This window comes from Hoplias malabaricus, chromosome 18 (genome assembly GCF_029633855.1).
Source record: "Hoplias malabaricus isolate fHopMal1 chromosome 18, fHopMal1.hap1, whole genome shotgun sequence".
Classification (NCBI taxonomy): Eukaryota; Metazoa; Chordata; class Actinopteri; order Characiformes; family Erythrinidae; genus Hoplias; species Hoplias malabaricus.
In genome coordinates this window covers 13,845,508-13,989,686 of record NC_089817.1, presented here as the reverse complement: position 1 = coordinate 13,989,686, position 144,179 = coordinate 13,845,508, and the positions used below count along the sequence as shown (strand labels likewise).

Here is a 144,179-nt window from a genome sequence, read left to right as displayed (position 1 = left end):
CATATAATTAACTGGACTCACATTAAACTACCTGAATAAGAGCAGTGTATTTAATTCTGTTACATGTATATCCAGCTCATTCCAAGTATGAGCTGTTATTAGTTAAAAAGCTAATCACACATGTCATGCAGCCATTCAGACTATTGTTTGAGCCATGGCTGTCTTTCCTCTGTCTGTTTCTGCAGAGTTATGGCTTCATTATGCAAACAGTGGCACAGAAAGAATTCTGGTAGCATGTGCCCCCACTATATTCAGTCTACTTAGGATTAACTATGTTGACTGAGGTATCAGGCCTTATATTTATGAGGGGGTCTTCGAATAAGTCCTAAACTAGGATCAAGGCCAACATTTTTAGAATGGCATATTTTAGACACGAGGCTGATCCTGGATCAGCATTTTTGCTCTGGGGAGTCTGGTAAACAGGACCCCAGATGCTGATGAGCAAATGATGCATGTGGCTAAGCTAGCCCAGCTGAACCCACAGAGTGCCACCTGGCATTCGTGAAAGCCTCCCGTTCTCACACCACATGTCCTTACTCTGTGGCTGTGTGTGATAAGGCACAATTAAACCACAATTAAATTTAGACTTAAGGCAAAGTGCAATTTGCCATTCCATGGGCCACTCACAAATACGTCCTACAAAATCATAGGTCAAGCTCATACTACTAATACTGCAGTTTGGTGTGTTGTACTTGTACTTAGCAATGGCAGTAATGTTGAATCTATCTATCTGTATAAATATTATTATATTTGAAAATGCTAAATCTCAAAAACCCTGAGTAGGACACAACATACACCAAAGTACATTACAAAAATGTCCCATTTGAAATGTATTTGACAGAGAAGCTGAGCTGTTTATTAACATTTCTTCTGTTGAGAATGAATGGGATTTTACCAATGTTTAGTAAACCTCATCCAGCCTAGCAACGCTAGCTCCAAAAGAAATGCCTTTGTGGAAAAGACTTGGATAGGTCAATTCCTTGAGAGTTCTGTAGTTGGCCAGTGGGGCGTAGGTGGTTTTCCTTCTGTCCGGTTTAACTCTGGTTATTATGTGAGCAAATTGATCAGAGCTGCCAGAGTTTTGTTTGGCTTCATGTCGGCCTGTGTCTATCCATTGCTTTCCAAAATGGCAACATTGGCTGACTATTGCTGTTGTTTTATAGCCAGATATTGCCCCAGGCATGTGTATAGTGTTTGTGTGTGTGTGTGTGTGTGTATGTGTGTGTGAGAGAGAGAAAGAGAGTGAGAGAGAGTGCACTTAGCAACAGCAGATCCTGTAAATCATGTTCCAACAAAGAGAAAGAAGGGGGTTGAGGGGAGGCCAGAGATTAGTAGAAACACATATGTGATAATACCAGGTGCAAGGCCCCATAAAATGTGATCTGTAACCCAGAGTGCAACAAAAGCATTCCAAAATGAAGCCTTTGACATGTTATTGGTTATAAATAATTTTATCACCAATGTTTCTTTGTTTTGGATAATGTTGAAAAGAGGTGCAGAGGGCCAAGCATGGGCTAATTTGCTTTTCACAAAACTTCCACAACTGCTGGTTAACATAATTTGACATTGAGAACATTTTTTGACTATTTACAGAATATTTTTTCTGTGTTTCAATTTTAGCAAAAGCCTGGAGAGATCTAATATAACTAAATGATTTAAATAAAATAATAGCTAGAAAGTTATCATCAACTGCTTTTAGGTAAATGTGGAAAATCAATATAAAATCATCTGAATGGAAATGCCAAAAATGTGAAAGTAAAAAAATAAAAGGCTAAATAGCTAAAAAAAAATTATGTTTGGTTGAGGTGTACTTAAAACTGCTTAATTTAAGGACACTTTTGAATAAACAGATTTTCCAAATAATTCATAACAATGTGGGAATGTGGTTATATGAGTAGCTAATATTATTAAGTAGCACATCAAATTAGTAACCAACAATGGTTCCTATATTACCATGAACAGAACATTTAGAGTGAACCCCATTCTTAGCCTTACCCCTTGCACCTTGGAACTGAGTTACTAGTTGTAGTGGTTATAAATCAACAAAGGGGACAACACTTCAAGAACCTGATATGTGTTCCAAACTGAATATTCTGAGACATTGTATTCTACTATCAATGATGTATGTAAAGTCACATGCATTGAAACTACATTAATATAAGATAATGCAACAAACTTAATATCAACATTTTTAAAAAAAAAATACTAACATGTTTGCCATTGGAGTGGCAATCTTTCTGGTGATTCACAAAGACAGTAGACCTTTGTGTGGAATGTCCCTCTTTTCCAACAAGAATTGGAGGATTCACCCTTACTATTGTAGTATGCAAATTGACACAGCCATTAAAGTTATGTCTGGACTGATGTTCCCAAGGGTTCTATTGTGATGGCCATGAAGTGACTCCTGCCCTCATTAAATGGGCCACTACCCACTTGGTCTGATGTCTCTGAACTGCTAGAGCAACAGCTATGTAGAGTTGACAGAAGGCTGTCAAATTCACCCTACTGAGAGCTAATAAATGTTCCGATCCCGTCACCCATCGTGACTGACAAAGGCGTATAATGTAATCTTTTATAGTTTTATACACATAAAAGTAGTTGATGGCAACTTACTCAACTCACATTTTCTTTAACTGGAGTTTATGACACTGTAATATTATGTTTCAGTTGTAATATGGCGTACAACCTAAAGTAAAATAAATACATGAGATTTTAAACACACTGTTGCCAAAGATATTATAATCATACACAAGATAAACTTATCCTGTAAAATAATAAAATATCCTATGCTAATCCATTAGTGCCTCACATAGGGCCCACGACACTCCCTTTCTACCTGCACCACAAAATTTCTGTTGTTTGAATCCTACACCGTAACTATCACTCAGCTATCCTTAACAACTAAGGTTACTCACTGAGCCAAGCCCATGACTACACAAACCACCCAGTGCATCACTAGTTCTTCACAGTGGTTATCATGTAGGCACCTCCTTTCACCAGTGTTTTGCTGAATTAAGCCAATGACACATTCGAAAGGCTCAACAGAGAAGTCTGGTGTCCCAGACTCCCCCCCCCCCCCCCTCCAAGCCAGCTTTATAGTCCTACCCTATTCTTAACCATCAGCCACTGTACATCTACACTGGCCTCCTTGGTGACTGAGGCTGTACCTATCCCCACTGGCACTGTTAATGCGTGCTCAGTGCCACCAGCTCCATGTGAACTTTACGTGCTATGCGTATCAATAACATCCACAATAGCACCTCCACAGTGCATTACCCCAAGTATTCTGTGACCTCATTATCCACAATCACTGACGAGACCTTTCAGCTATTTCTGATAACTCCTTCACAGCTGCCCTTATTTAAAAAAAAATGTAAAACTTCATTACACATCATTCTGAATAGCCTTCATTGGGCTCGTTTATCTCATTCTCAGCAAACACAACAATGAAAAATATTTCTGTGCACCGTTTAGACATTAGAGAATCATGTGTAGTATAATGTAATTCAATTAGTGATGTTCCCACATTATCTCTTTTGATTGGCAAGGTTTATATAAATGATTTCAAACAGTTTAACTTTCAAGAATGGACAAATACCACATTTGGAAAATTTGGGACATTTAGGAAACTGCTTATTTGCCTTATATTTAACTGATTGTTAGGATTTACCCCGTTTTGTTCTGCTTTTTAGAACTTGTGTTGTTTTTTAGTCTGATCTCCTGTTGTATCTGTTAGCCATGCCCTGTGTGTCGTGACAGTGCTCACAGGTATCCCTATTGTGTTCCCCTATATAAGCTCTGTCCTTCATGTCATTTGTGCTTATTGTTTGTGACTATTAAATGTTATATCATATCAGCATTTGCTGATTTGTCCAATCCCTCAACACAATGCCACGTGCAGACAAAAATACAAATGCAACCTTTGCATTGAGAAATAGTTTGACAGTTCTTTCATGAATTTGTCAGGTATTCACTCATATTTTGCCCTTGTCCCCAGTTTCTGTGGCATGTGTTGCAGATATCAAACTCAAAATTTCATTACTTTTGCAAAATTAATCAAATAAATTACATAAATTAATTTAAACATCATACCTTCTCCATCAACTTGAAGTGCTTTTTCTCACATTCACCAAATACAAGTCTAAAATCAGATGTGGACATCCACATTCAAAACCATTAAGAACACTGCACCACACACACACACAAAAAAACAAACAACTAAATAATAAACAATAACAAAACCCCCAGTTTCTCCAAAATCAACATTTCAGGAGAAGAAAATGTCAGTGTATAATTCTGGAACAATGCAAATGGGTAAATGACAGCTGACATTTTCAAATTCCATTAAACAAAATAGACATACAAGTTTTTGTTCAGATAACGGCAATATGCATATCTTAAAAGATCAGAAGAAGCAGAAATTGAAAGACTTCAGATTGTCAGCACCTGGATGTTATCAGGGAACAGCTTCCAAAGGTGTGGAGCAGCAGAGGAGAAAGCTCTATCTACTAAAAAACAGCACCTGGTCTTGTGTAAAATGGTCCATCTATAGCTAGCTGAGTGAGCGAGATGGACAGGAAGGAGATAACATTTCTGTTGCATAATCAGGTGTTATGTAGGTGTTATTCTGTTTTTATCTTTCTGAAATTGAATGTATTTATTCTATAAATCCTTCAGTATGTTCCTCTCTTACTGCAGTAAATGCCTATACTCTTCTGGGGAGATGGCTGGGACATGGCTGTGAAGATTTGATTGCGTTTCACCAAGTAATCTGGAATTATGTCTGTGACAGATATTGGATCCTTAGTGGTATTAAATGGAGCTCCTTCATTCCAGAGAAAACAGACAGATTCTGGGAGATATATATATATACACCCAACATTTGCCATTGAGATTTATACGATACAGATTTTCATTATTAAATAAATGGCTTTTACCATTTCAACCTGGCAATGTGAATGTAATCTAAGTGTGTATAGGGTCAGGGAAAAGAGAGCTGAGTCAGGCATGAGTTTTTCAGCTGCTCTTCCATTCATCATGTGAGATGCAGCTGATGTTTGGACCAAATGCTGCCTGTCAACAGTATGCGGCTCTTCCTGTTGCAAATAAAAACAACTCTACAGCACTGCAGAAGATCAGAACTACAGATATAGCATACTTCTTCTGTCCAGTTCTTCCTGCTGCTGATGTTGGGTCTAGAAAGTGTTTTATACACAGAGGTGGGGTTGTGAAGTGTAAACACAGACTCACAGATGGTATTAAGTGATGGAAATGGAATGTTAGGTTACATTGTTTTAAAGCAGAATATATTAAACACAGCTGGTAAAAAAAACTATGTTGTTGCATGCAGTGGTGAGCAGAATCTCAATGTAAATTTAGCTATTAGCATGGATCCATAATCAAGTAAAAGCATTGTTACTTAGTATTGTAATTACTGAATTAAAGCTTAAACTATAGTACGGAGTAACGTGTAGACCTGGAGTGGAACTTATTAGCATTTACACTAAAGTTTATTCTGTGTTTTTCGTTATGTTTAGCATCATTTTGGTCTAAAACTCATATGACCAGTTACTCAAATTGGAGTCAATTTGTAAAAAATTTGAAAATGCTCAGGAAAGGACAGATCCTACAGTATTTTACATGTTCACAAGTAAATACAAATAATTACTAATGTACCACTACATGAACATATATTAGTATTCTTTAGTAGCGTAAATATCTGACCTCCCAGTGATTGAATTTATTTAAACTATAAATCAGATATCCAGTTTGAGTTACTTAAATTATTTAGATACAACCCGTTTTTTAAAATATGACTTTGGAGGAATCATTTTAACAGAAAAAAATAGAGAAAAAAACAGACAATTAGTAAAATTATCTTTTTTTGCTTGAAAATAGACTGAAAAGAAGTTTTTATGAATTGCTACCTTCAACTCAATTTAGTCCCATTGCAACATCATCACTATATGCAACAATAACAAAACTATGTGAGTAAGAGAGTGATAGTAAGTGGACAGCTGTCCTCAGAGCCCTGTGTAGGAGAACGTTTAGAGAGTGAGAAGAGGAGGAGACAGCTGAGCATTTGAAGTGTTTGGCAGCATTGACAAACACAGCAAATCCCTCAACACAAATCTCTGAACAGTCCTCCGCCACCCACCGCTTCCACCACCTTCTGCTCTCACACTGCCTCCTGCACCCTCTCTCTCTGTTTTTCTGAAGTCCATCGTAATTAATGTCAGATGGCATCAGAATACATGTTGCTTTTTTGCATATATTAACACCCACTCAACTCACAACTTTCCAGCCTGGCTCCAAATAATGACTTTTCTACATGATTCCAAACTTGTTTGAGTTGTTTTAAGGAAGGAGACAAGGACATCTTGAGGTTCACTGGCCCTCAAGAAAAAAAATGTTTTTTTGGAAATTCTAAAAAAAAAAAAAAAGAAAAGCTGATTTATAGATTTACCAAAGCTCAGCCTACACACCAGCCTACTACTGCAAAATATTTCCATGGGTACATGGGTACTTCAAGAGTTCAGGCTTGATAATGTTCAGCCTCTCTCTCTGTGTGTCTGTGTGGACTTGTTCACTGTAACATAGCTAAATTAGATTAGATTTCTTGCCCGAACACAAATATAATTTTCCACTATTAAAATCACATCTTTTTGTACACCATTCTTAAATGCTTTAAAAAAAGCAACTGTTTGTCTGCTGATGGATACCACTGCTAAGGACAGCCCCTCACTGTCCTTGTTATCAGCTACATTGTGTGTACAGGTAGATTTTGTCCAGAATTTAGTCCATTTGTTGGTCTGCATAATTGTGTCCCCTCAGCACAGAGCTGGTATTGCTTGGGTGGTTGAGTTATTAAACACCTTAAATGATGGAAGATTCAAAGACTAAATAGACTCCATAGAAGTGTAAGAAACTTGAAAGTACACTGCAAAAAATGAAATCTTAGCAAGTAAAATGTATTTAAAGCTAGTCTAAATATCTAGTATTACTCATTTGGAAATTGTTGTAAGAATATAATGGAATAAAACACTTTCTGCAGGTAGAAATAAGTTAGAAATAAGTTGAATAGCCTTAAGTAAATTTTACTTGCTTAGATTTCATTTTTTTGCAGTGTAATACTAACAAGAATCAGCTCTCAACATGAGCTCTCAAAAGACAAGCACTGGACATAATACTTATTCAGGAAAAAACACAAATGGCAGAAAACTAGGGCACAGGATGTAAAACAACACACAAAACAAGACACACCTGGAACCTAATCAAGACACATGGAACACAAGGGCAGGGTCATCACTTGACAAGGGGAACAAATAAACCAAAGGAATCAAAACAAAACAAGACACAGGGAACATGCCCAAGCATGTTAAACAACTGGTATTTAAGAGCTGTACAATGCTATTTAGTTACCTATTTATATGTGTATGTTTTTTTTTTTTTTCCCCACTTTTAATCAATATTCTATGTCCGCATTTGGCAATATGATACTTATAAGGCATGTCTACAAACTTTTGGGCATACAGTGTATATAATTATCAACAAGCTTTATTTATTTATTTATTTATTTATTGTTACATGTATATGGCACCTATCTAGAAACCCAAGTGTTGAATGGAATGGCACAGAACGCCATTCCATTCAACACTCAGTCCACACACACACACACACACTGGTGAGAAATGGTAGCCAAACACACACAGTGTACTCTCAACGATGTTCCACCTGAAGAACTGCATCGGGCACTAGGGTTTCATCCAGGATAGAGCGCCAATCCATATCTGGGCACACATCCACTCCCACACATACACACGCATTCACTCACACCAGGATAGTCATAACAGAAGCCAATTCACCTAAACTCCATGTTTTTGGACTGTGGGAGGAAACCGGAGACCCCGGAGGAAACCCTTGCAGACACAGGGAGAACATGGAAACTCCACCCAGACAGGACTTGAATCCAAGATCCCAGCGCTGCGGTGAATGTGCTAGCCACCCAAGATACGGTACCGCAGTTTTCCTGGAGCTTGTATGGAATTACACAGGATGCCAGAAGTAGGGATTAAGTGCTCCGCAGCCTGAGTTGATGGAAAACGTGCAAAAGTGTTTCTGGGAAGGCCTTTCATCCCGTCATTCCCATGAAACAGAAAAGATGATCCAGTCTGGTGGCATGAGGTCACAATTCTTACAGCACACCCATATACACACACATGTGCGTGCACACACACACACACACACACACACACACACAGCCAGTTGTGCAGAAAGCATTTATGGGTTTTTGGATGCAGTCTGGCTTATGCTTAGTATAATTCTCTCATTTATATGAGCAGCGTGTCTTGAAAGGGAATTTTTTTTTCTGACAAGTGGCAAGTTCGAAGGCCCACTTGCTAAATCTTTTCAGCTAAAGGTTTTCAGTCCCAAAATTTGAGAAGAGGGGGGAAAAAGCGCAGTTCAGGGAAGTAAATGTATCATTTAATTCTCTGCCTTATTCTTCTTCATCACTATTAGCCCTTTGCCATCTGTCATTCCAATAGATGGAGTCACATCAGAGGAAAGACATAAAAATGAAGTTGTGTAGTTTTGAGAGAGAGAGAGAGAGAGAGAGAGAAAGAGAGAAAGCAAGCAGGCCTACTGAGCAAAAGCTGAGGGGAGGGGGCAAACAGAAAGGAAGCAAGAAATACAGAATTAGCAAGAAACCATTTAAGGAAAGTAAGTTAATAAGAAAGCAAAAAAGAGACAGTTGAGGAGGTGAAAGAATAAATGACAAAAAATCAGACACAGAAATGAAAGAAATTACTAGTGAGAGAGAGAGAATGAAGAAAGTCAGACACAGACAAAAGGAAAAGAATCAAAGAGAGCACGAGAGAGAGAGAGAGAGAGAGAGAGAGAGAAAGGGAGTGTCAGAGAGAGAGAGAGAGAGGGAGAAAGGGAGTGTCAGAGAGAGAGAGAGAGAGAGAGAGAGAAGTAGAGGAGAAATGTGATAGAGTAGGGAATAAAAAGACAGAGGAAATGAGTGGGGGAAAGTAGAAAAGGACAGAGAGAGACACAGAGAGAGTGTGAGGGAGACAGAGAGAGGCTGATAGATTTCCTAGGTACAATAATGAGGTTGTCAGGTTTTTCCTAATAATGAGCTCTCTCTGTAAATCAACACAGCTTCTGGTTGGTCTGTCAGAGCCGTGCCTGGTGAGGAGTTTATGTGTGTAAGACCTACTTGGAAAAGTTTCATTTTATTAATCAGGCAGTGTGCCCCGGTTCAACTGACTCCAAACACCTCCGCATCAAATTCACACAGCATCAAGTAATTTCACATCAGACTCAAAGACTGGCATCGACAACAACAAGCAACAACGGGTCGTTCTGGAACGTTTGAGACAGCTCACAGCACATAGAAGTGTTGCAGAGATGAAAAAAAAAAAGCCAGGAGTCCATCAAGTTTTGAGAGGACTACAAATCCGTAGACTTTTATCCTCGAGAAATACAGGGAAATATGATAATGCATTAGAGCCTCTTTATGCGCTGCAGGGATCCGCTAATGACTGAAACTGCCTCTCAGAGCTGTGGGAGGTCGCCGATGCACGTACAGGCAGAATTCAGCCCCACACAACTCTCAGAGAAGTGGCGGACACAGAAAGAGTGAAAAGCGGGTGGCAGGTAGCAGTGCAGTCGGGGTGAAGTTTTAATGGGAGTGAAGCACCACTCACAGTAATTTGCACTGGGCAGCATGCAGCCTGCCACAGGGCCAAGCGCAGAGGCGGCGGGAGTGGGCTGACACTGCATACAGCATAAGTGCTATAATGGAAATGAATACACAGACATACACACAAACATAAGCAGCGGCATAAGGGCTTTAATGGAAAAATATGCCTGAACACACAAAAAGCAAGCACATATACCCACTCCCACACATACTTATTTTAAAACTTTGACAGGACATGGATATGCATGTTCCCTATATAAACACACACACACATAGCCACATTAGAGTGAGTTGGTACGATCAGACATAGCAGTGTTGCTGGTATTTTTAAAAAGTGTCCAGTCACCACCTTTAGACTTATCTACCTTGTTGTTGCACCTTTTGCTGCACAGTTTGCATTGGTCATCCTCTAGTCCTTCATCAGTGGATGCAGGGCTCTGCTGACAGGATGCTGTTGGTTGCATATTTTTGACTGGTGGTCTATTCTCTGTCCAGCAAGGACACTGGGGGTTTTTAAAACTCCAGCAGCACTGCTGTGCCTGATACACTCGTACCAGTACAATACACACTAACACCTCACCACTATGTCAATATCACTACAGCACTGAAAATGAACACCCAAATCATAACTGCTCTGTGGTTGGTCCTGTGAGGGTTTTGATAATTGAAAAACAGGCTGAAAGTATGCAGAGCCACATATTTCTAATATTTGTAAGTGTACAACTGTAGTGTCCCTTTATGGTGCTTTTTTTTGTAATATGGAAATACCAGTTTACACAGTTTACTGTGTTTTACATCGTGTAATAAACAAACAAGCATTGTGTTATAAACAAACAAACCTTTTCCTGTAATTTTACAAGAGTTAAATGTGTTAATTTGGTTCTGCACTGTAAAAAAGTTCACCCGCTTCAACTCAAAAACTTAATTTTAAGGCAGCTTTTGAACTTATGTTAAGTTCAATTAGGAAGACTATTTATTTCAGCTCATAACTTCAAGTCAAGTTTGTCTTTGAATTTCTTTCTGCAAGCTGATTTGACTTTAAACTACTTGTTGTTTCAATTTAACTACCTACAACTGAGGGTCATGCAGTTTTTCCATTTAAAGTAGGTATTTAAGTTAAAAGCATTACATTTCTTTTTACTTAATTATTGTGAAAACCAGTGTCAAGAAAAACTTCATAGCTGCAAAGTCTTCATAGCTGCCTTTAATGCTCTTTATTAAAACTCCCTGAAAACAATATCAGAGAATCCAAACAAGCGAAAAAGTATTAGAGCGTGACTTGTGTACAGAGACTCCTCACCAAAGCTGTGTTTCACCCTGAGGGTGAAGCCTCGGACAAAACACAAAGAGAGACCTAACAACCCATATATTACTTCCAAGCTCACAGCACACAACGACAATATATCCCCAAAATAAACCCTCCCCAAAAAATGAAAATGCTGGTAATTCTTTCTGAGTGTAACAAAGCCCCACCAATAGCCATAACTCACAATTTGACGTTAATGCCACTCCTTCAAATTTCCTCTTCATTGGAGTAATTAAAAAACTTGAGTTGAAGGCTGAAATTTCATAAAATCCAATTGAAATCAGAAGGTAAATGACAAAAAATGTCAAAGACTTATTGCTAATCAAATTTTTTTACAGTGTGTGTTTTCTCTTGACTTGAATTTGTTCAGTTTTTAGTTTGTTGTGTTCTATTAGTTTTAGATCTCTATTGCCCTGTTTTCCTTTGCTTGAGTGTTGATTTTTGCTTGTTTCATTCCTAGTCTGTGTATATTATGGTGGTAATAAACAGTATATCTGCATTTACATCCACTTCATCTCTGCCTTTAGCATGGCATATTGGTGTTTTTAGAACATGTGAAATGTGCTCAGAATGAGAAGCAAAAGACACAAGTTAGTTGTAATGCTAGAGATATTCTTGCTACACATTCACAAAAGCATGATGGCCGCCTTGGGTATCCTGCATCTGCTGGGTGCATTGGTTGTGCACATCAGTATACTTAAACGTAAGGGGCAGGGCAGATGAGCATCAACAATAAAATGGAGGAAAGTTTTTGAAGAAAAGCTGTGTGACCAAGTCTGCTATTACACACATGTGTTTTCTGGTCTGCCTTCTTACTCCAGTTAAAAACACGTTTGTGAACAGTTACATTCTCTAGCCCAAGACTGAACACTGGAAATGTTTAGACAATGAATAGAAAATATATTTAGAGTTCTTTGAAAAACAGAAAACACCACTCCTTTAGTGTCACTGCCACACATCTCCTAGGACCTGAATCCATAATTACTTATATAAACAAATCAAGGATGAAAAAACTCCATTTAACACAAACTTCCCAAAAACACAACTCAAAATGGGCTTAAAACACAGTCAGTCATCCCTGAGCAGCTGCAGGTATGAATCATTATCAAGGGACAGTTCTACAAAGGAGCAACAACACAAATGACAAGTTCTCCAGTTAGACTAGTCTGGTCCACAGAGAAACAATTTAACATGTACTGCAACACATGAAACAGTAGCAGAATAGCAACATCACTGTAATTAAAGCAGTGCTAAGGTAATTACAGCCTACTTTAATTAGTGCAAAGGCTGGTCAGGACTTTGCTAGCTTTATGCAAACTCATATATATATAACTGTGGGTAGGAGCAATCTCAAATATAGCTCATATATATGACAAAATGCTAAAAGTGTTGCTTGAGACAAATAGAGCAGCTGGCTGTAGACATGCACACTGTCAACAAGTTTTCAGCTGTGCATAGTGTTTTGACCCATGCTAGTGTTTAGCTACGTCTACATTATCTCCCTCTCTGTGCTCTGTGACCTGACAGATGCTCATTTCTGAACTCTGAACCATGAAAACCATCGTACACCTGCTACCAGAAACAGGTGTGTTTTATGTTTTTATGCTGTTTTAAAAGCTTTTTTGCTCTGTAGTGCTCCAGGACAAGGCCTACTTAATGAATTGATGGCTGATTCCCTCTTTTGTATCAGCCCATATGGTAAGGGCAGCTAATAGTAAAGAAATAGCAAGTCTATTTGATTATCCATTTAGATGTTTTCACCTTGTTCTATTAAAAGCCTATTTTGTTCTTGTTGTTTGCGATACTCACCTCTAACAGCTTGCTTTGTTAGACAGGACAAAACAACAGCTAAACTAGTTATAGCTCCCAGAGAGAGGGTCATGGTGAGGGCTGCTGTCTGTCTGCAGGTTGAAAGTGAAGGCTGCACGGACATTACCATAATTTGAGAGACAAGAAGCAGCACAATAGCCACTGTCCCTGGGTGGACCCGAGGCCTAATCTGCCCGACTTTGGACATCTGACTCTCTCTCTGTGATGGGCAGAAACCATTGTTTTCCTAACAACAGTAGCCATGAAGTTGGCCTCTGGCGGCCCAGGGGAGGCGGGGGTATACTCCCCGAGGCACTACGCATCCTTGCAGGGGATGAAGGTGTCATAAATAAGCATCTGCGTGAAAGGTTTACACCCGAAACTCCTCCTCTCCCTCCTGCAGCAAGACTCTGACTGGCTCACTGGAGTATTGTAAATCAACAGAAAAATCGGTGTGTGTGTGAAGTGAAAGAGGGGAAATACATGTCTAGACAACATTTAAAGACAGAACAGCTAGCATGGCCCCTAACCCTACCAGAAGGGACAAAATGAGAAAAGGAAAAACTAAAACAAAGAGAACAGAGCGGACAAAAAAGAAGAATTAAAATAACATGACACAAATGTAGTGAGTAGAAAAAACAGAAAGGAGGAGTGGAGACCACAGCTGAGGGGAAGGCTAAAGATTTCAGAAGAAATACAAAGAAAAGTGACCACAAATAATGCTGAGCAGAGCGGAAAAAGACACGCTGAAAATAAGAAATGAGAGGAAAAGAGAAGAGCATATTTTGCATGTTCATATTCCAGTGACAGCAACATTATTACTACATTATCTGCAGTTCTCTCTAGAGTCATCACATACTACAGGAATGATGGGAATTGTGTGAAATTTGTGTGAATGGAGCATTCCTCTGACGCTCACTTTCTCTAAGGCATCTGGGCCTGCCTCCCACTGACTATGCTGCCAATTCATTTGCGGTTTGGTCTCTGTAGTCACAGATACAGCCTCCCAAACCTCCCTCGTTTTTCTTTTGCTCACACAGGGCAAGCAAAAATAACTGCTAAAATGGCCAGTTCTGTGAGGGAGGTGATGAATGGGAATAAACGTGTGGAAGTGCGTCACTCCCAGCGCTGTGGAACGATGTTTGGAGATGGTTCGATCTCAGTGGGCTGGAGCTGGTCTCTGGGCTCCACTGCTCTTCGCACCAAACCTCATGCAGCAGTACACAACTCGCAGGTTTAATGCAGAAACCTGGCACAGGCCTAATTGGCATGAGAGCAGTGCTCAGTCCCTTAGTGCTGCATTACTGCACAACACCCTCATGCAGTTTAAATTTAGCATCTCTCTCTCTCTCTCTCTCTCTCTCTCTCTCTCTCTCTCTCTCTCTCTCTCTCTCTCTCCTTTGCTCTTGCCCTGCTCTTGTTTATCTAATCTGTCAGAGAAGGTTTATTCTACCGGTCCCTGTATGGTTTTGTGCTCTTACGAGCCCCCCTTGCCATGGTTCTCCGTGCTGTAAACACGCTTCAGGAAAGTTCCTACCAACGGCACCTCCTCGCTCTGCCTTCATCTTCGGTTTTCCCTCTCAGCGGTCCGGCACCCGCGCTGACAGCCTGATAGAGAAGAGAGATGAAGCAGTAGAGTCACTTTAAGACTAGCCAAGGCATTCCACCAATGTGTACCCTGCCGCCGGGCAAAGCAAAGCATGCAGGAGAGTTACCTCTAAACTATTGAAGATAGAACAGTGGAAGAATTTTCTGAAATATTTGATAAAATATTCTCTAGAATGGATATAAATATAGCTATAAATCTCAGATTTCCGTGCCTCTTGAAATATCAGATATCACTGTTTATCTGTCCTTGCTCTCCCCATAAATGTGCTTCAGAAGATAGCTTTATAAAATAACAAATATCTCAAACATCCATTACCCCACTCAGATTGTTTAATCTGTTTAATCACAGCATAATGCTGAGTATACAGCTTATATTTTGAATATTCAGCACTGGTTCTGTGTTGATTCAGCCAATAAAATATATTCACATTTGTTGCAGTGCTTTATAGATGCATAGCATCTAATGGAACAGGCTTGTAGCTCACTCACTAACTCATTTACATTTGTTCTCACTTACATTTAGAGTTTCATCAAAAGGTGTTACTATTCAATGCTTTGTATCAAAGACTCTTAGTCACAAAAACACCATAAGTGTAATGCCACCAGCCCACTATAACCACTTAGTCTTAAAGCACACATGAGATTAGCTTGCAAGTTTCACAAAATACCTAATAAATAGATTGTATTAAATATATCCTTGCTGTGTGTTACTGTGTGTTCTGAATGCTTACCTGCATGAGCTTTGTATTACATGCAGTGTTTTGTGGGTATATGGTTGGGTACATCAGTAGTAATCTACTTTTTATGGTACATTTGTGGGATTGTTTAAGTGCATTGTGCAGTGCATTTTCTGACAATAACACATAATGGCAGAACCCCAAAAAGAATGTATTATATGGTGTATAGTGCACTATTTTGGACACACCATATGTGTCTTTGTTGGCTGCATGATCTCTCCCACCCCACCCCACCACACACCCTAAAAATAAACAAATAATTAATTAATTAAATAAATAATACAGGTGGCGGCACGGTAGTGCAAGCAGGTAGTGTCGCAGTCACACAGCTCCAGGGGCTTGGAGATTGTGGGTTCGATTCCCACTCTGGGTGACTGTCTGTGAGGAGTTGGTGTGTTCTCCCTGTGTCCATGTGGGTTTCCTCCGGGTGCTCTGGTTTCCTCCCACAGTCCAAAAACACACGTTGGTAGGTGGGTTGGCGACTCAAAAGTGTCCGTAGGTGTGAGTGTGTGAGTGAATGTATGAGTGTGTCTGTGTTGCCCTGTGAAGGACTGGCGTCCCCTCCAGGGTGTATTCCCGCCTTGTGCTCAATGATTTCAGGTAGGCTCTGGACCCACTGTGACCCTGAACTGGATAAGCGATTACAGATAATGGATGGATGGATAAATAATACAATACATGAATACATAAGTAAAGGCGGCACGGTGGTGCAGCAGGTAGTATCGCAGTCACACAGCTCCATACATCTAAAGTGGTTTTACATTCTTTGGAACATAAGGGAGTCACCTCATATTCAAAAATGCAGCAGCTACCTGGATGATGGCAGCAACTTTATGACAGTATGCTCACCACCCAAAAGCTATTTGGTAGAGGGGCAACAAAATAAGAAGGAAACACAAGCTGGACCGGGTGCCTGTCCATCACAGAGCACAAAACACCCTGGACAGGGCATCAGTTAATTGCAGGGCATTACACAGTCACCCAGTCAATCACATACTGACACCAGTGGACTACATGAAACTCCCCACAGACAGTAACCTGAGGCGAGGATGAAACCCAGGACCCCAACATTGTTGTGTGACAGTGTGACACAAAGTAAGTTGCAACTGAGTGACAGAACTGTTTGCAAAGTGATTTTTATTTTTGCCTGAGAATGTACTTTTGGCCATAAAGGTGAATTCAGTATGGAATCAGTGTTCTGAGTTCTTTTTTTTAAACCTCCATTAACTATTAGTAGTACCATCTTCATATATAGAGATAATCTAAATGTTTGTATGTTTGTGCTTTTGTATAAGGATTCCTAATATAAAATGCACCAGATTACAGTTTTTGCTGTAATTGCAATGATTAACGCTTTAAAAAGAAATTTAAAGAAGGACAATGTCTAAATGTTGGTTTTAAGTGTGAATCTCATTGACATTTAATCAGGGAGCAGCCAGGTTTTAATTTCCAACCTCATATCAGAAATTAATCCCGCCCTGCTTTAGTGCACTGAGCTAAAGGCCTGATAATATTGAGTCCTCTTCTGTGCCTCACTCGCTTCCCATAGCCAATGAGCTCAGAACCCATGATGTGTTGCAGTAATTTGCATTTCATTGAACGTGCAGTGGTGTCTAATGTCATTCTGTTTTGCATATTCAGGAACAGATCTATAGTGCTTCTGAAGCTGAATTGCCTGTCAGGTAAATCAGTCATATAACCCGACAGCAAGCTTTGAGTTTCTGTATAAAGACAGAAAATCACATTTACTGTGTCTTAAATTCAGTACTAAAGTGTATTAGCCAGTAGCTTGTTTAAAGTCTGAAATGAAATGGGTTTCGCTGTCCGGCTTAAATCCAGATTATGTACTAGAATGTACAAACCTTGAAACTGACTAATTGTCATCCACCATTGTTTATTCTGTACTTAATAGAGTCGAACATTGCTTTGATTTTTTATTTAAAAGAATATTTAAAAGAATTTAAAATAAAAACATGGACAAAAACAATTGCCCTTTTAACTTAATATATTGGTGCACAAACTTTAAAAGCAATAGATGAAAATAATTGGTTTCTCTAGCTCTGAATGAGTCTGCACTTTCAACAGGTAGTTTGGCAAACTGCACTAGATGTCTCTGCTGTAAAAGGTGTTTGATAGGATTCATATTAGGGTTTATAGAAAGTCATTTCAGAATAGTCCATTGGTTTGTTCTTAGTCATACTTGAGTGCTGCTCGATGTGTGTTTTGGATCATTATCCTGTTGAGTGACCTGTGACTAAGACAGTGCTTTCTGAAGCTTGGCTGTATGTTTAGCTGTTGAATGCCTTGAAAATCTTGAGATATCATTTTGCTCTGCACAGCTTCGAGGCACCTTGTGCCAGAAACAGCAAAGCAGCCCCAAAAACTTAACTGAGCCTCCTCTTTGTTTCATGGTAGGCCTACTGTTCTTTTATTACTGTAAAATATTCTCATAATTCATCTGTGAACATAGAGCAGATATGTCTTTTAAAGCCAATATGCTTCAGTTGTGTCTCATCTGACCAAATAATAACCTCCAAGAGGCATTTTGGCTTCTTGATATTTATTTTAGTAAATTCCAGTTTCAAGAAGTGGAATCCTTCTGGGTCTTCTTCCATGCAGCCCACTGATGCTCAAAAAACCATGGATGATACAATCACAAAATGATGTACCTTGACATAGGAGTTAAGCTTGTATCCCTTTGGAAGTTTTCCTGGGTTTTACTAATATTTGCACTATCATTCTGATCATTCTGGGGACTACTTTCTTCTTGCGGCTGCAGTCAGAGAGGTTGGCTAACATTACATGGACTTTAAACTTCATATTTAACATGCTTTTCTAGAACATTCTTTTTGATTTTTTCAGATAATTATTTACTTTGTTTTCTATAGTCTATGTTCAGTGTGGCAAATAGTAAAACAACTAAACACGTGTACCACAAATTTGTTCAGGCCATTGTAGAATAGGCAATAATTTTTCTCAAATTTGGTTTGCTTTATTCTGTGATGTACCAAATGCATGCAGCTGTAAATGAGAAAATTGCTTTTAATTTAGTCCCTTTTCAGGAGGAATGAAGCATTGTTTCAGTGAGCTGTACCAACTAATTTGTTCACGTCTTTCTGTTACGATAATTAAACAGTTATACAGAAAATTCCTTGGCCAGTCTATTAAACTTAAGCACTTGACACTAATAAAAGTTCTTGTTTTATATGAAGAGTGTAGCACATGTTAGCTTAGACATTTATCATGTAAACTAGAGTTCCATTTCTAGCAAGTGACAGAAAGCCTTTTATTAGACAACTGTATGTGTTTGTAATTACTGATGTATCTAGATCTTCTGGAAGTTCTTATGAATTTGGTACAACACTTTGGAAAGAAGAATTATATGTGTTTATCATACTCTACTATTTTTCCTGTATTATTTTATCTGGCACATTAAAACTAACATTAAGATCCTGAATGCTTTAATATACAGCAAGGATAAGGAACTACAGGAAGCGGATCACATGAATCCCTCCAGTCAGCCATATTTGTCCCACGAGATGTTTTCTAGATATTTACTGGCGATATCTTTTGTCTAAACTGCAATTACTGTCAGTTGTTAAAAGTTAAATGCGTGCTTTACAAACTATCCAACCGTGACTGTAGTTTTATCCTTTATCTCTGGCACAAAGTATGTATAGTTTGTCATGTCTTACAAGATAATAAACAACAGATTTATGTTTCTTTGACGTGAAAGGAGAGCCAGTATGAATAATTTGTGGAAAAGCCATTTTCAAGAAAAGCTATGCTGAAAAACATCATCCCATAAAATGCACAGCTTATGCCACTCTTGGTATGGTAAGATGCTCAAAAATAAGATCCCTGAGATCTTAAAAATAAACTAGGCAGTTTGCCAGATAAGATATGTGGTCATTGATTTGCGTGAAAAAAAAAAAACTGGGGCCGTATATTGAATGCAAGTTTGTAAAGGAATATTATGTCCATATTAGTCAGCTATTATATCGAGTGTGCTCGCAATCCATTATGTGCTTTTACCCAGATATTTAGAAGAGAGCAGTTAATATTTGCATCTGCTTCCTGTTTTCATAACCTGAGTTCATTGAATCATGCTAGAGATGCAAATCTATTAACCTCAAAAATGAATGAAAGTAATGACAGTTTGGATTTCATTGGTCAAAATCTGCAAAGCTTTCTGAGTGGCTGAGGACATATGGCAATGATATTGTAGCTGTAGAAAATAAAGGGTTTACGTTAAGTATTGTTCAAACTGAGACACATGGACACAATATACTAGCAAGTAATCAGCGCATTTATTATTATTATTAAAGGAGATAACACACATTAAAAACATTGCAATGCAAAGAGGGAGAGAGGGTAAAGTGAAAGCTAGCTAATGCAGTGAACTAGCCAAAATCATGCAGGTTTCCTTGGACCAGGCAAGGGCTTGAAGCTAAAGCGCATGTGTCAGAGCAGATTTCGCCAGTGCCGTCGGCCACTGAGGGCCATAATTGCTGTCATCTCTCTCCTGCATCCTGCAGGAGACTGTGGGAATTGGAAGAGTCATTTCATCTCCAGGGAAACAAAATGATGGGGGCGCCAATTTCCCAGCAGCTCAAGTTGAAGGAAAAAGGAACACGTGTGTTGTTAGCAAGCTTCCCACACATTCTCTGGGCTAAATTACAAGGTAACTCGTGCAGGTCTTTCCACAGTATGGAAGGTTGCCTTGAAAGTTTGGACATTTGGACATGAGGAAGGCTAGCAGAGTAGACTTGGTCTAGGTGATCATTAGTAGGCTTCAGCTCCAAAAGCACCATACCTCACTGCCATCTAATTATCAGCCATTTCTGAAAGGCTTGTAGGTAAGAGAGCTTTGGCTCTGTTTGTATGTCAAATGTAAAGGTGGCCTCATTAGATAATTAGCTATTGAGGTGGCTTGTCTCTTTGTATCTTGAGAACTTGCAGCATGTGAGAGGTTAATGCTGGTTTTCCTACAAGGTCTTCACATTGGGTGGAACATAGCCCTCTGTTATGCATCAATTTAAGGCTATTTTCAAGGAAAACAGGCAAACAGAGGGACCTTCTCGCTTCACAGAGCTACAATTAAGAGGGCCTCAAACAGCGAGCCCTTAGAGACAAAGGTGGGTGTGAGGGGTGTGAGGGGGGTGAAGGGAAAGAGAGAGAGCTATTTCAACAAAATGGAAAGAAACAGGAAATTGAGCATCCAAATGCGAGCCCGTGTCTTTTGAGGTGATGATAGTAGCCAATCACATTCAGGCACAAATCAATGAAAAGATATATTGCAATTCTCCGCAGCACGCATGTAATCAATTAATCCATAATATAATCCATGTGCATCTTTTAGGGGCCCCAGGAAACAGGCAAGGTAGATGGTGCTTGGTGTTTCAATGCAATAATGTTGCAATAGTAATACATAAAATTATTAAACACACTATTTGCTTAGCGACAATCTATTGCATTCCATTCAAAAACAATAAATAGCAGTTTTTAAAGAAAATATTGGAAGTAAATAGATTCATAAAAAAAATTGTAAGTTAATAGATTCATACATATAAATGAATTTGATATTTATGACATCACAAAATAATTATTTGAACATAAACTGCTTAATTAATCTTCAGAACTTTTGTGCAACACTGGACAATCGACATTTTGCTTTAATGCTGGTCATAGTATGTCTGTGTGCAGTTCAGGATAACACATATAAATTAAAATTTTTCATGATATGGGCCCTTTTACCATGAAATGGCTTGTGATAAATATAATCTAACCCAAGCTACTGTTCTGTGATTTACAATCTTTCTGTGATCTGCATGCCTCTGATTTGATTGTTGAACCATTATTTTTGTCTGCCCACTGCTGATAATGCTTTTATTATCAACCAGACTGATTGTCATCAGAAGGAAGCACATCGTCAAAATGGCTATGCTTTGCATCTGCTGTGCTTCAATTGTAAGCAATTTTCACCTTCCCTGTATTTTGCCAGTAGCATCATAAATCAGATACTTACATTTACAGTATGTGTTCTATGGCATTTCATAACAAGATTATTAAAAATATTGCTACATGCAAAATTCATGTACAAATCAGACTGGTGCATTATTTGGTCTTAGAGGATGTTGTATACAACAATGAGCAACATAATACTTTGTCAGTATGAATGTTTAATATATGTAACACTGCAGAAAAATATTTTAAATGCAATAGTGCAAAGAAATTGTGCTTAAATTAAAGTCTTCCTGAATAAGAGAAATCAATGCAACTGCAGTCAGAATTATATTACAGGTTCATGGGGTCTGACCAGCTTGGCCAGTGTCCACTGTGAGTTGTCAGGCTGTTGTACTGAAAGTAATCAGGGTCATAAATCATGTTTCTCTGGCACTGTGTCAGACCATTCTACATTCAATGAGTTAATTAGATATAGTGCTGTAGAATCTTTCTGGGGGCACTGTTGCTATTGATCCATTTATCCAGCATGAAATATATTGGGCGGCGCGGTGGCTTAGTGGTTAGCATGTTCGCCTCCCCACGGTGGTGCAGCAGGTAGTGTCGCAGTCACACAGCTCCAGGGACCTGGAGGTTGTGGGTTCGATTCCCGCTCCGGGTGACTGTCTGTGAGGAGTTGGTGTGTTCTCCCCGTGTCCGGGTGCTCCGGTTTCCTCCCACAGTCCAAAAACACACGTTGGTAGGTGGATTGGCGACTCAAAAGTGTCCGTAGGTGTGAATGTCTGTGTTGCCCTGTGAAGGACTGGCGCTCCCTCCAGGGTGTATTCCCGCCTTGCGAATGATTCCAGGTAGGCTCTGGACCCACCGCGACCCTGAATTGGATAAGCGGTTACAGATAATGAATGAATGAATGAATGTTCGCCTCCCAGCGCTGGGATCTTGGGTTCAAGTCCCATCTGGGTGGAGTTTCCATGTTCTCCCCGTGTCTGCGTGGGTTTCCTCCGGGGGACTGTTTCCTCCCACAGTCCAAAAACATGGAGGGTAGGTGAATTGGCTTCTGTCTAATAACTCTCCTGGTGTGTGAGTGAATAAGTGTGGACGGTCGTTCCTGGTCGAGAGTACGCTGTGCGTGTTTGGCTGCCGCTTCTCACCAGTGTGTGGATTGAGTGTTCTGAGCATTCTGAGCAGTGTGGATTGTAAAGAGTCCTTGGGTGTCTAGAAAGGCGCTATATAAGTGTAAATATACATACATACAAGAACTTGTTTTCAGATTTTGCACATTTAAAAGCAACAAGTGTTGAACAAAGTGCTAATATAGTAAAAACAAAACTTGAATGTGGGTATCGGGTGCTCCTACCAACACACAGTTGAGAAATAAAACATCCTACTTTGTCTACTTTGGAAGACATGGGATAACCTGAGTTGTCTTGACTTTGGGCTGTAATTATATAATTTCCTCACCTCCTCGTCTGTGTCTCCAATCATTGCTGGACCTGCGTTTATGTAAGAGCATAAAGATGAGGTTAAAAAGAGCAAAACATAAATGAAATGAAAAATTTAGAAAGGAAATACAAAGAAAAAAAAAATAGATAATAAAAAAGGTGTAGACATATGCTGTAGCCCCAAACAATGTCACAGACATGTGGTAGTGTTTATCTCCAGCCCTCATTGTTTACGCATTGTCAGTCTTAAATCTGAACTATAGTGAGGCCTGTGGTGTTTTATATCTGTACTGAACATATACTTTGACATGACTTTTTTTTCTTGTCATTTTAAACAATACATTGCATGTTTACATTGCATTACATGCGTCACAGTATATGGGTGGATGTGCACAGTTGAATGCAAATAATACACTGTTTTTAAAAAGAACTAAGATTTTGTGTATTTTAGCATCCACAGGGGTCCTGGAACCCGTTACCCAGTGGATGCCGAGAGTATACTGTATTGTCATGCCTCATTTTTTCCAAATATTTTAAGTTTGTTTACTACAGATGTGATTTTCAAAACATGCAATTTGACCTAGTGTTCTAACATTTGCATATGGCAGTACTAAACAATTATAACTAATTAACATATTAAGTAATAGTCATAATTACATGGAGTTAATATACTGTATGAGGCTTTTAATATTCCCTTCATGCAAAGAAAAATCATCTGCAGCTGCCCTTTCTCTACTTGCGACTTAATAGCATCATTTGCACTTGCTGATGTGACGTCGCCATAACTCTCCATGTAACACAATTATGTGTCTAAATTCATTGACTGCACACTTTCCTTTGACAGGTCCAGCAAATTCTTAATGGGTTCCTGAACGCACTGCATCAGTCATAAGAGAGATGAAATGTATTTAGAGGGAAACGGCATCATGTTTTATTCAATTACACACCAAGGCTCAATTAATCAGTTTTTGCAATTAAGTTAAACAGGCACATGCATGAAACATGAGGACAAAAGCAAGGGTGTGGGCAGCAGGGACCATTGGTTGTAAGTAGAGCCTGTGGGCCTATGACTGCCTTCTAATGTGGATGTAATGAAATAAATTGGGTTTTGTGCAAGCAATGAAGATAAATAAAACTGATAAATTAATGGAGGTTGGTGATTTTACCTTGGCATAATAAATAGGAATGGCAATTATTCTTTGATTAGATAATATAGTTTTGACAAAGAGCACGGTCTTTCATTCCTAGCCTCAGATGGATCTTTGAGGTAGGCTATAACTGAGGTGGTGAAACGTGGTGAATATAAAACAGGCCATAACCCTGTTCTAGGCTTCATTGTTCTTGTTTGTGAGAATTATGTGTCGTGCTACTATCACCCAGCATTATTACCTGCAGCAGACAGACGGATAGACCTGTGTGTCACCTCTCATCTTCTTGGCTCATACCAACCCCATTCTGTGGTAATATTACTTTTGGGTTTGATCAAATCAGAGAACCGCACAGCTTGTAGTCAAATCAGTTCATGATTCATGATTTGCGCAGAGCTTAATGTTACACTAAAATATCAACTGATGTGTTTTTCAAGCTTTCTGCTAGCGTGTGGAATTTCTAGAAGCATTTAAATGTAGGTTAAACTACAAATAGTTTACTGTGTCAGTTGTTTTTCCTCTATTTTTCTCATATACCTATAAATAAATATGGGTAAAAACCACAAAAATGTGAGAACAACACAGGGGAGGAGTTGTTTTAATGTCCCCCACTAGTCATTGATTAAACCCCTAAAATCCCATCTCTGCTCTTTAAAATGAGATATTTAGAATTCATCTCCTAGTTCCTAATTCCCAATGCCTTAAAAGTGGCTTAAATTTAACTCTACAAACGTGCCTTCATTCAGTACCCAATCTGCAATTAGTTCCAACCTCAGTCTCCACTTATCCCCCTCAACCCCTCAGCTGCATCTTGAAATCCCAACACTGCAAGCTGACAGGCATTCCTTCTTAGGTTTATATCATAAGAAACCATTGGCTGTCTGAATTCACCTGTTTGAAACAACAACACACAGAACTGAAGGGGATTTTTAGTTTTTTAATATTATGATTTCCCTTATAAAACATAAAAATAGTATGAATTCTAGTAAATAAGATATAATTGAATAAAAATCTTAGCATAAATCCCCATTTTATAATTACAAAGATATTTGAATACCTACTAGAAATGGGTTCTTGTATTGGAACTTAGTGCAAAATTATCTCAAATGATTTCTAATCTAAAGAAAAAAAATCTAAAAATATAATTTCTACTATTTAATGTATCAGATTTTGTGTCAAGCTCCATGTTTATAATAACACTTTTACTTAATGAGATTAAATTTATTGGCAAAATTGTGGTAAAATCCAAATAAACATATATATGTGTAAATTAACATTCACTATACAAATGAAATGAACCATACTGTAGGGCAGAGGTCCTCAATTACTTGTCCTCAAGGGCCACGTCCAACCAACAGTGTGTCATTCTCATACTATTTCATACAGAATGGGACAAGAATTTTTATTTCAGTAATCATATTATTACGATTATTATTATTATTATTAAGTCTATGTAATTAACTAGAGTTATTTGATTTTACTCACCATTCAATGAGAGAAATGACAGCAATGAGTTGAAACAATTGAGACCTCTTAAGAGACCTGAAGTTGGGGCGGTGCTCATTGATTGGTTTGCTTTTTTTTTCTTTTTGGAACCAGTAGCGTTAAGACCCACTGGTCACATTGGGTTTTGGTATTTCACTTAGGATTTAACTTGGCGAGTTCGACTCGTGAGGACAAAGCTTCAAAACAAAACACATTGCACAATTCACATCCGGGTATTTGAACTGTACTTGGCTAGATATGGACTTTTAAACAGAACAGGAGTAGGGCTGCAACTGATGACGTTTCCCATCAGTTGCAGCCCATGCTAAAATTCGAGGACACAAACCCAATGTCACTGTGGCTGTGTTGGCGGCGGCCCAAAGGTTTAACTTTTGCGGGCCGCCTATTGGGGAACCTTGCTGTAGGACCTCACCAGGGTCACCACACACCAGACAGCCTTCTGCCTGACAGTGAACCCCAATAACAACACATCTCGCTATACAGCAAGCCCAAACACACACACACACACACACACACCATAACAACAATCTCAAACATTACAAGTAACCTCCCATATAACGGTCCCAGAAAAAAAAAACATAGAAACTCTGACCAGGAAGAAGCACAAAGAAGTAAAAAAATATAAATGAATAAGTGAATTAATTATTTACTTTTTTCAACTCAAATGAACGCTGTGAATAACTAATTGTGTCATTCAAAGTGTTTTTATTAGAGCAGAACAAACATGGCATGTAAATGTAAACACGCATCCGTGTAAAGAGTGAACTGGGCGCGTGTTCCTTTAAGACGCGGTTGGTAACTAAGGACGGTAGCTAGGGGGAGGGCTCGAGCCACCACGAGACAGTAGCTGTCCGTGCGCGCGAGTTGTAAGCGCCGTTCATTCAGAAGGGGCGCGAGGGATGGGAGCTGAGCGCGAGCGGTAACGGTCGAATGCAGAGTGGCCTCGGGTGTATCGCGGAGAGAAACATGAAATAAAGTCTCTGTGTGTTTTAACTTAGAGGACACTCCTGGCTGTAATGATAATCTGTTAGGGAGTGTTTAACTCCGCTTGTGTTTATTTGTAAAGACTGGTGCTTTCCTAACGCGTTATTATCTGCCTATGGAACCGAACGGACACGGTGAAGGATGTGTGAGCGGAGAGGTGTAACGTTATCAGCGCTGTTTGAACTGTGAGAAAACAAAACCCGCTGGAATGAGTTTGCTTTTGGCTTCTTCAATGTGACTGTGAGGAACTTGACGACTTTTTTTTTCAGTAAAACGTTACCCCTCAGTCCCCGGTACTCACATTCAGGTGGATTTGAACTCTCTCTGGATGTTTAAACCAGGCTCCGGGGGGGTGATGGAGTTTAACCGACCGTTGCTTTCCTTAACGATGATATGGTGGCTCATCTTCGTGGCTCATGGTAAGTTTGAGGAGAAACTGAAGTGTGTTTTGTGGAGGGGTCTCCGCTGGGGACTATGTTCAGTTTGGGTCTATAAGTGCTGGGAACAGTGTGAGGGAAGGGAAGATCCATAGAGAGGCCGATGGTTACTTAGAAAACGGTTCAAATCTCAAATTAAGCTTAAGGGCATGATTCGCTTACATGTCTGTGTCTGTGGGTCACTTGAAACAGGTTTAATAGCACTAGATGAGGCTTAATGTTTAATAAACTGAAGAACAGTTTGAGGGAGAAAGGTTTAGTGCCCGAGAGTCACTTGGAAAAGGTTTAATAGCGCTGGATTACAGTTTAGATGTGCCCTGTTTTAATGTAATTATCAAACAAATGGACTCTTACTTGTTCATGAAAACGTCTGCATATTGTCCTTTAATACACTTACAAATGTATATTTTTCGCCAGTTATTCCTGTCTGTGCATTATTAAGAACTTAAACCACACATTTGAGGCTATCATTCAAATGCTGTATAAAGGTCTTACATAAGCAAGTTATATTTAAGCCATTTATTTATTCAACCTTATTTCTAATTAGACTCGAATGAATGCAAATAAACAATAATGCAATAAAATATAACAGGATTTTTTTGTTTTTCAAAACTTGCTGTCATTTGAGATAGTTTGATAGAACATAGGTTTGACTCCAGAGCTCTCCTCGATGCCCGCAGCCATTACGATGATTTGTTATATTCCATAAGCCTCACATCAGGTTTAATTTGATGAATTATTGATTAGCCAATCCAAGCCAAATATAACTACATTCAGTAAAATGTAGTTATAATCCAGTGTATACGTATGTGAAATAAGTATTATTTAGCAAATTTACAACAGAGGGCCTCAGAGGCATCATATGGTTATAAAACAGATGATCATATATCATATATATATATAATAATCACATTAATAATTAATTCACACAGCCACTCTTAAAGACTAGTTTTTCTTAAGATTTCAATGGGATTTGTCCTGAATATCTCTCAGTGACATATATTACTTGTGTCAGTGACTTGGCAATAGCTTGCTTTTATGAGGTAGTAAACACTGCCCACAAGATCTGCCCCTGATCTAACAGCCAACACAATCTTAAAATGAATCAGGAGGCTTTGTAGGTACCAAAGGGGGAAATGACATTTCCAGCTAATACTTCACTGCTGTGAAAAAAACCCCTGCTCCTTGCAGTGATTTTTATGAGCTTCACTCAGTCCTGTCCTTTACACACTTGTTTGTTTCCTCACTGAATGATCTCAGACTCAGCTTGACCAAACCACAGATCCCATTGTATTGGGCTTGACAAGAATATTAGTCTATTGAAACATTTGGGGCATCACATTTATCTTAAAATGAAATGTGTCAGACTGTGTCTTTGATCCACTTTGAGTTAAGGAAGATCTTTTAAAACAATTTTTGGAAATGTGTGTGCGTTAATGTGAAGGCTTATCACCATTCATTAGTGTTGGCTAAGATATGTTTAAGGCATAATCCATTCAAGATTTTTTGTTTGGACCTTTGCAAGTAGGTTTAATCCACCACTGATGCAGTTGGCTATCTACTCTCACCTTTTGCCACCTCATAATGCTGCTAAGAAAATGAAGGGCTAAGGTTATGCCCAAGGGGCTGAACCTTAGTCATAGTCATTGGTTGTTCTCTTCACATTGTTGTGTGTGCGTGTGTGTGACTGGAGGAAAACATGTGCTAGCTCAGTTCCTTTTGAAGTCATTTGGAAATAGTCCCAAAACAGCTGTCACTTCTGCCATGATTGTCCCTGAACGTGCATTTAACTAGAGCAAAGCACAGAGAAGCTTTTTGACTCAGGCAGTAATGACATTCCACAGTCCAGACGAACCTTTCTAGTGTGTCTTTCTGCAGTCATATGGCTGAGAAAAGGACTCCACAACATCCTGTCTTTTGGTTGAGGTAAAGTTCCAGTGTCACAAAATGCAGACTGAAAAAAAGCCCTCTGTATGTGACTTAAATGAAAATGCTCAGTGGCTGAACTCTATTTCATTGTTTTTCACCGATGTAATTCTGCTTACCGTTAAACTGCTGTTTATCTGTGATGAGAAATGTGAGTGTTTGAGTCAGGGGAATGACTCAGTGTGTTGGAGAACTCACACTAGACCTCCTTCATATCTTGGTTCTGTAAACAATGCACTGTTGAGGAGTTGTCAGTACTGAGGCAGATAAAAAGTAGCATCTCCAGCTGAGCCTGCTCTGATGTCTCTGCTTGCAACCGCCACACTTTCCTGCTCTGCTATCTGATCCGTGCTGGAAGACAATAGAAGTTTCAGACCATACTACTGTTTTCGAAATGTCCGCTGATAAAGCACTCTCAGGGGTTAGCACCATCTCACATTTTAAGAACTATCAGTGCCTTCTAAACATTGATTATTTATTAGCCTCTGTATTATTGGGTGATTCGGTGTACTAATCCAACCCTTTCTTTCCTCATACCAATTCTTAAATATGAGCTCTAGCTACTCATCCAATCCCAGTGAGTATAAAAACAAAATAAGTGAGTCTTTTCCTACACTCCCTAACTGGCTTATAATTCGTTGCAAGTGACGTCACAGCCACAAGCTATATCAGTATACTTAAAATACTAATGTATATGTTGATATTAGGCAGCCATATCTGAGGTATGTTAGCTATGTAAAAATAGTCCAGCCTTTATATAGCTGACTGGAAGTCTGGATTAAAAACTGTCAACATATCGCTCAGCCTGACATGTTGGGGAATATATGAATAGGGCCTTAACACAAAGCGCTAGCATCAATCTGTTGGGTCCTTGGCCCTCACTGCCAGTTGAGGACAGCTTAATGGCCACAACACATTAGTTCCAGTTGTTGTTGTGATGACCCCAAAGACGCCATAGTAACAGGAAACCCCAGACAGAAGAGAGAAAGAGCGAGAAGGCAACAACCTCAGCCTCTTGGTGAAATTTTTAAGTAAATGGTTACATTCCAGCTGCAAGTCTTGTCTGCTTAGTGTATGCAGCTCTCCCCAGTGCCTTGTTGACATTTAAAGACTGTGAGTGTTATAAAGAGCATGGCAAGGTGTTGACAGTGGATTATGTAGGGAAAGCCAGCACTTGATAAGATGGCAAAAGATGCACTGCAGGTGTTAAAAGTTTTTTCTTTGAGATTTGCCTTGAATCTGACCGTTTTTGTGCCTTGTTTTTAAATTTGCTCACAGATCATTTCTAAGCTAAGTCTAATCATTGGTTTGGATAAATTGGATAAACAAACCAAGATAAACTAAGCTGCAAAATAGCCCATTTTGACTTTACAGAGGTTTTTGTAATGTCATACATGCTAAAAATTTCATATTGACTCCTTAAACTGCAGTGTGCATCTTTTACAGGGCAGGCTTGTATTTTATTTTTTTATTTGGATCGACTTACTAGATGTCTTATTTTTGGAAATGCAACTGAACTCATGCCATATTGGTTGAGTGCTGATTTCTCCTGCTTGTCCACGTGGGCTTTTGTTTACCATCAGTATCAGAGCTATAAAACACTGTCTACAGTGCCCCAATGGCAGAAGTGTATTTTGTGTGTTTGCATACAGTGATCTTGTGTGCTGTTCTTTGTGGACTTAGTGTATCAGCAGAGATTTAGTGGCTTTTGTTTTTCCTTCAATGTTTACTTGGCGAGGTGAGCAAACTTGGCTGAGAATATATATGTGTGTGTGTGTGTGTGTTGTGGTTCTGAAGGACACTGTAAACAGTAGGCCTCAAGGCCATGTGTGCCTTCTCCTCAGGAGCCCTACAACTAATGACAAAGTCTTTGTCTGTACTAACACACATATGGCCACGAAGACAGACAGACACACAAACACACACACACACGCACATGCACAGTTCCTTGATGCTATTTACTCTCTGTTCACGCTGTTCTCCTTTCCTTTGTTACGATTCGGCAGCGGTTCCCTGCCACTCTCATCAAACCCAAGGAGGCTGGGGCAGTTTCAGGAAAAAATAGAAACAAGTTGTTTTGCTGTGACTTTAGAATTACTTTCAAGTTATTTGGCACAGGTTATTACTTGCACAATTGTTGTTAAATGGGTGTGCCGATGAAAATCTAAGCTTACGGGTTGATTGTATTGATCTCTGAAAGCTATGTGGAGAATGTAATGAATCAGGCTCAAGCTGTCTTTGTTTCTGCTGCAAAGTTCCCAGTCCTAGCAAGGTGATACTCCTCACTGTCAGATAAGCGACAGCATGCACCCTGATTTATATCTTCTTTCTTTTTTGAAAGGTTCTCTGTAGGAGGGATATGATGCATTGTAGTGCTTTGCATTAACCAGTCTCATAGAAGGCACTGAAATTAATTCATTTAATGCAGGGTTTATATTAAACTATATCTCACTTCTCTCTGAACTGATTTCATATAATTCTTTACTGCTCCCATTGCTTTGATTTAAATTTACTTGTAGCAGTCAAGTCATTTTCACCTCTTCTGAATATGTGCAAGTTTTTAATGTGAAGTTCTTCATATTCTTCAAATTCTCATATATTTTATCACAACACATCTTAATATTTCAAAGCTAATGACACATTCCTGATTATTTAACATGTAGACATCATTAACATTATCTTTATTATCTTAATCATTAATATCACAAATATTATCTTTAATATCCTTCCTCAACCTGACAAAATTTGTCCCAATTATACACATCACAACATTGATTTTAACACACTTGTTTTAACCCATGTATTCATTTTGAAGTGCCAGATTTTCAGAAGTAAACGACAGTAATACCAGGTGAATGCACTTTAAACCTTTTCTGTGGGAACTCTAATGTAAGTTCATTGTGTAGGTGGTTAGCTTAGGGGTTTTCCTAGCCTCTTATTTTCACCATTTCCTGTGGCAATCATCCACCATCAGGAACACAGTACACATCCTGAATGTGATCTGTTATCTCTTAGAGTACTTGGGGAAGAAGATGGAGGGTAATGTTAATGACCATACATTGCAGTACAAATAAAATATTCAGATACTCATTAGTCCATAAATAAACTGAAAAATTGAGTCTATTCAGTTGTAGAGATACTTCTTGCTGGCAACCTCACTGTTTGATTTTTATTATTCATATGTAGGCCTATAATGACTCTTTGAAAAGCGGTCAACTTAGATGTCCCCATTGAAGGGCTATGAATTTAAAACATTAATATAATTAAAACGCTTTGTCTGTGAATGCCTTCTGAGGTTCTGTTCTTTGTTCACTAGTAATTTACCTGAAGCTGAAAGTATCATGAGATCAAGAGGTGAAACACAGCATTCAGATGTCAGTTCATTGATTCTGAACCAGCTTTTACAACATTTTAGAGTCTATAATGCCATCTTTATCAGAAATTTCAGACCTAAAGCCCCCTCACTATTGAATGGAGCGTTCTAGAAGAAAAGTCATTCACATAGAATTAGAGGCACTTATTTTCTTTCCACTCAGGCAATACCCAATCAAACTTGGTGGATTGGTGTGGGCCTGACCTATGGATGTTTGGGTCAGGCAGGAAATGCAGAGGCAGAATTCCGTGGAGGCTAATCCGGCGGAATGCGGAGGTTTGTGGGCCACCATTGGGAGGACCAGGAAACTGATGCTATCTCTGCCAGCTGTGGTATGCTGGCTACTCCTGGCCAGTTTCTCCTCCTAGCCATAGCCAAAGCACTAGACAGATCCCTTTCAGTAGACCCTTGTGACATGGAGCAGCTGCTTTGAGGCTCCACTATCGCCATCACGCACAATTTATCATTCATACTCCACTTCTCTTCCTGCAGCTCCGCTAGAGAACTTCACCCGCCCCTGGAGATATGTGATATGCCATCAACATATATTCCAGATGTATTTTTCTTAGACAAGAGCTAGAATTACCCAAGGTCAGAAGAAGATTGTGATGTTATTGTACGGGCTTTTTGGCTTGCAGGGTCATTATGAACTTCTCAAACCCTCAGCGTAAGCCCACATCGAAGAGCCTCAGTTTGCTATAAGACAAATATCAGCAAAATCCAAATGGCTAAGTGCAGCATTTCAGAGTTATGATTGCTTACAGACAAACATCCTCCAAGGTCTCACTCTCCCAAGAACAGTGTAGTCCAGAGGCAGCCTAGGCTTTTTGGTCTGAGCTGCAAAAATCTGCTTCTGGTACAGCCCTGGTGTTTCTGAGCTTCCTCACAGCTAGATAAAGCTTTGTGGATAATATTATCCTCCATTCAGTTTCTTTTTCAGCTCATCTCCCTGAAACCTTCTCTTAAGGCTTTGCAAAAGATCAATACCTTCTCCTGAGCACTACCAGTACCCACTGGGTCAACCTTTTTCTTTTTGCTTTTTCCTCTTTTCACCTAGACATTGCTGTGTTACCAAACTCGTGAGCAACATAACGATGAACATCTGTTAAAAGATTGATGCTTTTCAAAACCCAGCTCATCATTTCCTTTGAATTTCCATCATAATATTTGAAAGATTGTCTGGCATTTAACATTAAATGCATCCTTTTATTGAACTAACACTGATCACAAGACAGAAATAAGCATTTGAATTTTCCAATGACAGTATTATATAAATATTTTATAAAAATAATTCTGCTTGTATCTGATTGTTTTTCAGGCAAGAGGCCTGTTAAATTATCCGTGTTAAAGGTTGTTAACACAGAAGGGTTTGTCTTTTCCTTGAACTACATCAAAGAACATATAACAGACATGAACACTCTGAACCCACCCTAGCCAGCGTTTTAATTTTAGCTGAGATTTGTGACACAGCACTGGCTCTTCTTTTAGGAATAAGAGTTTCTAAACAGGTTTGTAAGTACATCTCATCCTAGCTCGTGATTTCTTAAGCAGAAAACCCATGAGCTGCTTCAGCCGCAGCCCCCGAAGGTGTCTGGATGATTATTATTTTATTTATTTATTTTTTTTGTTGAAGTTGTCATAGGATTTTGTGGCTGCCAGTTTGTTTAATCCATTCTCAGTACTCCAAACCTAGCCAGAGGAGCAGTTTGTCCCTTAGGAAAGCAAAGACTCTCCTGAGTGATTTCCTTTAAGCCTGAAACTGGCTCATTTCATCTTCCCTGTGTCAGAGGCCCAGTGGTGAAGGGCATGGCTTTATGGCCTAAGGTTTGTATTCTCATGCAAGTGTCCCTTTGTTGTGCCTGAGTGCAGAGAAAAGGTTGTTGGTGAAAGGGTGTTCAAGGAGACACCCCCACTTCTTTAATTGGACTGGGGGAAATGAATGCACATTTGCAAATCAATTCCCAGAATCCAGTGGAAAAGAGGAGGAGGGAGGCTGTAAAACAACAAACTCTGGTTAAGGGGGATGGATGCCCTCTCAAAAGAATTGTAGATGAGGCCGAACAGAGAAAGTTAGCCATTCATTGTTATTTTCTGTGGTCTTGGTTTTGAATTCCAGCCAAGTTCCTTTAGGTTAAAAGCTTTTCTTGTCATTTCCAAATGCAGTAGAATTAATGTGTTTCTTAATCGCTTTTATACTTGCTATGGACTGATGGCCATACTTTCATTTTCAGATAAGATTATCTGCTTTTGTCCCAGATTTTATCTGTGATAGCACCGAATTACCACACGAGCCTCTTTTTAATACCTTTTATATCAAGATGTCTTATGTCCTCCATGTGTTTACCTCAAGGCCTTCACACACTTCAAGTAAGAGTACAATTATTGGATTGACCTCTGGCCTCTCATGAATGGTTGTTATGACGATAGTATCTCAACACCAAAAATCTCACATATTTGCATATTGTTAAGTATCTTCTTTCATTGTTGTCAGTTCAATGCTTTGCATTGTTGGCAAAATTAGCATTGCGTAGAGAATTAGCTAGTTAACATGGCATACAAGCATCACATATATTCTGAGCCTTTTCTGTTGGAATATCTTCATGGAAATATCTTGGCTGAAATGTAGGTCTGTGGTGATATGTGGAAACTGTGTCCTGTTGAGATCTTATTCCAACCAGGGAGCTCACCCTCCCCAAGAAGAGGAGATAAATCTGCTTACAGCTAAAAGCCCATTGGGGCAAATCACAGGGACTGGCAAAGTCCTGACTTCACCTTTAGAGCTGGCATTCACACAGTCTCCCAACATAAGACAACAAGATCAAATGCTTACTGCACTACAATCATAATTAGTGCCCAGCTCCCTGCCGTCAGAGAACTTTACCGGCAGAGCTTTCCAACATCATAAGTCTCCCCTTCCACACGCCACACACCAAAAACCTCCTGCTTCCTGGAAGAAAGACAGGAATATTTGCGCAGAACCAGTCGGCCCGGGCCCAGCATCTTCCCAGCAAGCGTCCTACTGCTGAACCCTACAATACACCGATAGATCCGGACAATACTGTGGATACTGCACTGTTGTAAAAAATCTACTATTTATTAAACGTACTGAATATATTACGTGTTCTTTGCTTTTAATCTATCTATCTATCTATCTATCTATCTATCTATCTATCTATCTATCAATCACCAAGGCATTCACCTAGTTTATGACTTCTGCATCATTCACTGCTTGAACCTGTTATTTGTTTTCACGCTTTTATAAATTTTAGTTTGAAATTTGCTTCAAGCTGTATATGGTACCAGGGACAGTGCAGACCCACTATTGATGTATGTACTGTATATATGGCTCTCTGTGATACTAGGTGTGAGTAGGAGTACAGGGTGACATTTCTAGTGCTAGCTTTGTATTACTTTCTTTCCTAGCACCTCATGTAAACTATGCTCTGTCCCACACAATGACCTACGTCCTAAATAGTTCACTTTAAAGATTTATAATTCTTGTACACCACTGCATTGTATACTACACAGTGTAGAGGAAGATGTTTGAGATTCAGCCCTAGTGGTGTGGTGGTGTAATTGCAGAGCGACACAGAAGTATAAACTCTTGCCACGGTGTAGGCTCAACACAGAAGAATGAATTGACTTTTAGGTGTTAACTTCAAGCCTTCATTGTTACTGACGTTGCTTTATAAGGATTTTACACTTGCAGATATTATGTCTGAGTTGATGTGTGGAGAATATGACAAGGGTAGGAGGGTAACATAAATTCCTTTGGAATGCATTTTGCTCGTCTAATAATAAGGCATTTGTGATATATTTCAGCCTTGTAATGTAACATTAAACACAAAACCAACAACAATAACGATAATATTAAAGATAATAGAGCTTTTGAAATGGAATATGTATTGGTATTGGCAGTTGTGTATCAGAATTGAAAAAATGCGGCTCAACCCATCTTTCACTCATTTTAGAGGTGGGCTGTATGACTGTTATTGCAAAAGCTAAATAATGTCTCTTCAAACTACTTTCTTCTTGTCATTTTGTCCTTTTAAAGTATTTGCAAATTTTAGAAAAACAAAATCAGTGTTTCCATATCATCCACCCTTAAATGGAGTCCATGAATTTATATTCTAATGCAGGAGTTGCAAAACCACTCACATTTGTTCTTGGCATAGTGAAGGTCAGTTACAGTAGAAGGTTTTACCACTGATGTTGTTGAATTGTCTCACCTATTTCTCAACTCTAAAGACTTGTCAGAATGAATGAAGTCTGTGTGTTCATTCTCCCGTGTGGTAGGTCAGAGATTCTCTAAGTGATATCCCCTCTATCAGAAAAGGACTCCACATAGCCTTGTTTCCCAGAGGGTGAATCATTTTGACAAGGTGTTAAACTATAGACAGCAGTTTATCTAGTCTTAGAAGTTTACAGTATCCCCAAAAGGCTATTTGCAAGCTTGTTTTCTTATTCCAGCGCACAGCACTTTTTAATGCATAAGAACTTTTATTCAATAACTAATTTTTGCACAATTTGCAATTTGTAATATCTGGAGACCTCAGTGAGTAGCATGGCAAGGAATCTCTTAGTGGTTTAATAACAAAGGCAGTATATATCTGCATTCTATTGCGGTTTACTGAGTTTGCATAATGTCAGGAGGCCAGTTCTTTCCTGAATCCACTCAGTTCAATCCATGCCAGTTAGCTACTACTGTAGACAATGTTCAGCTCATTCTACGCTTGCTGGGACTTTTCTTTTAAAGACCCCTGTGTTACATCTCATGTGTTCTGAGTTTGTGTGTTTGCCCTGTAATATTTATAAAGCTGCTCTGCGTCTCTCTGCCTGCAGAGTCTCTCCTTCACCCCCTGCCAACCACGGTCTGTTCATTGCTGTATATGTTTCTGCTAAAAGCTATTAGCTAAACCCTGGTGGTCTCCTCTGCCTTCACCCGTCGGACTAGAAGGCTTTTTGTTTTCAGAGGCAGAAAGGGTAACAGGCTCAGGGATTCAGAGGTGAACTGGTTTGTACACAACTCAGTGGTTGGGCTTCTGGCCTAATGTACTAGTGCTGTAGTGCTGTAAGGTTACTGTGTCATAGCAAAGCTAGGAGAAAAACAGGTGGAGAATGCTTTGTTTAAGCCTTCATGGTGTTACTCGGTGGACATTTTAGCTTGCAGTGGAATAAGAAGTAAGTTACAAATAAGTTGAAGTGGTTTGAAGTTATTCTGAAATCCTCCCGGTGGTGGGCTAGAATCCAAGAAAGGCTTTCTTCTACCTCAGAGTACTTTAAGTGGAAAAGCTTAAAATTGTGTTCATTGGTTGCCTTTGTTCATAATCCTATACAACTCTGAAGGGCTTAGAGAAAGTTAGAAATAGGTGTTTTTGACTGGTGCATCTCACACCCATTATCTGTAATATCAAGCTATTCCTTATATCTGTGTCAGCCTGGACATGAGCAGACAGTCAAGGGAGGAAGTGACACTTTTAGTTCTCCCAGAAATCTGAGCTGCTACCCTGCCACGTTTAAACCAAATTATAAACCCTGGCATAATTGCTGTCTTAAAGAATCCAGTAATTATTTTGACAATCATCATGTGCTCGGGCTCCCTGATTCATCCCAAAATCCCTCCCGATGGTTGAAATTCCCTTGGCCCGTTGAGAACCTGCTTGTGTTGTTGTTATTTATCTGTAATTGTCCCGCCAACACCCTGTCATTCAAATTGGAGGAGAGAAAAGCCATTTCAAAGCTTTCTCCTGGAATTATCTTAGAACCAACATCCCTCCTCCTTTCCTGGCAGTCTGAATAAATTCATATGTGGCTTAAAACACAGGGCTAAATTACTTATATATTCCCACTCCGCTTTCCTCCCACCGCACGGAATGAAATGTGTTTCTGCATTTTCTTTAGCAACTGTTGAATGTAGAGCATGTCATTTTGTACCATCCAATTTAAATGCTGTATGCAAGAGGGGTGCATGTATAATGTGTCTTCATTTTACTCAGCCAAGTACTGCCTGAAATAGTATTTTTTTTCATCCTTGTCAATGCAGCTTGCATAAATGACCTGCAGGGAGCTGGCTTGTTGAACGTTGGCTTACAGGCTGTGTTTGATCTGTTCTAAGCTTGACCAGTTTAACCAGTAACCTCTTGTTCTGTCATGTTTTCCATGTATTTTTAATTATGTATGTGTTGCTGAATATGAATATGTCTGGCAATTTCATTGTTATAAACCTTGAAAATATGAAAGCAGAAATTCACCTATTTTAAATAGTGCTTACATAAAAGGTTTCTGCCAGTATTTTTACTTGAGTTAAAGCACAAATGCGAAATTGAGTTATTACAATTATTACAATATTTGTTTGTGATTGAAGACTATTTTCAGTTTTCATATTTAAGTATGTTGCTAAGCATGTTACCTTGATCAACAGTCTTTGTAAAATATGAGAACAGAACAGCAAATCTGTTGATTCAAAATACCCTTATAATAGAAAAAGATGGGTAGGTGCTCAAAAAATATCGAAAAATATGAGTATTTACTCTTATTATTACAGTCAACAGATTTTCTCTTACTTTACTGCTCATAAAGTGCTTGAAAATCAATTTGTGTTAATCCACCATGTGTTACAGATACAGCAGAGGCCAAATAGATGTTAGAAAAGTTTTAATTAATTTCTGTATAATATAACTTTATAATATATAAATGATTCACTCTAACTTATGAATGTTTTCTGCCCCGTCTTTTGCAGGATCTCGTCCCAGATTGGAGGATGCCCCACCGCGGATTGTGGAGCACCCTTCTGACCTGATTGTTTCGAAAGGGGAGCCGGCCACACTGAACTGTAAAGCCGAGGGCCGGCCAACCCCTATGGTTGAGTGGTATAAAGATGGCGAGCGTGTGGAAACGGACAGGGAGGACCCCCGCTCCCACCGCATGTTACTACCCACAGGCTCACTTTTCTTCCTCAGGATCGTGCATGGACGCCGGAGCAAGCCGGATGAAGGGGTCTATGTGTGCGTGGCTAGAAACTATCTGGGAGAAGCTGTCAGCCGCAATGCTTCTTTGGAGGTTGCAAGTAAGTCATTTTCCTTGGCTTTTTTCCATTTTCCATTTTCTTTCTTGGTAGTGGGGCTGAATTATATGGACAACGCTCTGTCACTAGTGAAATGCTATGCATTATGATTACCTCTTGTTGTTGTTAGAGACTTTCTCGTTAATTTTTTAGCAAAAATGTTAGATTAGTGAATCAATATCTATGATTGCCCAAGGTGCTTATAATGTGAGTGTTGCAAAGGCCAGTTTGCAATAATTATCAAACCGGTTAAAAAGAAGCATAAACTCTTTTTTTGTTGTTGTTTTTAAGTAATTTGGTTTAAAGTAAATTGGTTTGAAGAATTAATACGGATGAATGGCAGGTTATAAGTGCACAGAGCAAAGAGGGAAGAGAGTTATGAGCTGTTGGCTGTTTGCATGTGACAGATGTTTGTCTCAAAAAATATTGCCACATTGGAGAGTTTCTTATGGGTTGGTTCCAGGCTCTGACAGAAGGATTTCCTATGTCCAATATGCTGTAATTAAATACGGATGTCTCGATCTGATTATGTTCATTCAGTTATCAGAATGACAGATGATTGATTCATAGCATTGTGTTTTCATTTGATTAAACCCCAAAAATACTAGGCTTAGTCTTTTTATTTTTAACTTCAGGTTTAATGTTTTCAGATAACTAATATGAATTATTTGGTAATATTATAATATTGGTCACATAAAATAAAACATGGGCTCACATACAGGTCTTTAAGGCTTAAGGGATTAAACATGATTTTCTAATGTTGGTTTTTAGAAGCCAGTTTTGGGCTTAATTTTTCTTGGTTCTCCTGCCTGGTATGTTTGGACTACGCTATCTTTTGTTTACTTACTGTCTTTAGAGATATGCTGCAGTCTCAGAACTGGAGTCTGTTGCTCTGAGGACAGATTACAAATGCTTTACCATCTACTAAAGGTGCTATATGTGGGCTAATATGTTTCACTCACTCCTACTCCCAGGAGAGGTATTCCATTCTCACACTAAGAAGCGGGTGGTCTGCCAAACTTAAGGAATGCTTCTGCATATAGATGAATTCAGAAAAGTACACTGCAGTCTTGTTTGAATTTCATTCACTGTACGTTAAGAGTGAAAATTTCACCTAAAATTCAAGAATTTTGTTTTTCTCCTCATTTTACATGACCTTCAGGGCCAGTATTTTTAAACGGATGAAAAAGAAAATGAATAAATTCTTACTCCTCTCTGAGTTTGTACAATTTAATGAAGAAATTGATTGGCCATAACCTTTTTGAGGAAGAGACCTCTTCAAATATTTCTATTACAACTACCCAAAAATCTGAAAATTCACTTAAAAATATTACTGAAAACATTTGCAGCCTCTGAGTTCACTGAAAGTTTGTTGTCACTTCAAGTATTTGAACAGTACTTAGAGGTTTTACTTGCATCACATCATTTCCCAGCCTGTCCAGGTTCATTGTGAGTTCACAGTGACATGTTTGCTCTTTGAGTGTTGCTAATCAGATATTTGTGTCCGATAAAAGTTGCAGAAGGGGCTCTCGTTGTCTGTGGTGCCTTTTGTGAGGCTTTAAAACATTCCAAGCTCTGTTTTATAAATGATAATCAGTAAATGCTCTGCCAAGATCCAAGATCCTAAGCATGCCATTGTAAATGTAAACTTTTATGTTCCTTTATACATTCACCAGAATGCATGAACTGGAAGATAGCATCAGACATAGTCAGAACATTTAGAACTACAGTGAGGAACAGGAGGATATTCACATATAGGTGTCTTGATAGAGAGAATTTAGAAAAGGGGTGAGCACTTTTCATGATGTTTCCACATTTAAAGTGATTAATATTTCTTTATTATCCTTTATAAGGATGCAGGTTTGGTGGTAAACTATTGTAATAGCCATCTATCCATCCATTATCTGTAACCGCTTATCCAATTTTAGGGTCGCGGGGGGTCCAGAGCCTACCTGGAATCATTGGGCGCAAGGCGGGAACACACCCTGGAGGGGACGCCAGTCCTTCACAGGGCAACACAGAGACACACATTCACTCACACACTCAAACCTACGGACACTTTCGAGTCGTCAATCCACCTGCAACGTGTGTTTTTGGACTGTGGGAGGAAACCGGAGCACCCGGAGGAAACCCACGCGGACACGGGGAGAACACACCAACTCCTCACAGACAGTCACCCGGAGCGGGAATCGAACCCACAACCTCCAGGCCCCTGGAGCTGTGTGACTGCGACACTACCTGCTGCTAATAGCCATCTACTGTAGCTGAAGTCAGAGATAGCTGGAATAGAGATGACCTGTAGCCAATTTTGCAGTAATCAAAGGAGATTATTCATTCATTCATTCATTATCTGTAACCGCTTATTCAATTCAGGGTCACGGTGGGTTCAGAGCCTACCTGGAATCATTGGGTGCAAGGCAAGAATACACCCTGAAGGGGGCGCCAGTCCTTCACAGGGCGACACAGACACACACACACACATTCACTCACAAGTCGCCAATCCACCTACCAACGTGTGTTTTTTTGGACTTTGGGAGGAAACCCACACGGACATGTGGAGAACACACCAACACCTCACAGACAGTCACCCGGAGCGGGAATCAAACCCACAACCTCCAGGCCTCTGGAGCTGTGTAACTGCGACACTACCTGCTGCGCCACTGTGCTGCCCCAAAGGAGATTTAGGCTTAGTTTATTAGTGAACACAATATTTTCTTTCTGTAGTTTGATAAACAAACAAACAAACATATTCCTAAATGGACACCTGAATGAAAGTTAAGAAATTTATTCCCATCAAGCATTCCAATCTTGTTATACGTACTTCAAAGAAAAGTAAAGGTATAATCACATTTCTATTTTATTACAGCATCAAAAGAGTATGAAACAAAAAATAAAAATATATTTTCTGATTAAACTTTTGTCATGTTGAAACTTAGTCTTCTAATGACGCAAATATACCACAGTGAATCTTATACTTGATTTTAGTGCTCAGGCCATTACAGGTTAATTGTGGTGTGACTGAATAAGATCCATAGTCACATTAGGGTCCCTGAGAGGGATGTGGTGGGGGATGAAGCATGAGTGACAATGCCAGCTCTGGCATGGCATCAGTAAGCCACGCTCCAAAATGGCACAGCTCCAGGAGGCAGGTGGCGGGCAGGAGCTGAGGGGCAGAGGGCTCTTCAGCTGCTGCCCCGGTCTGCCACGCTGCTGGTGGAGGGCACAAGAGGCGGAGGTTGGGGGGGATAAGCGAGGGGTGGGTGGGAACCAGTAGAGAGAGAGAAAAAATGGTGTGAAATATACAAAGGAAGTAGGAGGATCCACCAGTGCGACAGTATGGAACAGTTTAGGATTACCACCAAAACTAAGAAACGGTATTTATTATGGATCAACCCTGCTGCCATTTACCTGGTCTGTTTTCAACACTATTAAAAATAAACTTGCTACAGAAGGTTCTTTGAGGAATGCCATAGAAGAACCACTTTTGGTTTCATAAAAACGCATTTTTGTTGATACATTTCAATGGGTAAAGAACCTAAAGAATAAGTTTTAATGCGGTTCTTCTATGGCATCGCTCAAAGAACCGTGTGTAGCACCTTTATTTTTAAGAGTGTATGATCAGTATCAGTCCAGTATTTTGACTCTGTGCATTCCTTAAATGGAGGGATCTTTGTTATTGGCACAACTAGCAGTTATGTCAAAAAAAGTTTTAAAGGGCAGAGTAAGTGAAGAATAGGAAGGTGGGTATGAAGAAGAGGTGTGAGATAGTAAGTGAGAGCGTACGAGATGTCAAGAGGGGTGGAGAGCGGACCTCAAATGCCAAACGGCTCCATCTGGCAGCAGCAGGAAGCATGTTGCACATTATGGGGGCACTGAGCAGGGCCGATGAGAGGCGTTATGAGAGCAGAAACAGGCAGCGGCCCAGTATGTGTGGGAGGGCATGAATGCACACACTGAGACACTTAGCTGCTCTGCTACGCCTTTACATGCTCACATTTGAGAAGGTGGTATTTATGGCAGCCCGGCGTTATTTCATGGACGCTGTGTTAAAACGCTTAGATGCTGCAGTTCTGATGATATGGAGTAGCACAGATTGCTACGCTGTAAATGATAGATACAAGTGGCTGTGATTGACAGTGTGTTTGTGTTTTATTGATTTAAAGTGGTTGACTTTGCAAAGAGCTACTTAGAAAGCTTGCAGATATGTTGTGTTTGTGGCTACTCTGTACATAAGGAATGAACCTTAAGTTTGAAAGTGGTTCAAAATCTCCACACTACTGGAGTATGTGAAGTATGACCAACAAATATATATATTGCCTCAGAAGCACCAGATTTTTTAAATATAGGTAGAATTTGTTGTCATAATCCACCCAGAATTACAGTATTTCCTTCAACATCTGATAAGACTAAACCACTCAGGTGTAGATCCAAGCTGAAAGTCTTCGCGCGAACCATGGTGATGACTCTCACAGAGGGTTATTTAAGGGTCAGGCCTGGCTTCCCAAGGAACAGGAGATGACAGGAAGGCAGCTGTCTCATGAAATGCTGGGAGTGAACAGGTGGAACAGAATCTGACACTTTCTTGCTCTGTTTTAGGTTTGTTAAATGAAAGGACAACTTTCTCACTTTGTGGAATTTCACTTACAAAGTTTGCGGTGGGAAACTTTCATTGTAGAAATTGTAACATTTTACAAAACTATTTACAAAAACAATCATTAAAACACTAGTCAATTGCAATTTGAAGCTTAACTTTTGACTATTATTTTAGCAGAGAGCTTTCCATGATAGATTTATATTACTGCACCTCAGACACGGACGACTCAATACTTACAAAAAATATATCTACTTATCTGGGACGTTGCATTATTTTTGTATTTTTATTATGAACAGAGTTTGAAGCCAAACTCGGCTGACCAAATGCATCTACTCCAGCATGCTGTCGGCTTGCTGGGGAGAGATCTTTGGAGGCATGGCACGAAGGCCAGCTGAGCTCACCCTCTAGAATTCTGTGCCAGGTTAGTTGGCGCTCCATAGCACTCAGCCAGCATGAGTTCTGGTATGTTTTGCCAGTTCTTCACAGTAGATTGCAAATTCTATGAGCTGAGTTTTTCTAGGTGTAGGGCAGGGGGTTTAGAGTCAGGCTCTGATGGGTCCAGCAGTTTTGGCTGGCCTTTTGGGATTAGACAGGGGTGAAAGCACAGATAAAACAGTTCGTTTCGGGTCTTCCAGTACAGGGTGAGGCTGAAGTGTAATTGTGACTTATATGAAACAGGGCATGTGTGTTCCACAAGGACTGGCTGCTCTCAGTGTCATTAACCTCATTGTAATGCATCCAAACTCAGTGGGTGCAGCAACAGGCTTGTTTTGGAGAAGTCATGGATTTCAGCCTCTCCAGTCTAAATCAATCAAGGGCTACTGACAGGGAAAAAAAAAAACACTGTAAAGCTTTTTAATTTCATTAGCACAAAGTCTGTTAGCTCTAATGCTTTGGCACACCCAGATTTTATACCGCAATAAAAACAAAATGAATCTTTCTCTGCAATCGTTCTCAATTACTTCCACTGAAAATCACTGCAGCTCAGCAAAATGGAATTTGTCTTGTTACAAAGCTGTGGAACTACTGCTGAGCAATACGGATATTGCTATTTTATAGTTAAAGTGTTTTTGCTTTTAGCAGCACTGATATAGCAGGATGCTGCAGTCTTTAACCCTGTCACATATATTATTCTGCAGTGTATTCTTTTAAAGGTCACAGTTACATCTAACAAAATGACTAATAATCTCTCTGTATTATTATATCCCTATATTCCAACCAACTAAAGCTTTTTGATATCCTACCTTCCACTTACACAGCTGTACACGTTATTCTAAACTTGTTTGCTCCAAATTAAATCAATATCAAGATGCAGCAGCAGCACATTGTGATCAGGTGGACTTCTTTGTTGGTGTAGTGCTGGCATGGGCTACTCATCCTGCAACACTGTGTGTGTGTGTGTGTGTGTGTGTGTGTGTGTGTGTGTGTGCGTGTGCGTGTGTCTGTGCGTGCTCAGGCGGTAGTAATGAGATCACTTAGCCTAGAGTACTATAGGGGTCAGGGAGACTGCTGACAGGGTGGGGTCATTCGGACACAGGAAAGCCCGGCCCTTCTAGCTCTGCCATCAAACCCCCTTATTTAATTATAGTAGAATTGTAACCGAGAGAGAGAGAGAGAGAGAGAGAGAGAGAGAGAGAGAGAGAGAGAGAGAGAGAGAGAGAGAGAGAGAGAGGAGAAGGCAAAATGATTGTGGGGGTGTAGAGGGAGACAGATAAGCTGAATGTTAACAGGTGGTCTGAGGACTAGCTTTGACAACTTCTCATGTGAATGAATTGGAGATGCATCTGTGAGCCTTTGTAGGATCAAGGGCAGAGCAGACGGAACATGGGGAACAATACACCCCTGCCCCAGCAATGATGACACCAAGGCTGTGTACAGCATATTGACACAGATATAGATATTGTGAATAAACTCTTAGTGATATATTAGTTGAAAACACACTCTTAATGAGATACCTTAGTGTAGGGCAGAGTTATTCAAGCCTCGAAGGAATTGTAGGGGGAGATCAAATCACATCTAACTTAGTAACATTGGTTTGTTTTGTTTTAATAAAAGTGAAATAGTCAAAATTGGTGTCACATAAGAAATGCATGATTTCAACTGCTTATGGATGAGGAGGAGCATGGGTTTTTTCCTATAAGCAGCACAGGTCGTATTGTCATCTGCTGATTTTATTTTGTAGCATGTTTATACACAAAAACGTTCTAGTCTATTTGTTGTAATAGACAGGTTATATCGTGAACTAATATAATAAGGAATAAAGATCAAAGTCAGATGCTGCACTGCTGGTTATAACTGTGCTTGGATTATCACTATACTCACTAAAGAGTTGTGTCATTAATAGACTAATCCAGTCTGAGCTGATATTTTTACTGAAAGATTCAGGGGTTTATCAGTCATTTACCAATTCCTTTGTATTTATTTTTTTTACTCAAGAATGTTCTTTAAAAGCAGGTTCCATCAAATTGATTCTCAATGTTGTATAACTCAGTCTAATTCTCGCCTGGAATTGTTCTTTTAATTGTTCTTTTTTGCTCTTCCAATAGGCCGTCACTTTGAAGTTAAAATGTTTAAAGAGTTCTTACTATTTATTTACTTATTTAACAATAGTTTTCTCCCAAGTGACAAAGGTTTGAGCTTCTGTTCATTTGCTTTTGAAGCTTTCAGTGTAGAGAAAGGCACCTTACAGAAATTATTATTTTCTTATATATATATATATATATATATATATATATATATATATATATATATATATATATATATATAGACTTTTAGGAAACCAAAAGTGCTTTCTACTTGCTACTGAACTTTCAGCTGTAATTGCACTGAAGCTGCAGAGGAATCAGTCCCAACTGCACACAACCAGGCAGCCAGCGTTTCGTTTTGCCTAGCCGTTAGGCCTGTTATATTGTCCACCTTCTGGTTTAGTTCATTTTGTGCACGCTTTAAAACCCAGTGAGGCTGCACAGACAGTTGCTCTGCAATTGGATGATTGATTGCTTTTCTCTCGCTCGTGATGCCAGCAGCTATGAGAGGGAGGGGAGAAAGGGCAACGAGCCAGGACATCACTCTGTGTTTAGGGGGTAGAAAAGAATGCGCACAGACACATATATATATGCATATGCATATCCCAGCAGCAGTTCCCGTCATTACTTTTATTTCAGCAGGTATAAGCCTGAATCCAATCCTATTTTCCCAGTGTCTGGAGATTTGGAAGAGACCCAGCTGCTAACTATCCTCACTCAACTCCACATAGTGACAAATATCAATAGGATTTCAGCATTGGATTTGTGTTTTATGCTCGTATATGAATCTCTACACTGGGGATTACTGCAACTGGAATGCCAATGTCTGGTATGCTGTCGTTTCAAAAGCCAGACTTCAGAGGGTTTTGCTGCTTAACGAAACCACAAACCACATACTTTGACAAGATGACAAGATTTGTTTTTACATAGCGTTTATGCTGCGAAGTCAAATGTTTAGGATTAAATTGACACTAGGTAATATTTTCACCTTAAAATAACAGCTTGGAAATTGATGTGATGCGTCACTGAGCTGTAAAATGGGAGAATATGACCCCCTTTTTTGCTACTCTTAACTTAGCACAGCAGAAACTGCACTATGATTATTTTGTAGGAGGGTAGATAAACCACTCAGCCTTTCTTCCCTCCTCTACCCTGATTTCAGAACAGTGCTGTAAAAAAGAATTGCATTCTGCAATTTAAGGGGGTAAAGCTAAAAGCACATGAAATAGATGTTACTATAAATTGTTTTCCAGTTTATTCTCAGGTAGATTAACATCTGACAACTGGCACTGTAACTATATTAACAGTCAAAATCAGCTGACAGTCAAAACTGTGTGACAATTAAAACAGACTCAGGTCAAGAATTATTCAAACTTCTGAAGGTGGTGGCCATCTTGCGTGCTACATATCAATCTGAACCTCTGTGGGTGGAGCTACAAAGGTTAAGACTTGTTTTGCTGCAACAGCTTTTGTGTCTGCCTCAGTTAGTGAATCCTAACCTACTCTCGAAGCAACATTTAAGCCATTTCCGATCCTATCTTCAATAGCAGAAGACTGGCAGGACAATATTTAATGGCAGCCTTGACAGATAAATCACTGAAACCTACAAGAGGCAGAGATGACAGTTGTGTTCCATCCCGCACATACACTCCATCATGTGTCTTGAAATGAAGGAGACAGCCTAATCAAATATCATTTCCCGAAGAGCCACTTTTTTCTGTCCACTTGCATTAGTGACATCTGTATCAGAAGTCTCTGATGTCATTTATCTGTTTGAAATAGATACACAGAAACAGCCTCACCTTAAAGGATCAGAGGGTTCGGGATAAACATCCATACAAAATTGCCTTAATGTCAATCCGAATCCAGGGCACTGGCTCAATGATGTGTTCTGAATTATTATACAGACCATTCCAAGATCTGTCAGCCCTACTGGATTTGATTCCTGTCTCTCCTCATGATGTCTGGGTTATGTGAGTTTTGAAGAAGACAGAAGTCACAGTCCCTGATGTTGTCTGCTAGATGCACAAGGCCATTTATAAAGATTCACACACAAAGTCTTATAGAAACAACGGTTAATTTGTTTCCTGGTTTCCTTGGTTACTTTAATCGCTGTAATGGTTCTTTAGATTCACACATTATTTACAAAAATGATTCTATAAAGAATTACGCACTGAAAGTTCTTTAAAGAATATTCTTGATGTCCTAGTCACAGGATTTGGAACTTCAAACTTTTACCTTTTTTTGAGGGCACTTTGGAATAATGCAGCTGATTCAGTAGCTAAAAGTTTGGTTCTTAAGACGCTTGGTTTACTTTGCATATTGTTACTTAGCTTTTTTATTACTTTTGTTATGTGCATATATTTTATTCCAGGCATTACATAGCATAAAATCCACACCCTGCAGTATTTATAGCTTGTTTCCTGAGGCAGACCATTAAAACGAATATTGTGTGTTTTTATAGAACAAAAACATGTTTTATAGCCCAATCCCACAAATCTTTATTTGACCACTTGTACCAAGACCAGACAGGTTGTTTAATTCTCAATTATTCCTAGGAATATATAAGCGTTCAGTGCTGGTCATTTGACCATAATGACAAAATACAAGCACACTTTATGAGCAAATGTTTTTTATTGTAAAATCATACAGTGATGTAATCCAACACACTGTTTGGAATTTTTTTCTTAATGTACAAACCATAACATTTCTGGAAATGGGGCTTATACTGTTTAAGCTGCAAAGTCTGTTTTAAGTTGAATGGTTGAATGTCAAAATGGGTGATGTCACAAACATGAACACATTTATTGATTAACCATAATGGAAGACGTGTGGGAAAACTATGAAAACCCTATGTATGGTTTTCTTAGGTTTCCTTATTGCATGGTTTCCAGCAAATACTGCCTTTTGAATAAGGCACAATACAGGCTTCAGTACACTTTATACTTTTAAAATATTTGTTCAATTATTTTAGAAATACAAAAAGTTGGTTGTGACAGCAACAATATAACTTAATATACTTCTTCAAATTCAAGGGTGAAAGAGAAAAAATGCAAAAATGACGGTGTAAAATGTATTATGCATAACCTGGGTCAAGAAAAAAATAAGGATGCATGGCAAATTTAGCCCCTTTGATGCTGCTTGTCAGTAATAGATGGAGCAGTTAATTTGGTTTGCTTCGGTCCGTCCAGATGGCTATGTAGCAGTAGACTGGGTTACAGTGGGACATTTAAGGGAAAAGGGGACACTGGTGAGACAAAGGGTCCATCTTGGCCGGTCCGGTCTTGTCCTCTCTTCAATAGGGTCCAGCATAAGTGTAGCCCATCACTAGATTAAAGTAATCCCCCTTCAGCTGCAAACAGTGTCTCTATTAGCCCCCACCATGTGCGGCCACACGCGCCGGATTAGACCACCTCTCTAATGGACTTATTGTTGTTCGTATCTGCATACAAAAAGACTAGGTCCTGGGGGCTTCATGGCCTCCCCTAGATGGACCATAAATACAGCAGCCCTGTTGGCTTCCTCTCTCCCCTCCTCCCATTCTCATCCCTTCTTCATTGCCTCTTTTGTTCTCCACTCAGCCGTTAGTAGGACAGCCTTCTAGCCTTCTGTCCAGTAATGCTTGGCTTGTCACTGGTTTTGCTTATGCAACGGACACAAATAATAATGAAATGTACAGTAGCGTATGGGCGGTTAGGCTAGTCCACCACCTGCAGAGCAGCCCAAATTCCCTTGAAAAACACTCTTTTGAAGTACATTTGGTGCTCGGAGCTCTCTTGAGAATACAATTAGAGAAAGAGGGAAGGGGAAGTTTGATCACTTTCTAATGTGGGTGTCTGCCTCTTCTTCCAAGATGGGGAAATCTGAAGCTTGTCAGTTTTGTTCAGCCTGAGTATATTTGCTTGCATAATTTATGCAGAAGTGGAAAACTTTCTGCTCCTCCAATTAAGCAGAAGTAAGTAACTTTTGTCAAACAGCTTGAATATTTAATGTCCCACTGGGCTCCAGGAGATAAAGGTTTGTTGTGTCTGATAGACTTCACCATTGGGGTCAGGATTTAAAGAAACAGATTCAGTCACAAGTGCCGTGAGGTAACCACAGTAACCAGAGTTGAGTGTGAAAGCATGAAACAAGATGTCAGAGGAATTCTGGGAACTGAAGTGTTTTGGTCAATTCAAGAGTTTGGAGTTTAAGTATTTATTAAGTTAGATGCTGTGGTGGATAGGAAATGCTTGCATGTGTGTGTCTATTGATATCAGCACAACACACTAATGCGTCACCACCACATCAGTCAGTGCAGTGCTGACACTGACCCACAATCCAAATAATAGCTGCTCAGTGGTGGTCCTCTATGGGCCCTGACCATTGAAGAAGAGGTTGAATGGGAGCTAACAGCCCGACTATAGTCTGTAACTGTACAGCTACGACCGTGAAGGTAGAATCTAAGAAGAAACTATAATGTTTTAGGTAATCGTTGTATATGTGTGTATAGTGTTCTGAATAGCAGACCTGCACATTCAGGAAAAGGTGTAAGGATTAACCTTTCTCCTGGGGCTCCTCAAAGCGCTGAGAGCCAGACATGGCCAGATATTTGCTCATGGAATTCCTGGCAAAGCACAAACTGGAGTGTCTATATGTGTGTGTGTGTGTGTGTGTGAGAGAGAGAGAGTGAGAGAGAGAGAGAGAGAGAGAGAGAGAGAGAGAGAGAGAGACGGTGTTGATAGTCTGATTGATTTGGCATAGCAGAGGAGTAAAAGGGGAGTAAAAGAAGGGGCAGAGAGAATGAGAGATCATTGTGTTATCATTTACAGAGAAAAATATGAAATTATTAATTTAATAATTACAATTTGTTAAATGTGTTTGAACACCCTGCATTGTATCCATTGATTCTGATCTTTAATTAGATTAGCCTGCTAGTTAGTTTGGGGAGACCTTATGACATTGTGTTCGTACATAATGAAAATATTAATAAAATGAAAATAAAATTAACATTAATATAAGGTACCTCTTCAGTCGCTATTATTGTTACTGTATTCAAAATAATCAAGAAAACATTGTATAATCAATTCCAAAACTGATTCATTACAATGCTCCCAGGATGCATACTTTATATTTCAATACTAGAAATGCATAAATACATTATGAAATTAGTGATTCACATGGTGTACATTCTGACTTTTAATAATTCTGTATTGCACCAAACCTCAGAATACAACTTTTTTTTTACTCACTCACTAGCTCACTCACTCACTCACTCACTCACTCACTAGCTCACTCACTCACTCATTCACTAACTCACTCACTCACTCACTCACTAGCTCTCTCACTCACTCACTAGCTCACTCACTCACTCACTAGCTCACTCACTCACTCACTCACTAGCTCTCTCACTTACTCACTAGCTCACTCACTCACTAGCTCACTCACTCACTCACTAGCTCCCTCACCCACTCACTAGCTCACTCATTCACTCACTAGCTCCCTCACTCACTCACTCATTAGCTCACTCACTCACTAGCTCACTCACTCACTCACTAGCTCCCTCACCCACTCACTCACTCACTCACTAGCTCACTCACTCACCCACTCACTAGCTCATTTAGAAACTGCTCCAAATGGCTTTGCATCAAAGTCATTGTTGTCTACTGCCCCATGTTTTATAAGTGGTATCAGAATGAATGCCTCTCTCTCTCTCTCTCTCTCTCTCTCTCTCTCTCTCTTTCTCTGTGTGTGTGTGTGTGTGTGTGTTTATCTCTCTTTCTCTGTGTGTTTGTATGAGAGTTTCCCAAGCCTCAGGGCATTCTGGTGGGTCATTGATTCTCAGTGTTTGGGTTACAGGTCAGAGATGCATTTCTGTCTCTATGCCTTCTAGACTTTACTGCCAGTTGGTCCCCTCTCTCTTCTCTTGTCCTCACGACGGCCCTCTGTTTCCTCTGTTGGATCACCCCCCCCCCCCCCCCGACCCACCCAACCCCTCCCCTCCCTCATCCTTTCCCATACCGATTAATGAGACCCACCTCCAGCGCTGCACATGCGGCCTCACCATAAAGCGCCTGCATTTATTACATCAATTTGTCGCCCTGACACAGGCGGTGTGTGTGGTGGGGGCTGAAACGTGGCTTGCAGGACCACGCCAGGGTGTTTATGAGCGCTTAGGAGCCTTGAAATGATGCACCTTGACAACTCATCTCATCTATCTTTCCATCTCTCCTCCATCCCCCCTTTAACTCTATGCATATCATTTGGGTAAGCTCTGTGTTTCAAGGAGTGTTTTTGGGTCATAAACTGATGAAATATTACTACTATTTCTAAGCACACCGCCTGCCGCCACAAGCATTTTATAGGCTGGAGTTGACATGTATTCCCACCACCACAAGCCAAACAGCAGCGCACACACTGGTAAAAATTTTATACCAAACTCTTCTTACATGTAGTTAACACATGTGTGTTCCATTTTCAAAGCATGGATTTGTAAAAAATGGACCATTTGTGCCCTTTCCGAACACACTTATAGGAAGCAATTAATTTTTTTTAAGGATTTTTTGATTAATTTCTTGAAGAGCTTACGTTTTATTCTGTTGAGTGGTTCCAACTGTGTTTTTATAAGAACTTCACTGTCAAATGTATTTTAAGGAACCGTAAGTGGTCCTTCTATGACAATCCAAAGAACCTTTTTGGCATATTCTTTTAAAAGTCTGTGCAAAGCTGTTTACTTCCAAAACTTTTATGACATTACTTTGCTTTTGTTTGACAGATTTTGTTTAGATCTGGCGACGCTTGGCAGGAAGCTTCAGTCGGTCAGGTCACAGTGCTTCTTCTTCAGCGGAAATTATTTTTCATGTGCAGTCACCGCATCAATGTAGACAGATGCTTCTCATCAATCAGCTGAGGAGGGCAGAGGAGGAGGAGGGGTGGGGTGAAACAGCATGAAAGAAATGAAGGAAAAGAGAGTAAGCAAGATAGAGAGAGCGAGAGAAGAGAAAGGGTGTGTGAATGAGAGCGAGCGCATGGGTGCTATCCCCAGCTGTTCTCCCGTTAACAGGACTCAGGTGATAGCTAAGCAGCATAGACAGCTTCCAAATGAGCGGCGCGACGAAGACAAACACTCGCACGTTAACGCCATGACAAACAAAGGGTGAGGAGTAAGCAGGAAAGGAAGGAAAATGCGCATGGGTCTGCAGTGTCACTGCAACAATGATATCCCACTGTCCCAAAGGCAATAAGGAGCGTAGGCGTCCTGTCCTGTGCCAGCATCAGCCTCATCACACCCTGAGAGGCCTCTTTTGATCATATCAGGGCTTGAAATTATGAAATGTCAAGGAGAGTGGTGTGTTTTGTGTGTGTGGTGGGCTTAGAAGAATAGCTGGTGGGGGTTGCGTCCAGGGAGGGGACAGATGTCCAGGCTACACGTGCCTTTTAGCATCAAGTAGGCAGTCTTGTCCCTTCCCCCACTACACACACACAAACATAACACACACAGTCTTCCTCTCCAGTCAGTAGTAGGCTGACCCAGGGCCTCCATGCTGTATGACAGCTGCATTGGGCATCAGACTTTTGCCACTGCCAGCACTGACCATAACAGTGTCCTGTTACAGGCAGAAGAGTCAAACTAACCCTTCTTCCTTTCCCAGGTGCAGCCGTAGCCTGTCAGCTCCAACACACAAATCTGCACACAGCTAATGTACAGTGGGGCACCGCTTGCTGCCAGACCTGCCACAAATCGATGAAGCTCAAAGGCCCGTCTTACCAAAAAAACAAAAAATAATACACACATTCCACAACAGGTTTCAGCTGCAGAAAAAAAAGCTGCCACACAGGCCTAATTGCACATTTTTTGCAGTGTGTGCATGGTTAAAAGCATGTTGGTGAGTGACAATGGCCATAGTCATAGGATCTGTCTCAAAACCTAGTGAGCTGTCTAACTAGAGAGCATTTTACATGTAGACCTAGACACGTAGGCTGCCCCAATTCTTAGATACCTCATTATGCTGTCTAGTAAGATATCTTAATTTGGCTGAATTTTAAGGCAGCATCGAAGCCTTCTTCAGTAGTGAAGGCAATCCCAGGATTTCACTCTTCTCCCTGAGGAAAAATAATTAAAATCATGATTAAAAACAGGAAGATTAGAATCCAGCGCACTGAAATGCTGAGGCGATGCTAGCCACTGAGGTAAGTAAACACCAGTTGCGTGCAGTGGGCAGGAACAAGCTGTGACGCAATCACTCTCTAACTAAAGTGTCTCAGTAATCTGCCTCATGAGGACAGACAGTTAGAATGCTGTCTACTTAAACAGCTGTCTACCTAGTCAGTGCCTACCTAGGCAGCTCACTAGGTTTTGGGACGGACCCATAGTAGCTAGACAGAGACACAAGCCAGAGACACATGCTCAAAAATTATTTGAGAACAGAATAACATACATTCAATTCTCAAAACTATGAAAATAATTTCCAAACTCCAAAATGTCTTTGCTCATTATTGCTACTATTTCAACTGTTCAACTATTTTCCACAATGTCGGTAGGCACGGTGGCGCAGCAGGTAGTGTTGCAGTCACGCAGCTCCAGGGACCTGGAGGTTGTGGGTTCAAGTCCCGCTCCGGGTGACTGTCTGTGAGGAGTCGGTGTGTTCTCCCCGTGTCTGCGTGGGTTTCCTCCGGGTGCTCCGATTTCCTCCCACAGTCCAAAAACACATGTAGGCTCTGGACCCACCGCGACCCTGAACTGGATAAGGGTTACAGATAATGAATGAATGTCCCGATATTGCTATTTCATTGCGCATTGTTAACTATGGGTCTGTCCCAAAACCTAGAGAGCTGTCTATGTAGAGAGTCATAGTGTGCACGCTCCCGACACTTAGAAACCTTAAAAATGCTGCCTACTGAGATATTCTAATCTGTCTGAATTTTAAGGCAGCATTGAACCCTTACTCAGCTGTGAAAGCAATCCCATGATGCAATGCAAGCACAACTCCCTTCAATTTCACTCTTCTCTCAGGGCAAAAATAATTAATATGATGATAAAAATAGGAAGAAAATGGGAAAATCCATAGCACTGATGCTGAGGCGATGCTAGCTGCAGAGGTAAGAAAACACTGACTGCATGCATTGGGTGGAAACAAGCCGTGACGCAATCACTCTCCAAATAAAGTGTCTCAATAATCTGCTTCATGAGGACAGACATCTGTTAGAACCATGCCTACTTGATGCCTAGAACCATGTTAGAAACATGCCTACTAGAAACAGCTGCCTATGGAGTTAGTGCCTACTTAGGCAGCTCATTAGGTTTGGGGACAGACCTCATGTCTCAAAAATAATACAATTAGTAGATATTTATTACAGATTACTTACTGAATATAACTGAAGCTGTTTGAGCATATGATGCAGGCACATCAAGCCATATTAGTACTGCACCATACATACATACATCTGGCCTATAGAATTAGCATTCAGTGTCCATTAACATTTGACCAGACTTTCAACCTTGAAAATACATATGGTTTTAGGCATCTTAAGTTCTCTTTAACTGTAATTACTCACACAGTACCAAATAATGTAACCAGTATCCAAATAGCAGTTAACCCTCTGGGGTTGAAGAAAGCGCCAGTGGGTCAGATACCACTATTGGCGATGTTTCTTTTAATATCTTAGCGATAACACAGCGCAGAAATACAGTGACACTCTGTGAATGTGCAGACACTGCTCTTTCAATTGCATGTTATCGCAAGACTGTACGCGATACTGTACCTCCCGAGAGAATAAGCTTGAGACACGCCTTCTCTGCCTCTCGCCGTGTCTAACTGGTGGATTCACTTGTTTTTAAGACTGTGATAAAACATGTTCTGAACATTTTGATATAAAATGTCCTTAGACCCCAAAGGGTTAAAACTATGTGACAGTATGACACTACTGGTCACCATGTCCTTACTTTTTTCATTTAAATCAGTTAATGCAAGTTTATCAGCAGTGACCTTGCACATCTTTGACCACAATGGTGAAGGTGCATACCTAGTGGAGAACAGCATTTTCATTTTTTAACCGTCCTAGCCATGTTAATGCATATTTGGTGAAAATGAATATGAAATTAACATGGACGCTTAGCATTTAAGCTACTGTCTGTAAAGCATTCTACTGCACAGCTTCCATTAAGTGTTTGTGAACAATGACTTTGCATGAAAAAACAAACAAACAAACAATAGAGCAGTCAAGTGAAACAGATTTTCTCAAGTTGAATAGTTTACATTCTGTTGCAGTTTTATGTCATTTCAGACTGTCACTTCTTTCTAGTGTCACTTTACTGGGCTTTCCAGTGGCTAAAAGCTATTCTGTAGTGTTGTTTTCTCACATAAGTGATGGTAGAGGAGATGCGATGTCTTGTCTCACAAGGCTGTTTGGAGGAGGAGGATATTGAGATGTCCCTTTGATGTGAGGCAGAGACTGCCTTATATAAGAGACGGCTCTCTCACAGCCACAGTAATTGCGTTGACACCACAAGGGAAAAACTCTTCACTGTGCTAAGAGAGGAGAAACACTGACAGCTCAAAAGGAAGCAATCACTTTAAAAACACTTTAAAATCAATTTTTTAACTAAAGATCCTGACCAGACCTCATAATAGCACTGTTTATCATTTGTCTTAAAGCATTACAGTTTCTAAATAAGCATTTAAGGATGTTTACTGTTTGGACTGTTTTCTTCATGGGTCTCATTTGTCCCTTGAGGGACACTCAGGGCCAGATGGGTGTTGGCGTGGCCTTAAGGGTCTTTGTGTTGGGTGTCCGTGTTCACCTCAGGTCAGTTTACAGATATTTACCTTTCATTCAGGAGAAGAGAATGTAATGTACCTTTAGGGAACACAAATGGACATTTACACTACTGTTGGATCTTTTAGTGACAATAATATACCTCTAGAGTACTTTTCTGAGAGTGTATGGTTATGTGCTCCTGGTATGGTTAGAAGTTGTGTATTACATACACACACACACACACACACACACACACACACACACACACACACACACACACAAACACAAAAATGTATCAGAAAATGAATCATGTTTTAAAGATCAGCTAAACATGAGCCAAAATAATTAGCATTTGGAAGAGAGTCTTCTTCCAAAGCTTATAAGCATATATTACTACTGTAAAATGTGGTTTACAAACAATATAGTGTGTAGTCCTAGTAAGCATCTTCAATCTGCTCCATCCATAAAGTACAGTCATTTAATTGGAACCCCAACAAACTGTGACTAATGATATTACATCAGAAGTTTGATAAATATGACACTGCTCTGAGACAGAGTGGGGGTTGGTTAGTTGTAGGCAGGACAAGCCTTCTTTTAAAAACACAGAGGAAGGTTGGGTGACCAGCAGTGAGGCACTTAGTCCTCCATATGTTCACATGCTCCTGTAATTATTGACTCTATTGATCACTGGTCTATTAGATTCCTTCCTTTCAAGCATCTGCCACCTGTTCACCTTCATCAATTATCAAAGGTTATGTCTTAATCTTAGTCTTCAAATTCGTGTTGGTAATATTCAATAAACTGGAAAGTACAAATTAAATATTATTGTTAGAAAATCTTGGTAATGGCATAATCATTCTACTACATGGCATTGTCTAATTAGATTTTACAGCTGAACTCATACGAGTTTATGAACAATAAACACTGGCTGTGTCAGACCCTTTAGCACCGGAGGCTGAGCTCTATATGCACGGCAATTGAAATTCTCACCACAGCGGCAGTCTCTCCACATTTAATATCTTGTAGTCTTGTGGATTAGAGCTTGTAATACTGAAATTGGCATGCTTCATGATTCTCATGACCTGGGTTTAATAAGATTAATATTTTGCTGTTATCATATGCAAAGATTGTGACCTACGTCTGGCCCAATGAAGCCCTCTCGATGCTGTGTGCGTGTGTATGTCTATGCATGTATTAGTCTGTGTGTCTATGACAGATTGTTTCAAGGGAGCTTGAGATGGAAAAGGACAGATTGACAGATGACCGACTCAAATGCCGGCAACAGGAGCTGAAACGTAAACCTTTCATCTGGGCGAGAGAGCCATTTGTCATTGCCCACTTCCGTACTAATATTTATTCATGAGTTCTGAAAACGTCTGAAGCTTTTGCAGGAAAAATACAAATGTTCTGGTCTGTTTGATCTTGATGATAAGCCTTTTAATTAACAGTGGCCAACTGCTTATCCAGTACCTGTATCTCACTCTGCATTTTATCGTAAAGCTATAATGTTTACAGGACAGGAAATCTGTGCTTGTGCAGAAGGCTAAAAAGCACACTATAGTGATAATATCACAAAATGTCTGATTCACACTATTAGTTGGGCTCTCAAAATGTTTGGTTTCCGTACAAGCTTAATGTTCCTGTAGGTTTGAGTGGAACTAGTGGGACTGTGCATTTTTTGTTCTTATTTCTCTTCTCTTATTTCTATCATATATGTTTTATGTGATTGCGCTACGATTGAAGATTCTTAGATGAAGGGCTGGTACAATATGAATGAATCACCTTTTAATGTAATCTGAGCAGATCTTTTTAACAGAAAAGGTTTTGTCTCTTGTATTCTGCCTTAGCCCAAAACAAACTGTCAGGGTTGTTTTTTGAGTTGGAAGGCACAAATGAACTATGAAAAAGAAAATGTTTTTTTTAATGCGGTTTTAATAAAACTTGATTATGGCTTTTATCATGTCTCACAATAATTTTAAACTCAGATTCTAACAAAGGGCATCACATTTGTGTGTATAATTTTTTCCTACATTATTGGTTAATAGGGTGGCATAGGGGTGCAACAGCTCCAGGAGCCCTGCTCGTGGTGACTGTTTGTGAGGAGTTCTGTGTGTTCTCCCTGTGTCCATGTGGGTTTCCTCTGGGTACATTTGTTTCCTCCCACCGCCCAAAAACATGCGTTGGTAGGTGGATTGAGTACTCAAAAGCATCCCTACGTGTGAGTGAATGTGTGAGTGTGTGTCGCCCTGCGAAGGACTGGCGCCCCCTCCAGGGTGTGTTCCCGCCTTGTGCCCAGTGGTTCTGGGTAGGCTATGGATCCACCACGACCCTGAACTGGAAAAGTGCTTACAGACAATTAATTAATGAATAAATTACTGGTTAATATTATCAGGTGATATATGTATCAGGCTTTAATGAAAACAGATTTAAAATGTAAAGAGAGAGATTGCTGTTCATGTTTGTCTCTCATAAGTAACAACATATCAATCAGATATGCAGGCTGCACAGTGCTGTTTAGTGCATTGTATGCTTTCATTAGCTGCTGGCTATTCAAGGCCTGTAGCTCCAGTGAAAAACTAAACTTTGGACATTAGATCAAGATTAACTAGTGGAAAATAGTTTCAACTGTATTTTTTTTGCCAGACTTTCAATTTAAATGCGGGCATGGGGTGTGTGGTCTCTGAAATGCAAACTAGCTGTAGGCGCTCTGTGCTAAAGAAGACTTCAAATGTGCCCTGACCTGCTGCACTTCTTCTGATTGATTTTAGCAATCTTTTTCTCCTGCCACAGAGTCAATCAAACAAATAGACTCATTTTGAAACAGGCAACCACCCTGGGTTAATGGGAAGGGCCTCTGAGTGAATCACACTGGGTGGGGTTTTTTAGGCTTTTCTTATACCACTGTAGGTCCAACTTAAAAATGAATGAAGGATTGGGGATGAAGAATTGATTTTGCGAGGAGGGAAAGGTTGAGAGTCGAGGGATTCATTAGCGATGCCCGTCAGAATGCAGTCGTGGTGGGCTGGAGGAGGGGTAATTGAAGTGGACTGCTGCACTCGCGGGTAGGATTACACTGGCTTTATTGTGAGGACGGAGGGAGACAGAGAAAGAGCGAAAGTGAGAGAGGGAGTGAGAGATAGGCAGAGGGCACTTCCCCTGAGGCTGGCACTTGAAGGTCGAGGGTCACAGGTTTAATCCACATCCCTTAGGGTTTTATGGGTAATTGGCGGAGCCTAATTAAGCTCCAGGGAGTCTGTGTTGGTCAGAGCAGATGGGATAGACCCAGTTCAGAGAAATGACACCTTTCATCTTTTTAACTGAAATACAGCTGGAAAGGAGAATTCCTAATGTGTCAGAGTTTAATCATCAGGTGATACACCTCTTGATTTGTTCTGGATTGTGTCAGGTTCAAACACCTTGCTTTCTTTAACAGAACATTTCCTGAGGTTACTCCAGGTTGGGTTTAATTTCCTCATTTTTTTTCTACTTTTAGAGTAAAGTTGAAATAAAAAAAGGAACTTGTTTATTTTGTTAATTTCATGTTGAATCTAACAATTTCTACTTTTGACACATTAGAGTCTTTAAAGTGAATTTCACTGCCGCGTTTGTGCATGCAAACCAAGTGAAGTAAAACAGTGGAATTTGGACAGATGTTGGTCAGAACATGTTGGTTTTTTTTTTTCATTCATTCTCTGTAACCTCTACAACCTGAAATAAACCAGTTGGTTCCATGCCTTCACAGAATCATTGGGCGCACGCCAAGAACACACACTATACAGGGAACCAGTCCATCACAGGGCATGACCTACACACACACACACACACACACACACACACACAGGGTCACTAACACACTAACAGCTGTGAACAATTACCCATAGCAAGTTGAATTCCCAACATGTGTTTTAGGACAGTGGGGGGTAACCGAGGCACCTGGAGGAAACCCCCTCTGACACAGGGAGAATGCAGAGGTGTTCAAACCGAGGACCTCAGGACCCTGGAGCTATATGGCAGCGACTGTCAGTCTCTCTATGTTCACTTATGGTAGCTGAAAATTTACAGATAATTGCCCGTTTGAAATGGTCATAAGGCTAAGATTAAATGTTATATAGAAGAATATGTGTATGTATTTTTGTTGTAGCATATTAACTCTTAGAATATATTGAAGTAAATATTACATTTCCCATTTCCTATCACCCAAATGGATTCAGGAGTTAAATAAAGAAGACACCCCAAAAGTTAACTCTAGACCCCATAAGTTCAGTTGTCCAACCTCTTTATTAGAATACACACACACACACACACACACACACAAGCAAAGAAAAAATATCACATTTATCTCTCTCCCTCTTTCTGCCAAGCTGACATTGTAGCATATTAGCTCAGAAATTCAGCCCTAATTTAAGTATCTCCTCCCCAACAAAAATACAGGCACACAAACGCACATACGTGCATACATATACACACACACACGCCAATATCCACATGCACACACAGATATCCTTTTATTTCCACTAACACAGAACTGAAAGAATCAGGCATAGAACCTTTATGACCTGTTGATGACTTCTGCATGCAGCCAATTCTGTTTTTCAGTTTGGAATACATTGAGCATTTGTTGGTAGATACAGCCTTCATTTTAAAACACAGTTGTTCTAGCCATTACAGGGATGTCTGCGAGTCAGACTGCTTCATTAGACCATAATGTAACGTTTGCGTCGAACTGGAGTGGCATTCTTTTCTAACTGAGAATTGCTACATAATAAGCAGAACATCACAGTGCTACTACTACTACACATTCTCTAGGCCAATATCTACATAAGTTGTGTGAGCTAGCAGTGTGTTTTTCTGCTCGTGTTTAGAAAAATATGCAATTATAGTGTTTTCTTTAACAATACAAAAGTTTTGGGACACCACTACACTATGACATGTCCACTACACTTAGTGTCACTGCCCTTTGGGGTCCTGGGTTTAATACAAGCATATATAAAATAAAATATCTGGTGCATCAGGTGAAAATTCCTAAATTAAAAAAAAGAACTGTAATTTCTCTAGAATTCCTACATCATTTAATAATAATAAGTATGGTAGGCGAAAAATTCTTTCCAATCTTGCATTGACCTATTTGACATTTCTCTCATGAAATGTGGCATAAAGTAATGAGCAATGACTTATTTATGCTTGCAAAAATGTTCCTTTTATATCTTTCATGGTCACCTGCTTATAGTGAAATGCTTCAAAACAGTGTGAAATTAATTCTCTATAAACATTTCTCACTTGTTTTGCCCATCACAACTTTCATGGAGTGTGTTACATTCGTCATATTCAAAATGTGTTTATATTTACTAAATACAATCATGTTGTTCAGTGAAAACCCTGGAAATCTTTTCTTTGTACTTTTGTTGGTTATATAAATATTCAAGAAATCAATAAAAAAACACATTCTTCTATTTTTTAATCACATTTTACAAAATTTTTAAGAGATTTAAAAGATTTTTTTTATTGATTTCTTGAATATTTATATAACTTTACTAGAAATGCGGTTTGAATTTTTTTAATTAAATAATTGTTTCAGCTGTAATTACAGTCCTTGCCACACTTATATGTCTGTAATATATTGGTACAGCAATTTCAAACCCTTTGACTTTTAACCTACTTCATCTCAATCCACTGAAGCTTCTGTAAAATATATAAATTCCTCATATATCTCACTATTCATATCTATATGTCTATATTTAATGAGGTAAAGCCTAAGTCTTCTTAAGTTTAAATTGTTCTTGATTAATCAAAAACAAAAAAATAATACACACATACACTGAACAACTGAAGAGGAACTCAACCTTGCTGATCACACTGCAGTCTCTTAAAGATTTATGACCAACAGCAGCCTTGTGGGAAACCCTCATTTTGCTGACTCAAGCAACGAGCAGGACACCTACTCCACAATTCTACAATTCATAGTTGTAATCTAAAGAATTTCTAAAATTTAGTTAATACATGTAACAAACATTTGCACAGCTCAACATTAAGATTGAAGGCCATCATTGGCTTCGTGATTGATTAATTCTCTTGAACTGAAATAAAGCACAAAGAACATATTTCCAGTGTTTTCACTGAACAACTTGATTATATTTTGTAAATGTAAACACAATAAAGAGTGGATGCCTGCAACACACCAAAATGTTTGTGACATATGCGTGTTTACCATTGTTTTACATTACTTTTCCTTTTAATTACACTATTTAATCATTTGGGAAATGAGGATACTAATTGTTAAAGTTTTGCAAATTGAATTTTTGTGCATTCTTGCTTTATAAAATGGAGACAGATCTGGACTGTAGGCAGGTCACTGAAGCACATGCAGTCTGTGTTTATGAAGCCATGTTGTTGTAATGTGTACAGAATGGGCTTTGGCATATTCTTGCTGAAATAACCATAGACTTCCCAGGAAAACATGTCTTAGTGGCAACACAGCACACATTTCTACAGTTTTTTAGACCATCTGAGCTGAGCTTTCAGACTAAACAACTCATTAGCAGCTTCATATGTTGTGGTGGTGTGTTGTTGTGTGTTGAACTGGTACATGTGGTCAGACACAGCAGTGCTGCAGACGTTTTTAAACACCGTGAATACACACTGACCACTACATTTGATTCAACTACTTTGTTGCTCCAGCTTGTACTCGGCAAAGTCAGAGATAGTAGTCCATCATTTGCTGCAGTTTTTGTTAGTTTTTATTAAAACCTTCAACGAATGTTGCCAAAAATGACGCTGGACACAGGACACATAGGTTCACTATTCTCGTCCAGCAGTGACAATGAGGCGTGTAAAAACTCCAGTAGTGCTTCTGTGTCTGATCCACTCATACCAGTGCAACATACTACCAGTATGTGAGCATCTCTGCAGAGCTGAGAAATCCAAGACACACATCAGTAGAGATCCTGAACATTGGGTTCATTGAGTATGCAGATCAACAGATGGGTTAAATTCTGTAACTGTAAACAACAGAATTCACCTATAGAAGAAGAAGACTTGTGGAGTTGAGAATGAGTGCAGAAACAAGGAGTTAATTTGAATATTTTGGCTGTTTATAGAGAGAATAAATTAGGGCTGCACATTATATGCAAGTTCTGTCTTCCAGTTCTGTTCTACACACAGTGACTGTGTGCATTTTAGTAGATTAAAAATTCCATTTGCTCTGCCAGCTAATGCGTAAGTACATGTTATACAAATGGTTGGTATGCATGTGAAAAGTTAAGACAAATTGGGTGTTGGTACTTTCATGTAAGCAGGTTTATACGGTGACATATTTGTACTTATCTCCAACCTGTCTACATTTGATTAACTACAACAGCATCGTGTGTGGTAGTGTAGGATTTTATATGGTGATATTCCACATTATGCAGAGAAACTGAACGCCAGCCTACATTTATTAGGTTGAGAGGGATTTTTGTTATTTCTTTATCTTTATTTTTAGTTTTGTGCATTTTATCAGATTTTCCAGAATGTAAAACCTTTTTTAATTTATGTTATATATATATATATATATATTACATTGATTGACCTCAAAACAAATGGCAAAGAAGGAATAGCAGACTTGAGACAGCTAATACAGAAGATGATTTAATATGTAATTGTCTGTATTTTTCAGGTACCTACAGCCATTTTCAAAACCTTCACTCACTCCTATCTTTCTGCGTTCTGAGTGGAGTGGATGGGTCTATTTCGGCACATGCATTTATTGCTGTAGAACTGGATATTGGCATTTGGAGTGAGGGGCAGTGGTTTGGTGTTGCATTGGACCTGGTCCAGTGCAATATCGAAAAAAGCCCTTCTCTTCATAAAGTCTATCCTCGCACAATCCCTTAGCGGCACTAGCTCAGGGGCACAGACTGATTGGAAACGTGCAGGCCAAAATAGTGATTGAGCAGAGAGCAGGGGAGGGAGAGATAGACCTGCTCAGATTAAAGGAATGGAAGTGCTACTGCAGACGAATCTGATAAATGGTAGTAGAATGGAAATGCTGATTGAGAGTCCAGCTGATGGCATCAGCCCTGAAGATCTGCTAAGGTCAATTGAAGGATTTTTGGTCTGGACGCATTACTTCTGTTGTGTTGAGCTGGTTGTGTGTGTGGGTTTGTGTTTTTGTAGGTGCAGGGTGTGAATTATACAATGACAAAGTCATTAATGATAAATCCATTACACCAGTTAATGTGTCACATAGCACACAACAACCTTTGTAGTCAGGGGTCACCAACAATATATTACAGAGCAAAATCACACAATGCTATTGGTTACTACCATACAAAATTTAGGCCTGTATCTGACATTAACATTGACATCTAACATTAAAGGCATAGACCACCCAAGCAGTTTTCTTGCCCTGAAAATGAAATCCATATTATTCCTTTTCCAAGGAACCATGTATTAATTAATTCTGAATAAATGGGAATAATGTCACTGAATGTCACTTTTGTCCTGTCTCATCCATTCATACTGGGACCAATACAGCACCTACAGTTTGAAATGTTAAGGGAAGAGTAGTGGAATGCCTTTATATAGAAGCTTGGCTATTGTTAGTCTCCAAAGTAAACTCTCTTTTAGTGAATCACATTGAGTGAAACTATTTTTTTAAAGCATTTTAACAAAAGTGCCTCTGCCATGTACTTCAAGTTTATATGTCAATGTATTGATTCACTCCTGTAATATTTAATAATAATAATATTCCTGTAGTACTACTCACAGGAGCAACTTATACCTCACTACTACAGCCACTAGATTATGAAGTTTTTAGGTTCATGTTCCAATGTTCCACCTTAAAATGGTGCATACATTACATGTTGACCTGTAGTAGATGTCAGGTTCTTGATGAGTTTTATACATTTCTGCTTATGTTGTGCAGAAAATACAAACAGTCCACATAACACCACCCACCTTAAAAGCTGACAGAGTTACGTTCAAAGCACCTAAAATCTTTAGCCTGAAACCTGTGTGTCGCCACTGCAGCATTTAAGGTGGAATTGTAAAGTTGAACAATGTAACACCTTTATGTGAGTGATTTCCTGAAGGCAATAAAGTTTTTTTAAAAAAAAAGCTACATAGCTACTTACAGGTAAAGCCTTCTCTGGCTTGTGCAGGTGCTACCTTAATGAGGTGATCCACGTGACAATAATATGCGTGAGGTAGGCAGAGGAGAAACTTAACAAGGAATGGTATGGTCCAGTGTAGGGGTGTTTGAAATTGTATTTCAAGATTCTTCCAGGCATGGATATTGTAAATCTATCATAATATTTAACATTATAGGTAAGAAGGATATAGAAACTTTTTGACACCCCCCCCCCCCAAACTATTGTTTTACCCTCATTTGGGGGGTGGGAGGTGGGGGGGTTCAAGTCTTAATTAGGGGGTAAATCCCCCCTGTAATTTTAAACCTGTGTAGTTGTATATGTGTGTGTGTGTGTGTGTGTGTTTTCTGTGTTGGTATGTGTCTCCCTGCTGAGTATATGTGTTTACTGTATGTGAGGGCAAAATGATCTGTACATTACTGTATATGTAAGCATTCTGACTATTTATGTCTGTGTCTGTGGAAGTAAAGTAAATATTTCCTATTTGTTTGGAGCAGCATTTCTTTTACCGGGTTCTAGTTTATTCAATTATTCATGGCCATTGTGGCAGAAGGGAAGTAGTTAATTTATTTATGAGTCAGAGGGGGGACAGAGAGTAAATTGAGACCAAAGGGAAAGAGAGTGGGGCACAAATGCTCCAACCAATGATAAAGACCAGCTTCATAATTAGACTCACGGAAATGCACATTAAGGGGCCAACACTTTGGAAGCAACAGTGACTTTGGAAAACATATGACATAAATAGACATTAAATATACATGAATGTGCAATTTTTCAATACATATCAGGCAATAATACATTTTCTAATATGTAATTTGTGTTAACATAAGACGAAGAGATTTGATTTGATTATTTTGCTCCTATTGTGTGTCCTATTGTGTCTGTACAATCATACAGATGTTTTCTAAAACTTGCATCAGATATGTTATATTATTTATGTGATAAAATAGCACTATAATACTCACTACTTTGGGTTTTTTAAATATGTTAGAATAAGTATATCACTATTAACCAATAAAGTATTTATGACATCTATAAAATATCAATAAAATATTTGTTTCATGACATTGAGCGACTTAATTTTTAATTACCTTGGTTGTAAAAATCTCTGTTCCATACGTTAGATTTTTAGAGTACCTTAGACAATCCCAACAACATAAAACCACCTTTAAAAACTATGAAATAAACTAAGAAATGTGCAAGCAGACAGACAAACCTACAGGGAAACAGGACCAGCAACTAAATGGAAGTGTATAATATGAACATTTATAAATTGTGTTGGCATGCTTTCATATTTCAGACCACAATACCATTACAGCGTTATTCACCATTTGTTCTGTTTTATTGTTTTGAATTGCACAGTTTTAGGCTTGACATATATTCATGTGCTCTCTCTTCTTACAGTCCTGCGGGATGATTTTCGGCAGACTCCAAGTGATGTGGTTGTAGCTGCAGGTGAGCCAGCTGTTATGGAGTGCATCCCTCCACGTGGCCACCCGGAGCCCACCATCTCATGGAAGAGGAACAACGTGAAAGTCAATGACAAGGACGAAAGGATAACCGTAAGTCTTTCTTTCTCTCACTTCTCATTCTCTCATTCATTCTCCTCTATCAGCCCCTCTCTCTGTTGCTCTCTCTCTCTCTCTCTCACACACACACACACTCTCTCTCACTCCCACTCTATCCACCGCAATCTTTCAATCCTACCATCCACTCATTCCTGAACTCTTTCAAATGAGTGTGTTGCTGCTCTCTCGTTTCTTATATTTTTAACTCTCTCTCTCTCTCTCTCTCTCTCTCTCTCTCTCTCTCTTTTATTTCCTTATTTTTTTTACTGCCTCTTTGTCGTATCGAGGCCCACTCAGATTTTCATAGCCCATAACACTTGTGCAAGCCACTCATCTAAATGGACTTTGACAGTGTATACCAAATACATCAGTGGGAACGCTCTCTCTGTGTCAAGCGTTGCATAAACAGCCACGTTAGTCTCCCTCTGTGGGCTGAAGTACCCTGGCATGCAAAGCATGCTCTGCTGATGGCGGTGCACAAGTTTTGCTTTAATAACAGACATAGGGATGGAGGAAATGTTCTGTGAAATACTCCTTGCACTAGGGGCATATGTGAACACACTTTGCTTTGGCCTATACTGATATCAATGTGATATGCATTCCATACTGTACTGTAGTCCATATATACAAAGCCCCCAACAGTGGTTGTCAAATACTGGAATATTTCGCATATTCTTCTGGATATTATTTAAAAATTTCTTTAACCAAGGTAGTCACATTGGAAAAAAAGTAAAGCTAGCATCACATAAACACCCTAAATATCGTAACTACACACTAATAGATTGCTTCTGTCCAAACAATATATATATCGATATCCATCCATCCATTATCTGTAACCGCTTATCCAATTTTAGGGTCGTGGGGGGTCCAGAGCCTACCTGGAATCATTGGGCGCGAGGCTGGAATACACCCTGGAGGGGGCGCCAGTCCTTCACAGGGCAACACAGACACACACAATATATCGATATGTAAAAATATTTAAATCCAAGTAATTTTGAAGCATTTCTATTGGCCTATTTTTCATTACATTTGTCATGTGAAGGAAAGCTGCTATGTTTTAATCATGTAGTAAGCTACAAATCCACAAACATGGATATGCATGTTTTTACTTGGACAGTGAGAATATGGATATATCACTAGGATTTTCTTTAAATTTATTCAAAGATATAAACTGCTGTAGTCTAAAATGTTTCTGAAGATCATTTTATATGAAAGGTCTTTCCAAATTCAGACTGAACTATAGGAATGTCCAATTTTATGTAGGTACTGGAAACTAATTTATACAGAGATATGTTTGTTTAATAAAATCTGACAATTAGGGATGTCCTGATCAAGTTTTTTAGCCCCCAGATCCCGATCTCAGTCTTTTAATATTGAGTATCAGCTGCTACCGAGTCCCGATCTGATCTTAGAATCTTAGAATTTCCTAGATAGCTACACAGTGCACACTTAAAGTAAATCATAGTTATTAAAATCAGCCCAGTGTATCTGCTTGACACTGAATATATTGCATTAAGAAAGAAATTGCCTGCATCCAAGCTGCTGCCTATTTTTTTATAACGAAGCAAACAAATTGTGTTTCATTTAATATTATTTTAAATCGTATACGAAATCATCTAATGTTACTTTTATATATATAAAGAATTAATTTGATTCTAAAAGTCAGTCAGCTTTATTGTCAACACAGATGCTTTGAAGGAGAAATGAAAAGTAGTCTCTTTAAGACACCCTGCTAAAATAGTTTTTCAGCACTGACCCGATTCTATCAGCACAGCCACAAAACAAACCCCTGTAGGCGGCACTGTGACTCCATTGGCAGCAACACTAAATGATAGACAGCTAACTCTGGACGCTGACTGGCTTAATAAAAGTGACGACCAACGAGAAGCGCATTGTCTGTTTAGATGTCGTGGAGTATCTGCACCACATCCGGCTGAGGGAGAGCAGTGTGTCTCAAATGACAAATCATGGTCTTAACAGTCTCTCCTCAAAAATACGGGATAAAAAAAAAGTCCCGTATGGGTCCAAAACACAACCCGGCATTTAGTTTCCAAATACTGGACGATTGGCAAATCTAATCACGCCCCCTCATGCTTGAGCTCTGAATCTGACTGGGAATGTGCATTTGTGTGGAAAAGTCAGATAGAAGTGTGTCCACTACGGTGGCCAGCAGAGTCAGATCACAACATTTAAAAAAAGCGTGCTAGAGGAAGAGGAAGGAGTGTGAGCTTGCCGCCTAGAGGAAACTGAGGATTGGACTTAAAATTGAGCTAAATAAATCCAATAGAGATCAGTAAAATAATGCAGTGATCTGCCCCATACAGATTTTTGAGATTGGATCGGGACATCCCTGTAGGTATGGTATAAGTATGAAAGAAGCTGACCATAAATTGCTTTATACACAAAATAACCGAGTGGGACCCAACCAGTCATTTCATAGAGTTTGCAGTAATGAGTTAAATAACTGGAATGCAGACTGCAGTCAGGTAAGTGTAATGTTGTCTTTGGGGCATGTCTATATAAATTATCCCAATAATCTAAAATTGGTTAAAATGTTACCTACAATACACTTTTTCCTAGTCTGTTGAGTAAAACAAGAACTGTTCCTAAAATAAAATCCCAGTTTTAACTTTAACATCTTTGTCATGCGTTCAACAAGCAATTTAAAAGAAAGCTTATCATCTAACTTAAAACCCAAATATTTATAAGATGAAAATAATGTTATTGGTTAATCACATTGTGTAAAAATTCGGCATGTAAGCAGTTGCTGGGTCAAATATTGAGAACAAAATAAATGTTGTTGTAAAAATTAACTCTTTATATATACATATATGTATTCATTTATTTATTTATTACAAAGAGTTAAGATTGTGCAGAATAGTCAGAGATGCTTCCTGTAAATTTGTGAGCACCTCGGCTGGTAATGTAGCATGACTATAAATAGTATCATTGCATAAAAGTGCATATTACAATTAGAAGAATTATTGCTTATCACTGTCAGACAATCTAACACTAACCAGATGGAACAATAAATATCATAACTGACTGTGTCAAATGCTTTTTTCTGCAAACTTAATATAATCCATTTTATTAAGTTAAAAAGGAGGAAATCAGTATTGGAAAAAGGTAAAACAGAACATTAAATTAGCAGATGTTTTGGCTGACATTCTATTATAGAATTGTTAATAATACTTAAATTTTCTAAATGTGTTCAATAGAAAGTTTTCTGGGAACAATATATTGGCTGCTATGATACTGCAGTATGGATTTCTACTCCAGCTCCTGCATTGTGACCAGGATACAGCAGTTTAAAGTTCAGATCTAGTTCACTAGTCCTGTGTTCATAAATAGACAGCAGTTTAAAAATTATTAAAATGTTTATTCATGACTTTCCAGTGCTGCAGCAATAGCAATTAGCATACCAATATGGGACAACATAATAAATAAATAAAGCATAATGGAAACAATAGCTTCACTATACTGTTGATTTCCATCCAAATTCTTTACATTTCATTCTCTAATTTCTTTAAACTTTAGCACAATTACACCAAGAATATTTAGTCACTGCAGTGGTTTAGCCTTTGTTTTGCAGAATAGACTGGTGAAGATATTTGAAGTTATCAGTGACCTATTCCTACTTGGCCCAGAGATAACAATATTAAAATGGTAAATAGACTCTATGTATATTGTTCAAATTGGAGAGTTGCACTGTTTAGAGGACAGCTTCTTTAGACACACTGCATAACACTGAGCGTCCAGTTTAAAATGCTATGCTGCTGAACAGGATGATTGTTGTTGTTGGTAATACAATCTGAATCAGTGTATCCTTCTAGCAGATAACCTTCATCAGGTAAAACAGCTGGAAACACTGGTTTATCTCTTGCAAGTATTTCAGAGAACAGATCTTGAATTGACACTGCTTTGAGGATGTGCAAGAAGACAACTGGTCTTTGATCATCTGTCCAGCTACAGGAAGCTTTGTCCAGGCTTTGGTTAAAGGCTCTGAATAATGTGTGTGATGTGCTGTGTGCTTTGCAGATCCGTGGCGGGAAGCTGATGATTTCAAACACAAGGAAAACTGATGCAGGAATGTACGTGTGTGTGGGAACCAACATGGTGGGAGAAAAGGACAGTGATCCGGCTGAGCTTGTGGTATTCGGTAAATTAAAATATCTGTTTTCCTCTTCTCTCTTTTTATTCACACAGCCAATTATTTACTTCATTAGGAGTGTGAAGTAGACTGAAGATGATGATTCTGTTGCAGTGATAAAATTATTTTAAATAGTATGCAGTAGTATGCGGGTTTGCTCCAGGTATTTTTTAAAACAATTCATATAACTTATTTTTTTTTCTGAAATTTGATATTTCTCAACTGAATAACACTTCAATAGAACATATTGATTACTATAGTCTTCTCTCTCTCTCTCTCTCTCTCTCTCTCACTCATGCAGAGCGTCCAATGTTTGTGCGGAGGCCTGTCAATCAGGTGGTTCTAGCTGATGATACAGTAGATTTTCAGTGTGAAGTTCAGGGAGACCCCACCCCAACTGTCCGCTGGAAGAGAGAGGAGGGGGAACTGCCTCGGGGCAGGTGATAAATTCTCACAAACACAAGGACATAAAACTAGACTTGAGCACCACTGGATACACATTTATTAAATAATGTTTTACCACACTTTGCAAATTTTCATAGTAATTCAAATAAACAGATTGAGAATAATGTCATATTCAGAATGACAGAATCACAGATAACATGATATGACCTTACTATCAGTAATTACAGTATATCATTTATCAGGGACATGTATACACATGTATTGTGACTATTTTGAATCACTCTGCCCTGAATAAATGATTCAGTAGAAGAATTGCGTGTGTTCCCACAGGTCAGAAATCCGGAGTGATAACAGTCTGAGGTTGACGCAGGTGAGAGCGGAGGATGAAGGAACGTACACCTGTGTGTCTGAGAACAGTGTTGGAAAGGCTGAGGCATCTGGAACACTGCAGGTCCACGGTGAGTTACAACATCACTCACACATACATAAACAAGCATGGCACTCACATATCCACATACACTCTAATACATACTGGCATGCCTCACGTTAGTTTAGAGTGACATGCCCTATCTTTGACTCACGCCAGAACTTCTGCTCATTTCATTCCTTTAGCTTCCATTCACTAGCTTCCCAACAACTGCACTCATTTAAAAAAGGACAAAATTCTAGAGCAACAACCATGTTTTTACAGCTGCCAGATACAATTAAAGTAATTCTGGTGGAGGCAAACAGCATTGAATGAAACATGACTTTGTATTTGGGCATGTTATTGCATTAAGAAAAACTGCACACCTAATGGTTGCTTACAGCAACACTGTGCCTTTAGCTGATTTTATCTGGCAGCTGTTGGAGAGACGAATTAGCATGCCAAGCGTGATTGTAATATTAATTCACACGAGTGCTTCTACTCAGACTCAGATCTAAGGACTGTTTTTCATAAGCACACAAAAATATAAATATGATTTAGCTTCATTTTCAGTTGCTAGAATTCAGTGTCTGTTCTAGGTTCCAAGATTTCCACTAATGAGCTTCCGTACGTAAATGATGTCCTCATGCGCCTATAGCGTATAGTATGTGACCACTGTTTGTAATTGTGTTTTTGTTCCCTGTACTTATTAAAAGTAAATAAATGCATACATAAATAACATGATAGTTTATGGATTTGAAACATAAATGAGGAGGAGTCCAAGATGGTTTCTAACTAGTCAATGACTTTGTCCCTTCATTTCTAAAAGGTTTAATTAAATTATTACAAATCCTCTTAATGTGAACTGGCTACATAGTCAAATAGTGGACAGGTGCTATGTACATTGTTACAAAATGCTATTTAGCAGGAAAAGATCCTATACCAAATGCACTTTTTACTAGAACTTTAAGTTCAAGCCAAAAGACATTTTGGGACCTTTAATTTTAAGGGAGTTGACTGTTGGGTGACTGTTGACTGTTAAGTCTAGCATGCTTATTTATTTTTTTTTTGCAGACTTTAAAGTCAGGGTCAGAGCATAGTCACTCACCCTCATTCATCTCATCCTATTTCTCATATCTCTCATACACTTCTTGCCAGTTTTGTGCATACACAGACCTGTTCTTGTATTACACTGATCACTTCAGCCATATTTCTCTAATTTTGGTTTGCTTTTTGTTCTTTCTCATCATGCCATTCTTATTGCAAATTCAGCACCTAGACCACCATCCATCTCATTTTTATTTCCTTTTTTGCTCTCTCTCTCTCTCTCTCTCTCTCTCTCTTTCTCTCTCTCTCTCTCCATTGTCTTCCATTATAGTGGGCCCATCTCGTAAGTACCATTCCATTCCATCATACTGCATGTGTTTCTGTGTGTGTGTATACGTGTGTGCATGCCTATGGGGAGGCCATTGTTTTTGAATGTGACAGGGTTATGATTCTGGGGGGTGTGGAGCCTTGCTGTATATGATAGTGATCTTGCTTGCAAAAAATGGTATTCATGTTAAATCTTCACTTCCTTTCATGCTCTACACTGATGTTCAGGCTCTGCAGTCCAACCCATATACAATGTATTAAGGAAGTAATTCAGCAGACTCATCGTATTCGACTCCGTATAGACGTGACACCTTTCGGTTCTGACATTTAAAGCTGTGAAGCTTAAGGCAGAAATGGGAGAGCCCTGTCTTTTGCCCAAGTGATTTACAATGAGCTTATACCCACCACAGAGTGGGGCTGACCCTCTGCATTCCTGAGGGACACTAGTGGTACACAGGGTGTTAGAAAAGAGAGAGAGGGAAAGGCTGAAGATCGATAGAGAGATAAACAGAAAAGGTGTGGAGATGATTGCAAAGCCCTGTTCTCCCCAAGCTGTAAAGGCTCTAAATAAAACAGTGAATCTTCTAAAATCCACATACAGTTAGGATGTTCAAGCATTCTTCTAAACTTTAGTTTACAACAAAGAAATATTTACTACATTTTAATTTATTTACAAATTTTCTTTCTCTAACCCAAGACCTAACCTTCTCTATAACTGTTAATGAACATGTTAATAATAACTCTGGGTTTAGAAAAGGTCAGGCTGTATGAAATAATCCAATTTAAAATTGAATCATTTTAACCCTCCATTTTAATTAAATATAATCTAAATGAAGTAAGATATTTTAATTAAGTCATGTACAGTGTCATTAGGCATTGCAGTTCATCCCTGTATACCATTCTATCTGCTCACTGCAAAACACTGGAAAAGGAAACAGGAGAAGCGAGGAAGGCTCAGAGGGTGGCCCTAAGACTCTGTTGAGTAACCAAACCTAAAAACCTAGAATCGGTTTCCCCTGACCAGTCTTCATAAATAGCATAAAGTCAACATGCAAGATGCTTTTTAGAGCATAACCTCTTGATCCCCAGCCTTTTTCCCCTGAGACTATGACGACTTTTCAGTGGCTCCATACTCTCAGATGCTTACTCTCGAAGCTACATTCCTTACATATTAGTTTTACAACATGCTCTTAATAAATCATAGCAGTGTAGCTTAAGGGATAAATCTTCAGTGAGCTGAAAGAAAGATGCAAAAAATGCAGACCTGTCTGTCCAAATAAGTAACAGCCATGGGTGTTATTTCTGTCTAAATGTGTAGAAGCTGATACTTTTCTTTCACAAGAAAAAATAAAAATATATGGAAGTGGGAACAAAGAAACAAAACATGAAAAAAGGAAAAGCTGTAGGAAAGCTGGGCGCCTTAAATACAAAGTAAACATAGTCGGTAGGATAGTAGTTTTTACATAACCCAGTATGGGTCTTTAATCTGTTATTTTCTGCCTGTCGGTCTTTACATGTGTATTTGTGGTTTAGATGAGCAGGAGGAAGAGCAATCTGAACACAACATAGAGAGAGAGAGAGAGAGTGAGAGAGAGAGAGAGAGAGAGAGAGAGAGAGAGAGAGAGAGAGAGAGAGAAGGAAGAAGGAAGGAGAGTAAGAGGGGATTGGGGTTGGTGGGGTTCTGCCTAGCTCTAAAGATGAAGGATCTGTTTCATCATACGCTCAGTGGCAGGTCATGGATATAATCCGGCCTGCTCATTTCCTTAACTGGCCTCTTCATTAGCATGTGTAAGCTGGGGGACAATAGAGATGAAATAAGCCTGTGTAACAGCGGTTTATACCAAACTAAAGCTGGCTGCACTCAGCTGCACCCCCCCAAGCTCATTACGGAGCCAGTGAGTCTGCAATAAGTTGCCATTCTACATCTGACACTACAGTCTAGTCAGGTCAAAATTTGAAAAGACTACCAGAACTTAGGTCATTATAATACAGCATCACATATATATATATATATATATATATTTATATAGCCTCCTATTATATGTTACTAAACATATGGAATGAAGATGTAATCAAATATTTGGTAAAAATACTTATAAATGGGGGTTGTGCTCCAGATTCTTTGCGTACTGAGAGACCAGTGTGGGAATTGAAAATCCATTAAAATTCTGCAAACTGAAAATCCAGTCAGTAGTAGTTTATTTTAAATGTTAAATTAAATGCATTTAAAAATATTTTTGAGTTCGGCAATCATTCATGACATCACTACATGCAAATGCAGTGCAGTAAATGGCCTATTGGTGGGGAGGGGTAAACAAGTTTGCTGTGGAGCTTTTAATGTTGGTCACCGTCTAGTGTGTGTGTTAATTGCATGTAGGGATTTTAATTGCAGCAGTGCTTAGTGAAGCATGACTCTTCACCATGTCTGTCTGCATGGCTGTTTGAGTGTGACAAGTGCCTGTCAGCATCATCCCCCTGGGGGTTCCAACTCAGCAGACTGTCAGTGGTGTGTTACTTGCTGCTTGTGATCTAATGATTTCGGAGCGTGTAAGTGTCTGAGAGAGTAGACAACAGTGATGGTTTTGTAATCAGGCATTTTTTTTTTATGAGTGGGACTTTTGGGGAGCTGGTTATGACTGTGTTTAAAGGCTGTTCACTATCTGAGGGGCAGTGTGGGTGTGTGTGTGTGTGTGTGTGCGCGCGCGTTTGTGTGAAAATCTAGACACAGCATGTGCTTTTCAGACTGTTTTGAATAGAAAAGAGACCAAGCAGTAGGCTATTTGGAGACTCCAGCGTGTCTGAGGCTCAGAATGAATGCACTAAGTTCCATGTGTCAGCATAGTGTGTGTGCATGTGTGTGTGGTTAGAGGTTCTGACACTGCTGACCTGTCTCAGACCAGCCAGACAGTAAGAAATCACGTTATGCCATCTGCTTTAACCTTCCGAATTCCATTGTTTTATAAAGAGTAATAATTTGAATGGTATGTTTAAATAGGTTGCTGAATGCTTCTAATATTAGTAATAATATCCTTCTAATATTATATATATATACACATATTCAATATTTCAGTATACTTTACTCACAGGATCTGTTATTAACTACCCTCTGTGCATTGCACTGAATTTTAAACTTAGTTTGAAAATATTAATATTGACAAAGCAAAGAGGTTAATGTTTGATTGTGATGTCATGTATCTTTTTGGTTTTTGGCAGTTTTTCTGTAGCTTTTATATTGTTAATATTGATATTGGAATTAATTCATATTGACTGAAATTAAGAAATATATCTTGATATAAATTTTGGCCACATCGTCCAGCCCTAGGACAGTGCATTGGCAGCACTTTTGAGAGTAAATATTTAAGGTATATTCTGTGACCTTGATATAATTTCTACAGTTGGTTTCATTTAGAATCTTACAAGAAAATGCATCAGTTTCTCTTGACTTTTGTGCTCTTTCTAAAAAGCAGATTAATGAATAACAATACGGCTATGACTCATATATGTAAAGAATTTAATCATATAAAAATGTATTCATGATATTGCTGTATCATTGTTTTCCACATGGAACTACATTCTGTGTAGCATCAGCTTTGTCAGAGAAGTTGGTTTTATCTCAGTATATATTCCTGGGTATGGCTGTTAAAATTGTATTATATATAATGAAACTCCTCCTTGAAATCTTCTCCGTGCCATTCCTTGTTAATCTACATGCAACCTCCACCTCCTTCTACTTGTAAAGCCTACTGCCATCTCCATTAACTGCTAATTATTTATCATAGCCACCGGCAGTTTTTTCTCTGGCTTTCAGTTCTGACTGTTAGGCCCATTTTGTGAGCGAAGCCCCTTTGCTGGAGGGTGCTCTTAGATGAAAATAAATAACTTTTCCTTCTACATAATTGACATGATTTTCTCTTGGCGTTGAGACACAAAATTGCATGAAGTTCACTCAAATATGGGTCACAGCAAAGCCCCGATGTTGCTGTTACTGTGGTTCTGAGCTCAGATTTTTTTCCCCCTAACAGTTGGGAGTATTGCATAGGATACAGTATTTCTCTTCATTTCATAAATATTTCTTCCATTGCATCAGCCCAGCTGAGAGAAGCTGATAGGATCGATATGGACCAGCAATGAGATGCTTATTGAAATTTGGAGAAAAGGAAATCATTACATTCACCACTTGCTTGCCACTCCTCAGGAGCAAATTGTGGAAACTAGGGACATGTTTTTGATTTGACCCCAAGGTCAGGGTTAGGGGCTCTGCTTAACCTCTGGACAACGCTCCCTACCCCTCTGTTGGGCTTCGTTCCAATCCAGCAAGCTTCACGCCTGCAAGCTGTGCCTGCAGTATCCTTTGTTAATTGTGAATATGTGTATCTACTGTTCAGCCATGGAGAGAGCAATGAGGCAGATGTGAGCTGAGAGAGAGAGTGAGGGGGAGAGAGAGGTAGAGAGAGAGAGAGAGAGACAAAGAAAGAGAAAGAATAACACATTAAATTTCACATGAAAAAGACAGAGAGAGAGAGACAAGTAGCAGTTCATTACATACATTACAGTCTAGGTGTTGATGCCCCAGAATGCATTGACCTGATTGATTGCCTCAAAATGCAGGTTGAACTAAAGGGGGCACTTGCTCTTGTATAAATGTGAGGTGTCAGAATGAGTGGCTCATGTAAGCCATGAGTGAAAGAGAGAAAGGAGCCATGTAGCAGTGTGGAGAAATGAATTAGCCATTGAAGGTTAAAGGTGGCAGCATCACCCATCCACAGGCCTCTGCTAAAGGGCAATAGCTTTAGGTGTTGATCAATATCCTCTGCATCTGTCCCTGCTGAGGGATGTCTGTAAAGCCTTGGGGTTATTTTCTTCACCCTATGCAAAAACACTCACACACACACACACACACACACACACACACACACACAATCGCACACACAAACGCACACACATAAATCCCTCTGTCTAGCCAAAGTAACCAGGCTAGTGTGGAGGTCCATGCCCACATGAGGCATGGATCAGTGCAGCTGGGTACAAAGACCTGCAGGCAAGATAAGAGCTACAGATTAACAGCCATCTGAACGAGCCATTGATCACATTCACAGTGAGGGCAAAGTCCAAGCAACACTGCAGAGAGAGGTAAGCAGATGTAGAGGAGGTAGGATGAGACAGAGAGAGAGAGAGAGAGAGAGAGAGAGAGAGAGAAACAAAGAAAGTTAACAAATGCAGCAAGACAAATAAATAAGATACATGTTATTTGTAATGATTTGCTCTAAAATATTCTCTTCTACAAAAGGGGGCCCTTTCGAAAAACTTTAGGAACCACTGGTATAGACCAGGTGTGGTACGGTGGCGCAGCAGATAGTTTCACAGTCACATAGCTCCAGGGACCTGGAGGTTGTGGGTTTGAGTCCCAGGTAACTGTCTGTGAGGAGTTGGTGTGTTCTGCCCGTGTCCGCGTGCGTTTCCTCCGGGGGCTCCGGTTTCCTCTCATGGTCCAAAAACACATGTTGATAGATGGATTGGCGACTCAAAAGTGTCCATAGGTGTGAGTATGTAAGTGAATATGTGAGTTGCCCTGTGAAGGACTGGGTGTATCTCTGCCTTGCGCCCAATTCCAGGTAGGCTCTGGACCCACTGCAACCCTGAACTGGATAAGTTCCTAACCCTATTAAATTTAAAGCTACACCTAAGTCATACCAAGAATACAGTTAGCCTAGAAGGCTATGTAGAAGTCATGCAGAGATGCCAAACTATTCCTAGTCATTAACTTCACTGGTCGATGCACAAACGTGTGGGGAGCTTCAGCATGTTTTTGAGTCCAAGTCCCTATTAGTAGACAAAAGTCTTCTTTTGGAGAGAGAATCCCCAGCGTTGAACACAATCTGGATAGGGTTTGTTTAGTCCCATAGCCCTGCATCCCACAGGCTCTCAGCAGTGGAATGTTTGTTACACATACTCACTCATAGAGCTTGCAGCCCACACAGTGCTAGTGGAGGAGTGCTCTTCAGAAAGTGCATCCACTGTGCTGCCATGTGTTCTGAAGAGCCTGCATGAGAGTGGGAAAAAAATTGTCAAAATTACACTCTCCATTTCTGACCTTTTGGTCAAAATATACAAATATACAGCAAATATGCCACATTGAATACCTCTAGAGCAGAAAGTGGCATGAGTTTTGTGTACGTGTCTCAACAAGTTGTAAAATACATTTTATAATATTCATTGAATAATAAACAAATATCTGTTTGGTTATGATTCTGTTGGTTTCCCAATCAGTTTATAGGTTCATTGTCAGCGTTAGTAAATCACACACTCATTCGGGAGAATTAGAAGAACCTCCAGGAGGTTGAAGTGTGTGTTTGTGTGTGTTGCAAACTCTCTAAACAGTCTCCATCTTGCTCCAAAGCCTGGCAATTTTTGCTCAGTATCACCCATGACACCCATTACTAAATTGCCCAGGGGATGCACACTTGCAGATCTGCAGTAGCCTCAGCTGTGGAATCTTGATTCTGCTCAGACTTGGGATATCCCAAATATGGGATTTTTCAGATGAGCAATAACTTATAAACCTCTCTAATATTTTCTCTCCGATTTTCTTCTGTCCTCAGTACCTCCTCAAATTGTGGTTCGTCCCCGGGACCAGATCTCAGCACCAGGACGTACTGTCACCTTCCTGTGTGGCACTAAAGGGAATCCCCCACCTGCTGTGTTCTGGCAAAAGGAGGGGAGCCAGGTAAGAGTCAGCACACCAGGCAGTGTTTGTTAGTTCTCCTTGATTTATCTCTGCCTTAGAGCGTGCTTACTTTTGCCAAAAGTCTTCTTAAAGTCTTCAGAGATAAAGCAAGATGGGCATCGGTGTATAGTAAGAGAATGACACAGAGAGAGATTGAGCAGTGTGGGGCAGGGGAATATAACGTGAGAGACAAACAGAAACAAGAAATGGAAAATGTGCCACAGAGCAGGCTCTAGAGAGCAAGGCATTTTAAGTGGCTTCTCTGAATCTGTTGAAGGTCCAGAGGTGGCTGCAAGAGTACATTTTTGTGTCCACAAAAATCTTTAACCCTTTTACCCACCTTCAAAATGTATTTAAAATGAAGTACAATTTATTTTAGTTTATGATCAAATAAGTGTTTTATGATGTGACATGGTTGCCTTATGACACTGCTAGAACTAACATAATAGTAGTAGTATTGTTTATTAACTAATGATCTCATACTTTTGAGGGGTAGTGTTCATTCATTCATTGTCTGTAACTGCTTATCCAGTTCAGGGTCATGGTAGGTCTGGAACCCACACAGAATGATTGGGTGCAAGGCACACACTCATAACTATGGACAACTGTTCATGGCCAATCCATGTACTTTTGGACTCTGGAAGGAAACCGGAGCAAACGGAGGAAGCCCATGCAGACAGAGAACTGCTATTCACAAATAGTCACCCCAGGCAGGGCTTGAACCCACAACTACAGGACCCTGGAGTGCCACTATCTGTTGCTAAATTGCTAAATATATCAATAGTAATGTACATACTTTCAACATGTCTGACAGGACTAAGAGTATTGCCAGTGCCGTCTGAGATAAAGCTCAGTCATATCTATGTATAGGTTATGAAAGGAGTTAAAAAACAATGCCTTGTCCAAAGTGAAGGAAACCAGTCCTCCATTCCATGCTTCAATCTTTTTTCTTTTTTAAACTGTGTGTCAAAAGCCTGTGGTAGGAATGGCATATACACATGGCTACAGGTCATGAACCTCTTTCCGAATGATCTTGTTTTCTGGGTTTGTTACTGTAAGTTGTGTGTGTGTGTGTGTGTGTGTGTGTGTGTGTGTGTGTGTGTGTGTGTGTGTGTGTGTGTGATCTCACGTAAGGGGCAACAGATACAGGACTAAATCAAAGAGGTTTAGAGTGACCACGGTCAGGGCCAGAGGGGCTAGGGTGAGGGGGTCAGTGGATAATCCCCAAAACCGTAACAGTAACTAACACACACACACACACACACACACACACACACACACACATACTTCTCCCCCCAGCCGCTTCAGACAATGGGGCAGCTGTCAACGTTGCTGCCTCGTGCATGAAGAAGACTTCTTATCCTCAGGCCTTTGTGTGTGACCCCTGTCTCTCTGACACTACACACACACATACACACACACACTCACACACGCACACACACACCCCTAGCCACCAGATTAGATAGTTCTGCTTTGGGCGTTTATGTCTATACATGAATTTTAGTGTCCATTATAATAGCCTGTGTACCCAAACAAGAACTATAGCACTGGTGTTATTTATTTAGAAATGCATCAACTACAATGTTCAATATCCAATGTATATCTATTTGCCTATATTTTTAATGGGTAAATTCACATCTAACATACTTAGACTATAATCTATTAAGTAGTTAATCTCTTATGTCTTCAGTATGTTTATAGCAGTAGCAGTATAGTAATGAAATGCCAAATTTTGCTTGTTAAATCTAAACAACTAGTTGCTTATAATATTTGGCATGTTTATGGCATGTTTGACATGAGTATACAGCATAGACTCATTATTTTATTGTATGTGATAGGAAATGTCTAGACAAGGTTTGTTTTGTCACATTATCACACAATTGTACATCACATCAATAATGTGTTATGATCTTTTGACATCTCTTAACCTGGAGCGTTAATACAAAATGATGCACATGAGCGTATATAATTATGTCTGGTATTTTACATTGTATCTGTTCTGAAACAGTAGTTTATTAATGATGATTTATTTTATTTTTTGATGTCTATCCAGATCCTGTTGTTTCCCAGTCAGCCACCAGCGCAGTCAGGCCGCTTCTCTGTGTCACTGAGTGGGGAACTGACCATCAACGATGTACACAATGAAGATTCTGGATATTATATCTGCCAGGCCATCAGCGTAGCAGGGAGCATTCTCACCAAAGCCTTGCTTGAAGTGGAGGATGGTGAGCACCAATGAAATTTCACTTAGCTTTTTTATTGTATTGTGTTTACATGTGTGTCGAGATTCGTCATGCAGACACCCATGCATGTGTCATCTACTACCCCTTTACATGGAGACAGTAAGAGTGGACTGATGTTTTAATACCAGTTAATAACATTAAGCTTCCAGATCCATAAATTTAATTGCATTATTTGTGGAAGACCTTATCTCAGCTGTTTGAGTAATATTTCATTTGTGTTTGAACAAACTGCCGCTTTGCCCACTGTGGCTCGTTTCCCCGAACCAAAGTAAATGAGAAACTCTTCAAAGCTGTCCCAAATTAAAATTTCCGCATTCCCAAACGAGCGAGCAGCAGGAGGTTGGGGAGACATAATCAAAAAGGACAAGCCGCCATTGCACTATGCAAATAACCCTGCAACATATGCCCACTCCCTCCCGCTCCCTACTGACCGATAAACTGTTTATACATAACGAGTGAAAGTGTGTGTGTACATGCATGCGCATGCACAGCTTCCACTACTGCAGTGGCAACACAAACACACCACTCTGTGCTAGAGGAGCTTAGAGGAGCAGCATTTATCAACTGTGTATGTGTTCTGCAAATTGTTCAGTGCTACAACAGCAATACAATGTCTTATTGTGTCAAAAGACCAAAAGGTAAACCCTGTAGCTCTTAGGACTTAACTAAGCATTTGAGGCAGATACAAAACATGACTATTTCTGCTATGTCTTACACAATAGATTTCCCTTACTTTTGAACATATATCGACATGTAAAGAATATGCTTTAACAAAGATGAAAATATGCTTTGGTCTAAATATCTCTGTTCAGAACAACCTTTTAAACCACTGTTAGGACTGAACCTCTGTTTATTTTCAAGCACAAGGAGCCCAGGTGTGAGGCATGAGGATGAGGAAAAATCTGGCTTTTAATTGCTGTCACTTTGCTCTCTTTCGTCACTGTTCTTTTTCCACCATATTTAGTCACTACACTTATTTCTCCACACATCAACACAGGTCCAGTGCTCAAAGGAGGTGGCAGGACAACATAAGATGCAGGAGAAATTCAACATCCTCAGATTTAGGCAGATCACAAAAACATTGACTCGGTTGTTTTGTTTCACACTTGCAGACCTCCAGATACCCAACATATTCTAGTACCGTTTAGGCTTAAGCTAATTTATTTTATGTGCTTTACACTTACAATTATTTGCATTATTTGTATTATTGAAGTCTTGTATCATTTTTCCCATATGTAACAGTTAGACTGAGATACTGACTTGCTTATTTGAGCTCATTGCCATGTAAAAAATAATACACATCTTGTCCATGATCTTGTCCACATGTCTGCTTGCTGTTAATTTCTGTGAACATTATAAGAGGCTGTAGGGTTTAACATGCAGTTCAAATATCGTATTCTCCCTTTACTGTTAAGATAGAGAGAATTATAAATTTTGAAGTAACTGATGAGTCGGTTATTTGTTAATGCCCTTAGGTCAGCTGAGGGGCTGTTTTGTGGTGTTTGACAAACAAATAATAAATGATTTATTCTTAGTCTGGAATGCTGAACATTAACACAAAATTTCTGAAGCGTGAAGCCTTACACACCTTCACAAACATCTTTAGTTAAGACCTGTTGACTTTGTGTATCAGTGCCCCAGGCCCTGTAATACAGCACTGCAGCACTGTTCTGATCAAACTCGTGATGCATCTTCAAATTCAATATATGCATGATGCCTCAGCTCTGTGCAGATGGAGCATGTTTAGGCATCTTCTCACTTGCAGCACAATAACAGATGGAAGTCATTGCTAATTCTTGCTGCTTAATTCTTTTGTGCTTCTCAGTCTGAAATGTCGCATTTGCAGTATGTGTAGATACCTTCTCATTTGATGTTTCATCTGAGCTCAAGGTTGTTGATAGAACAACATCGTGTCATTGCTTTGTTGCAGTAAACGCACCTGTTGTAAAGATTTGATCGTGTTAAGCTTCAAGAATGAGGTCAGATACTGGTGTTTTTAGGTAGATAGTTTTCGATCACTAATATCATACCTACCAATTCCAGCTTTATGCTAGGGAGTTTAATACCACCCTAGCCAACACTTGGCATAGATTATGGCATCCTCGGCTGACACATTTGCTCCAGAGTGTTCCATCCAGTTTTTTTAGGGATTATACAAGCTGTGTGCTCAGTTTACCACGTGTCAGCAATGAGTGCACATTAAAGCATTTGAAAGGGGGTGTCTAAAAACAGAATATAGGACATTTACACGGTGTTCATTTTATATAAATCTAATCAGCCTTGTTTTTGAATGCAGCTCCGTCTGATCGGATCCCACCCATCATTCGCCAGGGCCCAGCCAATCAGACACTTGCTCCTGGAGCAATTGCACAGTTGCAGTGCAATGTTATGGGCAACCCATTGCCCAGCATCCAGTGGGAGCGTGATGGACAGAGGATTCTGGGAAATGATGGCCGTGTCAACCTAATGGGCAATGGCACTTTACAAATCGCAGCGCTGCAGGTACTGTAAATGAGTGTGTTTGGGGCATTTGGGGGGTGTTCAACTTTGTCTTGCATGCATGCTTTGTTATTTTAAATACTAATGCTCAAGAGACATTGGCATATGGGATAATTCAAATCTCCTTCAGCATGTTACATTTCATAAGTGCTTCTTCTGACAGTTACCATATGCTCTTGGACTCTGTCTGCAAATATATGCCTGTGGTTCAGCACATGAAATTTGCTGCTGATATAGCATTTTTATTGTTTGTCCCACAAGGCAACAGAAGGTACACAAAGGTACTCAACATGTTGTGCGTATGTGTTTATGTTGTGTAGCACTCCAGTCGATGACAGGGTCCAGCGAGGGTTGATCACACTGACAGCGAACAGAAGTATCTCATTTGTAGAGCCCCTATTAGTATCTACTCAGTCTGTTTATAGGTGACCCTAGCTGTCAAGCAGGAAATAGGTACCACAATAAAGTGGTTGATTATAAATGTAATGAGTGTGTGTATGTGCTGTTGACAGATTAAGCAACAGCTTCTGATATGCATTCAACTAGGGGTGTATGTGTGTGTGTGTTGGGGGATGTGGGTGTGTTTTTCACCTGAGGGGCACGCGGCACAATGACCAAGGATGATGGGTTAATTGATTTCAGCCTGGAAAGATTAACGATCGCTCAGCTTTTAATTAAATGCTCATTTGGCTCTACTGAGGGAGAGAGAGGCAGAGAGAGGAGGGTCATGTAATCTTTATGAGCTACTGTACTCTCAGCAACCTTGCTTTGTAGTCAATGGTCACTAATGACCAACTGATTAAAAGTTTCTCTGATTACCATTTTTTTAGAAACCACAGGTCCAAATGTGCTGACAAGAACCTGCTAAATTTTTTCCTGTTTGTCCTGAATAGTGCCCCCCCCCACCGAAAAACAGCACCAAAAAAAAAAACCTTCCAATAAACGTGTAGCAATATGTTGCATGTTTAGGGAACATATTACATGCCATAAAAATAAGCATTTTACAGCATTATATAATTATTATCACATAATGTTCAGATAGCTAGGTTGTTTCGCCTGTGGTAGGGCCAAATTGTGGTGGTCATATTATTTTAGTGAGGTATTCCCTGTACACTGTGGTTAGCATCTTCCAAATGTGGTCCAACGGACAACTGGTTGACTGGCTTCAAGGTCGTGGTGCACAAGGCTCTTTAATGCATGAGGGGAGGGAAGGCTAGACTGTCTCATCTGATCCCACAGAAAGGCTACGGTAGCATAAATTGTGGAAAAGTTAATGCTGGCTCTGATGGAAATTTGTATTTTAAAAAAATAAATAAATAAACTTTAGTAAGGTTCCAATCACTGCTTTCCAAGATCGGCCCACGAGTCTTTTTGTAGATGTCCTACCCAAAACATTATGAACATCACAATTAGGCCCTCATCAGTGTCCCTAGTGCCTATTTCAAGCATAACTTCAAGAAATGACTGTTCACATGCTGTCTAATATCACCCATCCCTTGACAGGTATCAGTTTAATGACATAGTCAATGTTATTCAGTTTCTTTTTCAGTGGTTTTAATCTTGTAGCTGATTTTGTGTGTACATTTGATTAACTGATAAAGATATATTTCTTAATAAATTCCAGTATACTAAATGGTTCACTGGAGATATTATATAGTGTACAGCTCCAAAAGAGGACAGAGAGAAAAAGCAAGTGTGTAATGGAAGCAGAGAGTTGTGGGTATTCATGAACTAGGAAGAGAAGTGAGAACATGAAGGGAAAAGAGAAAAGGAAGATGTGAGGGGGAAAATATTTAGCTCCCTGTTGCCACTTTACTCATGCATTTTTTACCATAAGTAATCCTCAGACACTCTCAGTTCTCATGATCAATTCTCCACCAATCCACCAGAGCTAAAGTCTGACCAATAAAGTTAACTGTTGCAAAAGTGCACAAATTTCATTTATAGAGTAGAGTAGCATGTTCATCTCTCTCTCTCTCTCTCTCTCTCTCTCTCTCTCTCTCTCTCTCTCTATGGGGCAAACTGTTGGAGAGAGAGGACTAAAGAGAGGACTCTGACAGCTCAAAATAAAATACACTGATCTGCCCCAACATTGCCGGATACTGAAATAAGTGCAGAAAACCTGTGTAGCACCATATGAACAGCTACTCAGATATAGTAGTGAAAATGCACCAGTTGTATGGCTGACAATCAATAAAAAAATTACTTGGCTGGGATTATGGATTTATACACCCATGGAAGTGCTATACGTGTATGACTTTAAAGTTGTAAGTGGTGCCCCTGAGTAGTCGCCACTATTAGATCCCACTCACACTGAGGGGAACAAAAAAGAGCCTTGCATTGTTGTAAACCATTTCAGCCCTTAACATTTAATGGCTCTCACCTTCCATGTCTGTCCTACCTTCCCTATTATCCCCTGTCTCGCTGATTTCCTCTGTATCAGGCTCCATTTTCTGAACACATACACAAACCCATCGTTTCTGAATAATTGTATTAATAACATCAATAATAATTTTAAAAAAAAATAATATAATAATAATAATAATAATAATAATAATAATAATAATAACATTATTGATGACTGTGGGTTTCCTGCCAGGGATACCTGTAGGGATACCACTGAATTGCAATTATAGATTTTGCTTGTCATCACGTTTGATTAAGACATTTACATCATAGGAAAATTGTTGATTCATGTGACAAAGATTGATTTTCACTCATATTTTCAGGACCTGTATACATTTTATGCAGATAATAACTGTTAATGATCTAAAAACAACTCATAATATTAAACATTGATTTACCGACTAATATAAACATGACAAGGGTATATGATTTTATGGCAGTGAGTACACACACACTAGGGATTAGATGTATCGAATAAATATACACACAGACCAACGGGCAGCAACCTCAGCGCTCAGGAACTGGTTGTTGGTATGTGACTTGCTCTAGGGCACTTCAGCTCTGGAGGTGGAGGGAGGACAAAGCACTGCTCTTTCACTCGTCCCTCTCCCATTTTATCCTGCTGGTTCAGATAATAGAACCAATGACCTTTCTGCTGCTTTTGATTTACTCAATAATATGAATCCCAAACTGGAAGGGAAGGTTGTATCTGTCCAATAAGCTTTGCAGTTCACCGAAGTTATGCATGGCATCAGGTTCAGTAGTGTAAGTGGAGGGTGATGGAAGTTAAGAACTGTGGAGCAGTGATTTATCTGTGCTGTAGTGTTCTTTATGCTGTAGTATGTCCACACAAAATCTGACCCTGATCTTGCTGTTGCTAGGAAACGGACTCCGGGGTCTACACCTGTGTCGCCTCTAGCTCTAGTGGGGAGACAAGTTGGAGTGGCGTACTTACTGTGAAAGGTAAAAATGAAAACTCACATAGACTAACCATTTACTGTGTTAATGATTTAGCATGTTTTGATCTTGTTTGATAATATAAAATACAAGACCACAGTCTACCTTAGTACTATTGTTACTTTGTGCAGTGCGTAATAAAGTGATTTATTTGTGGTGACTGACATATGTTAAAGTTAAGAAGCCTTTGTATTTGAGTAGAAGACTAGATTCTATTTAAAACTTCAGGAAACCATGTTATCTGAGGCTTGCTATTAATTATATGAATTTCACAGAACATTCTTTAGATTTATATTTTGTTTTATGTGACTTTGTTACAGATAGTGGGGGCATGACTCTAGCTCCTGTCTCTGAGCCCTACCAGCTGCCTGGTCCACCCCAGAAGCCTGTTGTTACAGACGTGACCCGGAACAGTGTGACCTTAACCTGGCAGCCCAATGCCCATGAGGGCGGAGCCGCTGTCACCTCTTATATCATTGAGGCCTTCAGGTATGAAAAGCACATTCCTCTTTGATACATATGCATGCAAGGGTGCGTGTGTACACACAGAGTGACTAATATGTATGCACATCCTCTCACTCCCTCTGAGCTCTTATTGTACCTGGAATTTTTGGGTTTGACCTGAATATATTCAGAGAACATTCTACCTGAGTCCGATCTGATGCACATGACTATGTATTTAATCCAAATTCTTATTTAGGAATAATGACAGTTGTTATAAGTTGTCAATAAGCAACTTAAAACGTAATACATTTAAAAATATGTAGTAAATATAAAGTGTTTCCTACAAAAAGGGTGTTAGATGAAAGCTGTTGTTTGTTTTGTTTTATGCTTGTTTCATGAATCTTTGTGAGCCAAGCAACTTTGCTGCCAAAAATAAAAAATGAAGTGCAGCATTGTAGACTGAACATAGCTTAAGGTGATAAAAGATGGAAGGACGAATGAAGTAGGGAGAACAGCTAATGTGTGTAGGATGGGAAGTGTGCTGTTGAGACCTGAAATGTGGAACCAACCCAAGCTCAAGAAATATTTCAAAATGCTGTCCGAACAAAAAACCTAAAGTGAATAGCTGGGTCCCAATTGATTTGGAAAAATATTACAACTTCAATACCCTCTTACATTCTAGTTACTTTTTTCTGCTAGATATTAGTGCCTCTCACCAGAGGCAGCTCTTGTAAGACATTCTTCATTTTTTTTTTATTAATTGAGTGTCAGAGTGTCAGCGATGTTGGCCAAGCGTGACAGACAGAGGAAAAGTATAGTCCTATGGGTGCCCTACCCTTGACCCTCTCTCTCTCACTCTCTCTCTCTCTCTCTATAAGCTGACATACACTTCACAATGGACTCTAACCTACACTTAAGACATAATTCCTTACAGCTTTAGAATCCATGTCTTTTTGCTTTTGGTAGCAGTACCATGCTCCACTCGCTGTATGTTTAGTGGTGCAGTGTAGGTTTTAGCAACACAGACAGACCAAGGGCTAGAATATGACATGTTAATGAATTCAAAATGCAATCCGCCTGGACGTCTCTTTAGGCTATTGTAAGCCTGCTGAAACGGGACTAGCTCTAATTACAGAGCTGACGTCCTGTGGGCTTCGCAAGCGAGGGCTCATAGAGGGCGTGATGCAGACCAAACAGCTATACTACACACTCACACAGCTTCATCACTCCCATTCTTGGCCCCTTGGGCAGTGGTTCACAGTGGCACACAACCCAAAATTGATTCTTTATAGAGTGCTCTGGGGTGAATGGTGTGTTTACAATAACATTTCCTTGCCTGAATTGCTGAGGGACATAGAGGGGAGGGAAGGAGTGCAGAAGATGAGAGATGAATTGTGAGACACAGAAGAATAAGGGAGAGAGGAAGGGAGGGGTAGACCTAGGAACAGAAGGAGAGAGAACATGACACCTTTATAAGGAAACTGGATTTATGGTTCCACCAGCTTTGGTCTGTGTTTGTTTGCGTTTGGGTTTGAATGCATATGAAGGAGGTGAATGGTGGCACTTTCTTTAAAGATTCCTTAATCATTCTTGACCCAAAAAAAACAAAACAAAAAATTGTAATTGATATAAAAGCTTTATGCTAGAGTTCTGTGCAAAAGTCAGAGGCCAGACTTCGTTTATTTTCTCTAGTAAAAACTGCCAAAGAAAATTAAGTCAATAAATGTTTTTTTTACAAACGGACTAAATATAAATGGATCAGTGGCCAATGAATGGGCGCAAAGTTTAAAGAAATATTGAGCATTAATGCTGTGTCTGAAACACTCTTTACAGCACATATTAACACCACTGCGACAGTGTCACTGCACTGTTGATAATGCTCCACCAGACAACATAATACTTGGTCTCTGCTGGTGCATCTGTATAGTAAATGGAGTTAGTCAAATGGACAATAACTGTTGAAACAAGGAGTTCATTTAATGTTTTGCATTTACATTTACATTTACATTTATGCATTTGGCAGACGCTTTTATCCAAAGCTACTTACAAAAGAGGATCTAACATTCGAACTACAGCACAAATTATACAAAATACCTTACATTAAGTGCAATATGCCAGGAAGTAATAAGTGCATTCAGTGCAAAAGATACTCTCGGAAGAGCTGGGTTTTCAGTGATTTCTTGAATGAAGAGAGGGTTTCTGTTGCTCTGATAGTGCTTGGAAGCTTGTTCCACCAGTGTGGTACCAGAGATGAGAATAGCCTCGACTGACCTGTACGGGGGGTTGGTCGTGTTAGTTGGCGCTACTTTGAGGAACGGATAGGGCGGGCGCTAACGTATGGTTTTAAGAGTCTATTGAGGTAGATTATTGAGGGAGCAGAACCAGTGAATACTCTGAAGGCCATCATTAGTGATTTAAATTTGATGCGAGCAGCTAAGGGTAGCCAATGCAGCTCAACTAATAGGGGCGTGACATGTGCTCTTTTTGGTTGGTTGAAGACCAGGCGTGCTGCAGCATTCTGGATCATCTGTAGCGGTCTCACAGCACAGGCCGGAAGACCTGTCAGGAGGGCGTTGCAATAGTCTAGACAGGAGATTACTAACGTCTGAACAAGGAGCTGTGTTGTATGTTGAGTTAGGTATGGCCTAATCTTCCTTATGTTGAATAGGGAGAAGCGGCACGATCGAGCTACAGCGGTAACGTGATCTGCGAAGGTCAGCTGGTCATCAACCATGACACCTAGGTTTCTTACAACCTTGGTGGGAGCCACTGATAGGGACTCTAGCTTGATGCTGATGTTGTGGAGAATAGTTTGCTTGGCTGGGAGGACCAGTAGTTTAGTTTTGGATAAACAGTATTTTTGGTTTTGGCTGATCAGTATTCATTCATTCATTCATTCATTGCCTGAAACTGCTCATCCAATTCAGGGTCGCAGTGGGTCCGGAGCCTACCCGGAATCACTGGGCACAAGGCGGGAACACACCCTGGAGAGGGCACCAGTGTTTCACAGGGCAATACATACTCACACATTCACTCACACACTCACACCTATGGACACTCTTCACCTATACAATCCACCTACCAATGTGTGTTTTTGGACTGTGGGAGGAAACCGGAGCACCCGGCAGAAACCCACGCGGACACAGGGAGAACACACCAAACTCCTCACAGACAGTCACCCGGAGCGGGAATCGAACCCACAACCTCCAGGTCCCTGCAGCTGTGTGACTGTGACACTACCTGCTGCACCACCCTGCCGCTCTGATCAGTATTTATAAAAATATTAAATAAATTAAGACAACTGTGAAAGACCTAGTAGTCCAAGTAGACAAAATGTTCACCAACAGATAAAGAGTATTTCTGAGATTTAAACTTTAAAACATAGGAGATATATCCTTTTAAATGTTTCCTTCAGTTGTGAAATAAACAATGTGTACTACTTTGTGTGCTATTTAATAGCAGTTTTGTCTAGAAGGTCTGTGTCTGGCTTTTGAACAGTAAAATATATTCAGGCTCTTCATACTTTAAAAATGCTCTTTATAATTGCACATCTCATTCTTTAACCCCCTCTTCAACAGGAACCTTTACTATATATCTATTCCTGTTGAAGAGGGACAGAGAAATGAGGAAGAGTCGAGAGAGAGGTGTGCGTTCTCTCAGAGCCGATGGCCAAAGTGACCTTGGATTTATGGCCTCTCTGCCAGTGCTGCAGGCTGAATATTTACGAGCCTCCCGGTGCTCCTGGCTCTGTGTAATAGTCCAGGTTGGCTGCTTCTCTGGCACGAGGAGCCACAGGGGGGATATAAAACGCTAAATGCAGCACACGTGATGACTGCACTAAACAAGGATGCTGGTTAACCACAGATAGATGAAACGCATAGAGCAGTGATATAGCCAGTGTGGACAGATGTGCGGTCTTAAAAATGAAAATTTTGTAAGGGATGTGAATTTTATGAGGGAGATGTATTATGTGAATCTAGCTTTATACCTGCAGGGACAGACCAATAATAGTTCTTGTGTAAGTTTTCTTAAATATGATTAGTTCTGGGTTAAATTGACCTTGGAGATTTATCTATTTTTTATTTTTGCTGGTGCAGTATAACTGAAGTTGCATGCACATTCCAATGAATATGATTGTCTTGGCAACGGAATGTATACAGTATACACACACACACACACACACACACACACACACACACACACACACACACACAAACACATACAGGTCATCATCTACAATGGGTCAAAAAAAGACCACCACGGGACAATAGGTTTTTCTTTCCAATTACATTTAGTATAGTTAATCATCAGTGATCACCCCCTCCAGGGTGTATTCCCGCCTTGCGCCCAATGATTCCAGGTAGGCTCTGGACCCACCGCGACCCTGAACTGGATAAGCAGTTACAGATAATGAATGAATGAATGAATCATCATTGATCTGCTTCTGACCACAAGGCCACTGTGTCAGAAGTGACACTGCCATGTTTGAGGACACCAGCATGGCTAAAACTCTCATTTAAATCCTAGAGTTAGGTTCAAAGCACTTTGTATATGAGAAGACATATCAGATGTGTATCACCCGTCTTAGCTGTGCACACCAGTTGCTTTTAGCTGTTTGCTTCCTACTGGATAAGCCCTGTTCCTGCTAAAAATAGCCATGTCTTCACAGAACACTGTCATACATTCAGGAACACAATGGTGCTTTACTTCAGCAATCAGCAGCATCATCTAGCAGAGCGTCTAATGGCTATCTCCAAGCTCACAGATGAACAACCATGACACTGACACTTGCAGTTAAAACTCACAGGCCAGCACTTATTTTCAAAGTGCCCATGCAGTGCTGAAATAATTGTAGTTTTTAAGGGTAATTTTACATTCAGATGATCGCTAATGAAGCTCATATGAAAAGGTTGTTTTCCTTTTGCGGTCAGTGAAATTCAGTGTAATTTGAAAAGCTGTTTGCTTAATTAAAATGTTTGTGAATTTTCTTCTGCAGCCAGTCGGCAGGTAGTACGTGGCAAACTGTAGCAGATCTGGTGAGGCTTGAAAAGCACACAGTAACCGGCCTCTCCCACAACACTGTCTACCTATTTATTGTCCGAGCTGTCAATGCCTATGGCCTAAGTGACCCCAGCCCAATCTCAGAGCCAGTACGCACACAAGGTACGTATCTGGGAACACTCAGATTTTTATGATTGTAGATAATGGAGTAAATTGTGCCTTATTAATTTGAATTACTTTATTTACATTACTGTGATGAAATAAAATGAACAGGAATATTTAGCAATTTTTTGAACTGTTCTTAAGGGTTTATTTGGAATATCCATCTATAAAGGGTTTGACATTGGAGTTATTTTGTAAATCAAAGGGCTTGTTTGCTTCTTTGTAATTAAACATTAAACTCATGCTCCAATTTGTTGTGGAGCATATGGAGGTCCTAATGTTTTATGCTTTACATTTAGACGTGAGTCCAACAGGGCAGGGAGTGGACCACAGGCAGGTGCAGCGTGAGTTGGGCGAGGTGGTTGTGGAAGTTCAGCAGCCTGTGATGATGACTACATCAAGTGTTCAAATCACTTGGACCGTGAGTACTATCTGAAGCCACAGATCTCTATGTAGCTTTACTGACATGAGTGGATCAACTGATTAATCATAGTTTATCATAATCATTTTGGAAGACGGTAAATCACATGATTTTGAATCAGCCTTTTGTTTTTTTCTTGGAATAAGCATTGAAAAAGTAAGATTAGGCTTCAAAGTATCTTACTGTATTTTTGACTTGGTGAATAACTTGATTAATATTAAAAAACTAAACAGTAATATTACATTTAACAGTAGATGCAGTGCAGCCTGACTACTGAACAACTAATGTCACATTCCCATTTGCAAGATCAGTTCACTATGAGCAGGAAATCATAATGATTAGTGTCCTCCCTAATGAGTCTCTGTCTCTTCCTCTCTTTCTCTCTCAGGTTGATCGCCAGTCTCAGTACATTCAGGGTTATCGGCTGCTATATCACCCAGTGGGGGGGTCCTGGCTCCAGCAGGATGTTAAGGCAGCCCCAGAGCGCAGCGCTGTCCTCAGCAACCTGCTGAAAGGCACAGAGTATGAGGCTAAAATCCGACCATACTTTAATGAGTTTCAGGGCATGGACAGCAACCCACTGACCTTCCGCACACCTGAAGAGGGTGAGACTTCAGTTTGTAGTTGTTTATTAAATCTGCCTTCAATGCTTTTAATTAAAAATTGTTTATTATGTCTGCCTTTTATATATATTTACTTATATATATATATATTTATTTTTTATTTTTTTGCACATCAAGAATGATGATATGGTTCTATTAAAGGCTCTGAAACAAAATAATAATAATAATAATTATAATAATAATAATAATAATGCACTGTTTTTCTTCCACAATAATCACAAATGCAGACACATTTAACCAAGACTGACTCTTTCATTTTTTATTTACTTTTTCATGTTCTCCCTTACTAGTCCCCAGTGCTCCTCCTCAGGCTGTTACTGTGTCAACATTCAAACTCAGCAATAGCTCCAGCGTCAGTGTTTCTTGGCAGCCTCCCCCTGCTGAGATGCAAAATGGAGTCATCCAAGAATATCGGGTAAGAGGATTGGCTATTCAAGTAGAAAATTGAATGGAGCAGCCCAACAGATTTTTATCTGATAAACATAAAACACTGTACATTGTTTGGTTACTATATAAATATTATATCACTCTGCCTGTGTAGTAAAAAATATTATGGAACTCATTCAATGAGAGAATTTCAGTTTGTTAGTTAGTTTGTAACTGAATATAAAGAGGAAACAAGTATAGTATACATGTGCTTTCTAATTTCATGTGCTTTCATTTTGTTCCATTATGTCATATAATGTCTTTATGGGTTGTTTTGAAGTATTGCTTTTCAATATGTTATTCTATGTATATTCATATATTATTAAATAATTGTAAGCCTTCCAATAATAGGCTCTATTTTCAGGAATCTGGTGCAAGTGCAGAAATTAGGCACAGAATGTCATTGGAATGTCATGATGTCATGTAAACTTTTTGGGCACAGTCTTTAAAATCTTGCGCAGAGGGATGTGGTCAGCACAATATAGGTCTGTGGGGAGCACAAGCCTCATCACGCAAGTGCAACCACTCAAAACAGCACTTGTTAACTGACGTTTGATTCTTTAGGGACAGGGACAGTGGCTGATTCTAACACTATTTAACGGAGTAAGGCATATGAAATGTGTGAGCATGGGTACTGAGAACAGTAAATCACCACAGGAAGTTTCTGCAAGCAGAGGATCTGGAGAGTCAACTGTGTTGTTGTATATTGATATTTAAAACATTGTGATATTACCTAAATATGTTAATGATTAATTATTAATTTGAGCAGCAATAATACAATAATAATTACACATATTATTGTTGTTGTTCACTGTGATGGGAATTAAATAAATACTGGCAATCTGATTCACATTTAATAATAACATTAGAAAATCATAAAATCAATGGTATTTCATTAGTAATTGTGTGAAGCTGTTCTTTTTTTTCTGAGGAAAATACTGCATTATCCTTGTGTTTTTGATTAGACCTAGTTTGAGGAGATCTTAGCTCAAACGTGCTTTAAAGCTAAATACAGTTCCATGTCAGTGTGCCTGCCTGCAGACGTTAACTGTCACCTACAGTCACAGGCACTGTTTTTTTATCAAACTAAATAATCCGCACTGAATGAAATTAATGAAATACTACATTGAGAGGATTTACAACCCGATCACAACCACAAACAAATAGCCCAAGAAGTTTTAATAGGTTAAGCTGTAGTCAGAAATGCTGTGTCATAATGTGAATTGATTGATGGAATGCATTGATCAGAGAGAATGTACATTTTACTTTGGGTACCATGGATTTGTAGTTAGTTGAAAAGATTGCTGACCAGCACTCTGTCCTTTTCAGATATGGTGTCTGGGGAACAACTCTCAGACCCGCTACCACATTAATCAAACAGTGGATGGGAATGTGCTGTCCACTGTGGTGAAGGGCCTTTTGCCTGGTGTACTCTATCAGGTGGAAGTGGCAGCAGTGACCAGTGCCGGTGTGGGCACACATAGCCAGCCAGTCCCTGTGATCATCAGTAAGTGCCAACTGAAGGAAATACACTTCATTTTATACATAGGTTTATTAAAACAAAACCTTATATATTTAGTTTGAAATGAGCAGTGACTTTAGAATTAAGAAATATGTCTCTTTCTAAATATAATGTCAGTATATATAATTAATAAATTATTTATAAATATAATTATTACGTATATTGATTTTGGTGTATGACATATAGATGTGTAAACTGATAAGTTGTATTCAAGATTTTGAGAATTGCTTCCAGTAATACAAGTGTGAAGGTATTTTTTAGACTTTCAGACACTCTCTCTCTCTCTGACTCTCTCTCTCTGTCTCTCGGTCATTCTCCCCCCCGTCTCTATCAGAGTTACCCGCAGAGCAGCCTGCGGTACCAAGTGGGAGTGGTGACTCAGATCAAAACGTTAGTCTTGCGGAGCAGATCACAGACGTGGTAAAGCAGCCCGCCTTTATTGCTGGCATTGGCGGGGCATGCTGGGTAATCCTCATGGGCTTCAGTGTGTGGATATACTGCCGACGCAAGAAGAGAAAGGAGCTGAGCCACTACACGGCTTCGTTTGCATACACACCTGCAGGTAGGTACACAAACCAACACACATGCATGCACAAAAACAAACACATACAAAACATTAACTTGTTTATGACCTAAATAGAGATCATTCATTGTCATCTCCCCCTTTTCTCGTGCAGTTGGCTTTCCTCATGGGGAAGGCTCAGGACTAAATGGAAGGTTAGTGCCTCAGAATACAGTTAAAGCTGAGTTAAAAGTAAATAGGTAGAATATCTAGACATACTTATGCTTTGGGTTTTTTTCCAGGCCAGGTGTGCTGGGCTCTAACATAGGAAATTTTCCCTGGCTTGCTGATTCCTGGCCAACAACAAATCTCGTCCATAATGGCAAAGACTCCGTCACCTGCTGTACCTCAAAACACGACACAGCAGAGAGATATTACAATGGTAAGAAATGGTACATCTACTTGGAGAAATCATCAGTAAAGGGGAACGAGGCATATGAATCCCTCTTTCTCAATTCTACATAACTAACGTATTACGTTCTTATATTTACTGAGTACTACAGGTGTCTGTTAAGAAAACATAACTAAGTTATCAGCTTAAAGGGCTTATATACACTCACCCTTTAAATTCTCTGACTTATTACATTCTAAGCCTTATTATTCATTATGTGCATAGAAAATATGGACTTGAGGATATGAAGCCAGGACCTGCTGACAGCCTTTTGATCATTTCAAGTTGATTGTGATGTTGTCTTTTTTGTTAATCTCTGGTACTTTTCACTAATACTATCTTAGATGCTGGAATCTCCAACTACTTGAACCAGACAGAGAAGTATAGCAATGGTTCCAATGAGGGGCCCATTTATAGCACCATCGACCCCACAGCTGAAGACCTGCGCAGCTTTTCAGCCCAGTACTCTCAGCACACTACACCCTATGCCAGTACTCCCATCATGCCTTTCAGTAATCAGGCACCCTGCAGCCCTGAGCAGGATGGTGGCCACTGGATTAACCAACCAGGAACTTCCAACGTGCAGTATGCCCAGCCAGACCGCTCCAAAACAGATAACGGTACTGATTATGAAACATTTAATGAACTGTTATTTATATATTATGTTTTGAGTTTGTTATTCTAATATACTTGTTGTACAGGGTGAGCCGTTTATATGGATACACCTTAATAAAATGGGAATGGGTGGTGATATTAACTTCCTGTTTGTGGCACATTAGCATATGGGAGAGGGGAAACTTTTAAAGATGGGTGGTGACCATGGCGGCCATTTTGAAGTCGGCCATTTTGGATCCAACTTTTGTTTTTTCGATGAGAAGAGGGTCATGTGACACATCAAACTTATTGGGGATTTCACAAAAAACAATGGTGTGCTTGGTTTTAACATAACATTATTCTTTCATGAGTTATTTACAAGTTTCTGACCACTTATAAAATGTGTTCAAAGTGCTGCCCATTGTGTTGAATTGTCAGTACAACCCTCTTCTCTCACTCTTCACACATTAATTAATTATAATAAGTAATTATATTAATCATGTTCAGTAATGAAGTCATTTCTCTAGCTTACCCAGAGACTCTCCATCTTTCTAATAGCCAAGCAGTCCAAGCAGAAGTCAATGGGGAAGGCAGTGAAGACTCCCTCTTTGAACTGGATGGAGCCATTGCCACCTCCACCCTCCTCTGGAGAACTAGAAAACTGTGCAGATGAAGATGACGATGAACCTATAGAGGATGTAGGGTAAGAGAAGTGTGTTGATCATTGCTTTCATATATCACCGATGTGATCCTTTGTCAGTTAAAGTTGCTGTCTACATTCAAAAAAAGTTGTCATAAAAAATAGTTTATGCCACACATTTTCATATAATCAAATACAATAGAGTCAGCATATGTGGTTATTGTTAACTCAATGTGAATTGCAATTAATAAGAACACACTTTTAGTTTATAAATCAAGCAGCACCTTTGGTTCATTTATGAGTGTAATTTTGGATTGGATATCACCGTCCTCATTGAAATCCTCATTGAAAATTCTTTGTAGCCTTCAGCTAAGATTAAACCATATGCCCAGAGTTTAGAAATCTTTTCCAACGGGAATGAAATGCACCAGCTGTGCCTCTGAGTTCTTATATGACTATTGTAGAGGGCTTAGCTTAATATGGACTATTTTTGCTTTTCTTAAGTTAAATGCCCAGTATCTCATTCTTCACTTAAAAACATTCAGTGTGCATTTCTTCCTCTGTAGTTACTTTATAAAAAGCCTTATCTGGGATGATTTACTTTCATTTTAATATATATGCTGTAAAGAAATATCTATCTTTGTTATTATTATTATTATTATTTGTCATGAACATCATTGGCTTGTCTTTTTAGCATTTGTATTGTTTAATTGTTTAGTTATAATAATGCTTTTGTGGCTATACTATATATACTATATTTACTAATATAGGTAAATATTATTTTGGATAATCTATACTTAGTGATGTGTTCTCCCTGTGTTGGTGTGGGTTTCCTCCGGGTGCTCCGGTTTCCTCTCACGGTCCAAAAACCCACATTGGTAGGTTGAGTGGTGACTCAAAAGTGTCTGTGTATGTGTGTGTGTCACCCTGGGAAGGACTGCCGTGCCCTCCAGGGTGTAATCCTGCCCAATGATTCCTGGTAGGCTCCAGACCCACTCCAGTACTCATTATTCAGTGCACAACTATCAGTCATTCAAGTATATTTTTGGTGGTAGTCTGTTTTGACATCAGTAAATCTTTGAAGCATTATCCATATTTCCGCTTAAGTATATTTAAATTTGTGTATACTTTGTTGAAGACGTTTGAATATAATACGATTTAACATGTAGTCATTGGTTTTTATGATTTCATTCAGTCAGCAAAGCAGAGACCCTTATAACTGTTGTTGTTCCAGAAAGTCCGAATTTTCCTTGCTTGTTCCAGGAAACATTTGCTCCATTAGCTACACTGCTGATGTCCATTATAGGCCCCGACAGGATCCTCTGTGGTGGCAAACAAAGTTAGCAACATGCTGGCCACTGCTCTTGCTTATGCTCTGTTCCCTTGTGAGGCTGTAGCTTTCTGTCTGTTTGTGAGCGAAATGTTCCTGTTCTTTCCTCCCTCTATATCACATTACAGTCTTGTTAGCGTGTGGCATGGTTAGCGCTAGCAGCTGAGTGGCCTGACCGCAGGCATTGTGAATGTGTGTGTGCGAGCAATGACAGGTAGACACACTTATCGCTCTCTGCTGCCACTTCACCTGAATGGCTGCCCAAAGGGTCTGCAGAGGAGGCCAGGCACATTAACTACAGCCGTTAACCAGGCCTGACTCATAGAGCACACTGTTGAGATGAGGGAGCCTGATAGCGCTGATACAGTCTCTCTCTCTCTTGCTCTTTTTCCTCCTCTTCCAGCAGGCTAGCCGTAATGCTATTAGCCAACAGCAGGTACGACCCCTCTCATGTTCATTCCTCTGAGCAGAATAGGATCATTCACTCTGTTAAGCACGCACAGCCACCCTAGCCAAACTCGATTTCCATTACTAGCCTAGAGTGAAGTCTTCCAATTTGCGATGAACTTGAGGATAACAGGGTTGACCTTTGTGAGAGCCCTGTAGCCCTTTCTGTGGAGTATGGCTCTGATTATTGCATTACAACCAAGATTTTCCTCAGTCCATTCTTTGCAATGCTAACCTCAGCTGTGGCATAACAGTTTAGCAACATAGTTCAAATACCTGTCACATCACTAAAGCAAACTCCTCTTTCAAAGTGGGTATAATGTATCAAAGATCCATTCAGTGGTATGTAAAGCCCTGGGGTTGAGAGCTGTGTGTCACTCAGAAAGAGTTGCTATTAAGTCCTCATCATTGCTTTCTGACATGGACAGCCCCTGCTGAGGCCCAAAACCACACATTTAGCCAGGGGCCGGTTAAGTCCCTATGCCTGCATTACTGTAATCGATATGCTGAACGATAGTTCAACTGAGCCACTCATTACTGAGGAGGAATGATCAAAAAGAATAAACTGTAATTGATTCTGCTTAGCTCCAGATTTTTAATCCTTGGAGGAAAATGAGAATTTAATTCAGATGTCTAAAATCATTCTTCATTCACTTTGTTCACTATGTTAATTTTCCTTTATTCCCTTAAATTCTAAAGGCCTTTTTGTGGAGCCACATTTTAATTCCTAGCTCTCATAAATACATAAATGGCATAAAAGTTTAAGGATAGCTAACCTATAATTCATCGCTGTTACTATATTAATAGACTTAAGAGTCATGTGTAAATAATAAGGCACAATTTTTAACCTATGAGGAGGTGAATATTAAGTGTGAAGTTTAAGTCATAGTGACACATCACATCCTGTTTAGCATGTTCCAGAAATGCATTCATGTATTATTAAAAATCCGTATTTTCAGCAAACACGTTTTGTAGTATATTAAAATGTCTAAATGGCTCATACTCCTCAATGGTCCTTTGCTCATATATAATCCATATATAGAAATCATGTTATGGAGGTTTTCAATCATCTGCACTTGTCCTGCACATTATATATATAATGTGTGTGTATTTCAAATACAGTAATAAAAACAGCTTAACTTTAAGGGACATTTTGGTAATTTAAAAATTGAATTACTGTTTATTTGAACCTCTGGGAAGAAATAAAGCAAAAGAGACTATAGGATATGTCTCCTTTTCAATTTCAGAATAATTCAGAAATGTTGATTCATAATTCTGTCACTTCATTTCAAAGGTGCTCAAAAAGATGAAGGTGCATGAAATAAAATGTGTGTTGTAGCAGTGATGCTAATTTTCCACTCCTCCTCTACACAGCACTGATGAGGAGGAATGGTGCCCTCCACTGCCAGAGAGGACATATCTTATGGACGGAGTTGCAGAAGATGGAGCATGTCCACCACTCAGAGGAGATGCACCTTCACCAGCTACCTCCTACAGCCATCAGTCCACAGCCACTCTCACGCCATCACCCAGAGAGGAGACTCGCCACTGCCAGGACATCCCGCGTCTTCACCAACATGAGCAGCCACAGGCCGGACGGTGAGAGCCCTACACCATCCTCTCCTCGCATAGCAACAGGAGACACACACTCTTCACAGGGTGAAACACACTCACAACTATAGACACTTTTGAGTCACCAATCCACCTACGTGTGTTTTTGGACCTACGTGTGTTTTTGAAACCGGAGCACCCGGAGAAAACCCACACGGACACAGAGAGAACACACCAAACTCCTCACAGTCACCCGGAGTCACCCTAAATACACTATTTTCTTATCTTAAGGCTATATTTGAAATGGGAATGTTTGCCCCACTGTATTTCATTTTTTACATTATTTTCATTTAATTACATTTTTATTTTTTTATTTATTTAATTTGTTTAATACCATTGCACCAGCAGGATGTTGTGTGGGTGTTGTAGATGAGGCAGATTTTTCTTGCTCCTTCTTTTAGTGTACCTCTGTGTCACACACATCTCTCTTTAGGGAATTAGCTTCCTGCATCTTACTTCCATGCTGTGACATAATACTTCATTTGTTTTATTTCTCTTTGGAGATGTTTGAGCACTTTTTTTGTTCCTGCTCGGGAGAAAATCATCTCATGAATAATTGATCTTTCAGACTGTGTTCTTTTTATTGTAACTATAATTTTGCGATACGGGACAGGACCTTTGTGATGGCGCTGTCATGTTTGCTGGAAAACAGATCATGTAAATCCTATTTAAGTCTCTCTTAGGTGGTACATTATGGTGTTTGTTTGACATGTCATTGTTGAACTGTAATTGAGAGTTGCATTTTATGTTGACAGCCGGTTGCCATGTGGACCAGTGCCCATTCCCCGAGCACCAAGCCCCCCCCTCACACAGTCCAATCCAAACCTGTCAGCCAATCAGGAGGGCTCTGAGAGCAGCACACCGAACCGATCAACACACAGACGGGATCTGAGCCAAGGAGTGACACAGGCTATAGACAGTGTCAATACGTCAGGTGTGAGAGCGTGTGAGTGTGTGTGTGTGTATGTGTCATTACCAAGACCTTTTAAGGAACTTACATCCTTGTGGGGACAATAAGCTCGTTCCTACCATGTGAATTGCTAATTGAATGCTAAAACACGTTGCATGTTTAGGGTTATGGTAGTAGTAGTTATGGATGAGCTTAGGGTAACTCTTCATTATATTAATATGTACTTCTACCTAATGTATCCACAATTTACAGAAACTAATGTGTGTGTTTGCACTTAACTAAATTATTCAGGCCTGAATAATTGTGTACTTTTGTGAGCATCCACAAACGCATAAAAGATTCTGTAAGACATTTTATACAGTAGCTGCTTCTTCAGATGTGTTTTTCTGTTTATAATGTAGGTCGAGTAAGATCGTCTGCAGGAGAGCAAATGCAGACCCCTCCTGGCCAGAAAGCAAGGGTGAAAAAGAAGACCTCTAAGAGTGGCCAGTATCGTAGAGATATCATGCAAGGAGGTGAGGGCACATTAACATTTGTTTCAGATATTTACTGTGGGGAATAGAGTTTATGGCATACTTCTGGACAAAACACATGGAGAGCGGTAAATTCAGCAAATCGCAGAGTAGAATAGCAAGCTCCCACTACAACTATTAAATACATTTTAGAGACTCTCTGCCAAACAGAATTTGGAATGAGCAAGTTGGAAAAATTGCTGAGGCTGAAAGGAAGTACTAGGAAGGGAGGGTACACGGTCATTTGAAATTGCTTCATTTTGGATATCTTCCCAAGGATAGGTAATCGAGAAACAGCAGAAAAGGTTTTCTCTGGATGCACAGGAAAAGTAAGATTTACAAAGTAAAGAAAAAACGTTTTTTGTTGAAGAGTGTCATTGTGTTTGGTTTTGTATGATTTTTGAAAACTTTGAAGGCCATAAAATGTTGAATGTTGAAATTCGAATTTAATGTAATAATATTACTTTATATGGTTTGCGAATGTTGCAGCAGTTAATTTCATCTTTGAGTGTCATGACACTGTGTAGTCATTTTTTTCTTGTGTGCAAATAGTTTTCTGTAGTATATGAACAAATTTAAGTTCATATCGTCCAACTCCATATGATGCCGTGTGCCCTTTCTTTCTGTTTTTAATGCTGAGATCTCTTCTCTTCCCAGACTTGCCTCCTCCTCCAGAACCCCCACCTGATGACGAGCCAGACCAAGGCCCAGCTGGAAGCTTTGAGTATGGGCAGACATCGCTGGAAAGAGAGGGGGGCTCCCTGTCTTCCATGGAGAGGAAAGAGCACAACACACCCAACCGTAAGAACTCAGCTCAGAGACGGAAAGACGGTAAGCCCACAGACTCAGCTTAAAGACACATTATATACTGCCTGTGTGGGCTAATGCAAACCCAATTCAACTTGGATTAATTTGTTTAAATCATGACCTTCTGTCTTACCTAGTGTCCCACCGTCGGTCTATTCAGAGACTTTGGTAACGTTCCAACTCATTAAAATGTGCCTTTAAAGTAGTTGCAGTGCATGCATTTTCATGTTGTCCACAGTATAATGTATGAGCATGTGTAATTACAGACTCCAGGAGCTGCCATGGTTCACGCTTGTATAAAAGAAACATGTTGCCTCTATTGTTGCATACATTGCTATTTTCTGACCAAGCCTCTGCACTCACAAAATTCATATCACCAAGGAAACGATTATTAATGTTTGTTCTGTTGGGTCAAACTGACTGACGTAGTAAATGTGTCACTTCACAGATGAAGACTTGATTCCATACAACAAGCCCAACTTCCTGTCCCGTGGGCAGATGTCCAGCAACTGCTCCACAACAGGAAGCTCTTCATCGCGGGGGTCGACAGGATCCAGAGGTCACGGTAACAGCCGCAAGAGGAATGAGGTGAGATAATTAATGAGATGATGCCATGAAACATACATAGCAAATGTACCAGTGGGTTGGTTACGATGATGAAATGTTAAACTGAGATGTTTGGACCAATGCAGTTTACAGTGCTCAGAGATGGCCCTCAGCACCTCAAATTCCTAATCTCAAAAACCCTAATCCTGAGCTATTCTTACAGATTAAGAAGAAAAGACACATTAAGTGTTCTTTTTCATTACTGTGGTTTAGAATGGACTAAGATTTCTTAGGAGCAGTTTGTGTCTAGAGAGGAGCTTTTAGGGCTCTTAGTGCACTGAAAAGTCTCATTTAAACCAACACTAATGGGCTGCTGGCAAAAAAGCCAGTCCCCCACCACCAACCACAGTGATATTCGACATGTTCTTTACATGTTCTGCTTTCTGCTGGCAACAAACACTTTCTGAAATAAAGGGTTACCTCAATGGGCACAAAAATGAGGAGAAATAGTTTCCATTTAACATCTTCATGAGTGGCTTTAAATGCTTTTGTTCAATCTATTACATTTAATCAGTAATACATTTGTGAGAGAATCAGAAGTGCACACAGAAGTATAAGACAACACTTTATTGATCCGAAAGGAAATTGCAGAACACGTCTGCAAACTATGTAGAGATATATAATTTTGCATGTACAAATAATTTAATAATTGTATATAACCTTATAATGGTCCTGACAGAATGCAGCAAGAATAGTGACCCCCCCACACACTTCATTTTTTTCCTGCTAAACAGAGGAGTCCTGCCATGGGAAAAAGAGTGTACCCCCTGTCCCCCCTGCCTTTAGATCTCTGCCCCTCTCAGTTTACCCCTCAGGGAACTTTAAAAGCGGCCTACACAAAGGAGGGCTGTGTGTTCTCAGGGGGAGGCAGTTTAGGGTTACCCTCTTCTTCAGCGTTATCTTTCCAGCCGGACAGAGCGCGTGAAAAAGTGGCTTCCAGAGATGGCCTTATTTTCCCAGCGTCAGATTTTCACTCATCACACGCTGACCACTCCCCTGAGATACATGTTGAATTAACCCATTATTGTCTGTAACATTTCCTTTGTTCCATATGTTCTCTGATCCTCCTTCAAATCAGAAAGGTTTAAAACCGATCACACTGTATGGCTAAAAAGAGTTTTTAATCACTGTGTTTATTACTCCTATTATTTTTTGTCACATGAGGCTATGGATTTTTACAACAGAAAACCATGATTGTTTGTAATGAAAAAAAAAATGTTAGCTACTACATAAAATGTGGTAGGGTCCTGGGGTTGTGGGTTCGAGCCCCATTTTGAGTGACTGTCTGTGAGGAGTTTGGTGTGTTCTCCCTGTGTTGGCGTGGGTTTCCTCCAGGTGCACTGGTGTCCTCCCATGGTCCAACACACATTGGTTGGTGAATTGGCGACTGAAGGGTCCATAGATGTGTGTGTGAATGAATGTGTGAGTGTGTGTCGCCCACTGATTTTGAGTAGGCTCTGGATGCAATGCGACCCTGAGAAGTGGATACAGACAATGAATGGAAATTTTTTTATGTACTTTTTACAGTTCCATGTTTAAATATAACAGTCAGTCACTCAATGGTGAATATTTTCAAAATTAAGACAAATTTGCTATATTTAATTGTTGGACATGAAAGGGTTAAAAATCCATTAAGAAATATTTCGGCTGCTTTTCAAGAGCTTCCCTGTAGACCAAAAAAAAAACCAGATTAGGGCCCAAATTAATGTTTGGCCCATTTCTATTAAAGTTTATGTGAATTGTGATTAGAAAAGCTCTGTGGGTTTAATTCTCCAGTGGACCAGCAGGCTGTTGTCTTTTTATGCTTTTTCATATAAAACATATTTATTCTTTAATCCAAACCTTTCATCTGCTTTTGTCTTTTGTCATCCTTGCAGGAGATGAGATAAGGAAATGCCGACATATGGAAAAAAAGATCTTCAGTCAACATCCCTCCGTTTCTTCTGTTTTGGCTCTTTGAAAGAACTGGTCAGCAGAGTGAAGGATGAGTGTACAGTTCTTCTGCCTCACCACATGCAAATCATGGACTTTTTCATTATGTTATTATAATTATTGTTATTTATAACTTTCAAGGGGCCATTTAAAATCCCATCAGCACTGTAAATAATCTTCTCTTTAAGCTTTTTACATGGGGTCCAGATCCAGGGAAAGATGAAATATATTGTATTTATAAGAAAAGAAGTAAAAAGAAACAACATTAAAAGGTCTGATATAATTAAAAAAACAAAGCTATTGTCTGAATGTGCCAACTTCCTTTTGTAGACATGTATACAGTACAGTTTTTTTAAACACATAAATAATATTGCACTCTTACGTTGGAGAACAACAAAAAAGATACAAAGCACAATGTGTGTTTGTTTGACCAGTTGTCAGGGCAGTCTGGACCTTTTTGCGCCGAGGACACTGCTAGCTTTGATTCATTTTTTTTCCCCTCAGTCAGAAGGTCCCTGTTGTTATGGTCAAAAGAAAATAATGTGGAGCAAGTTTCTTCTTTCGCACGGGCTGGGAAGTTATACCTGTTGTTTTTCTTTTGTTTGAAGGAGAGCTTCAGAAACAGTGTGAAAATGTGTTCCATTTAAAAAAAATAAAAAAAATAAAACTAAAAAAAAACAAACAAACAAACCAAAATCATCCGTTCCGTCGACTAACTTTTTGGTAGTCCTCGTTGTTTTGTAAAAATGAAATAAAACCACATTTGGTGAACCATATACAGAGTCTGGTTTCTTCATTTAAAATGTTGAATGACAGTTTTGGATTTGGGTTTTCTGTTACATCTGGGAAGAACGGTGTGGAAAATGCTAAACAATATTGTTGACTTAACTAGTCAGCTAACGTAACAGGAAAGGGTAGTTAATGTTCTTTTCCCAGTGTGTTAAGCTTTTCAATGTTGTTGTCTTGGCATTGTTTTGAAAAGAAGTGGTGATGGGCTTCATGTCTCAGGGGAAGCATGTTGTCTTAGCCTTCACCCTCCAAGTCCCCAAACAAACACATTACTGTAGCATTTTTTTACCTTACTAAAATCTAGTGTTTAGCTATGAATGGGTTAAAGAAATATGGCTGCTTGAGTTAATTAATATTTAAATTTAAATTTAAAAACTAACAGTATTCTAAAGTTCATTTTAGAAGTAATCTGAATTCAGTTATGTTTGTGCAAAACATAATTAAGGATTAGTTATAATTTAGAATGTTAGAACACACACACACACAAAACTAATTATGCGAAGACATATTCAAAGGCGGGGCGGCACGGTGGTGCAGTCACACAGCTCCAGGGACCTGGATTCCCGCTCCGGGTGACTGTCTGTGAGGTGTGTTCTCCCCGTGTCCGCGTGGGTTTCCTCCCACAGTCCAAAAACACACGTTGGTAGGTGGATTGATGACTCAAAATTGTCCATGTGTCCGTGCGTGTGTGTGTGTGTTGCCCTGTGAAGGACTGGCGCCCCCTCCAGGGTGTGTTCCCGCCTTGCGCCCAATGATTCCAGGTAGGCTCTGGACCCACTTCGACCCTGAACTGGATAAGGGTTACAGATCATGAATTAATATTCAAAGTCTCATAGAAATTAATTTGAAATGTTTATGAGGTTTTATAAGGCCTGTTAATTTATTCTGGTTAATTGTAAACATCGGCTCTGACTGGAAACACATTTAAATGGCCTTTTGCCGTGTAAATGTAAGTATTTGTGCAGTTTGAAGCTTCAGCTGCCTCTGAGCTGATTCCACCTGGTGAAGCAGCTCTTGGGGAACAAGGTTCTGAGCAGAGAGATATAGTGTTAGTAAAGAGGAAAAAAGGATTTAGAAGAGGGAATTTAAAGTGAGAAGTGAAATAAATGAGTGACTAAATGAACAGGGAATAAAGATGCCCTTCTCCCACCTAAAACAAACAACCCTGAGGACTGAGAGAGTGAGGGAGCACATGGAGAAGGAAAAACATTTACAGGGGAAGGTTACTGGTGGGTGAGGAGTAGATGAAGGGAAAAAGAAACAGACGACTGAGGGGAAAAGTAAATACTCATGTTCCCACATGAGAAACGCTGGCCTGAGGTGACAGAAAGAGAGAGGGTAGATGATGGTAAATGAAGAGAACTCTAATGGTCCTTGTTTAGTAGCTTTAAAGTGGACGTTATACCCATTTTCCACAAGTTAACTCAATTGTGGGAGCTTAATGAAACACTCATCAAAATACCACAAGGATTAAACAACACAACATTTTACTTACACTTTATAAACAGCATTGTTGGAAACAACCAGTTTCACACACACTTTTCTCTCACTGTATGTTTAGTGTTTCATCTTGTGACATCAGACCCTGTGTTAGGCTCATTTCGATGTCTTTAGTTAGGGTGATGTTCATACTTGAAATGAACTGCACTGGAGTTAGTTTAGAAATGGACCAAGACCTGTTTGGGGCAGACCAGAGTTTTAAAGGAAGGATTCCCACTTACTCTAACAAGCAGGGCTAACACAGCAATTGCACCATGGTGAGTTTTAATTGAACCAAAGCTGACCGGTATGAACAAACCACAAGAGTTGCAGTTTATGCATATTTCTCCATTTGGGATCCTGCTCTGACATCAATGACCAAAATGATTAGCTGGCATTTTATATTCCTTTCTCCTTAGTATTGAATAAACCATTGTTAAAACTAGGCAACGTGACGGTACCTGAGACTGTTCTTTAGTCTTGCACTAGAGTGATGAGGCCAATAATTTCCCAATTCTGCATGCAGCCATTCAGTATTTATAGCTGCAAAGTGGTAAGGCTAGTAGAGTAATTAGCCCCAGGAAAGATTTGCTAGAGCATTGAAGCTTCTTGGAACACTTTACTGACTATTGAAGAAAGTTATGGGTCACTGTAAAGTGCTTTGACTGTAAGAAAGCGTTACAGATCACAGGAAAATGTTATTAATTGTAAGAAATTATAATATTGAGGCATTGTGCGTTATCCTCAGCAGTTAGAATGCATTACCCAGTGCTGCACAGTGTCACAGTCCACATGTTGCAAGATTTTGGAAAGGGTTACTGGGCACTGGGAAGTGTTACTGTTTTTTTTGTTTTTTTTTTCTCTTTTCACAATGTTACAATGTGTGAAGGTGTCATTTTTAGATTATATCTGAAGATGTGACATTCCTGCCTTCGTGTCACTCTCTTGTGCCCCTTCGAACTTTGTGAAATGAGGTGGATGTCTTAACTTTCATTGTCCTTTCTGTGATAGCACTTCCACTATGATCTATCTCTGGACATCGCAGCACACGGGTGGCAAAGACTGTCAGAGTCTTGACCTTTACAAACCTATTTCACATTCAAGCACTGATACTCACGTACTAGGCTTCTCTCTCTCTCTCTCTCTCTCTCTCTCTCTCAAGCCGAGGCCCTGCTAACCATAAATCACTACCTCATTCATTAGTTGTGTGTCGGGATGACACGCCCATCAGGGCCGGAGGGGAGAAGAGAGCAGTCAAAATAACGTTCTCCAATTTCCATGTTAATTACCCAGCCCAGAGATGGATGCTTTTGACTTTAGTGTTCGTTTAATGTATGCAAAGTGCATGCAATTGCCGCTTTAAAACTAATAGGAGATTGTTCCAGGAGCCTGGTAAAACACGCGTTTTGACATTTAGGGGTTTGCGATAAACATTGGGTTAAACTCGGGGGGCATTCCTCAGACAACAGCCCTGAAGAACACAAGGTTGTAATGCTGCACAGCTGCAGGAGTGTGAGTGTGAGTGTAAGCAGGGGATTCTGGAGAAAAAACGGGTTTAGAACTCCTGCCTCTAGCCTGCTCAGCCAGACTGAACAAATTTATACTGATCCAGCAGAAGGTCTACAACTCCCGGTCTTTGTTTATACACTCCCAGTCGAGGCCTGGAGTCATCCACAAGAGTCATTCACAAGAATATTCCAGCCTTCCTTCATCCTGAACTTTACTGGCCATTTTTGTAGCATATGGTTGATTACCACAGGCAGTGACTGCTATAATTCCTTTTTATTTAGTGATAGAACAGAGAACATGGACACGGAGGACAATAGATGAGTCAGCCACCCTTGGGCTATTTTATATATATATAAGTGTGTGTGAGGTATGTAAATCAGTCACCTGCCATCTCTTGAAGTAACTTAGAAAACGATCACTTTGTAAATAATGTGGCAAAGTTCCCTTCTCCTCCAGTTTAAGAAAATACAAGACGTTGTGAAGCCACAGTTGGATTGAGGGCGGCCTGGAACTGGAACCGGAAATGTTCTGCCCTCTTCTTAATAAAATTTAGAGGCAAAAAGATTGGTGTCTTTTGACAATGTTATCACTGTCAAGACAGATCCTTGCATGACTATTTTTGTCTTCTTTTTTCCATTTTTAAACATAATTTGAATACAGCTTTTTTTTAGAGTCAAATATCCAAGGGAAAAAACCCTAAAACTCACCTGTGTCCATTAAAATTGTTGGGAAACATTTTCATTTATTTATTTTTTACCAAGGAAGGAAAACCCCTGATGTTTTAAGTGTCTTGATGTAACTCGACAGTGATCATTTTGGACACATGTTAGAGATGATATGCTACAGATAGCAGATAGAAAACTAGCTTATTACAGAATGGTGAGTCAGATTATTATCCCTTTAAAAATGAAAGGTACTAATGTGTAGCTAGGGAACATTCAGGGGCCAAGGAAACAAAATTGAAACATATTTTATTGTAACCTTAATTTTTTTAAGCTGCACTGGCTTCACAAACCCTGTTAAACACTATTTCTATGTATTCAGTGCACCACTGCTTCCACAGAATTCTCAGTAAACTACACATTAGTTGCCTTTGCTTCTCTTTCAAAGTTGAGCTGATTCTTGTTTTGGGTCTGGCTCTGAAGCAGAGGCTTTAGAAAGCAGAAGGACTCTTGGGTTTAATCCTCTCTGGAGCAGATATGGGTCACTGAGGTCCAGCAGACGGCTGCGTCCCACATCACTCCCCCTTTATTCTGTCCTCCTGTGGGGCGGATGGACCCCTCCTATTGGGCACTGGTGCTCAGGACCCCCACACTGTCAGACACCTCTCTACGGAGAGGAGCTTTATTTTAATTTAGGGAGGTGACAGATTCACAGGAGGGAGATGATTGCACAGGTGTTACACACTAATGTCCCTTTAATGGCATCATTTGTAGCTTCAGCTTATTGCTCTTTGGAATCTGCTTGTGTTCAGCATTCAATAACAAAGAAAAAATACATCACTGAGTGGCTGTATGGTTTTAGGTAACTCTTCATTGAGATGTATATTTACATTGTGACTTTATGACACTAATTCACGTCTAATAAAATGTTTATAAAACAACAATATCTAATAAAAAAATCTAATTTTATTATTTCAGTATTGGCAAGAGAATATACATCAAGATTTCTTGTAAAGTAAATAACATTGTGTGGACCCATAAAATAAAGTATTGGACATTTGTTTCCTTTATAACACTGTTCACAGCCTCCAAATTAAGGTCTATTACAGAGGCCCTAGTCCTAGAACCCAGTTTTAAGAAGGAGATCCTGAAAGTAGTGCTATGCACAAATATCCAGAACAACATTAAACTCACCACTTTAGTATGAGGGACTTAACAGCATCCAGAGAACTGGATGAATGAATTTATGGTGGGTTTAACATGTAGTGCATGTCTTATAAGCTCTTTATAACAGTGTAATAAATAGAACCAAAGGCTGTCATCACTTTGAGTGTTAAAATATCACTTCTTAAAACATCTCAATGAGCTTTATCTTACAAATACTGATATAAACTGTTCTCAAAAATACTCAAGGACTGTTTAATAAACATGTTATATGATGCTTATTAATGTGTAATGAAGTGCTTATGTAGATAGCCTTTACATGTAGTGTTAGTGTTTTTTTTTTCATGAAAAGCAAAGCGTGGGACTGAAGAATGGCATCAGAAGGATTTATGAGGCCAGACTAATTGTTTCTTGTGATATAATCCCTGAGGACAAACGACTGGTCTAGTATTAAAAAAAAAAGAATAGGAGAAAAATGAAAACAGTAATGTGTGAGAGTTTAAAGTGCTGTTGCATGCTAAAGTGGGTCAATGGATTACCAGCAGGCTATAAAAAGATGCCTTTTTGGCCATGTATGTGTATAAGTGTGTGCTCGTCTTAGGGGGAGGTGTCATTTTTTGCCAAGCATATGGCCATGGGGAGTGAGTGAGGGGGGACAGAGGATAATCCCCCACCAGTCATGCCACGGTCGCGTGTGTGTAGTGTGTGTGTGTGTGTGTGTCTCAGACCACTGTTGTGGGCTCTGAAGCTGTTTGTTTGTTTGTAAGAAGGTTTAGGGCCCTGTAATAACATTTGCTGCCTTTAAACTGACCGCACACACACACACACACACACACACACACTCACACAGCTTGGAGGCCAAGCAAAAAGCAAACTACTGGTGTGATAAGACAGAAAAGCTGCCAGCCTTCGCTATCACCAAGGCACAGTTTATTTGTATTAAAATGGGCTTTAAGGGGGAAGATGTGGAATTAGTAAATATAGAAAAAGTACAATAACATTTTAGTTCAGCTTTCTATAAAAATAAGACAAAAATATAAGGACACTTCACTGAGGGCAGAGTTCATAAAGCTACACGACATACATAAGCCTTTAATAACTGACATAAAGTACATCAGTGGTTCTCAGTCGTTTTCATCGTCCTCCCTTTTGTAGATAAGAATATTTTTGTGCCGCCCCAGTCCTGACACACACCTGCACGTCTTTCATTTCCTGCCTCTACTAGATTTTTAAAAATTATTGTAATAAACATAAAACTGCAATCTTTTCCTGAACAAAACTAAATAAATCACAAATTTTACAGTGGAATTATTACAAAAAAATGTATATTAATTTGCCTTGCAATAGCCCTGCACCCCCCCTCTCATTGGTCATGGAGCTCCAAGTACACCGCCCTACAGTAAAGTGTTACCAAAAGAAGTCTTAAGATTAATAGAATCAAGAAATGCAGTTAAACTGGGAGCTAAACGTACTAGCAGTTCAAATAACTCTCACTTTCTCCATCATTAGCCTCATGTTCAGTTAATTGCAATATTTATTTTTAAATCCATAATAATAAAGATAATAATAATAATAATAATAAAGAAAATGGAAATATAACAAACACAGCTATATCTGACCCTATACATCTACAAAAAACCATAGAAACTTAAAAAAACAAAACTTGTACAGTATTTCCTGTGCTTTTCGAATGGCTATAATAGAGCAGTATTCAAAATACTGCAGTTTAAATAAAAGGTATATTTACATGAGTACGTATTACAATAGTGGTTTGCTGTAACTTATACACACGTAAGTTACCTTGTAACTTGTGTGTGTTGTTTCATTTTGTCCTGACTTTACAACATCCATCACAAACCCAAGTGCATTCGGAGGGGCCTCAAAAACCCATTCACTTTTGAAAAACAGCACTCGAACAAATTATTTGTACAGTAAACAAAACTTACATACATAATGTTATCAAATTTGGGAAACTGGGATTTAAGGGTGAGGACTAACTCAAAAAACTGAAGATCTTTGAGATCGGGAGTGACATGCCACCAGCAAACAGTGCATCTGAGGTAGAAATCTTAATTACGTTAATTTTGTGTTATGTTTGTAAATGACTGTTGTAAAGGAAGTTCCTACTAATGAGTTAACAGTAATAAATAGTTTTGCAACAATGGCACTGGTAATTATTAACTTTGAAATACAGGATTGGTTTATTCCAGCTCCGTCTATGTTTCACCACTCAACTGTAGCTAGTTATAGCGAAGTGGACCAATAGCAATGGTTTATGTTGTTGAAATATATATTAACATTTATAGCGGGGGTCTGCCCTTTTTTACGTTTGTTGCTGAGTTTTAGAGTGATACTTTTAGCAGAATCAGTAGAGTGCACTGAACATGCTCATGGTAGATCTATGGATAAATCAACAGGCAGCAAACTGACAAAAAGCAATCGCAAAGAGGAGAGCTCTGTTTTCCCCAAAGAGCCTTGGCTGCTGCCAAAATTCATTACTGTAAGATGGGAGCAAGAATGAGAGGCTAAAGTCACTGAGGAGTTGGAACTGTGTATGATGGTATCTCTCGTTGGTTTGAACATGCAGCTACGGCTTCTCCCACTGGAAAACAGGTAATGAAAATTAGAAAGTGTGTTCAAATTATTTTTGTTTTAAAATTCATTTGGTTCTTCTAAATATGATCGATTTAAATCAAAGATTTCAATTATTTCAGAGCTGTTCGCAATTGAGGACTGTCCGAATGCATTTGGATCAGTGATAAAAAAAAAGCTGCCCTAAGGGACTGTGGGTAATGTAGTCCCGATATAAAGAGTGTTCTGAGGTTGAGGGGATTGTGAGAACTGTAGTCCAGAGCTTGGGCCAGGATAAGGAATCATCGGTGTGAGTTTGTCTTGTGGAGGCCCAGCTTGCTGTGTGAGAAATCTCCCCAGTGCTCCTGTCTGGACACTCCAGTGGCTCCTCTGGCCGCTCTAATCTGAGCTTCCATCTCCTCCACCCATGTCGTGCTCCAGTCCCACACGGGCAAGGGGTCCACCTCCCCGAAACAGTCCCGCGGAGGGAACAACATGCTCAGAGGAGAACCCGGCGGAGAGAAATCTGCAGTCACAAACACACACAGAGACAGATTATCACTTACAGTTCTCCACAGTAACAGCTTTAGCTTTGGTCAGTTCTGGATCATAAATATCACTCCAACTCAAATAAAAGATATTGGATGGGTATCTTTACACCGCTCTAAACGATGCCTGGCCTTGAGCACGGTGTCCTTAGGCTTGTGTGCCACTGTGTGTACACAAATGAACATCTGGGGCCACAGTGGGTGCACCCCCATAAGAGATGTCCACAGATGTCTGGACATACACTGCCTGGTCATTACGCTGCATTTGCAAAATTATCCCACCCAAAATAACTGAATACGTTTAGCTGTTTGTCAATATCTCGTTCCGCTAAAGCTCGCTGGCACCAAGCCATTTCATTCTGTTAGCAGCCTGCACTGAAAGAAAAAGAATAAAGAAAAACAATTTGGCAAATGGCGAGGGAGAAAGTTAGCAGGACATCCAAGGAGAAGAGGGTGATTGATTTGGTGACGCAATACAGAGGCTTTAGAAGGTGGTTCAATTTCCTGAGAGCCTCTATTGTTCCCATAAACCCCAGCTCAACAAATCCTTCAGCTGGGTGTCAAGATTTAGTGGAAATTATTAGCTAATTATATTTCATTTTTAGAACGGCGTTGCTTTCTGGGCCTCCACAGAGTTGGCATATGAATCACTTGGTATGGAACATTTACTATGGCTAAGGTTTTTACCTTGGTTTCATGGACATAAGAAGAGAAATGGAAGACAGGATCAGTGTAAATCATCCCAGTCTGCGGTAAACTACAACAGTGCAGACTCTTAAAATCTACTGGAGAACTTACCTATACATGGAAAACTGATGGGACTACACCACCTAGTGGTCACTAAAGCATAGTGCAGTGTTCTATACATAGGACTGAAAAAGAGGAGAATAGAAGTTCCTAGGGTGCTAGATGCTGGCCTTAGCAATTTAATCAGTGCCTGTGCACTTTTTTAACCTGTTACTTTTGTACTTCTAGTTAAGTTTCTAGTTTCTAGTTATTTTGGAGACTTTTGGATTTTTTTGGATGTTTTTTGAGCCACTATTTAACTAAAGGACAATACAGTCATAAATTCCTAGAGATGTCTAATATCAGCCGTATCAGCAGAAAAATAATTATATCACACAATCACCAATATTTGAGAAATACTGTGGTCCTGCAGGGCAAAAATAATTGGGGTGTATTGCATTAATAATTATTATTATTACTTAATTTGGGGTTATAAATAAAAGCTAAAATATTTGCCAGGTGACGCAAGAACCTTCATACACTACAGTAGCCAAGCTATAGTTAGGGCTGCCAGCACTGTACAGAGCAGAGGAAACAGCAATAGGGGAAATCTGAATAGTTTGATTTATCTGGCAGTGATCTGAGAACTGAATAAAAATTCATTATCTGTAACTGTTTATCCAGTTCAGGTTCAAGGTGGGTCCAGAGCCTACCTGGAACACACACACTCACACATTCACTCACACCTACGGACACTTTTGAGTCGCCAATCCACCTCCCAACGTGTGACTGTGGGAGGAAACCGGAGCAGACACAGGGAGAACACACAACACTCCTCACGGACAGTCACCGGAGGACACCCACACAGACACAGGGAAAACACACCAAACTCCTCACAGACAGTCACCGGAGAAAACCCACGCAGACACAGGGAGAACACACCGCACTCCTCACAGACAGTCACCCGGAGGAAACCCACACAGACACAGGGAGAACACACCACACTCCTCACAGACAGTCACCCGGAGGAAACCCATGCAGACACAGGGAGAACACACCGCACTCCTCACAGACAGTCACCCGGAGGAAACCCACACAGATACTGGGAGAACACACCAAACTCCTCACGGACAGCCACCCGGAGCGGGTCTCGAACCCACAACCTCCAAGTTCCTGGAGCTTTTCTTTTTGGAAGGAAATGGTTCTATATTGAACCCTGAATACTTGAAGAACCTTTTGCATGATTAAAGGGTTCTTTGCAGATTGATGCAGAATGTGCTATAAATCGTTCTTTATTGGTACTGAATGGTAATGGTTATAAATGGTACAGAAAAGAGTTCTTATATTGTTACAATGTCAAGCTTGTTACAAAAGTAGAACCCTTTTTGGTGCCATATAGAACCCGTTTTTTCAATGGTGCTATATAGAACCATCTATAGCAAATTCTCCATCAGTCTGAAGAACCCATTAATAATGCAAATGTTTTTAAAATGTTCCTTTAATAAAGAACCTGTGTAGAGCCATCATTTCTAAAAGTGTATAAAATACTTCTAGAGTGCACTTCCTAAAATGGTGGACACAAATATATTTTTATGAAACTGTCTGTTTATTATTTTTACATTTTTCTATAAAGAGCAATTCACATGATGCTTTGTAGTCCGTGAGTTTATCCTCCACAGAGTGGGTCCCCCATATGGAGATATCTATTTTTAAAATATGTTTAGTACAGAAGCTAAAAAAACATCCAAGCCATGAGCAGTATGTCTCAATTCCTAGTGAGCTGCCTTATTAACCACGACCTTATATATGCATCTGTATCCAGCCTCAAAAGAGTGGTTACTGAGGTTCTCATTCTATCCCCACCGCATGCGACCAGCGTTTACTTCCCTCAGCTCTCACACTCACCTTTAGCATTTGGAGTAATGTTTTCTTTTGCATTGTTTACTGTTATTTTGATCATTCTTACTGAGAAGGAACACAGAAACAGGAGTTTTACATGATGTGGTTAGATGACAAAATGAAAAAGACGCTTAAGCAGAGCATTTATGAGGTAAACGTTCCTCTTAAAACAAGTAAACACTCTCAGCCTTTAATTCTCAAAATAAAAGTCTGCCTCACACTGCCTCAGCTACTGAGGATGCTACCTTTAAATGGTGTCTTATTACAGAAATTTAGCAAGCAGCACAGCAGATTTTGAGCCAGACCCTGGGTGTACAGTATCATGGCAGATTCACAATGAGGAATAGAATCACTGGAGAAAATGACTGATTGCTGCTTTAATAGTGCATGTCTTGCCTGATAAAGTTCCGTTCATAGACTCTGCTGTCATGGCCAGGACTCGGGCGAAGTTTGCATCATTCATGAAGGATCCGTCTGAGGAGCTGATGATGCTGGTCCTTGCACTCTGCATGTTTCCCTCGGAGACAGAGCCCCACCCATTCCACAGTGACCCTTCCCACTCGCTGCAGCAGGAAGAGGGGGTGCTCCTCAGAGCGGTGCTCCTCAGCCCCACTGAAGAACACTCATCATCCACATCCACCGCCTCCCGATCTGAGGGTCCGCAGATGTAGCCGAACGTGGGTGTGGGGGAGAAGGGTCTGGGTAAGGAGGGGGGCTTCTCAGAGAGGGTGCTGGTGAGGGAGGAAAACACAGATTATCATTTGAGGATTATAGGATGAATATGGGGTGTAAAATAATAAATAATGTTTACAGCATATTAATAGTATTTCTTTAAAAGCAAGGTGTTAATAAATGCCAGTCATAATATTGGATCAACATTATGTTTTCCTTGGGGTAGAATGTCTCCTGTTGTGTCCAAAATAATATTAGTACATCTAACGTAGTTTATTAAAGTGAATATCGTGAAAATATGATTTTTATATTTATGACATATTGCTTACATGCTGAAGGATTATGGGCTTTTAACTCCTTCTTAGCAGGATTTTTAATTCTACTCTGTGATTAAGTAGATGAAGAGTGCTGCTTGTGCAGTAACAGGGTGACCAAGCTAGGGCTGTGCGATGTGGACATGATTCAGATATCTGTGTTTATGCTAAGCTCACTGTCAGGAAAGCGCTCACTGTGGTGGTACTCTCAATGTTACATACACATTACCTATTATAATTAAAGATTTTTAAATTGTGAATATTTCATAGGCCCAATTTCATCTCCAGGACTTATATTATGCATTTTTTTTGAGGGGGGGGGGGGGTATTTTAAACACACTTCTATAATGAAAACTTACAAATATTCACAAATATTCATATAAGTTTTCATTATAGAACTGTAGTGTAATCTAACTTTAGGGAACCAAACTGGACTCTAAAACCACTGTTGTACATTTAAAAGTACATTTACTGTTTATACCTTTAGTGACAATACAGTACCTTAATCAAACCTCTTTTTCTGAGAGTGAATGTTTGAAGTGACCGTCAAATATAGAATGTTTGTACTATAACAAAAGGTCTAATATTTTATTAAGCACAGTAAGCATGCACACTTTGTTTTAGAATTAGGCTAAAGGCTAGGCTCATGTTATGTTTATATACAATTTCAGATTCTTTTGAACTCTCCGACTGTCTTTTTCAGTTCCAGATTTCTGCTCTGACTGTTTCTGTTTTTGTTCTGTCGTGTACTCATTCTGCTTGTGTTTGTCTTGCCATGTGCTAATGCGATTTCTTGCCACACCCACTTCTGTGCCATGTGACCTTAGCACACAGGTGTCTCTTGTTTCCCTGTTATTTAATAAGCCAGTGTTCTTGGGTGTTTCTGTTTGTCTTGTTGCTGCCTGTCTCTAGTTATTGTTCCTATCTTTGTTGATGTTGGTTTATCTCAGTCTTTGTTTGAGATAATTTTTGTGGTTTATCTTTGCTCCTGGTGTCTGTCTTGGTTGTTCCCTACCTTTTGTTGTTGTGTTTAGCTCTCTTTCTTAGGCCCATGTTAGTTTCTATGTTTCTCTCTATCTCCTGTCTATAATTTAGTTCTCTATTTTACTCTTTCTACTCAGTGTTAGAATTAAGGTTCATGTCTGTCTTATTTTCCTAGTATGTTTTCTTGTTCTTTCTGTTAAATTGATAGATTCTTCATGTTTTCATCCAATGCCTCATGCTTGTAACACTGATTTATTAAAAAAAAGAAAAAAAAAAAGAATTTAGATTTACACAGTAAGGGCACTTCTGGAAAGGGAATCAATCCTTTTTTTTAAGGGGCAGTTCAAAAAAATCCGCTCAGACTTCCAAGCTTTAATATAAAGTTTGCTTCTCCTACCAATCGTGTAATTATACTCAGAGCATGATGAAACCAAACCACAGATTTTATCTATGAAAATTAGCTAAAGGATTATTATTTATGGAGATGTATTTATTTTATACAGAGTGAGTGCTTTCATCACTTTGAATCCCTTATCTGCTCTACCACAGCTGCTGTGTTCACTTCGTTCAGCTCAAAGGAGCAAAAAGATGGGGTAAATTCACCTCAGAGCTGTATTCAGCTCAGTGTCCTCTCTCTTAGTCTAAGATGTCTGTGAGTATCTGGTTTTCAATGTATATACAGTATGTGTGACCTGTGTTGGTGTATAGGCCGAAGTTGTTGCATAGACTATGGCGTCTCTACTGGACATCATCAAATGGCAGACCTCTGTACACACTGTATCTGTAGTTTTCAGATCTGTGACCAGATTGTAATAAATAAATGAAAATGTTTATTTCATGAAGCAAAAAGAAAGAGGCACAGCTAATTCTGTTTAAACAGCCAATCAAACTGATTATTTACCCTTGTGGCCTGTGCACTAGAGAAAGCAAGAGGGGCACTAGAGTGAGGACAGCATGGCGTGCTCCATAATAAGGAAAGTTGATGCAGACTTTTAAATAGGGAAGGACATGTTAATTTATGTAAAAAATGTTAATTCTACCCGCAGCTAGTTGTAAACCAATGTCTCTTATGTTCTAAAATATGTTATCAATAAGAAGTAGCGGTATCAAGAGCTGCTGATACAGGATGGTGCACAAATTATGAGGTGTGGACCTTTTGTTGGAAGGAAATGTTAGCAGCTGGACTTCACTGAAATGTAACTGAATACCTCTAAATATGTCTTATTCTTTGTGTGGTGTTGTCACATAAACCAATGGGTAAAACCCTATCTTTAGTGCATGCGGACGATGTTATAAGAGAATCTATGTAGCACTGTGTGTGATTCTCTGACCTGCGTCTGTGAGGTTTGGGGCTGAGCTCTAGGTACTCGTGTGCCTGAGTACTGAGGGTGGAGTCATGCTGGTCATCAGTGGACAGGCAGAAAGAGGCAGTAGAGAGGTGGCTGTAGGATGCACTTCTTTGAGACGGGCAGCCAGTTGCCACAGTAGCAGGTCCCTGGAGAGTGGATGCAGCACATACGGACTGAAGAGAACCAGCGTCCACTGTCAGTTTAGTGGATCGGCTGGACCTTAAAAATAAGAGATTAAAGGCCCACTTTTTCTACATTTCTCAAGTATTTTCACAACCTGGCATTCACTTTTAAAATGTTTAAAACATTTGGAAACATATATTTTGTAATGAATTAATGTGATCTCAGGCCTCATATCATTCACACGCTGAAAAGTGCAGAATGAATGCGTCATAAAATCAAAATCTCAATTCTTAGACAAAATAACTGTAATTTAATCAAGATTTTCATCAGTCCATGTGCCCTTACTGTGCAGCAGACTGGTTTTGAAGAACTAAAGAATCATTTAAGGACATGACCTTTTCAGATACGTGAGGGTATGTGTCCCTCTCAGTGTACAATGTATTAAGAAGTGTTATCTGCTTCATTTCCCTTGTGTCTAGTTCCATAAAGACTGTGGTTGCTGGCCATGAGGTTTGGATGGACTTGGTTACTATGGCGACTGTTCACTTTTAAAACTCAGAGAGGGATCCAGACACAGTAATGAGCAAGTCCCTTTGCACAGTGTCCATTAAAGTGGGCCTCAAGCTGAAAAGGCTTCCAGGAACTGGGACTTCCTTTCCTATCTCTGTCTATAGTGAGTGTACAACTCTATTACGGTCTATGGGCAGCTGTAGGGCCTGACGGCTCTAATAAAGCTCCTCTGATCTGACCTGTGGCAACGTGTTGAGATGTGTAGGCTAATCCCACAGAGAAGGGGACCTCTAAGAGACAGTGAAGTTGTTACAACACGTCTTTAGTCGTGCTGTGGAAAGTCCAGCTTTAAAGCAATACCCATGTGTAAAAGGGAGATAGGAAAGCTGATCTTTAGCTTTGCTCACCCTTCCTCTGAGCTCACACTCTGGCTGTCTTCCATGGGCAGTGGAGGAGGAGCGGGCAGCATGTCTACCAGGTGCAGTGAGGCGGAGTAGTGCAGGATCCTGGGAGAAGCGAATGGCTTCACATTCTCTGAAACAACACCTACAGTAACAGAGGGTTTTTTATTAAGTATGCTTCAACCTTTTTTTATGATCAGAAAAAAACGCAGGGTGATTAAATGTATTAACTTCATCCTAAAGTAGTATGTTAGTCCACCAGCCACACATCTAGTCTCCTTAGTTTTGCACTGGAGCTAAAGGGAAAATGTAGCTAATTAACAATAGCTTGTAATTAAACATTAAGTGGGAAACTTCAATGCCAAGTCAAGTAATCTCCAAGAGACTTGCTTAAGGTGTTTTGCTGCAGTGGTCTAAGTATTGACTCTTTCATCAGGACATCACTGGTTCTTGGTGGGTGGGATGGCCCCTCCGCTCCCTACCATCTTTCTGTTAATGATGCCGATGTGACAGATCTGTGAAGTTTGCATTCTCTTCTGGTGCTTTAGCTGTTCAGTAGTTGGTGGGTCTCACATGTTTCAGAGGAAACATATGTTCACCACCAACATCCTGAGCACTTGACTGGGAGAGTCTCACTAACAGGTGGAATTGGAGTTGATTGTTAATTAGGGGAAAATTAAGTTGAACTAAAATAGTAATTAAAATAAATACAAAAATAAACACCAAAAAAAACAAAACCCAAAAACATCAGTGCAAAACTTATACAGGATGTTTCAAACACCAATCTTGTCTTGGCTAAACAATTACATTTAAAGCAATGGAAAATCAGCTCCTGTTTTATTGTGCTGTATAACATTAGTACATAACATAAGGAATTCAGTGATGCAAAATAGAATTCTAGCAAAGCACTAAAGATTGTAAGATTGCAGTAGGGCTGCTAAATATGAGTGAGCAAATATCTAATAAAGATAATAGGGATATGTACAGTATCACAGCACACAGTACACAGAGCCGAAGTGTGGTTAGATATGTACCTGGATGCTGGCTGAGCCTGTTATGATTGATAGGAGCATTCCTCACCACCAGGGCCTGCTGGTGCAATGGCACTAACGGAGCACTGTTCACAGCATACAGCTCTACACAGAGACACAGAGCATTCAAGCCAATGTTTAATACAATATTCTGTGTAAGGAGCAAAACAAGTTATTTCAATATTTTTTTTTTATCAGAGGAAGCATTTTGTTTCTAATTGTTTTAGTAAATTCTTTAAATGATAATTAGTAAGCGCATGTATTTAGTCAAAGATCTAGGCAAAATGTACAATAGTGATTTTTTTTGTTTATTAATATTGTCACTGAATTAAATTGCATTGAAACACAAATTACAGCTAAACAGGACAAGGGGTAAATCATTAAATGGGGAAGGCAAATAACGGAAGAAAGTAAACCAAGGTTTTATTCTCTCGCCTCGTTTAAAATTCTTCTCCCAGGATTCCTTTCGGACACCCATATTGGGCTGGGCCGGGAGGGCTCGTTTCCATGGCAGCACTTGCCCCTCCCTGGCTACAGGTGCCTTGGCGACAGGCTGAGTAATGCGGATGGTCTCTGAGTTGTGCTGCTGCTGCTGTGTGCTGTTGTGAGGCATTCTGGTTCTTCGTGCTGGACTGTTGAACGTTTTCAGAGCATTAGAGCTCAGATCCATGTAGAAAGTTCCATAGACACCGCAGTTGTCAGTCACTATGGGGACAGCTGTCTCCAGAGGACTCGAGTCGGTTCTGGCAGTTATGGGGAGAGCTGACAGCACAGAGGGAAGACAGAGGACACATTTACATAACATCCCTCAACACTGACACTAATGAAGAGTGATGAGGACTGAGGGGATATGAAGCTGATTTTTATTCTGAGGACACACATAGCCCGAGAGAAAGAAGGATTCGAGGTGAAGATCAAAGGTTCACTCAGCAACCTTTAAATTTAGTTCTGCTTGTGCAAGTCACATGAATGTAACATCTCAAGTGACAAGAAAATGTTCATCTACACCAATAGAAGAAAATCCTTCTCCCTCATACAACTGAAGCACACAGGTCTCAGCATAATGAAAATATAAAATGAAACTGACAATGTAAACTAGTTAAAATGTCCTACTCATGCACACTATTGGTCAAAACTGGCTCAATATAAACATTCTGTAATCCAGTTTGTATTTACAACACAGTGAGCATTTCCCGAACTGAATTAACATTTTACGGAACAAGGTCCTACACCTAGGTTTTACATTGAATACAATCAGACAGAGAAATAATTGCATTTCTGATGCTCACTGTGTGAATCACTACATGACTCAAAGAAGAAACATTAATGGACTGTGTGAAAGAGTTATGGCTTTATTAGAAGTTATCAAAACTGAGAGCAGGAAATTAAAAACATGTAGAAAACGAAAATGTCTGGAACATGAAAATGTGTAGGAAATGAATACAAGTGGAATGAGAAAAGCAATGTGAATCAAAAATTAAATAAATAATTAATAAATATGTGTGGCACGGTGGCGCAGCAGGTAGTGTCGCAGTCACACAGCTCCAGGGATCTGGAGGTTGTGGGTTCGATTCCTGCTCCGTGTGGGTTTCCTCCGGGTGCTCCGGTTTCCTCCCACAGTCCAAAAACACACGTTGCAGGTGGACTGGCGACTCAAAAGTGTGTGTGTGTGTGTGTGTGTCTGTGTTGCCCTGTGAAGGACTGGCGCCCCCTCCAGGGTGTGTTCCTGCCTTGTGCCCAATGATTCCAGGTAGGGTCTGGACCCACCGCGACCCTGAATTGGATAAGCGCTTACAGATAATGAATGAATGAATGAATAAATATGTCATGTATGAAAAAAATGAGCACCATGATTGGATTTACTGCTCGGTTTAATCCAATCTAGTGTAAATGCTCTAAACTACTGATATGAAATTCAAGAACAAGGCATAAAGAATAAAGGCAGCAGGCTGACAACAGAAACAGCTGATAATGAAGTAAAGCACAGGATATTCCTGTCATTCCTTTAATTAAATATCTAAAGATACTGTTTTTGAACAGTATTTGAGAATTAAAATAATTGGTGGATATTAAAATGTTAGTGGAAAATGAATCAGTTGAAATAGACATTTGGTTCATAAGTGAGTAGATAGAAATGACAGATAAAATGAAATTAATCAAACTTGCCTAAATCACTGCTCTAAAGACTACAAGTTCTTTAATGACCACAAACCTGATACAACTGATAAAACCCTTCCACATGATTAAAAGTTCCCTTGAAGTCATGGATGAACACAAAGTGAATATCAGAAGTGTATGTATTGCTCTGGTTAACACTGCTCAGTGTACTACCTACTGGAGCTGAAGCCCTGGCTCCAATCCACTGACTGACAGGTAGGAGAGGTTCATGAACAGGACTAGGAGCTCTAGGGTTCCCTTTCAATCTCACTCTGAGGCCAGGGAAGTGTAGTGGTTAAAATATGGAAAATACAAAACTAAAATCAATGTTCCTGAGTTCAACTGTATATAAGTAAGTGATTCACAAACTAGAGTTTATTTTAAACATTGTAATCCACACACACACTTTGGGAACCTTTATAGTTTAATTAATTAATTCATTCATTCATTCATTATCTGTAACCCTTATCTAGTTCAGGGTCGCGGTGGGTCCAGAGCCTACCTGGAATCATTGGGCGCAAGGCGGGAATACACCCTGGAGGGGGCGCCAGTCCTTCACAGGGCAACACAGACACACACACACACACATTCACTCCCACACTCACTTTTGAGTCGCCAATCCACCTGCAACGTGTGTTTTTGGACTGTGGGAGGAAACCGGAGCACCCGGAGGAAACCCACGCGGACACAGGGAGAACACACCAGCTCCTCACAGACAGTCACCCGGAGCGGGACTCCTGGACTCTCCAGGCTCCTGGAGCTGTGTGACTGCGACACTACCTGCTGCACCAACGTGCCACCCAGTTTAATTAAATAAATAGCATTTTGATTTAAATAACAAGATTCATAAAGCATCTAAATCTGTGTTAATGAAAAGTTTGTACTAATTCTCCAGACTGCAAATATAAATGCAATTATTAAAAAGACTGGTGAATATCCAGCCTCAGCAACATGTAAACACCCTGGAATTAACCAGGCGTTGTAGGGTGCTGTAGGAAAATACAGCAATGCTGCAGTGCTTTGTAGTAATTATTTACGTTTGCTGTGTACAGCAAGCAATGCACTTTATTTTTTGCTTCATGTCAAATGCAGCACTACTGAAGGGTTCATATTTTGCAGAATAAAAATAATCTGACTTTTATGCTTCCACCAGAATAGCACCAGTAAACACAGAGTGTATTAAGTGTATAGTAAATTCATACTCACTTGTTCTTCTCAGGATGGGGTTCTCCTGGTTGTTCTGTGTCCACAGGCTCTGGTATTGGTCACTGCTAGGTTTTGGCTTCCAGCCTCCAGAGATCCACGGAGAATCTGGAGCCGCCATCCTATACAACAAGAGCAGGGAGAGAGATTTTAACACTGAATATATTCAGTTACAGATGTGATTTAAATTGCTTTAAACTACAGGTTTATACATTTAATTAATATAAAGACTTATTAATGAATTACAACTATAAATTAGGAACTGAAAAGGTGGGCTCGCATATGACTTTGCTGTTTAAACTGTCACAATATTTAACTCTTTTAAATAGTTTTAAATGTAATGAAAGATAGGGATATTTTAGTTGTGTTAAATATATTACTAGCTTCACACCTGTGTTTAATGATCAAATCCTCATTAGGCAAATGATATAAGCCTGAAAAAAGAAAACAAGAAACATTGACATTTACCATTTGACAATGTGAATAGTTTGCAATGACAAAAGATTAATCAACTGCAAAATGTGTGTCCAACAGCTTGTGTTGACCTGATTTGCTGTGATGTCCACCTCCCAGATTAGCAGCTCTGATGTGTTTTCTGTAGAAATAAACTGCTGTAATCATCAGCACACACCACAGGAGGGCACCAACACTGCCGATAAACACCGGCTGTCTCATTATGGCCAACACATCAGACAGATTCAGGGCAGTTTTGTGATATGCAGAAGAGGGCTGTCTCAACTCTAAGAAAGGGGTAGAGAGAGAGTGAGTCTATTTTATTGTTAAAGAATTGGAAAATGTAGACTCAAATCTGTTGACATTATTATTATTATTAGTAGTAGTAGTAGTACTGTAGTAGTGCATTTCATTACATGATATAATACATATTTTCAACCTTAAAAGGTTATATTTCAAATATTATGCTTCAGTCCACTTTTTGAAACCTTAAATAAAGTGACAAACAACGCTGGAGCAAAGTAATAAAGAGGCACTTATTTAAAAACAATATCTCTGAAGTCAGAAATGTGTCTGTGCACCTATGAGAAGTTTGTAAGGGTTGCTCTGGACTCCAATTCCAGCTCCATTGACTGCTGCCACTCTGATCCAGTAGCGTCTGCCCGGCTGCAGTGGACTGACCTCCAGAGAGTGTGTACCACTGTCCACCGTCCAGTTCAGGTACTGCTGATCCTCCTCCTGTACACACCACACCTGAGAGACACAAACGACACCACAGCTGTGAGGAGGATCTCGAAAGAGGTGGCACAGGCAGTGTCGCTGTGACAAACCTCCAGGGTCATGGTGTTGTGAGTTCAATCGCTGCCTCAGGTCTTTGTCTGTGAGGAGTTTGGGGTGCTCTCCCTGTGTCTGTGTGGGTTTTCTCTTGTTTCTTCCCACAGTCTAAAAATACCTGTTGGCTGTGTGACATTGCCCATATATTTGTGTGAGAGTAACTGGGTGAATGTGTGATGCCCTGTGATGGACTAGAGCCCTGTCCAGGGTGTGTTCCTTCATTTTGACCAATGCTTGGGTTCAAGTCAAGTTCAAGTTTGGTGTGTTCTCTCTGTGTCCGTGTGGGTTTCCGCCGGGTGCTCCGGTTTCCTCCCATGGTCCAAAAACACACGTTGGTAGGTGGATTGGCGACTCAAAAGTGTCCATAGGTGTGAGTGTGTGAGTGAACATGTGAGTGCATGTCGCCCTGTGAAGGACTGGCGCCCCCATCGTGAGCCCAGTGATTCCGGGTGGGCTCCGGACCCACCGCGACCCTGAACTGGATAAACGGTTTCAGACAATGACTGAATGAACTAACACCTAGCTGCCTAAACTGTACTTCTATTAACTCTAAACTACTGTTGATGTGCTTTACTGTGATCTGCTTTACTTTGCTTTGGGAAATATACAACTTGTCCAAAACCAAGGTGTGTGTGTATTACCTGGTATCCCTGAATAATCCCATTGTGAGCATCATGAGGAGGGGGCAGCCAGCTCAGGTGGGCTGTGTCATTACGGTCAGTGGGCATCATTATAGACACGTCCTGAGGAGGAGCACTGGGAACTGTCGACAGTGAGTAAAGCAATTACTCCACGAAAAGCCACCTTTACAGTTAAATAATATTCCCTTCTTTAAAAGCATTGGCATTGGCTGATTCCACTCTTATGACTTAATGTAAGTCATAATGATTTAATTTAAAATACCATAGAAATACCATAGAAATCATATATATATAATTTTTTTTGTATGCTGCACATGTAAAACATTTTTTCATGTTGTTTTAATGTTCAGTGTGGGGTTGTTTTGTGTGTGTTAGCTGTGATATTACAACATTCTGAAGTAGGTTAATAACTCATAGTATGAACTAGACCGGCTAAATAAAACGTCCACACAGTGGGGTTAGTTGTAACACAGTCTCCCAAGAGAAACAATGAGAGACTCCATATTCTAAATTAAGGATGCTGCTCTACAGTAGCATCCTGCTCCTGCCTTGCCTTGTTTCCCTCCTGCCCAAGTTGTTTTGTTTATGTTTTGCTTCTGTTATTTTGCATATGCTTCTTCCTTTTCCCCCACCTGTGTCATGTGTCACACCTGGTCAGTGATCCCCAGGTGTTCCTTGTTCTCCTGCGTATGTAATTATACCTCTTTACTTTGTCTTGGCCTTTTGTGTTTTAAAATATGTTTTAAAGAATTCCTGCTGAGTTAGCCTGTTTCTCAGTCTTATTTATACGTATCTATATTTATAACTAGCTTTCATTATATTTATAACACTGCTTTCATCTGAATTTTTCATAAATGATAGTTACTGAAAACTAACTTTCTATTAATAGTATGTAGTAGATGAGGCAGTAGTCATAACTGACCTGTCTCTGGAACTCTCAGGTGTCTGGTGTTGCTCTCTCTGCCGTATAGCTCACCCCCATATGGACGGACTTTAAACTCATACTTGTAGCCCCTCTTCAATGGTCCAACGTGTGTGTGGACAGCAGGCTGAGGAACTCTCTGAGCGGCCCAGTCTGAACTTGCGGGCAGCAGAGAGCGATATAGCACCTCAAAACCTTCCAGATAGTGAGGCTGAGAGGGAGAGGACTGGAGCTGAAAACAGGGGAAAGAAGATCATTTGTTAAGTCTACCACAAACAGAAATGAAAATGAGCAGAATACATTAGATTTTAGACTTTTCTCAGTCTGGTGTAGACTTTGTGTAATCTTGTTAAGCTTATTGAACTTTTTGAGAGCATTTGTTTAATTAGATATAAATATTTTCTAGGATATAACAATCATTTCTTAGAAATAACAGATTAGACAAAAATGCAGGATTGAACATGACATGTCAAGCTTCATCGTTATTAACCACTATCCAGAATCTTCAAGTTCTATCAACATCTACCTCACTGCTGCCAACTAAGCTGGGAATATTATTGTGGCTCACTTAAAAACCTCTACACTGTTGTCAGGGATGTAATGTATAAGCTACCTTCCACATGACCTGTGAAACATTAGACGCAGTTCTCAGAACAGTGACATTCTCCAGGCTGACCCTCAGAGCGGAGAGCTCCTTATGAAGCTCCCTCTGACTGCTGCTGCCTGCATCTGGAACACACAATACTTGGGTTATCACAGGTTCTGCATTTTCAAAATGGCAAATTTACAGAAGAAAACCAAATCGTATGCTGTAGGTTAACATAAGTCAAAAGAATCTGGTCTGTGGCTGGTTTAATCATGTTTTACCTTCCACAACAAGCTGAGCACTGGCCGTGGCTACTCCTACATCGTTGACGGCAGTACAGGTGTATCTGCCCGCGTCCTGTAAGGTCACATAGTGGATCTGAAGACTCTGGTCTGGATTAACCAAATACCTAATACCATTACACAGAATAAAAAAGAGCACTTATAAACAGGTTCAGCATCAAACACTTGTGTCAGTGAGACCAAAATGAACTGGACTAAATTGTACAGATGAATGAGTGTGTGCGTGTGTGTGTTAGACTGTGTTTCTGACCTGCCATTGGGAAGTGGTCCCTGCTCCCTACTCCACTCCACCTGAGGTGTGGGGTCTCCCTGGACCTCACAGTGGAACTGAGCTGACTCTCCCACTCTCACTGAGACGTCCTGAGGCTCAGTCAGCAACACCGGCTTCTCTGAGGAGGACAGTTACATGTGTTAACACATGAGAGCCCAAACAACATGGAACAAATTTGTTTTCCACATTTACTGCGGTATTCTGTGATGTTGGGGCTATTATCCTAATCCAACATAAACATCACAAAGACCATTTTGCAACTTGTTTTTCAGCATTTCATCCTTGAAATGACAGTGGGTCGTATGTAATGTAGGACATGTTATTACAGAATCTGATTTTTTAAACTGTTGAAACGTATCTTTTAGGAACAAAAATATGCTTTTAAAATAAGCCTTTCCATGGTCTCTATGTATTCACCAAGCACACAGTGTCACACCCTCGTCTCGTCATGTCTGTTTTCCCCGGTCATGTGCTCCTTTAGCACATGGCTATGTTTGTTTATGTTCTAGTCCCGCCTTTGTCCCGCCTCCTCGTCTGTCATTTGTTAACCTGTCCCCTCTTTATCTGTCCAGGTGTGTCTCGTTTGTGTCAAGCATTTAAGCCCTCTTGTCTCACGTCCTGGTTGTCGAACATTTGACCTTGTTCTATGTCCAGTCGGTCATGTTTTCTGTCTGTCTCCGAAGTTTCCCCCGTCGTCGTTTCGTTTTGTTGTCCGTCTGTCCCATTTACCCTGTGTATTTCGTAGTGTCCAGTCTAGCTTGTTTACCTTCTGTCAAAAGTCTCTTTGTTTTGTTATTTTTCCTTTAATAAACGTTTATTGTGTTTTAGCGAATGCGTCCGCCCTCAGTCAGTCCGCTCTGTGATCCTGACACACAGTGATTCTGTAAATGAGCTCACACATACACAAACGCTCACACAGTTTTGTGACCATGTCCAGGATGTTCAGTAAATGTCACTTAGGGATATCATGATTTAACGTGAAGTATAAATCTGTGTAAGGAACTTTCCAGACCTTATAAATGGTTTGTGATATATACGTCACCACAGGCTCTTTTTGGCTACAGCTAGCTCCGCTTTAACACATTAGGTTCAGGTCTGATAAACTCCTCAAATTCTCTTTAAAAAGGAACATTTCTAACTTTAACATCCAAACCTTCGAAGTCATTGTGAAATACTCATATGTACAAACGTGCTATATGTCAGAAACATCCAAAAGGTGTTCCAGAGACACACTTCCACTGCTCCATAGCCCAACAATACACTCCTAAAAATAAAGGTGCTACAAAGGGTTCTTTGAGCAATGCCATAGAAGAACCACTTTTAGTTCCATAAAGAACCATTTTTGTTAATACATTTAAATGGGTAAAGAATCTTAAGATCAGGTGGTGAATTTTTGAACATTTAAAAGGTTCTACACACTCACACATCTCTTAAAGATACATGGTTCTTTATGAACCCAAATGTGATTCTTCTAAAGTGTTGCTCAAGAAACAAACCTTTGTAGCACCTTTATTAGTTAAGAATGTATCCCTCTAGCAGAAATGTGGGTGATGACCTTTGGCTCATGTGTGGTTCTCTAAAGCATCCCATAATTATTAATGATTTTCTATGGAATATATTCAAGATGTGTGCTCGCAAATGAACACCTACAGTATGTCAGTAATGAAAGCATGTTAAAGTTGCTGACATCACTAATACTTTTGAACAAAAGATATATGATGGGATATATTAAGACAATTCTGTATTCATGCACCTTATTCATAATGTAGTATTTACAGCTTACACAAGGTTGTGGGTTGCAATGGTTTTTTATAAAAAATAAGGGATAAAAATAATGTTAGACATGGCTTGTGACATATTGCTGTTGTATAGTGTTCTCCAGAAAAATGCTACTGTGTGACTTACCCAGGACCGACAGCATGGCTGCGCTGCTTTCTTTGACTCCAATGATGTTTGAAGCCACACACACATAAACCCCAGAGTCCTGCTTCCGAGCTGGAGCGATTATCAGCTTCCCATTCAGCTCCTGGTCATTAAACAAATACAAAGCAAGGCAATGATAAGAGGATACAATTGCTACGTGCCCTTTCATCACAAGCTTGGTGTACCTTCCTGTTCAGCCTAACTATACTGTGTAATAGCACCCTCTACTGTTTAAACCAACAATTTGAAACACAGAGTTCAATTTTTATACAAAATAACTAATACTTAGCTATTCCCCTGTGATTAAGCATTTTTCCCCAATATTGTTAATTCAGCAAATTAACAGTGAGTGCATTAAGGTTTGCAGAAGTGTGGATGATACATATTGTGTACACATGACCATTTATAAGATCAACAGAATGTCCCGTAGTTGTAATGATTGTTACTGATTTGTGAAGGGCAGACACACTGTATTTTATGACCTAACATTAAAGCAGACACAGATCAGAATGAATGCACTCTGTTAGCTATAGGTTTTTAAAAGTCTCACGGTGTAGTGCTCATCTGTGGAGTTGATGGAGATGCCATCTTTCCTCCAAGAGATGTTGGGCTCAGGATGTCCTACAGGTGGACTGCAGTTCATCACTGCCACGTCACCCACGTTCACCTCCACGTCGGTGGGCTGCACTCTGAACTCATCACGCAGAGCTGTGAACAAGAATGACCTCTTCAGTGGACATTCAATACAAGTGTGGAGTCATTGTCCACATGATCTGTGTTAACAAATTCTGAGTGAGGCCTAGAAACACTTCTGGTTCCTCAAAGAACCTTTTAGTGGTTGTTTTTTTTTTACCCTCTTGAACAATGTTGTCTCAGGGTAAAAATCTCATTCTCCTCACATTCCAGTGAAGAGAAGCATTTAATTTTGTCAAAAGCAGTTTCACATTTTAGACTGATTCACATTCAGTAACAAATACTTGTTTTAAATGGTATGGAAACATTCATGCGATATGTACATTCCTGGAATGTGTGAAATAGATACAGTCTGTATAGCTGTAAACACACTGCAAAAGTAAATGAATAAGTGTGATTAAGGAATTAATCTAGTAAAATAAATAATACCATTCATTTATTATTATTTGTTAATATTTTAACTAACATACATTGTGGAAAAAAACAAACTTTTTAATCTGTGTGCAACATTAGTGGCTAGCAGCTTGTAATTTGACACTGATTAGAAAATTAAACCCATTTCTGATCACTTAAAAATAACTAATTTCTTTATATGTATTCTTGGAAGAAGAATGAATCAAACAAGTTCAACATTGTTCTTATGAAGCATCCAAATTGAGGATGAAATGACCCGGCAGCAGCAGAAATCTTTTCTAAGGAACTGATAAGTGGTTTTATTACAACATCTCTCCAGAGAATCCACTTTGGCACTTTCATTTTTTAGAGTGTAGGCTACAAATTGGGCACAGTCCTAAATGAATGCTCTATTGAGAAGCTACCAGAGCGTGATCGTTGCCAAAGCTGAATAAAGGAGCATGTAGCCTAATGTTAAAATGTTATAAAAATGTGGCCCAAGAAAATGTGGCAAAACATCAGTGTAGGTCAGTGATCAAAAGGCTACAGTCCATCTACAGAAGCCATTCCTGACAACTGACATAAACCTATGTAAATATCTATACAAACTGATCCCAACAAGGACTGCTTTAGTCTAAAGAAGCCTTTATAACAATTGCTGATTTTGACATTAGCCTTTATTAAGGTAAAAAAGAGAAAAAGACCAGCCATTATTCTGACTTTAGCAATAAAGGGAATTACTCTGACACCTAGTGACCTGGATGTATAAGAGATTCTGTACCAAATCTTACATAAACTGACTCATTAAGGTTTGACAAAATATCTATAAAATAAAAATAAAAATGTGGAACTAATCACTTTCATAAATATTTTTGTTACATTTCAGTGGCAAAAGTGTGTCTTTTAATACAGGTTTATAACCATTGTTAATAAAAAGCATATGTAGGTGTTATATAGTCTTACATATAGTATATACATATAGTTGCCACTAACAGCAACAAAATGCATACATTGAATTAATTTTGCATGACATTTGGTGTTGTAAGGTTTACTGTAAAAACACTACATTCATTCTGTCTTTATTGTCCATCTCTGCCCCCGTGTGCTGGCAATGCTCATCGCTCTGAGGTTTGTATCAAGTGTGTGCTGTGGAATGCAGTGAGCAGGAGTGTGTTTGAGCTACAAACACAGTTTGTTGTTGCAGCACAATTAATGCCATGTTTGCTTAGGAAAGGAGGGCAAACTTTGACATCTGACCCCAGCAAATTACACTGACAATCTTCAGGAGCTTCCACATGTTCTGGCCTCATCTGACCCTCAGTTTTAATGCCTATTTGAATTGTAAGTGATACTCCTTCACTTCATTGATTCCTGTTCATCTCAATTAGTCACTCAGAGCATGGAGAAGAATGGAATACTTATTGCAGTGGTGTACAACTCAACTGAACAGGCCCTTTGGGTTTCAGGTTTGGTTTTCAGCACAGCACCTCATTAAAATATGGAGTCTACAAAAATGGTAACTTTATAGTATATTGCTTTTTTAGATTTATTAATCTAATTTGCTAGCACTAAAAGTCAACAGTCACACAAACCTTTTATGTTAATATATCGGTAAAACTTCAACCAATTCCAGCTGCATTCTTGTCTTCATAAAGTGCCTGTCAGTATAGTTTAGTGCACACTGACCTATGAGGTTTAAAAATGAAAAGTCTTCACTATGTAACTGAATGCAAAAGTCAGCCATTTTGACAACAGACCGACTCTTTTGACTGACCCTGTGATTGGGATACTAAATATTAAGTAATCATTTATTTTTCAGTTTTAAATTAAAGATAAAAAACAGAAACAACAGAAATTGCAAATGTAATAGAGCATGATTAATTTAGACAATGACATTTTGGACATTTTGAAGTACGCAGTGCACTAAACTACACTGACAAATGTGCACGACCTTAATTGAGATCTTTGAAGAGAACTAAGAAGTGTTTTGAGGATGTATTTACAAAATTGTTATGTGTGTTATCTGACTTCTATTGTTTCTTTACAATGTAAGTCTTGTAGCTCCAATTACATCAAGCACCTTCACTAACTCATCCACTGCCTTGGCCTGGTCAGGTACACAGTGGGGCCGGAGTCTATACAGAATCATTGGCTACAAGGCAGGAACACACCTCAAACAGGTCACTGGTCCATTGGTTGGTGTTACACACTCACATCCATGGACAATTTCACACAGCCAATCCACCTACCACCATGTGTTTTTGGACTGAGGGAGGAAACCCACCCAGACACAGGGAGAACACTCTAAACTTGTCTACATGTAGGGGCGTGATGCCATGCCATCAAGCATATTCTAGGTGTAATGTCACACACTAGGCTCAGACTGGGTGAGAGTTCATCTGCAGCAAAACAAAACACAGGAATTCAACATTTTCTCATTCAAGATTAAGACCTTTTTAATTTTGCTGTTGTAAATAACTAATAGTTTTATCTGTTCCACAAGATTTTCATGTCCCATGAGCTATCAATTAGCAATGTTTGAACCACTATTAACACTATAGAAACATTACATTGTTTCTATATTAGTTTCAGATTATTACTATTGTTTAAATGCTTTACACATGGATTGATAGCGTTCACTGGGTTAAAGCAAAAAGATTGAATGAGTAATGATTGGGAGATTACCTGCTATATGTAGAGAGGCATTCCTGCTGGTGGCAGTCCCAACACTGTTCCGGGCGACACAGGCATACACAGCTTCATGTGACTGACTCTTCCTCCCAGGAACTACACTGAGAAAGAAGAGACTTCCTTCTGGCAGGACAATGGGCCGTGACTGCCCGTCCATCTTCTCTGGCTCCAGGGGGACGCCGTTGCGGAGCCATTGTATTGAGGGCTCAGGGTTACCCTCAGCCCGGCAGGACAGTGTGGCGGGGCTGCCCACCTTCACCACTACATCAGATGGGTGGTGCACTATTTGGGGGGCCCCTGCATCTGTACGTAGCCTGGAACCTGAACAAAGATTGGATTGGATTTTTATGTCACATTCACAGAGCAATTTTAGAAAGAACCTAGACTGCACAAGCATTGACAAAATCTTATAAGCTGTATGCCCAAAGGTTTCTGGACAACTGTTCATCCAATGTTTCTTCCAAAATGTGTTGTAAGAGCTTCTACACATTTGAGAATGATGCACAGTAGATTTTGAAACATCTCTGTGAGAATTTGAAGATATTCAGCCTCAAGAGCAAGAGTGAAGTCAGGTTCTGATGTAGGATATTTAGTTTGGATGACAAATACCACTTCATGGCAATTACCAAAACGCTAGAGATGTGCTGCATAGATGCTGAAAGAGGTTGAGGAATGCTAAATTGACATCTATTCTTTTTGGGAACTGGTATGTTTGATGAGAAAAAGTATTTATTCCCTGTTTGAATTACCAGAGAAACTCATTCGTAACCCCAGTTATTTATTTTCGTACCACTTTCAGTTTGTTACCTTCATGCAGTTAGCAGTCTCCCAAATTAAGACTGGGTTCCTACCTAAATAATCTGAAACAGCAAAAATAAGCCAATATTATACACCTATGGAGCAGAAATAAAACAAGATCGTGAGCTGCTGGTGAAATCAAATCTATGACTTCCAAAATCTTAAGGGCTTTTTTGCTGTATCTCTGCTGTGAGCAGTGGGTAAGGAATCCTAGCATGTCTAACTGAGCCACTTTAATTTTTTTCTTTTTATTGTTTGTTTGTTTTTTTTACACATTTACTGACACTAGGGTTTTGTAAAAACACATTAGACAAGTTTTAAGCATTCCAACAGACTGTAGAGCTGGCAAATTGTAAGGAAACATCATATGAATTTTTGATTACAATTGTGAACGTTGCCTTTGTGGCTTAAACCAAAGCAATTATTTAATTATTTTGACAGAAATTGTACATAGGGTGTTGCTATTGTTGACAATGACATTGAACAAAAATACATATGCTATTTCTGGATGTAGTAAAGATATACAGCACATCTTCCTCTGAACGTCAGGAAGTAATCTTGGCCACAGCTCAGAGGAGACCAACATATGAACAATACCTTCAACTTACACAAACAGTTCCTATTCTTAAATGGCATCAGAGACCTCTTTGACATGACCAGCTGTTGAAGAGTAGTTGGTGAGTAAAGTGAGGAAAGCTGGGGTTTCCTGTGTGGACTGGGAAAGGAGTGAGTGAGTGAGTGAGTACTGAGGTGTTTTTCTGCTTGCATGAGAAACAAAGGGCCTTTACATACAAACACAATCAGGCACCAACAGGACATCCGTCACCTGTGGAAAGGGTCCACTGCACCACAGACACTGACTTAGACACTGCTGTTACTGCCTCACTTACAATGACCCCTTTTCACAGTCCTGCCAAAACACGCCACTCACATCGAGGGAGGAACATCCCAGAAACAAAGAAACACACCCTTGACTAAGGTTTGTCCCTAGGGGCTACAGAGCTTTGTTTCTGTTGGTGTGTCAGGTTACAAATATTCACCATAACATGGTCTTTGCCATAGTCCAACATTTCTCTACCTCTGTTCCTTGAACCATAATAAACACCTTGGCGGTCCATTTAAAGGAGCTGTTAGTCATTTTCTCAAATTATGCTGTACTTTCCTACGCTCATCCAAAAGTTACATAGGGCAGTTTCTGCAGTGCTAAGTCTGGAGTAGCAATGACAGAGGCTCCATTCTTCCCATTGCAAGTTAGAAAGTCATCACAATGATTGTGAAGCTGTAAGTAAGGTAAGAATACTACCTAGTGTTCCTTTAACATAACACTTTCTAGGTTGAATTTGACTAAAGTAGCCTTCATAACAACATATGCTCTTGGCATTAGCCTGTATTAATTTTAACAGAGCGATGAGACACGAACAGCCACTTCACAATTCATATAAAAAATATAAGAGTAAATAATTAATATAAATAATCAATAAATCCTGTTTGCTGCTTTTCAGTGGTTACTTACGCAACCCTGCAACAACAAAGTTAGAAAATGTTGTGTCAATTTCCTCCAAAAAAGCAAGCAAACAAAAGCCAAAAAATGTGTTTTCATTTTCCTGTGGGACTTCCTAAAATCTAGTGATAAACAGGGCCTGGAAGTGAAGGATGTTGAGAACTCCTGCTGTAGGGGCGCTACCTTTGCTTCCCTGAAGCGCCTTTCTGTGCAATAAACAGCTTTAATAAATGACAGAAATTTTAAATTACGGAAATATAAGAGTGAAGAACATTTTTGAAGTCTAAAGTTCCTTCTCATCATCTTAAGGTTTTTTTTAACCAATTAAAGTTTTAACAAGAACCATATGTCCAAGCCATGAACCAATTTAAAACCACACCACCTGACCACACATTCCCAACTTCCTACTGCTTAGATTTTATTGCAAACTGAAAAAAAAATCCTTTGATAAGTTCCTTTGAGTATATACTTTGATTCAATATGACGGAAATATACTACCAAAGTCCAAAAGTTTTTAATGACTGAATTCGGCACCCATTGCTCACAAGGGTATTTAACAACAGCACACACAACTGCACATGAGCCTAAGGTCATTACACCCAATGCCATGTAGGGGTAGAGCCGACCAGCACCGTGATGGAGTTCCATCTAATGCTGTTGGGATGATTAAAAGTGGCACATGTGATCCCTATGTAATCATCCAACATCAATACATGACGTTGCTATATTTAATGTGGCTGAATGCAATCAAATCATCACAATGTTCCAAAATCAAGTGTAAAGACTAGTTAGAAGAGTACAGGATGTGACCACAGAAAAGGATGTGAATCTCAGTTTTAGAAGAAATGTGGTGGACCCATGAGCAGGTGCCTACAAATGTTTTGCCAATACATGCGATACATAAATGCATAGTAGAAACACCTTTTAATCAACAAATTCTAAGCCTTCAAGCTTGCATAAAAACACCAAAGTGTTCATCTGATTTTAAATCACTCTGACGACTAGAGCAGCTCAACAATGTGGATGGGGATGAGATATTCACATTCTTGGCAAAACTGTCATCAACTATAAAAATGTTTCTATTGTCTTGTGAAAGGAAATTTCCTGAAAAAGCGGAAACTAATGGTCTATAACCCTTCTGACCATTCTATGGCTTGGAGGAATTTGACACAAAAAAACAAAAAAAACAATGGACAACAACTGAAGGCTGAGCTAAAGCATCTGACACACCACTGAGAAAATCTAAACAGTGATTAGTGGCTTGCTCCTGCTACTGAACAATAAAACTGTGCTCTTGTTTCTCATACATTTGCATACATTTTCCAAATCAGTTCCATGTCAGTTCAGAGGGAACCTTTATGTCTCCGCAGAGACCCTTAAAACTATTACTTAGCAGGTGGCTCAGAACAATAAACGAATAAACAAGGACTAAAATAACAGCTTTCTTTGGCTGCCTGAAGAAACCAAGTGTTTAGTGAAAGACAATGACGAAACAATGCAAACAAAACTTGACATTCTGTCTGTTCTTTTATCTGACTTTGAATATTTAAATTAATGGGGAATTTTTCATTTAGTTAGGTAACTAAGTAGCACTATTAAACAGAATAGTACTGAATAGGGTCAAGCACATATAGTTATATGAAAACATAAAAAATTATTACAGTCATATGGAAATTTTTTGGATGCCCTAGTCAACTGGCCTGTTTGGTATATTTTTTTTATGTGTGAATGTGTTCAGTAAACATCACGTATATGGAACCCATCCTTATGAGAAAGGCATAAGAAAAACATGAAACCTGACTGGAATATGCTTTCACTGGTGAGCATCGTGGCTGAGCAGGCCATAGAGCCCAGTCAGGGTGAACCCGAACAGGCAATGTAGACTCCCCACCCTTACTAGTTCAGAGTAAGGGTGTGGATACAATTCCCATTGGGCCAAGGGTGAGGGCAGACCTTGGCAGCGGAAACGGATTCTTGGCACATCTGAAAACTGCATTTTTTATTCAGTGTTTATTAGCCGAATTTAATAAACAGTAGAAATATGGCATGTGCAAATGTTAAGGCACATTTTCATTGTATTTTAATTTTCCCTTAAAATATTAAACCTGGCAAATAAAGAGATATTGAGATTTTCATTTATTTGTAAAGTTGCTGTAAGAGGTAGAACATGTCCAGATCTGTTCAAACTTTTGTAAACGACTGTATAAGTGCTGTTTTTAACTCAACAGCTTCCCCAAATTAAAACATATACTGATCACATAAATATAAAACAATAAAACATTAGAAACAGTGAAACATTTGAAAATGTTCCAAGAAAAGTATTAAAAAAAATTGAAAATCTTACAAAATACATTGAAATGTAACAAGGACAACAGCCTTTTCTCCTCACCTTGAATATAAAGGAGCAGTCCAAGAATCCAGTTAATCCTAAAGAGCAGTTCTCCTCTCATCGTGCACTAAGACTGACTGATTAAAATAACTCATTTAACACCGTTCCTCTCTCCCACACTTCGGTTTTGTTGTGGTCTTAAATCAGGGAGGAATGGAAGTGAATGTATTAGAAGTTTAAGACTTCTCTCTCAGTCTGATGTTAAAACAAGCGCCATCCGGAGTCGGGACACTCCCCGGTCAACTGCCTCATTTTCTCTGCACCCGTTTTCAGACAAGCCCCGCCTCTCTCGCTGTGATTGGCTGGCGCGGCCTACACCCTGATCAGAACTTGTGAGAGTCAGTGGCCAATTAGAAGCCAGTACTAATTTGCACAAAAGCCCTTCATATTTCTCTTATACTAAATTTATTCATTTACATTTAAATAATCGCCGTAAATCTATAAATAAACATGCTACGACTTAGAAAAAAGTTTGTTTTTTGAGAGACCATTTTTTTGTACTACAATACCAACTTTTGCTGTATGTTTTACACTTGAGGAATAAACAGACACAAGTTTAAAACCACTGATATTTGAGGGAAAATCAATGGATACAATGGCATGTTTTAGGTAGCTGAAATAGGTAAATAAGTAAATAAGTAGGCTGCAAGTCAAGTAACAGTTCTTTGTATGTTGTAAGTAGGAAAAATGGGCCAACATGAGGATGTGAGCAAATTTGAATAGGGCCAATATGTGATGGACATAGTTTGGTTTGATTAGAATGTCTCCAAAATGGCAGGACTTCTGGGGTGTTCCCAGTATGTAGTGGTTAGTACCTGTCAAAAACAGTCCATGGAAGGACAACTGGTAAAATGACAACAGACCCATATCATTGCTCTGCAAGGAGAGTGAAGACTAGCACATCTGGTAAAATCCCTCAGAAGACCCACTGCAGCCAAATGTTAATACCCTCTGTGTTCTAACAACTCTCATTCTCTCAGAGCCAGCATGGTCTTTTTCAGCAGTATACCACTTTTGGCAGGTACTGACAACTCCATACTAGAAACACACCACAAGATCTGCCATTTTGGAGATGCTCTGACCAAAATATTATGAACATGACAACTTAACCTGTGTCAAAGTCATTCAGATCCTTTCACATGCTCATTTGTCCTACTTCCAACATGTCAAAATCATGAAGCAACTGTTCACTTGCCATCAAATATATCTGACCCATTGACAGGTTTCTTTGTAGTGATAATCTACATCATTTACTTCACCTGTGAGTGCTTTTAATCTTGTGGCTGGTCAGTGTATATGTGCTGCACATAGTAAACCAATGCTAACTCTGTTTTCTGATGACTTCTTTTTTAAGCAGCTCAAATCTTTTTGCAAGTGACCGCTAGTTATCAGTAGCCAATTGTACTGCTAGGGGTTGGACTTGTCGGAATACAGGTGTGAAATGAAGAAGTCAACATTACACATAGTTCTGAACCATGGGAACATGTATTTGTCTGATATTTCTAGAGCTGTGATGATTTACTTTGAAGTCTAATACAGAGAAGAAATTAAGAAAAGAATAGGAAAGAGAATCAATTTGAACCTAGACCTGCATTCCAGTACGTTTATCAATACTAAGTTTAATATTGGGAAACTAGGCTAATATTGTTTGGCAATCTACCCAGATGTAATTGCTTACACCCAAGGATCAAATAAGTCACCATTTAATTCCAGTGTGGGGTTTTTTCAGATTCACAACACATGACAACAGTGTACTGTGCCTCAGAAACAGGAAAGCACAGAGGCTCTTGGCACTGAGACAATACATGGAAATACCTCCAGCTCTTGCAGTGACAAACTGAGCCCTCTGATATTGTGGGATGCAGAGTCATTGCACTATTCAGGCCTTAGTACAGTTTACAGCTTATGAAATCTTGAAATCATACTGAACAAGAACCATTCCTTGATTAAAATAATTATCAAAAAGTGTAATTGCTGTCTAGAAAAAGACCAGTATAAGTTTAAGTGTCATAGAACTATAAATAA

The 144,179-nt window shown here is 39.6% G+C and overlaps 2 protein-coding genes across 3 annotated transcripts; one reads left to right on the top strand and one right to left on the bottom strand.

The window, feature by feature from the left end:
- The first annotated feature begins 26,129 nt into the window (after positions 1–26,129).
- On the top strand, positions 26,130–108,423 carry robo3 (roundabout, axon guidance receptor, homolog 3 (Drosophila)). Of its 2 annotated transcripts, none has more exons than XM_066651475.1 (27): positions 26,130–26,632; positions 38,689–39,015; positions 67,398–67,555; positions 71,600–71,720; positions 72,013–72,151; positions 72,447–72,574; positions 80,496–80,620; positions 82,674–82,845; positions 85,160–85,365; positions 88,650–88,731; positions 89,046–89,214; positions 94,166–94,332; positions 94,632–94,753; positions 95,142–95,358; positions 95,667–95,791; positions 97,132–97,309; positions 97,659–97,886; positions 98,002–98,041; positions 98,129–98,268; positions 98,622–98,897; positions 99,430–99,574; positions 102,663–102,887; positions 103,655–103,833; positions 104,211–104,324; positions 104,979–105,152; positions 105,577–105,716; positions 107,612–108,423. In XM_066651475.1, the coding sequence occupies exons 1-27, from the start codon at positions 26,542–26,544 to the stop codon at positions 107,621–107,623; spliced, it is 4,200 nt and encodes a 1,399-aa protein (XP_066507572.1). In that variant the 5' UTR covers positions 26,130–26,541; the 3' UTR covers positions 107,624–108,423. The 2 variants fall into 2 exon arrangements, with proteins under 2 accessions (XP_066507572.1, XP_066507571.1); XM_066651474.1 differs by having other exon boundaries at positions 103,655–103,845.
- A 5,775-nt stretch (positions 108,424–114,198) lies between these two features.
- Positions 114,199–142,360, bottom strand: robo4 (roundabout, axon guidance receptor, homolog 4 (Drosophila)). Its single transcript, XM_066651270.1, has 19 exons — positions 142,155–142,360; positions 137,461–137,787; positions 134,240–134,397; positions 133,672–133,792; positions 131,746–131,884; positions 131,475–131,602; positions 131,221–131,336; positions 130,608–130,839; positions 129,686–129,807; positions 128,792–128,963; positions 128,303–128,497; positions 128,149–128,191; positions 127,761–127,879; positions 124,833–125,159; positions 124,401–124,502; positions 123,373–123,511; positions 122,315–122,551; positions 119,410–119,744; positions 114,199–116,366 (listed from the first exon to the last, which is right to left on the bottom strand). The coding sequence occupies exons 1-19, from the start codon at positions 142,213–142,215 to the stop codon at positions 116,143–116,145; spliced, it is 3,297 nt and encodes a 1,098-aa protein (XP_066507367.1). The 5' UTR covers positions 142,216–142,360; the 3' UTR covers positions 114,199–116,142.
- Positions 142,361–144,179: the final 1,819 nt, after the last annotated feature.

Coding starts and splice junctions, on each gene's coding strand:
- robo3 (XM_066651474.1), top strand. CDS start 26,542: ATGTTTAAACCAGGCTCCGGGGGGGTGATGGAGTTTAACCGACCGTTG. Junction 80,621..82,673: donor GGCAAAAGGAGGGGAGCCAG/GTAAGAGTCAGC, acceptor ATGTCTATCCAG/ATCCTGTTGTTTCCCAGTCA. Junction 105,153..105,576: donor AGCTCAGAGACGGAAAGACG/GTAAGCCCACAG, acceptor GTCACTTCACAG/ATGAAGACTTGATTCCATAC.
- robo4 (XM_066651270.1), bottom strand. CDS start 142,215: ATGAGAGGAGAACTGCTCTTTAGGATTAACTGGATTCTTGGACTGCTC. Junction 134,398..137,460: donor TGCCTCTCTACATATAGCAG/GTAATCTCCCAA, acceptor TCTTGTTCACAG/CTCTGCGTGATGAGTTCAGA. Junction 124,503..124,832: donor GGAGAAGAATTTTAAACGAG/GCGAGAGAATAA, acceptor GTCTCTGTGTAG/AGCTGTATGCTGTGAACAGT.